This window comes from Cetorhinus maximus, chromosome 6, assembly GCF_964194155.1.
Source record: "Cetorhinus maximus chromosome 6, sCetMax3.hap1.1, whole genome shotgun sequence".
NCBI lineage: Eukaryota > Metazoa > Chordata > Chondrichthyes > Lamniformes > Cetorhinidae > Cetorhinus > Cetorhinus maximus.
Window position 1 is genome coordinate 72,362,667 of NC_135884.1, and position 144,179 is coordinate 72,506,845.

Consider the following 144,179-nt stretch of genomic DNA (forward strand, 5'->3'; position numbering starts at 1 on the left):
GCTGACAAGGGTGGTGCTGTTGTCTGGCCTCTACCTCGCAGAAGCTGAGCGTCAACTCACAGACACTTCCTCCTACCTCCCCCTGGACCATGACCCCACTACTGAACATCAAGCCATTGTTTCCAGGACTGTCACTGACCTCATCTCCTCTGGAGATCTTCCCTCCACAGCTTCCAACCTCATAGTCTCCCAACCTCGGACGGCCCGCTTCTACCTCCTACCTAAAATCCACAAACAGGACTATCCCGGCAGACCGATTGTGTCAGCCTGTTCCTGCCCCATGGAACTCATTTCTTGCTAACTTGACTCCATTCTCTCTCCCCTTGTCCAGTCTCTTCCCACCTACATCTGTGATTCCTCTCACGCCCTATATCATATCAACAATTTCCAGTTCCCTGGCCCCAACCGCCTCCTTTTCACCATGGACATCCAATCCCTCTACACCTCCATCCCCCAGCGGGATGGTCTGAGGGCCTTCCGCTTCTTCCTCGAACAGAGGCCCGAACTATCCTCATCCACCACTACTCTCCTCCGTCTGGCTGAACTTGTTCTCTCACTGAACAATTTCTCCTTAAACTCGTCTCACTTCCTCCAAATAAAAGGTGTGGCTATGGGTACCCACATGGGCCCCAGTTATGCCTGTCTCTTTATGGGGTATGTGGAACATTCCTTCTTCCAGTCCTACTCAGGCCCCCTCCCACAACTCTTTCTCCGGTACATCAATGACTGCTTCGGTGCCGCTTCATGCTCTCGGCTGGATCTGGAAAAATTTATTAATTTTGCTTCCAACTTCCACCCCTCCATCATTTTCACATGGTCCATCTCTGACACTTCCCTTCCCTTCCTTGACCTCTCAGTCTCAATTTCTGGTGATAGACTGTCCACCAATATCCTTTACAAGCCTACCGACTCCCACAGCTACCTCGGCTACAGCTCCTCACACCCCGCTTCCTGTAAGGATTCCATCCCATTCTCTCAGTTCCTTCGCCTCCGTTGCATCTGTTCTGATGATGCCACTTTCAAAAACAGTTCCTCTGACATGTCTTCTTTCTTCCTTAACTGAGGTTTTCCACCCACAGTGGTTGACAGGGCCCTCAACCGTGTCCAGCCCATCTCCCGCGCATTCGCCCTCACACCTTCCTCTCCCTCCCAGAACCATGATAGGGTCCCCCTTGTCCTCACTTATCACCCCACCAGCCTCCACATTCAAAGGATCATCCTCTGCCATCTCCAGCATGATGCCACCACCAAACACATCTTTCCTTCATCCCCCTCGGCGGCATTTTGCAGGGATCATTCCCTCCGGGACACCCTGGTCCACTCCTCCATCACCCCCTACACCTCAACCCTCTCCCTCGGCACCTTCCCATGCAACTGTAGAAGCTGCAACACCTGCCCCTTTACTTCCCCCCTCCTCACCGTCCAAGGGCCCAAACACTCCTTTTCACTTGCACTTCCCTCAATTTAGTCTACTGCATTCACTGCTCCCAATGCAGTTTCCTCTACATTGGGGAGACCAAACGCAGACTGTGTGACCACTTTGCGGAACACCTTCGGTCTGTCCGCAAGCATGACCCAGACCTCCCTGTCGCTTGCCATTTCGACACACAACCCTGCTCTCATGCCCATATTTCTGTCCTTAGCCTGCTGCAATGTTCCAGTGAAGTTCAACGCAAACTGGAGGAACAGCACCTCATCTACTGACTAGGTACTTTACAGCCTTCTCGACTGAATATTGAGTTCAACAACTTTAGATCATGAACTCTCTCCTCCATCCCCACCCCCTTTCAATACCCCCCACCTCACCCCCACTAGGGCTATCTGTCCCTTGCTCATCCTGCTTTCTACCCTTAATGTCCCCATTAGCACATTTCTTAGCTAATATCACCACCGTCAACACCTCTTTGTCCTTTTGTCTATGACATCTTTTGGCAACCTCCACCTATCACTGGTCCTCTATCCAGCTCTACCTGTCCCACCCATCCCTCAAACCAGCTTATATTTCACCTCTTTTCTATTTTTCCTTAGTTCTGATGAAGAGTCATTTGGACTTGAAACGTTAACTGTATTCCTCTCCGCAGATGCTGTCAGACCTGCTGAGTTTTTCCAGGTATTTTTATTTTTGTTCATATGTCCATCTACCCAAGCAGGCAGACAGGGCCAAGGCTTAATGTCTCATCTGAAAGGCAGCACTTCAGACTCTGCAATGCACCCCCAGTACTACAATTGAGTGTCAGTCTTGATTTTTGTGCTTAAGCCCTGGAGTGGGAGTTGAGCCTGGAACTTTGACTCAAAAGGTGAGAATGCTAAGGACTGAGCCACAGCTGACACTCCAATAGACACTACAAAAAGGCAGTGCTCTTCAATTAAGCCCTCGATTTCAGAAATGTTGTTTACAAGTGGCTCATTAGCATAAATCAACTGACAATGATTTATGCAGTTTGATGATACTGGCTTGCACACCATAGCTTCTCGGATACACCACACTTGTCTTGAGGTGCTGACACATATACGCTGACCAGGGAGCTTCATATGCACTCTATCAGCAGGGTGTATTGCTTGAAATGTTTAGCATGCATAATGTTGTGATGCTGCTAACATTGCTTCATGCCCACCACTGCACAACGGTCTTCCTCAGTAGCGTATTAAGGCTACAGGAGTGTTCCAGATGTGGGAAATAGTGTTTGCATCCATGGTCACTATGATCACGCTATGCAAAGTCAGAATAAGAATAAAACTGAATGGACCACTTGGTATTGACCTTGGCATCTGATTCAGGCACAAAAAAGTCATGCTGAGCCCAGTCAACTCTGCAAAGTTCTTGTCACTAACATCTGGCGAATTGTGCCAAAATTCGGAGATCTAACCTACAGACCAGTCAAGCAAAAGCTTGAAATATTCATACTGAATCATACTTTTCAGCCATTGTTCTGGCCTCCTCCATCACCATCACTGGGTATGTCCTGTCCCTCCAGCAGGACAGGCCCAGCAGAGGGGGTAGTACAGTGTATACAGTTGAGGGGGAAATGGCCCTAGGAGCCTCAAGATTTGTTCGATCCCCATGAAGTCTCATGGCATCTGTTCAAACATGGGCAAGGAAACCTCCTACTGATTGCCATTTCCCATCTTCCTTTAACCAATGAATCAGTACTCCATGTTGAGCACCACTTGGAAGAAGTACTGATGACAGCAAGGGCACAAAATATTCTCTGGGGAACTTCAATGTTATCACCAAGAGTGACGTGTTAGCACCACTACACACTGAGCTGGTCAAGCCCTGAAGGACATAATGCCAGCCTGGGCTTGTGGCAGGTGGTGAGGGAACCAACACAAAGCAGAAACCTACTTGACCTCGCCCTCACCAGTTTACCCATTGTATGTTATCTATCCATCACTCTCCTGACTTGTGCCTTGTAGATGGTGGACAGTCTTTTGGGAGATAGAGGTGCGTTACTTATCACAGAATTCCCAGCCTCTCACCAGCTCTTGTAACCATTGTATTTATATGGCTGTTCCAGTTAGGTTTCCAGTCAATGATAAGCCCCAGGATGTTGATGGTGGGAGATTCAGCTATGGTAATGCTGTTGAATGTTAGGAGGTAATGGTTAGATTTTCCCTTGTTGGAGCTGGTTATTGCTCAAAATTGAATTCCGAGAAAAGCAGTTAGCTGAGCTTTCAGTCCAAACAGTTCCTCAAATTGTCAGACACAGCTGGCACTTTCCGGAGATTGTCCAGTTACTTAACTGCCCCACCCAGCACTGAGTGGACACAGGTCATCCAGTTTACTGTTGTTACATGAGCAGGTTTTAAGGCTGACGACAGCACAGGAGAAGCTGAGTTTCATGTGTTTCAGTGGATTTGTCAGCTGTGTAGATTGTCATTGATCATAAATATCAATCTTACCATCTTATTGGTGTCGACAGCTTGGTGGAATCATTGTACAATGCATGTAGGAAATGATTTTCATCATCCTATATGAAGGAAGTGAAGCCTGAGGGATGGTGATTGTTATTTTTCTCAAAGCTAGTCCAGTCTTTAGCATCAGCTGCAGAAACAATCTCCAGGGGCAACTATTAAAAGTATTGCTGATTTTAAGCGTGCAATGCTGCCTGAGGATGCTGTTGTTCACTGTCATAACCCATATCCAGCTATCTTTATCAATGTCAAATTGAGTATCTAGCTCTGAATTCCCTGTTTATTTACTCTTGGGAACACGGAAGGAAACCATTGTACTAGCACCCCATCACCTCGTCCCCCATGACAAATCTTGCATTTTCTGCTAGAGGTTACATAAGGTATCCATGTTGATCCCTCTTTAGAGTGTAGTCAAAGCCATGTGTTGTTAGAAAATGTATCAGTTTTATTAATTAGCTAAACATGTTAAACATACATGAATTGCAAGATCTAGTGTTGAGCTCCATGCCATATATACATGCACCCTACAGGAGAGAGCCACATGACACATGACCATAACACAGACAACACACCCATGCAGAAAACAAGTGGCCCACCTCACAACTTTCACAGAAAAAGGTTTGCTATCTAACCATTTCAGGGTTCAAGTAAGGCATCCGTAGTGAGACTCTAAAATTTATCTGAAAGCAAAACACACAACCACAAACATTATAAAAATGCATCAATCTTTAATCGAGCTGGAAGCTCTCACTGTTTTTCAGATCTGCGATTGATAACTTGGAGTTTCTGATGTTGCCTCTTGATTTGGAGAATGTGGAACATTCAAAGGGTTACCATGGAACCTGAGTTTCAGAAATGTCCTCAACCCAGGTGTGTTGTTTACAAGTGGCTTGTCAGCATAAATCAATTGACAGCAATTCCTGCAGTTTGAGGAGTCTGACTTGTTTAGCGTAGTTTCTCAGATCCACCACACTTATTAATGTGTCAATGCTCCATGTACACTGACCAGGGAATTTCATCTGCACAGTATCATCGGGGTGTATTGCTTGAAGTATTTAGCATGCATGTTGTGATAATGATGCCAACTTTGCTTCATGCCCACAAGTGCACGACTGTCTTCCTCAATCGAATATCGAGACTGCAGAAGTGCTCCAGCTGTAGGAAGTAATGTCTGCATTCATTACCCGTAAGTTTCTGCGTAGGGTTTGTACCTACACCTTCACATGGTATGTTGTGCCAATCTAATGGAGCTGGAAACTCTTGAGTTGTATTTTGTGACAGTCTTCATGGTAAATCCACAGGAATGTGTTTGACCCTTAAGTGCCACAGAATGGGATTTCAAAGTTTAACTGGCCAGTTATGGTAGATCTTTTAAGTTTGAGGACAGTGGGGGTGAAAGAGGAGAGAAAGCATGTTGGACTAAATGTTTGAAACTTAGGAGAAATGTAGGAGTGAAGTTCTGAGGACTAATAATAATAAAACAGATAAACAAGAAAGAGTGTGTTAGAGCTTAGAGTAGTGAAGCCTTGATCATTTGCTAGAAAAGAAGGTCCTTCCTGGGTTCTCTTCAGAAATGCAACAGTGCATGATCTGGGAGCAGTATTAACTCCTTGATCAACTTGAGCTTTATAAAGAGTGTGTAGAGTAAAGGGCTAATAGTTATGTTAATTAGATAATGATGATGTACGCATGACATCAGGGTCAAATGACCAAGCAGCTCCAAGGGAGCAAGATGCAGAACAGTTTGTGCCCAGAGAATAATGTATTTACCATGGGATCTTGGATGTAAATTATTCTAAATAAATAGTTTCAAGAAAAAATAAATACTGACGACCTTCAAGTCACTCATAAAATAAATGAAAACAGAATTACCTGGAAAAACTCAGCAGGTCTGGCAGCATCGGCGGAGAAGAAAGGAGTTGACGTTTTGAGTCCTCATGACCCTTCAACAGAACTGAGTAATATTAGGAGGAGCGTGAAATATAAGCTGGTTTAAGGGGGTGGGGGGAGAGAAGTTGGGGGGAGCGTGGGGGTGGTGGTTGTAGGGACATGCAAGCAGTGATAGGAGCAGATAATCAAAAGATGTCACAGACAAAGGAACAAAGACGTGTAAAAGGTGCTGATATTATCTAAGAGAATGTGCTAATTAAGAGTGGATGGCAGGACACTCAAGGTACAGCTGTAGTGGGGGTGGGGTGGAAAGACTGACTGGGCATTACAGGTATAGATTTAAAAATAATGGAAATAGGTGCGAAAAGAAAAATCTATATAAATTATTGGAAAAAACAAAAGGGAGGGGGAAGAAACGGAAAGGGGGTGGGGATGGAGGAGGGAGTTCAAGATCTAAAGTTGTTGAATTCAATATTCAGTCCGAAAGGCTGTAAAGTGCCTAGTCGGAAGATGAGGTGCTGTTCCTCCAGTTTGCGTTGGGCTTCACTGGAACAATGCAGCAGGCCAAGGACAGACATGTGGGCAAGAGAGCAGTGTGGTGTGTTAAAATGGCAAGCGACAGGGAGGTTTGGGTCTTTCTTGCGGACAGACCGCAGGTGTTCTGCAAAGCGGTCGCCCAGTTTAGGTTTGGTCTCTCCAATGTAGAGGAGACCACATTGGGAGCAACAAATGCAGTAGACTAACTTAAGGGAAATGCAAGTGAAATGCTGCTTCACTTGAAAGGAGTGTTTGGGCCCTTGGATGGTGAGGAGAGAGGAAGTGAAGGGGCAGGTGTTGCATCTTCTGCGTGGGCATGGGGAGGTGCCATAGGTGGGGGTTGAGGAGTAGGGGGTGATGGAGGAGTGGACCAGGGTGTCCTGGAGGGAACGATCCCTACGGAATGCCGCCGGGGGGGGTGAAGGGAAGATGTGTTTGGTGGTGGCATCATGCTGGAGTTGGCGGAAATGGCGGAGGATGATCCTTTGAATGCGGAGGCTGGTGGGGTGATAAGTGAGGACAAGGGGGACCCTATCATGTTTCTGGGAGGGAGGAGAAGGCGTGAGGGCGGATGTGCGGGAGATGGGCCGGACACGGTTGAGGGCCCTGTCAACGACCGTGGGTGGAAAACCTCGGTTAAGGAAGAAGGAGGACATGTCAGAGGAACTGCTTTTGAAGGTAGCGTCATCAGAACAGATGCAACGGAGGCGAAGGAACTGAGAGAATGGGATGGAGTCCTTACAGGAAGCGGGGTGTGAGGAGCTGTAGCCGAGGTAGCTGTGGGAGTCGGTAGGCTTGTAATGGATATTGGTGGACAGTCTATCACCAGAAATTGAGACTGAGAGGTCAAGGAAGGGAAGGGAAGTGTCAGAGATGGACCATGTGAAAATGATGGAGGGGTGGAGATTGGAAGCAAAATTAATAAATTTTTCCAGGTCCCGACGAGAGCATGAAGCAGCACCAAAGTAATCATCGATGTACCGGAGAAAGAGTTGTGGGAGGGGGCCGGAGTAGGACTGGAAGAAGGAATGTTCCACATACCCCATAAAGGGACAGGCATAGCTGGGGCCCATGCGGGTACCCATAGCCACACCTTTTATTTGGAGGAAGTGAGAGGAGTTAAAGGAGAAATTGTTCAGTGTGAGAACAAGTTCAGCCAGACGGAGGAGAGTAGTGGTGGATGGGGATTGTTCGGGCCTCTGTTCAAGGAAGAAGCTAAGGGCCCTCAGACCATCCTGGTGGGGGATGGAGGTGTAAAGGGATTGGATGTCCATGGTGAAGAGGAAGCGGTTGGGGCCAGGGAACTGGAAATTGTTGATGTGACGTAAGGTGTCAGAGGAATCACGGATGTAGGTGGGAAGGGACTGGACAAGGGGAGAGAGAATGGAGTCAAGATAACGAGAAATGAGTTCCGTGGGGCAGGAACAGGCTGACATGATCGGTCTGCCGGGACAGTTCTGTTTGTGCATTTTGGGTAGGAGGTAAAAGCGGGCCGTCCGAGGTTGGGCGACTATCAGGTTGGAAGCTGTGGGAGGAAGATCTCCAGAGGAAATGAGGTCAGTGACAGTCCTGGAAACAATGGCTTGATGTTCAGTGGTGGGGTCATGGTCCAGGGAGAGGTAGGAGGAAGTGTCTGTGAGTTGACGCTCAGCCTCTGCGAGGTAGAGGTCAGTGCGCCAGACAACAACATCACCACCCTTGTCAGCGGGTTTGATGACAATGTTGGGGTTGGACCTGAGAGAATGGAGTGCAGTAAGTTCAGAGAGAGACAGATTAGAATGGGTGAGAGGAGCAGAGAAATTGAGACAACTAATGTCACACCGACAGTTCTCAAAGAAAAGATCAAGAGAAGGTAAGAATCCAGAGGGAGGGGTCCAGGTGGAGGGAGAATATTGGAGGTGGGTAAAAGGATCCCTTCTGCCCCACCCCCACCCCACCAACCCCGCTCTGTGAAATTAAGCTGGATTGTTTCTGTGTTCATCAAGGTTATGAGCAGAGTTATGACTAGAGGTAACTACCCTCTTTAAGAGGCATCCTAATTGTAAGGTGGCTTCTTCAAATGCTTACTGGATTTTGAGTTGTTAAATTGTTAACTTGCCTAACATTAATGGGCAGAACAGAAAACACCAGCCTGAACTGTGAGGAAGAAATTGTGACCAAACTATCTCCTAAAAGACATTTCAGAGTGAGAAAGACAGAAAGTCAATCCTGGGACTCAGCCAGCCAGGCAAGTCAATGAGAGGGGAGTGCAGTTCTGCCATTGAACACCCTGTGCCAACACTCCAGTTAATTCCTGGATTATTCACCTTCTGTCCCAATGATGTGGACAGAGCCTCACTGTACTAATTCTCTGCTCAGAGGCCCAATGTTGCTTGTGGTTAGTCTATTGAGCAAAACAAGGCTGATTACCATTGGAGGATGTGACACTGTGTATTTGAGTTGCATGGCATTTCTACTTGGACCTATACATGTGTTTATTCCTCGAACATCAGTAAAGCAGATTATCTGGTTATCTGTGGGCCATCAGCAGCAGAATTGTACTCGAACACAATCTGTAACCTCATGGCCTGGCATATCCCCCACTCTACCACTACCATCAAGCCAGATAATCAACCCTGATTCAATGAAGAGTGCAGAAGGGCATGCTAGGAGCAGCACCAGGCATACCTAAAACTGAGGTGTCTCCCTGGTGAAGCTATAACACAGGACTACTTGCATGCCAAACAGCATAAGCAGCAAGAGATAGACAGAGCTAAGCGATCCCACAACCAACAGATCAGATCTAGGCTCTGCAGTCCTGCCACATCCAATTGTGAATGGTGGTGGACAATTAAACAACTCACTGGAGGAGGAGGCTCCACAAATATCCCCATCCTCAATGATAGAGGAGCCCAGCACAGTAGTGCAAAAGATAAGGCCAAAGCATTCGCAACAATCTTCAGCCAGAAGTGCCGAGCGGATGATCCATCTCAGCCTCTTCCAGAGGTCCCCAGCATCACAGATGCCAGTATTCAGCCAATTCGATTCACTCAACGTAATATCAAGAAAAAGCTGAAGACACTGGATAGTGCAAAGGCTATGGGCCCTGACAATATTCCGGCAATAGTACTGAAGATTTGTGCTCCAGAATTTGCTGTGCCCCTAGCCAAGCTGTCCCAGTACAGCTACAACACTGGCATCTACCTGGCTACTTGGAAAATTGCCCAGGTATGTTCTGTACACAAAAAGCAGGACAAATCCAACCCAGCCAATTACTGCCCCATCAGTCTACTCTCCATCATCAGTAAAATAATGGAAGGGGTCATCAACAGTGCTATCAAGCGGCACTTGCTTAACAATAACCTGCTCACTGATGTCCAGTTTGCCTTGTAAACCTCATGTCCAGTACAGCCTTGGTTCAAACATGGACAAAAGAGCTGAATTCCCGAGGTGAGGTGAGAGTGACTGCCCTGGAGATCAAGGCAGCATTTGACCGAGTGTAGCATCAAGGAGCCATAGCAAAACTAGAGTCAATAGGAATCAGGGGGAAAACTCTCCACTGGTTGGAGTCATACTTAGCACAAAGGAAGGTGGTTGTGGTTGTTGGAGGTCAGTCATCTCAGCTCCAGGACATCACTGTAGGAGTTCCTCTGGGTAGTGTCCTAGGCCCAACCATCTTCAGCTGCTTCATCAATGACCTTCCTTCCATCATAAGGTCAGAAATGGGGATGTTCATTGATGATTGCACAATGTTCAGCACCATTCATGACTCCTCAGATACTGAAGCAGTCCAAGTCCAAATGCAGCAAGACCTGGACAATATTCACGCTTGGGCTGACAAGTGGCAAGTAACATTTGCACCACCCAGGCAATGACCATCTCCAACAAGAGAGAATCTAACCATCGCCCCTTGATGTTCAATGGCATTACCACCACCGAATCCCCCACTAATATACATCCTAGGGGTTACCATTGACCAGAAACTGAGCTGGACTAGCCATATAACTACTGCAGTTACAAGTGCAGGTCAGAGGCTAGGAATTATGTGATGAGTAACTCACCTCCTGACTCTCCAAAGCCTGTCTACCATCTACAAGGCACAAATCAGGAGTGTGATGGAATACTCTCTACTTGTCTGGATGAGTGCAGCTCCCACAACGCTCAAGAAGCTGGACACCATCCTGGACAAAACAGCTGGCTTGATTGACATCACACCCACAAACATTCACTCCCTCCACCACTGACGCACAGTAGCAGCAGTGTGTACCATCTACAAGATGCACTGCAGGAATTCACCAAGGCTCCTTAGACAGCACCTTCCAAACCCACGACCACTACCGTCTAGAAGGACAAGGGCAGCAGATACATGGGAACACCGCCACCTGGAAGTTCCCCTCCAAGCCACTCATTATCCTGACTTGGAAATATATCGCCATCGCTTCACTGTCGCTGGGTCAAAATCCTGGAACTCCCTTCCTAACACCACATGGACTGCAGTGGTTCAAGAAGGCAGCTCACCACCACCTTCCCAAGGACAATTAGGAATGGGCAATAAATGCTGTCCCAGCCAGCAAAACCCACATCCCATGAATGAATTAAAAAAAAATTAGTACAATGCTGGAGTTTGCTGCGTACAATTTGACTGCCACATTTCCTACATAATAACAATAGCTACATTTCAAAAATACTTCATTGGCTGCAAAGCACTTTGAGACATTTTGAGATTGTGAAAGTTGCCATATGAGACTAAGTTCCTTCACTGCTGTGTCTTGACCCATTGCATGACATAGAGGGTCCGGGACAGTGTAACTGTGAGGGTAACCCAATGTTGCACTGCAAAGCCGTTGCTGCCCACCCACATCGCACCCCCCCCAAGCTCTCTGCTTCCCCCACCACCAGAAAATCCCAAGTAAGGATGGCATGGCAATTAATTGCCCGGTGGTGCAAACTTTCATTGGGCAATTCCCCTGCAATGGGAACCATCCGAAAATGCAATTTAAATCGCAAACCTAAGATGGTTCTGAGTGTGTTACATCAATAGTTACCTAGAAAAAGCTAGAATAATTATAGTCACTTCTAGCTTCTGGATAGCTATTGTACAGACCAACACTGGCCCCACATGGGACTGCCGCCACCCCCTAAACACCCAGGGGACTTGCCCCCACCCCCCCGACCCAATACCACGCTGCAACTCCACACCCTTGCAGGATTACCCCTATCCCCGCCACTGGCTAGCCCCTCCCATCACAGGGCTCACCCACAACTCCTGACAACCACCCCCTCCTCCCTCCTCCGGGACTCCTACCCCACACCCCAAGCCCTCAGGACTCACTGTCCCTCCCCTGACTATCCCACCATGGGACTCCCCGCCCACCCTGCCCACCCCAGCCCCCGCACCCCCCACTGCAGACTAGCACCCCCCCATGGGATTCCCTCCCCTTCCCCAACTAAGCCGACCCCCCCACCCCCCCACCTCTGACAACCTTCCACTCCAACCACAGGACTCATACAAACATACATACGAACATATGAAATAGGAGCAGAAGTAGGGCATTCGGCCCCTCAAGCCTGATCTGCCATTCAATAAGGTCATGGCCGATCTTCTTGTGTTTTGAATTCCACATTCCCATCTGCCTCTGATAGCCTTAGATTCTCTTGCCTAACAAGAATCTATCTACCTCTGCCTTAAAAATATTCAATGACCCTGCCTCCACCACCTTCTGAGGCAGAGAGTTCCAAAGTCACACAGCCCTCTGGGAGAAAAAAAATTCTCCTCATCCCTGTCCTAAAAGGGTGACCCTTAATTTTAGAACAGCGCCCACTAGTTCTGGATTCACCCACAAGAGGAAACATCCTTTCTCTGTCCACCCTGTCAATACTGTTCAGGATCTTATATAATTCAATCAAGTCACCCATCACTCTTCTAAACTTCAGTGGAAAAGAGCCCAGTCTGTCTAACCTTTCCTAATTAGACAACCCACTCATTCCAGGTATCAATCTAGTAAACCTCCTCGGAACCACTTCCAATACATTTACATCCTTCCTTAAATAAGGAGACCAAAACTGCACGCAGTATTCGAGGTGCGGTCTTACCAATGCCTTGTGTAACTGAAACATAACATCCTTACTTTTATGTTCAATTCCTCTCATAATATAGGATAGCATTCTATTAGCCTTCTTAATTACTTGCTGCACCTGCATACTAACTTTTTGTGACTCATCCTCCAGAACACCTATGTCCCTCTGCACCTCAGAATTCTGCAGTCAATTTCTCTTTAAGTAATACTCTGCTTTTTTGTTCTTCCTGCCAAAGTGAACAACTTCACATTTTCATGCGTTATACTCCATCCGCCGGGTTTTTGCCCACTCACTCAACCTATCTATTTCTGTTTGCAACCTCCTTATGTCCTCTTCCCAACATACTTTCCTACCTATCTTTGAGTCATCTGCAAATTTAGTTATCATGTCTTTGTTCCCCTCATCTAAGTCGTTGATATAAATTGCAATAAGTTGAGGCCCCAATACAGACCCCTGTGGAACTCCACTCGTCACATTCTGCCAATCAGAAAAAAACCCATTTGTATATACTCTGTTTTCTGCCAGCCAGCTAATCTTCTATCCAGGCTAATAGGTTACCCTCTACACTATGAGCTTTTACTTTCCATAATAGCCTTTGATGTGGCCCCTTATCAAATGCCCTTTGGAAATCCAAGTACAGTACGTCTACAGGCTCCACTTTATACACAGCACATGTTACTCATTCAAAGAACTCTAATAAATTAAACATGATTTCTCTTTCACAAAACCATGCTGACTCTTCCTGATTACCGTGAGTTTCTCTAAGTGCTCAGCTATAACCTCTTGATGATCAATTTTAACACCTGCCCTTCAAAAGACGTCAAGCTAACTGACCTACAGTTTCCTGTTTCCTGCCTCCCTCCCTTTTTGAATAAAGGGGTTACATTTGCTACTTTCCAGCCTGATGGAACCTTTCCAGAATCTAGGGAAATTTGGAAAATTAGCACCAACGCATCTACTACCTCATTAGCCACCTCTTTTAAGACTCTAAGGTGAAGTCCATCAGGACCCAGAGACTTGTCAGCCACAGCTCCACCAGTTTGCTCAGTACCGCCTCCCTACTGATTGTAATTTCACCATGTTCCACTCTCCCTTCCATCTCCTGGTTTACAGCTATTACTGAAATGTTTTTTGTATCCACTATAGCGAAGACAGAAGCAAAATATTTGTTCATTTTATCCACTATTCCTATTAACTCCACATTGTCACTCTCTAGAGGATCAACAGTTCCAGGACATCACTGCAGGAGTTCCTCAGGGTAGTGTCCTCGGCCCAAATATCTTCAGCTGCTTCATCAATGATCTTCCTTCCATCATAAGTTCAGAAGTGGGGATATTCACTGACGATTGCACAATGTTCAGCACCACTCACTACTCCTCAGATATGGAAGCAGTCCATGTACAAATGCAACAAGACCTGGACAATATTCGCGCTTGGGCTGACAAGTGGCAAGTAACATTCTCACCACCCAAGTGCCAGTCAATGACCATCTCCAACAAGAGAGAATCTAACCATCACCCCTTGATATTTAATGGCATTACCACCACTGAATCCCCCACTATCAACATCCTGGGGGGTTACCATTGACCAGAAAGTGAACTGGACTAGCCATATAAATACTGTGGCTACAAGAGCAGGTCAGAGGCTAGGAATCCTCGACGAGTAGCTCACCTCCTGACTCCCCAAAGCCTGTCCACCATCTTCAAGGCACAAGTCAAGAGTGTGATGGAATGCTCTCCACTTGTCTGGATGAGTGCAGCTCCAAAAATACTCAAGAAGCTCAACACCATCCTGGCCAAAGCAGCCCGCTTGATTGGCACCACATCCACAACATTCACTCCCTCCATCACCGCTGAACAGTAGTAGCAGTGTGTACCATCTACAAGTTGCACTGCAAGAATTCACCAAGGCTCCTCAGACAGCACCTACCAAACTCATGACCACCACCATCTTGAAGGACAAGAGCAGCAGATAGGTGGGAACACCACCACCTGGAAGTTCCCCTCGAAGCCACTCACCATCCTGACTTGGAAATATATCGCCGTTCCTTCAGTGTCACTGAGTCAAAATCCTGGAACTCCCTCCCTAACAGCACTGTGGGTGTACCTACACCACATGGACTGCAGCAGTTCAAGGCAGCAGCTCATCACCACCTTCTTAAGGGCAATTAGGGGTGGGCAATAAATGCTGGTCTAGCCAGTGATGCCCACATCCTGTAAATCAATTAAAAAAAACCTTATTTTATTTTTTTCCTTGTTAAATACCTGTAGAAACTCTTGCTATCCATTTTTACATTTCTAGCTAGCTTCCTCTCGAGCTCTAATTTCTTTTTCTTGATTAATCTTTCAGTCATAATCTGCCATTCTTTATATTCTGACCAATCATCTTACCTGCCACTCATCTTTGCGCAGTTATATGCTTTTTTTAAAGTTTGATTTTCCTTAACTTCTTTCGTTAACCATGGACGGTGAGTCCTCCCTTTAGAATTTTTCTTTATAGTAGGAATGTCCTTATTCTGAGTATTCTGAAATATCCCCTTAAATGTCTGCCACTGTTTCTCTATTGACCTATCCTCTAGCCTAGTATCCCAGTTCACTTCAGCTAGCTCAGCTTTCATCCCCACATTTAAGTTTAATTTTATTTAATTTTTTATTTTATTTAAATTTAATATACTAGTCTTAGGCCCACTCTTCTCCTTTTCAAACTGGATGTAAAATTCAATCATATTGTGGTCACTGCTACCTAGGGGTGCCTTTACTCTGAGGTCATTAATTAGTCCTACCATGTTACACAATACCAAGTCTAATATAACCTGCTCTCTGGTTGGTTCCAGAATGTGCTGCTCTAAGAAACTATCTTGAAAGTATTCTAAGAACTCCTCATCCAGGCTATTATGCCAATCTGATTTTTCCATTTCATATATAAATTAAAATCACCCGTGATTACTACTGTCCCTTTATCACAAGCACCCAATATTCCTTCATGTATACTTTGTCCTACATTGTGGTTGCTGTTAGGGGGATGTAGGCACTTCCATTATTGACTTACTATTCCTCATTGCCACCCAAACCGATTCTACATCCTGATCTCCTGAACCGAGGTAATCTCTAACTGTTGCACCAATGCCATCCCTGAACCACAGTGCTACCCCACCACCTTTACCTAGCTTCCTATTCTTCTTGAATGTCATATACCCCTCTATATTCAGGACCCAATCTTTGTCGTCCTGCAGCCACGTCTCCGTAATGGCTATCAGATCATATTTATTTACTTTGTTAGGAGTGCTACATGCATTCAAATATAGAGCCTTTAGTTTTGTATTTTTGTTATCTTTGTAACATCTAGTCTTAACTATTGGTGTATTCTTAGGTTTTATCTCTCTGGCCCTTCCTGCTATTCTATCACCTTCATTTTCCATATTACTAATGTAGCCTCCTGCTTTGAATCTACCCCTTGATTTGTCACATCTACCCAAGTTTGATCCCTCACCCTCCTTGTTTAGGTTAAAGCCCTCTCTACTTCCATAGCTATGCGATTCGCAAGAACACATGTCCTAGCATGGGACTCACCCTCCCCCACCCCACCCATTCCGACTACCCGTCCTGACCTCCTGATGGAATTCCCCACCCCGCCTCCCTGACCATCCGCCCCCCCATGGGACTCACCCCCACACCCCCATGGAACACCCTCACCCTGACTCCCTACCTGCATGGGGTCACCTCCCTGACTACCCCCTACTCTGACTATCCCCACCACGGGACTACCTCCCTGCCCCCCACCACCTAAACTACTCCCCATGGGATTCCTCACCAGCTCCTTTCCGACTACCCCCACCCCACATGACTCTCCTCCACCATCCCCCCCACCCCCACTCGTCTAGGTAGGATCTCTTGGATTTCCAGGTAAGCACTTTCAAGCAGAGTGACAATCCGACTCAATTGCCACTCCACCGGAACTTGCAGCCCATAGTCTGGAGTGAGGAAGTTATTTTGCTGCTCTCATTCTTAGTTACTACGCAGTGGTTCAATCTGGCTGATTATAAAGAAAGAAATGAGATAAAGATTGCACCTTGCAGTGTTCCTACACTTACTCCAGGTTTCTCGAGTGGTGGCAACCAGTGAGGGGCTAAATTATTGCCAAAACCTTGTGTGATAACCTTTAGAATAGCAAAATTGTTTGGTGCTATGTGTTTAAGAGGCCATTATTAACTGTAGAACATGTTTCCACTGCTTGAGATATTACACCTAGAAGTTAAGACTGCTAAGAAGTGGCAGATGCCCAATTTGTACCCACCTGACCCATAAGGAGGTCACCCAGAATCAATCTCAATTTAATAATTGGGCAAAAACTCGAGGGATTGACAATATCTATCATTAGGACTCCACCCATTAGAGAGCAGGGTAAGACATGTAGTGCAGGCCCGTGCATAGAATTTTTCTGTTCCATTGTCCCCAGCTTCAGGTTTGGAGCTCATTTCAGGGAATTTGCTCACCTGCTGACAGCAATCTATTACATTCACAGGCCAATTGCCCAGAGTGGGTACTTGGTGAACATATATTCCAGGGGGATTTAGTGAATGGAGAAATGCAACAATTCTGAGACCTGCAGGAAAAGCTCCTGGTAGTTTTAACTTTTGGTTGAATGTTCAGGGTAGTGGCCAAGAAGTGATGTCTGTGGACTGGCAGCCTGGGGTAAAAAAATAGAGAGTAAGAAACCTCAGTACAAGTATTGATTGTGGATCTGGGAGTGACTCTTGTGTCAGAAAATGACCCTGTACCTCCCATAGTGCAAGAGGGAGACCTCACAGCCACATTTCCAACAGACCTAAAAGTGGAAGTAGAGGCCATAGCTTGAATAAATTAGACAACGGAATAAAGGCCACAAAACAGTCTCAGAACAGACCTAGAGACAGAAGTACTCATGATTGTGAAGCTTTAATGGCCAATAAACCTGAGGATAAACAAATCAGAGAAGCAAAACAAATGGAATTAGATAATTGGAGAGAGTTTGGAGATACCAGATAAGGGTCAACCAGCTTTGTCACGAATAAGGTGGGACTTACAAGGCTAAAGCGAGGCTACTTATGAAGTGTTTTGAAGAGTGACTGGGCGATACATATGTTACTGTGGACTCTCCCTCAGCTGAAAAAGTAATTTAAGTTTGTTTTTTTTCACTCCCTTGGCCACATTTTCATGGGAGTGTAGATCAATTGACATAAAAGCCTCATTACTGCTGGGGTGATCCTTTTCGGGGAGAAGTGTTTCTGTAACTGCCCAAAGAGATAGCAATATGACAATGACCAGGCAATCTGATTTTTTTTGTGATGCTGTTTGAAGTATGAGTATTGGGCAGGATACTAGGGATAACTTATCTGCCCTTCTTCAAAATAGTTCCATGGAACCTTTTTCAAAAGCCTGAGAGGGAAAATGGGCCCTCAGTTTAAAGTCTTGCCCGAAAGACAGCATCTCTTACAGCAAAGCTCTCCCTCCATACTACACTGAAGTGTCAGCCTTGATTTCTGTGCTCAATCCTTTTGGCTCAGAGGCAAGTGTACTGCCAATTGAGCCACAGTTGACACCTAAAGATTAAGAAGGCAATCTGTCAGTTGTATATTAATTGTGTTTAATTGGATACAAGTGGCAAATATTAATTAGTATTCACTTTAGCTTCTATAAATAGGAACAGACTGGAAGTGGGGTTTGAGCTTAGGGGATGCATGCTTGTAACGTGTATCTCTGTGAATAAATGTTTATAAAAGTGTTTAAATATCCTTACCCACCTGGCTTTCTGGAGAATAACACTTCCAGCCATAATATTACATCCCATAATTTTAGCAGGTAGTAAATCATGGGCTAAGGATGCACCATTTCTGAATCTATGCTCCCAGCACATGCCAGGAGCATCAAATGGGAATCACCACTTAAAGTCCTGCAGCATCTTAAAGGGATGGGCTTTCAGAAACTGGGAGTAAGTCAGCTTCTGTGCAAATACGAATTGTGATATAAGAGTCCAGGCAACTGTCAAACATCCCCTTTCTCCGATGGGGCAGCAGAAAATCTCCCGTAGGAAGCCAGGCAAAGGAATGGGATCCTCCTCTGTATTGCACATCTCAGGTCTCCAATAAGATCAGCCATGGGGGATTGAGAGACAGTGGCTATCTTGAATATGTTGAAGAAAGGCGTGAATGCCATCCCTATTGAAGCTAGCAGCAATCCAGGGAAATGTTTAATGATGTTGGCTAGTCAGCTACAATGGAAGAACCAACTATGAGTTCTATTTTGTAGTAAAGATGAATGTTTTTTACAGTTACCTTCTTCACGCTGTCTTAAGGCCTGAAGGGCACTCCTTGCACCCACAGCTTTCACCTAGAATTGTTACTTTATATCCTTGTGTGCGTTCAACTCACAAATCCTCCCCTCTAATGTTGCTCTATGTTGTGTGCATGTGTCATCGCATCCATTTGAGTTTTGCTGTACATCAGGAGTTCTCAACTGGGGTCTGTGGGAAGATTTGAAGTGATCCAACAAATATAATTACAATGTAGATCGTCATTAGTAAATGGAAAGTCCTATCTATGAATTTCAGATTAGTTACACCGTGACTTCTCTCCCCAGCTAGAGGAAGTGTCTTTTTTAAAAACCTCATCAAAGCGCTATACTTATCTCAGTGTTCTTTGTTCAATTACTGGAAATATCTCCAGTAAAGATGTTTAGATTGTTTTCGATGTTCAAGCACACCACCCAAGCTGCATTTACTGTTTCCTGTAAGCTTATCAAAACCTGTCCAAATGTTTTTTAAAACTGACAAGACTTGGTTTAATTCTATTTCCTTTAAGACTTGCTTTTAACATGTGCCTGTTTTTGACAATTTTTTTTTGCAGAGGGAATCATGTACTTTCCCCTCCTTCATTCAGTTCACTGTCAACTGTGTTTCCACTTGTAATGTTTGTTTTCAGTGATCGTTGATCAAGAGTTTTATCGTTTTATTGCCGCTGGCTTTTTCTTTTGTTTTAAAAACCTGAACACCCTCTCAGAATTTAACTTCACCAGAAATGGAACAACACAAGGGGCAAACAGAACAAACACCTCTCAGTGGGTGTACCTACACCACATGGACTGCAGCGGTTCAAGAAGACAGCCCACCCTCACCTTCTCAGGGACATTGAAACATTTAAGTTCCTGTGGGGACTTGGCAGGGTGGATGCTGAGAAGATGTTTCCCCTTGTGGGAAAGGCTAGAACAAAGAGAGACAGTTTAAAAATTAGGGAGCATCCATTTTAAGACTGAGATAAGGAAAATTTTTTTCTTTGAGGATCATTAGCCTGTGCAATACTCTTCCCCAGGAAGTAGTGGACGTTGAGCCATTGGATATATTCAAGGCTGATTCAGATAGATTTTTGATCGACAAAGGAGCCAAAATATTATGGGGGACAGACAAGAAAGTGGAGTTGAGGCCACGATTAGATCAGCCATGATTTTATTGAATGGTGGAACTGGCCCAAGGGGCTGAATGGCCTATTCCTGCTTCTAAAACTTGTGTTCCTGTGACAATTGGGGATGGGCAACAAATGCTGGCCTAGCCAACAATGCTCACATCTTGTGAAAGAATTTTTAAAAGTTGCATTTAGTTGTTATTTCCCCAAATATATATATTGTACATTTTCAAAACAATCACTGTGCTTAAACAATCTCCATTTTCATCTTCTTTTTCTTGTTGGGTTTTCTCTTTCACTGCCGCCTGAGTAATTAACATGAGGAGCTTTCACTGAGTTTGTATTTGCCTTGAGGCATGTCCATTAAATACAATCAGCTACATTTAAATATATGTAAGGGGATAAAGGCAGGGTGTAAGTACTGGTACGAATAATGCCAGATGTGGGTTAGGAGCCCCTGGGTTATTGGGGAATCTTTACAAAAAGCTTTGATTACTTTGCTTTCATAGATGGTTGTGTGTTTGTGTGTGTCTGTGTGTGTGTGTGTGTGTGTGTGTGTAGTGGTTAGACATGTTTTTTGCATGAATCACAGAATCACATAGTGCAGAAGAGGCCCTTTGGTCCATCGAGTCTGCACTGACACGTGAGAAACACCTGACCTACCTACTTAATTCCATTTACCAGCACTTGGCCCATAGCCTTGAATGTAATGACATGCCAAGTGCTCACCCAGGTACTTTTTAAAGGATGTGAGGCAACCCCCCTCCGCCACCCTCCCAGGCAGTGCATTCCAGACCATCACCACCCTCTGGGTAAAAAAGTTTTTCCTCACATCCCCTCTAAACCTCCTGCCCCTCACCTTGAATTTATATCCCCTTGTGACTGACTCTTCAACTAAGGGGAACAGCTGCTCCCTATCCATCCTGCCCATGCCCCTCATAATCTTGTACACCTCAATCAGGCCGCCCCTCAGTCTTCTCTGCTCCAACGAAAACAACCCAAGTCTTTCCAACCTCTCTTCATAACTTAAATGTTTCATCCCAGGCAACATCCTGGTGAATCTCCTCTGCACCCCCTCCAGTGCAATCATATCCTTCCTATAATGTGGCGACCAGAACTGCACACAGTACTCCAGCTGTGGCCTCACCAAGGTTCCATACAACTCCAACATGATCTCCCTACTTTTGTAATCTCTGCCTCAATTGATAAAGGCAAGTGTCCCATATGCCTTTTTCACCACCCAACTAACATGCCCCTCCGCCTTCAGAGATCCATGGACACACACGCCAAGGTCCCTTTGTTCTTCAGAACTTTTTAGTGTCATGCCGTTCATTGAATACTTCCTTGTCAAATCACTCCTTTCAAAGTGTATCACCTCACACTTTTCAGGGTTAAATTCCATCTGCCACTTATCTGCCCATTTGACCATCCCGTCTATATCTTCCTGTAGTCCAAAACACTCAACCTCACTGTTAACCACCCAGCCAATCTTTGTGTCATCCGCAAACTTACTAATCGTACCCCCCACATAGTCATCTATGTCATTTATATAAATGACAAATAATAGGGGACCCAGTACAGATCCCTGCGGTACGCCACTGGACACTGGTTTCCAGTCACTAAAGCATCCTTCTGTTATCACCCTCTGCCTCCTACAACTAAGGCAATTTTGAATCCACCTTATAAAATTACCCTGTATCCCATGTGCATTTGCCTTCTTTATAAGCCTCCGATGTGGGGCCGTGTCAAAGGCTTTGCTGAAATCCATATAAACTACATCAACTACACTACCCTCATCATGCCTGGTCACCTCCTCAAAAAATTCAATCAAATTTGTTAGGCATGACCTCCCTCTGACAAAGCCATGCTGACTATCCCTGATCAAACCTTGCCTCTCCAAGTGGAGATAGATTCTCTCCTTCAGAATTTTCTCCAATAGTTTCCCTACCACTGACGTGAGACTCACTGGCCTTTAGTAACAAATATTGAAGCTGATGTGTTGTGACAGTCTGACCAAAATAATACTTGGCAATACATACTGTTTATACAGGATTCCTCCATTGGCAATGTGTGTTCTGTAATATCTGTATATATATAGCAATATGCAGGCCACTCTTTGTGTGATAAAATGCTTCTTGATTTCATTCCTGAGTGGTCTAGCTCTAACTTTAAGATGCTTCCCCCTTGTTCTAATTCCCCACCAGAGGAAATAGTTTCTGTTTATCTATCAAATCCCTTTCTCATTTTAAACATCCCAATTAGATTATTCATGATCCTTGTATAAAGCAAAGAAACATAACCCAAGTTTATACAACCTGTACTCATATTTTAACCTTTTAAGCCCCTGGTATCATTCTGTTGAATCTTCTCTCTACCTTCTCCAAGTCCAACATAGTCTTCTTGAGGTGTGATGTTCCAGAACTAAATGCAGCCCTCCAGATAGGGCCTGAACAAGGTTCTGTAAAAGTGAAACCTAATTTTTTCCTCTCTGTATTCCAGCCCTCTTTAGATAAATTCCAACATTTCGTTAGCCTTTTTGATTGTTTTTTTTTACCCATGCAATAGCTTTTATTTACCTAAATTTTTGTGCTCCTTCTGCTCTCTCACCAACAAACAACAATCTAATTGTCTTTCCTGGAACCAACGTGAATTACCTCACACTTCCCCAAATTGAACTCCCTCTGACACCATTTTTCCGACTCCCAAACCCAGGTCCATTTATAACATTTTGCTCCCATCGAAACAATTTACTGTGCCACCTCCTTAGTAAAGGTGTGGATACAACTCTCTAATCCTTCAATAACAGCAAAATACTGTGGCTGGAGATCAGAAATAAAAACAGAAAATGCTGGAAATGCAGGCCTGGCAGTATCTGTGGAGAGAGAAACAGAGTTAATGTTTGAGAGTCCAATATGACTCTTCTTCAGAACCCATTAAACTCTGTTTCTCTCTCCACAGATGCTGCCAGAGCTGCTGAGTTGGACAAGAAATTTCTGTTTTTATCTCTAATCCTTCATCCCAAGTCACTAATAAATATGACGAAATACTGAGACCCCAGTACAAGTCTCTAGGCATCACCACTTGTCACACCTCATCAATCAGAGTACAATCCCCATTTCCCATCTTCTACCACCCAATCAACTATTAACACGTTTCCCAAGGTTACCTCCTTCTTCCAGGTACTCTCATTTTTGTTTATAATGTCTTGAAATAAAAATCTAATGCCTTCTGGAAGCCCATGAAGAAAATGACCATGGCCACTCCTTTTAATCACCACGGTAGTGGTCTCCATGAAAAAATGTAACTAGATTAGTCAGACATGTCCAACCCTTCACAAATTCATTGACTAATAATCACTGATATGACAAAAGTGCTGCCATACAATTTGACGTCTGTGCCATTGCCTGTGGTTTCCGTGTGCGCAGACAGCAAAATAAATCAGCCATCAAGAGGTTTTTCTCAGTCTGATTTTTATTCAGCACCTTAGGTTTGAAATACCTACAAAATATGAATTCAGTTTTAAAAAAACACTAATCACCTTGAAGGTCTCCAGTAAAACATTCAGCACTGATTCAGTACAGTTTTGAATAGATGTTCTGTCCTTTTGAAAACTTTACAGGGAATGTTCCATTCAGACTACAACAGGATGCATTAGAAACCTCATGGGCTGCCCTGGAGACCCTGACCTCCTTGGGAACACTGCAAACATTGACGCCTTCATCTGCCTTACTACCTTGGTATCCATAAGATACATGGTCACTGCTATCCCTGGCCACAGTGATGTACCTGATCTTTGTATGCCTGTACATCTTGGTGTGTTTGACACTCTTTGGTTTTTCTCTCAGTACCCTTAATGTCCTTGAACACCCTGGCCATTTTGATGTCTCTAATCTACTCAGTCATCCTGTTCAGTCTGGTATCCCTGACTTGTTCCAAGTAAGCACTTGGCTTTCTTGGTCACACTCTCACTTCTAAGAGAGAACATTGTGAATTCAATCACATTCCATAATCGGAGTACAAAATCCCAAGTTGAAACTCCAGTGCAGTGCTGAGGAAAGGTCAGAAGGAACCTGCATTTATATAGTACCTTCCATGACCTCAGGACATCCCAAAGCATTTCACAGCCAGTGAAGGCTTATGCAAATGTAGCCAACTGTTCCCATGTAGAAAAACACTGCAACTAATTTGTGTACAACCAGCTTCAAGAAACAGCAACAAGATAAATGGTCATATTTAAATTGATGGATTAATCTTAGCAGGCTACTAGGTGAAATACCCCCTATTCTTCAAGTAGTGCCATCTCTCCTGGGAGGAGCGCAAGGGCTTTGGTTTAATGAAGCAACCAATGAACAGCACCTTTAACAGTGCAGCATCTCCGCTGTACTGCACTATAGTATCAGCCTAAATTACATGCTCAAGTCCTGGGATGGGGGTTAAACACACAACCTTCAGATTCAGAGGGAAGAATGCTCCCCACTGAGCCATGGCTGAGAGTTGTATTGCAAGTGATCCTGCACATAAGCCATTCTGCAGATAAGATGTTAAATTGAGGCCCATTTAGCTGTTCCGATGCTTTAGATGTATGTTTAAGATCCCACAGCGCCATTTAAAAAGCAGAAATGTCTCCAAGAACAAAGGAACATAAAAAATAGGAGCAGAGCTAGGCCATTCGGCCCTTTGAGAGCTGAATTTACCTCAACTTCCCCTTCCCAGTCTGTCTCCATATCCCTTGATTTTCTCAGTCCCCAAAAATCTATATAGTCTAGTCTTGAATATTTTAATTGACTGGGTATTCATGGTCCCCTGGGGTACGAAATTTCAAAGATTCATAACCCTTTGTGTGAAGAAATTTCTCCTCATTCTAGTCACCAAAACAGATTAACTGATTCATCTCCTTGTGATTTGTTCAAGCTTTGCTTTGTGCAAAATAGCTGCTATAATTGCAAACAACAGTTACTTCATTCCAAAAAAAAAGAACGTGAAGCACTTTGAGATGTTTACAAGAGGTGTAACTGGCCATTTTGATGCCTCTGATTTCCATGGTCTGTCTGGCAGCTAAGATGCCCCCAAAATGTCTTTGGCTGTCCTTCCAACACTGAGATTGTTTGATCTCCTTGGTGACACTAATGCTCCTGGTTTCTTTGATCTCAACAACTGCAACAACAACTTGCATTTATATAGCACCTTTAACACAATGAAATACCCTAAAACGTTTTGCAGGAGCATTATCAAAGTAAATTGGACACTAAGCCTCAGAAAGATATATTAGGGAAAATGACCAAAAGTTTGGTCAGAGATGTAAGTTTTAAGGAGTACCTTAAAGGAGAAAAGAGAAGCAGAGGGGTGTAGGGAGAGAATTTCAGAGCTTATTTCCTCAGCAGCTGAAGGTACAACTACAAATATTGGAGCAATTAGAATTGGAGATGCTTAAGAGGCCAGGATTGGAAGATATCTTTGAGTGTTTTGGGGCTGGAGGAGATTACAGGGGTGAGGCCAATGTGGGATTTGAAAAACAAGGTGTTGTTTAACCGGGATCCATATAGGTTAGCAGGCACAGGGATGATAGGAGAATGGGACTTACTGCAAGTTAGGATATGGCAGCAGAATTTTGGATATACTTAATTTTATTTTGGGTGGAAGATCTGAGGTCAGTCTGGAGCACATTGGAATAGTCAAGACTAGAGGTAGCAAAAACATCATGAGGGTTTCAGCAGACGATGAGCTGAGGCAGGAGCGGAGTTGAATAGTGTCATGAAGGTGGAAATGGGCGGGCTTAGTGATGGGATAGTTATGTGGCTGGAAGCTCAGCTTGGGTCAAATATGGCACCAAAGTTACAGACAGTTTGGTTCAACCATTGACAGTTGCCAGGGAGAGGGGAAAGAGTCAGTTGCTAGTGAAAGGAGTCTGTGATGGGGGCTGAAGACAGTGGCTTCAATCTACCCAATATTTAGTTGAAGGAAATTTCTGATAATCTGGTACTGACAGTCTGATAATTTAGAGACAGCGGAGAGTTGGAAAGAGATGGGGTAAGCTAGATCTGGGTGTCATCTGCTTATGTGTGGATGATATCGCTGAGAGGCAGCATGTAGCTGAGAAATCTCCCTGGTCACTCTGTTGTTCCTGATCGCAATGTCCTGGCTTCTGAACTCCTTGTTCTCCCTGGCCTCCCTGATGCCCTCTATCTCCCTGATGCCCTCTATCTCCCTGATGTCCTCTATCTCCCTGATGTCTTGGAATGTTTTAGTGTCTCGGGCCTACCTGCTGTTGATGTATCAATTAGGGGGAAAATGGATTTTCATGATTTCTTTGAAACTAAAGGTTCCTGAATGTTTTCCTTCATTCTCAGGGCAAGAGGAGAGGGTCATTGACATTGCATGTTACTGACCACTTAGGTAAAGGAGGGATTATATACTCACTGGATGAGCAAATTGTATTTGTTAAAAATCTGTTTGGAATGTTGTATATTGAATAAAAGTTTGCAAGCACTCTAATATTACTAATCTTGCTGGTCTATATAGCCAATGCGATTCATTGTCAAACCTGCAGTCATTGCCTGTCGTTTCCTACCCTACAGCAGTTGGAATTTCTCCCAGTTTTGGATTCACTGATTTTTATGCTGTCTGTGTCAAATGGACCATCTAGAACACCAGTTTAATGCAAACAAACAATGTGATAACATATACATATAATTCTGACATCACACTATTAGTTTTTAAATAACTGGCTATCCTTTTGTGTTAATAGGAACTAAATTCAAGCAATTAAACAGTCAGCACAATCCCAGTCATGCTCAGATCTCTCTGGAGCTATGTTCTTCTAATAAGACCAAAGGTATAAAATAATAAACAAATTCATCACACATTCTGCGCCAACTACCCTGAATAGAAGGAACTAAAAAGATATTTCAGCAGCACCTCTACCTCAGTCTTATTATCAAAACTGTCTTGCTGTCTTTAATACATTCTGATCATACCATGGATTGATCATTTTCTTTGCATTTTGTAGCTGCTCAATGTGTAACATTATAGAATCACACAGCATAGAAAGAGGCCTTTCAGCCCCTCATGTTGGTACTAACTCTTTCAAAGATATATCCAATTAGTCCCACTCCCCCTGCTCTGTCCCAAAAGCCCTCCAAATTCTTCTTTCTCAAGTATATATTGAATTCCCTTTTGAAAGCCTCTATTGCTCTGCTTCCACCACCCTTTCAGGTCATTCTTGTGGTCTCTCTAGATTGAGCTTATCAGTTTATGTGAAAGTTTATGAGCAGTTTCGTGTTAAGGAGCTACACCGGCTGGAAACTGGGTTAATATTGCTCCATGATTAACCCATACAACCTTAAGGACGATGAGTCAAAAAAATGAGGTGGCAACATTTAAAATGTAAGTGGTTCCAATATCATATCTTGTAACCTTAATTGGCAGGTGTGGAACAGAGCTGGGCAATTTGGTAAGTTCCTACATTACTCTCCTTGCAGCAAGACAGGTTAAGGGGAGGTTTAATACAGGATTAAACATTGAGAAGTTTTGATTGAGTAGATAGGGAGAAACTGTTTCCAGTGGCAGGGGTATCAGTAACCAGAGGAGGCAGAGAGAATGAGAGGGTAGTGAAGGCTGGGTCACTGAATATCTTCAAGGCTGAGTTAGATAGTTTTTTGATTGACAAGAGAGTCGAGGGTTATGCGGATACAGACAGGAATGTGGAGTTGAGGCCACAGTCAGATCAGCCATTATCTTATCAAATGACAGAGCAGGCTCGAGGAGCAAAATAGCCTATTCCTGCTTCTAATTCTTGTGTTCTTGTAATTGATAAAGGAGACAATGAGAATGTTTTTATGCAGTGAGTAATGGTGATCTGGAATGCACTGTTTGAGAGGGTGCTGGAAGAAAATTCAAGAATAACTTCCAAAAGGGAATTAGATAAAAACTTTTAAAGGAAATACTTGTGTGGAATTGGAGAGAGAACATGGGAGTGCCATTAATTGAATAGCTCTTTGAATGAACTGGCACAGGCACGATGGGCCAAATGGCCTCCTTCTTTGCTGTATGTTCCATGATTCTAGTCCATGATTTGATCCCTATTCTGGATTGATTCAGCCCATACCAGCCGGGCAAGGAAGAGCAGTTAGAGATACGAGAACTAGCCTAGTCTAGGTAAGAGAAATAGCAGCCAAGGATCTGGTACCGATGACACTCAAGTCAATCCTGTTGCAAAGTGAACATGTGTACATCAGATGAGGACAAAATGGAGCTCGACTGTGATGCTCACCTGGATCGCCTACCGTCAACACCACTCGCTGTCTAGGTGCACTCATTAAGAATGACTCCTTGGCCAAACAGCAGGGGAGTGGTATACCTGCATAGTTGACTCTCAACAAAAGCTGCCAAGGCCTCTGGATGGTGATTTTTCAGAGAATCTGAATGATCACCCATAAAAATCCTAGAACCACCCAGCACAGAGACCATTCAGCCCATCACGTTTGTCTGTTTTGCTATCCAATTAATCCCATTCCCCTGCTCCTACCTCATAGACCTTCAATTCTTTTCCCTTTTCGAAGGAGCTACCCATTTCCCTTTTGAAAGTTAGTTGAATCCTCTCCCGACACCCATTCAGACAGTGGATTCTTGAGCAGAACAACTTTCTCCTCATCTCCCCATTGGCTTCTTTGCTAATTATCTTAAATCTTTGACCTTTGATTACAAACACTCCTGCCGATGGAAACAGTTTCTCTCTAGCTACACTATCAAAACCATTCATCACTTTAAACACGTAAAATCCTACAAACCCATGTGATAAAGAGAGAATGTGACTCATCTTGGTTAGACTTTCCAAGCTCTTTCCTACTGCTGCCAGTATGTACTGGGAAGCCAGTGGGAAAGGAGTGTGGGAAAATTTGGTAAATTTAGTTATTATAAACCAGTGACCATGGTCAGCATCCTCAGGAGACAGAGCCAAAGGAGTGGGACGGGGTGAGGGGGGGGGATTTTTTTTTAAAAGTAAAATACAGACAACAAACTTTGACATCAGGGAGTCACTAGGAACCTCTTAGCTGCCAGAATTTCATACATTGTTGGGATCTACTTGATAATAGTTTGTCCTAATGACTCCACTGACCTGGTACTAATCTAGGAGTAGTTAACAGTGACTAGGTTACAATATTCATTAAAAAAAAACACTTTATTTACATTAATTACAATAGCACATACTAATTCACAAGAAGTCTACTTATTAAAAACCTTTTATACATATAACATAATAACCAGTTTTGTCACTTGAAGACTTTTACTTTATACACTTCTCTGAAGGAGTCGTGGTGGAGGGGGTTGGGGGGTTAGCAGGGTAGAGGTTAGTGGCAGGAAGGCAGGCCTACATCCAATCCTCATAGTGATGATGTTGTGGAGTCCACTATCTCTCGCCCATTACATACAGTTGGCACGTAATGCACAGCAGAACCTGCAAAGAGAAATTCCAAGTTTAGCTCAGCGCTGTTGTTTCAGTGATACCTCCTGTGGGCTGGTATGCATCACCATGACAACCAGTGGTTACAGCAGCTTGGTAACAAGTGCTGATGCCAAAAACAACAACAACCCACCAAGTTACTTGGCAGCTTCATGTTGGTGGCAGGACCTGTTTCTCAGCATTGGCCATCAGCAAAGGTGCACCCATCCACAATGCATCGTTTGCAGTGTGCCCATCATCTCTTGCAGATAGACAGATGGAAACACTTGGGGTCCACAAGCTCTCACAGCAGGCCCTGTACCTGTACACATGTTGGGCACGTGTGGTGATAAGGGACCCACGCTTGTCCTCAGTGTCATCTTGCTAAGCTCATGGAAGGAGGGGTTCAGGCTTGTTTGCTGTGCCCCCAATGCATGTGTTTAAATAGCTTACTGTTTGGTAAGAATAGCCAATGGGGTATGAGGACCCAGGGCTCAGGGGGCTGAGACTGACACCCAAAGGAACCATTCCCCAACATAAGTCGGTATCATGGGGAGAGGAAGGGAGGCAGTTACAGGTGCAGGGTGAAAACTCTCCCAATACGAGCATTTCAGGTCATCTGTGCAAATGTAAATTATTTATTAAGCAAGTATAGAGGGAGTGATGAGCAGCGGAGTTGTGGGCAGGTTGACCCTCCCCGTGATAGGGGGAAATCCTCAAAGGTCAGCCTGGGTGGAGGGAGATACGCACCGTGTGAGTGGACAGCCCCTGACCCGGTCACGCTGAAACGACTAGTCGCCACCCGATGGGTAACCACGTTTTTCTGAGGCTGGAAGAGGATGATGTGGACTTTGGGGGCAAACAGACAGCCCAGCACGACAGAGCCACTCAGACTAACGGAGATACACATGGTGGTCGTCTGGACCTGCGAGGAGAGAGAGAGAGAGACAGAGAGGGAAACTGTCAGATTAAAACAAGGATCTCCTTCAGACGCTGCTGCTCACTGAAGCCCAGGTGTTTCTCCTCATGACAGGTTAAAGACTCAACTAGAGCCAGTCTTCCTATTCATGGCAATGGAAATGATGCCTTGTCGCTTTCCCAAAGAAAAGTGCAGAGCTCTCAACATTAAATCTCAAGCAACACCAGCATGACTGGTTTAACTGATCATTTATTTCATTTGTTGTTTGTGGGATCCTACTGTGCACTGAACTGGCTGGTGTACGACCTGAAAAACAATAGTGCCTGCACTTCTAAAGCAATTCATTGGCTGCGGAAGACTTTGGAATGGCCTGGTGATATGAGAGGTGTTAGATGTGAACTGTATGAAACTCCCGTGGCTCAAGCTGCTAAGATGTCTCAAACCTAAAAGAAATTACCATCTTCTCAGGGCAGCTAGCAAAGGGCAATAAATGCCAACCTTGCTAACGTTGCCTTACTCCCCAAGTATAAATTAGCAGAAATAGATAATTTCCAGGACTTTCCTTTCAAGGTGAAATCACAGACCCAATGAATGACTCAGTGACACGTAACCCAAGACAACTGCTGCCTTCGCTAACCATTACACCCAAAATGAATAGTTCATCAGTAACATATTATTAAATAGTCATATATGAATAAGAAAAAAGGAAAATAATTATTTATAGTTATACAAATCCAACAGGATGTCAATTAGCATTGTTTTTTTACAGGGCTCAACCTGACTCATTGTGACCTGTCATGTAGGAGATGGCTGTTTGATGATTAACACGGTAGAAGATTATGGTTCCATCTTAAAGGAACATCTCTTAAAGATGCTTAAGCTTTTCAAAGTTTGCCAATGTCGTTTAGCTCATGGATATGTGGGAGATACGGTGAACATGAGCAGAAATGATCACACATAGGGAGGGGCAGAGGGCAATTCTTGATGGGGAAGATGGGAAGGGAACAGGTGATCCTGTAGAGTCATACATGGGGAGAGGCTAGAGGTCACAGGGTCATGCTTGGGGAGAGGGTAGTGGAGGTCACAGGGTCATACATGACTGGAAGAATGGTCAAATTCAAGCCAATCCATAGCTGATGATGAGGGTAAATGAGGGCGAGGTGAGTGATAACTGGGGGCGAGTGATAAGTTTCAAAATTGGAGGAGGGGCTGGGATGTGGGCATGAGGAGTGAGAAGAATCCAATGGAAATAGAATCAGGATTGGGCAAGGCATCACTGCAATCACTAGCAGGAAATGTAAGTGAGTTCTAGCAGAATTAAACCAGTGGCTGGGATCCCTGTATGGAGCAGTGCTATGAGACTCAGGTTCGGACAGATGGAATGAAATTCTCCTCTGCCTGCTGATGTAAGGGCCCTTTGGGAGATGATTTTGGACAGTCTCAATCCAATTCTTGATGGGCATGGAGCACATCACAAAACCATCTTTGCACTGCTTGGCAAATGTACTCAGAGAGGCTACAGGATGGAGGTGTGTTAAATGGGAAAAATTGTCACACTGTGCAGTATGGTTGCTCTTAGATGCAGTTAAGGGGAAGCTGGGTAAGTTCATGGGGGGAGGGAGTGAAAGGATATTCTGATGGGGGTACATGAAGTAGAGTGAAAGGGGGTTTGTGAGGAGCAGAAACTCCAGTATAGAACTGGGCTGAGTGGCATGTTTCTGTGTTTTATGCTATAAATATTATGTAATTCCTCTGAGGTGAGGGCTGAGGTGCATTGGAAGGTGAAATGGAGGAAGCTTTACTTGAATACCCACTGTTTGATACTGTGATATGAGTGCTTGATGCTCACACTGGGCGCCTGGAAAGCGAAGCTGTTCCATTTTCCCACACAAACAAGCCTCATCTCAACTAGCACACAGATTCAAAGCAAAGTCAAATGGGACCAGGTTGAATCCCAAGGAGAGTACAGGATAGAGAAAACTAAAGAGATACCAGGGCAGGGGCAAATGATTGGCGGAAGTGCTGGTGAGCCGTGTCTTGGGGACCATCAGGATTTATAAAAGATTAAATATTCCATGGAAAATCAGAAAACAAGTGGGCTGAGATTGACATTCAGGAACAATGGGGTAAAAATGAGTAATGTCTCCAAGGTTTGAGGCAGCTGGTAAGTAAGCGCTCAGTAATCAGAGGTTAGGGCCAGTTTAAGTTTAGTTCCTCATTGTTAGAATAAAGACTTTGGTGTGTTGCTTACCCTATAGTCGCTGGAGGTGACGTAGAAGATTGGCAGGAAGGCCAGCCAGATTATGCATGTGGTATACATGGTGAACCCAATGAACTTGGCCTCATTGAAATTCTCAGGGCACTTCCTGGTTTTAAAGGCATACACAGTGCAGAGCACAATGAGAACCACAGTGTACGTCAACGAGGTGAGCATACTGGATTCCTTGGTGTTGCACTTGAGAGTGACAATGTCCCGCTTCTCGGGCGTGGTCTCCTTTCTGGTGCCGGGCGTTTCCACCACAAGCCACACGATGACGACAATTAATTGGCAAGAGATCAGTGCCAAGCAGATCACCACCTGGGAAGTTGGGCTGATGCACCGTGGTCTCTGCGTGCCATCTTTTACGCCGTTGAAGATTCTGGCAATGCGGTTCGTCTTGGTGAGGAGGGCCGAGTAGCAAACTGCGAAGGAGGACCCCAATCCTAAACGGCGTAAGGTACATACCGTGGTTGAGGGTTTTGCAATGAAGATCAGGGTCATGCTATAACACATCAGGACCCCAATGAGAAGGATGTAACAGAGCTCTCGTCCTGATGCCTTCACCACTGGGGTGTTATTATTTTTAACAAAGATTCCAAACACACAGAGGGTTGAGATGAAGCCGAGGCAGGAAATGGTGATGGGCCCAATGGCCCAAGCATCCTCCCATTTGATATACTCTTCTGGAAGCTCATAGCAGCTGCTGAGATCCTCAGTGGGCCACCTTCCAGGCCCACAATCCATGCAAGTGAACTCATCATAGAGAAACTCATAAGGATGGCAGGCAATGCAGAGCCAGCAGCAGACATCTCCGCGCTGCATACTCTTGGCTTCATTCTTGGCGCAGGGGTCACTGCACTGTGATGTGGGGATGGATGCCTTGGCCCAGGGAATCAAGCTGGTGTTCAATGTGAGATCTTCTCCCCAGTAGCCAACTTTCTCATAGGAGTATCTCCCACCTTTCAACTGGAAATTAAGGATATTATAACGGCCAATTCCATCTCCAAATGTATCAAATCGGATTTCACTCTTTGTATCGTGAGGTTGAAAAGGAGCTGGGGAGACAAGAGAACAGGATTGGCAGGGTCTCAAGTAAATTAATGCAGTGAGATAACAGGGTCAGACTAGCACAAACATGGGATCAGACTGTAGTTAATGGGATTCTTGCCTTATCAAGGTTTAAATTCAGCACACCATCCACCCATTGGTGGTACTCAGTATGCAGTGTCTCTCTGTAAATAAAAGCAAATAAAGAACGAGATTCCAGTTCTATCCTTCACCATTTGGCTATACAATCAAGAGGACAAGCACTGCCTGATTGTCTCTTCACTAACCCTAGGGCACTGAGGCAAATTGTCATGCCCAAAGTGCCCTCTGCTGATATCAGTTTCCTCAACACAGAGCTGGGTTCAAATCGGGGGTCTTTGCTTGTGACCTATATGGCACAGTACCACTGTGAGCAGCAGGGTGACCAACTCTTGGAGAATGAATTAAGGGACACTTTGCAGGGGGAGGGGTGCTGATGAGAGTGTGACAGCAGAGGGGCTGCTGCCAAATCTCTGAGAGCAGAGTGGGTGGGGCAGTCTGCCCTTGACCTAGGCTGGCTTTGATTCTTCCAGCTCGTAGCCCTCTTCCCAGATTCCCACTGGAACACAAGCCACTAACCTGCCACGGCTGATGTGTGTGCAGCCACATATCCCACCTCAGCAGATGAAATCCCGGGGTGGCCTGACTCAGGCTGTGGGAAGGAAAGGTAAATTACGGGACAGTGCCTGAAAATCCGGGACGGTTGGTTACCCTGAATTTACCAAGTGAGCTGCTCAGGGGGTCACTGTTATCGTGTCCAGCTCTCTCCTGATTGATTTCCTGTCCCATTCAGGGGCCTTGCTCAGTCTTTCTGCATCAGTGTGAACCAGGCCCAATCCACTGCCTAAATAAATCCAGCCTCATAGTTAACATTCAGTGCTGAGGCCCACGAATGTTAACAAGAAAGTACAGAAAATGAGTCAATAGGAACGACATGACCAGAACACGTCCAGTGAAACAGTGAGGACACTCTAGTGCAGTACTGAGGGACAGCTGAACTGTCGGATGTGCCGTCTTTTGGAAGAGAGGTTAAACTAAGGCATGAAAGGTTCCAGGGCACTAGATTGAAGAAGAGCAAGGGAGTTCTCCCTCTGCCCTGGTCATTGAATATTTTTAAGGCTGAGTTAGATAGATTCTTGATTGACAAGGGAGTTAAAGGTTATCAGGGGTAGGCAGGAATGCAGAGGTGAGGTCAAAATCAGATCAACCATAACCTTATTGAATGGTAGAGCACGCTCGAGGGGCCGAGTGGCCTACTTCTGCTCCTAATTTGTATATTCTTAAGTAATATTTATCCTGCAAACACCACTGCACAGAGTATTGAATCATTTAACTGTTTGCTATTCATGGGACCTTGCTATGTGCAAATTGGCTGTTGCATTTCATACATTATAACAGTGACTACACCTCAATTGGCCTTAATTGGGAATAAAATGCTTTGGGGATGTCCTGAGATCATGAAAGACATGACGGAAATGCAAGTCTTTCTTTTTCTTTACTGAAATGAAGCAACAATGAAGAATTTATTTACCATCAAAGTGAACTTTTATGATGTAATCCTTGTAAAACTTCTTCCCATTCATGGGCCTCATGTTGTCGCAGAGCTTGGTGGTGTTGGGACAGAGTGCCCGTTGCATGTTGTGGAGGGCATGGGCCATGGCGTACACCGCATTCAACACAAACATGATCTTTGTCTCCTGCTCAAACTTCACTTTGAGGGAGTTCCTGCCACAGTCAAGTGTCCTTAAGCTGCAATGAAACTTCTGTTCCCAGAACTCCCTAAACCATGAATTCCTGGTGTTATTGTAAGCGCTGAGGTTGATGAAATAGGTTGTAAACTCCTCAATGTCATGGGCTGCCAGTTCGATAGTTATGGCCCCGTTGGCTGCCTGCTCGTTGCCCTTGACCACGTTCTCCAGTGCACCCCAGCCATCGCTGGCCACCCACATGAAGGACACATTGAGCCTACGGGCAGCGGCTAGCAGCTCCCGAGCATCCTCGCTCTTTGTGAACAGGACCACCACTTTGGCGTTGGGCTTCTGCATCAGAGCTTTGATGACCCCGTCGTATGTCTTCTGGTTCATGGAGCGGCCCACCTTCTCCGAGGTGGCGATGCAGATGTTCCTAGAACGAGCCTCCTGCTCAAAGGCCTCAATGCCCGTCTCGCCGTAGTCACCTTCAGATGCCACGGTGGAGACATATGTCCAGTTGAAGAAGCGCAGGATGTCAGACATGGCTTTCGCTTGGTAGAAATCTGGAGGTACAGTCCGGGCGAAGTAATCATAGCGTGATTTATCACTCAGCTTGGCACTGGTTGAGGCATAGCTGATCTGCGGGATCTGGAACAAGCGGAGCAAGTTGGCCACCTGGGAACAATCCAAAGAAGAGTGTTAGAACACCGTCCTGTTGGGGAAGGCCCTGGACTAGAGCTACTCACTGCCTGATTGCCCAATGTGCTGTGCAGGAATTCCTAAAATATAAACTAGACTCCAAAAGCCTGCTTCTCCCAATCGCTCCCGATTTGGAGGATAAATCAATAAGGTTCCCAGTAAAATCTGCCCATCACAACCCAAACCCTGACTGTTGCTCTTCCTCAGCTCCTACCTTGTATTGGACTTGGCAACCCCAGTTCGAGACCTCACTCTGGCAGTGGAACCTGCTGCAAAACAGGGAGTGTTTCTGCCAGTTATAAAACTGAGGGGTCAAGTGTCAGCTGCTAACAAAGATACAGAGTGGGCTGTCACACCACTGCCTATAGATCTACATTAATAATAGAGGCCCTCACCCCACCCTACAAACAAGGAACATTAGGAACAGGAGTTTACCATTCAGCTCCATGTCCTGCTCCAATGTTCAATTAGATCATAACTGATCTGGACCTCAGCTCCACTTTCCTACTGTTGCTCCATATTCCTGATACCCTTCCCCAACAAACATCTACCGGTCTCAGTCTTGGAATCTCCAGTTGTTCCCCAGCATCTACAAGGACTATTGGGTCTTCATCCTGTTAGTGATGGTAACACTTGGATTTGACGAATCTGGAGCTATCGTTGAGCCTTTACAGTTCTGTCGGAACTACTAAGCTAGTGAAGACTATCAAATATGATTCGTTATGTACTGTGGTAATTATGGTTTTACCCAATGTGTAATATACCTTTAAGAAGAATGTTATAACGGAAGATCACATGATCTTGAGTAACCAATAGAAGAGTAGTGTGGGCTACCTCTGTGGTTAGCCGTCAGTAGTGTAGAAATAGGGTTTGAAGTGAAAGCACACTGCTGAGTATCTTTGTAAATAAACAGAATGTTTTCCACCTAAGAAGTGTCTGCTGATCAACTCTATCTATAGTACCAACCTGGCCATCCCACAACAAGCGTGCAACAAGGATCCACAAGATCCAACAAACTGGTGATGAGGATAAAGTGATGATGAAGTGAGGATACAACAAACTGTTGATGACAATAAAATAATGGAAGAAATCGAGAGAAGTGCAATCGGGCTGTACTTCGCACAGTAATTGTAAGTAGAAGTTTTGTTCAAATCAAAGAAGTTATTCCCTTCCCGAATGCCGCAATTTGGAAATTGATCCTTTCGATCCAGCCACGGACGATTAGTCTCATTATATTGAACGCCTCGTGTTCTTTTTCCAAGCGAGCGAGATTATGGGGGAAGAGAAGAGGTGAGCAATCCTCTTAGGGAATAAAGCCTACAGCTTGATTCTAAGTTTAACAGCACCCAGTGCCCAAGATTCAAAATATTTTGATGAATTGGTGGACCTTGTGAAGGGTCATTACCAGCCAAAGGCTTCGGTAACGATGCAACGGTTCAAATAGAGACCCACGCTTGTTATGTGGCAAGCTTGAAGCAGTTAATGGAACATTGTGAGATTGGTACATCTCTAAATGACATGCTCAGAGATCATTTAGTGTGCATTGTGAATGAGGACACGATTCAGAAGAGAGTATTGTCCGAAACAAATTTGGATTTTAAGAAGGTGCTAGAGTTAGCACTGGCCATGGAAAGTGCAGTAAGGGATTCAAAAGCCAAACAGGGAGCGCAAAATGACTCCATCCTCCATATCGGACATGTAGCCCCAGCCAAAAAGGGCGCAAAAATGCAAGACTCTGCCGAGAAGCATAAGCAGAGTAACTGTCCATTATGGAAGCCAATCGGTAAAGCTACCCTTGTTGGTGATAGCAAGCGAGGGACCAAGTCTCCTGGGCGAAACTGGCTAAAGGAGATTAAGTTAGAATGGTCCGAAATTTTCCAGTTGAGAGTAAGTGGGTTACCAGAGTTACTACAAAATATGCCACAGTCTTTAAGATGAACCTGGGAAGATCCAGGGGCTGCAAGCAAAAACTCATGTGGATCCAGAGACAACCCCCCGATTCATGAAGGCAAGACCAGTACCTTATGCATTGCGAGAAATGGTTGACACTGAACTGGACAGATTAGAGAAACTGGGCATTATACAACCTGTGCAGTTCTCAGAATGGCAACACTCATAGTCCCCATCCTTAAACCCAACCAAAGCGTCCGAAGTTGTGGAGATTATAAACTGACGGTTAATAAAGTAGCTAAGCTAGACAGACACCCCATATCAAAAATCAAAGACCAAATGCCAATCTGGCAGGTGGAACCACCTACACAAAGCTTGATATGAGTCATGCTTCTCAGCGACTAGAGTTAGATAATGCCTCCCAGGAATTTGTCACAATTAATACCCACAAAGAGTTGTATCAATATACATGTTTGTCTTTCGGTGTCTCCTCAGCTTGTGTCAACTTTCAGAGAACAATGGAAAGCTTACTGCAGGGAGTGCCCCAGGTTGTAGTCTATTTAGACAATGTATTGGTGACAGGATTCACTGAAAAAGAGAATTTGGCAAACTTAGAAGAAATCTTAAAATATTTCTTGCAAGCTGGAGTGCGTTTAAAAAACGAAAAGTGCACGTTCCAAACGAGGGAGGTAATCTATTTGGGTCACCGGGTAGATTCACAGGGCCTCCACCCGGTTGAGGAGAAAGTGATGGACATAAGAGAGGCACCTGCGCCAAAGAAGGTCTCAGATCTCAAATCATTCCTAGGAATGATCAACTATTATGGGTGGTTCCTACCAAATGCTGGCCTCCCTGCATTCTCTACTCAAACAGAACAAACATTGGTCTTGGGAGACACCCCAAAAGGAGCTTTCATTAAGGTGAAACAACTGTTGCACTTGTCCAATCTATTAGTGCATTATGACCAGACGAAAGAATTGGTGCTGACACGTGATGCATCTCCATATGGAGTGGGAACAGTTGTCTCCCATCGGATGGATGACAGCTTGGAATGGCCAAGAAGTTATGTATCAAGAATGCTCACCACAGTGGAAAAGAGATATTCGCAGATAGAAAAAGAAGGCCTGTCCATCATCTTTGGTGTCAGGAAATTTCATCAGTATGTACATGGCCGTCATTTTACAGTAATTTCAGACCACAAGCCATTGCTAGGTTTGTTTAATGGGGAAAAGGCAACAGCACCTATAGCCTCAGCAAGAATACAACAATGGGCTTTGATCCTGAAAGCATGCGAGTATACTTTTGTGCATAGGCCTGGAAATCAAATTGCAGACGCTGATGCCCTTAGTCGTTTACCTTTACAAGGCAATGATGTCCCAGTTCCACAGAAACTTGTTTTATTGCTAAATTTCTTAGATTCCTCGCCGGTATGTGCTTGACAGATCAGAGACTAGACAAGTCGGGATCCAGTCCTATCTCAAGTACGAGAACAAATGCTTCAAGGTTGGTCACAAGAGCCCGTATCTGGCGAAATGAAACCGTACTTCAACAGAAGACATGAAATAACCAGCCAGGATGGCATCTTGTTGTGGGGAGCACGAGGGACAGTTCCTCCAAAGGGAAGGGAGCTACTTTTAATTGAACTATTTAGCACACATCCAGGAATTTCCCAAATGAAGACCATAGCACACAGCTATCTATGGTGGCCTGGGATGGATGGCCAAATAGAGAGTTTAGTAAAGCACTGTGTGTAATGTCAGCAACTGCAAAAGTTACCTTCAACCGCTTCGTTACACTCTTGGGTGTGGCCAGGAAGATCATGGGTGCGATTACACATTGACTATGTGGGACCTTTCATGGGATCAATGTTGCTGCTCACTCAAAATGGATGGACATATGAGGTGAAGTCACCAAGGTCTTCTGCTATGATTGAGAAGCTACGTCAAAGTTTTGCTGTTAACAGACTACCAGAAATAATTGTTTCTGATAATGGCACGGCATTTACAAGTGCTGAGTTTCAACAGTTTATCAGCTTCAACGGTATCACTCATGTAAAAACTTCACCACACCACCCTTCCTCAAATGGATTGGCTGAAAGGGCGGTTCAAACATTCAAGGCTGGCATGAAAAAGCTAACTGGAGATTCCTTAGCAACTAAGCTAGCACGCTTTCTTTTCCATTATAGGACCGCCCCTCACACAGCAAAAGGTGTCACACCTGTAGAGTTATTGTTGAAACGCTGTCTCAGGATGAGATTGAGCTTAATAATGCCGAATATAGGGGGAAGGGGGATGATGGAAAGGGGTCAGAGAAGTCAGAAAACTAGACACGACTGGCATAGTCGTGAGAGGAAATTTACCATGGGAGAGACGGTATACGTGAAGGAGAAGGAACAAAGTAGTTACAGGGTGAAATCAGTGCAGTGACTGGACCTCTATCTTACCACATGGAGGTGGGAGGCCGAGTCACATGGAGACATGTGGATCATCTAAGGAAGAGAGAAACAAATCACCAAGAATTGATTCCACCAGTGTTCACGGCTGGGTCTGTGTTTCCTGTTGCAAGAAATCAACCTAGTACAGACATGTCTGATGTTCCTGTAAGAGCTGAGGATACAGAACTGCAGGTGCCCACCGAAGCATCTGATGTTCAGACAACTCCGGAAAAGGAGATTCCTGACAAAGAATCTGAAGTTGTAGAGCTGGGGCATTCTACATGCATAAGGAAACCCCCAGAAAGATTGACTTTGTAAATAACTTACCAGTGTAAATATTTTGCTATCTTGAGAAAATTGTAATTGTAAATGTAAGATGTATGCTTTGCGTAAAGGGGGAGGGATGTGGTAATTATGGTTTTATATGTGTAATATACCTTTAAGAAGAATGTTACAAAGGATGATCACATGATCTTGAGTAACCAATAGAAGAGTAGCGCTCCTCTGTCGTTAGTAGTCAGTAGTATGGAGATAGGATGTAAAGTGAAAGCACACGTGAGTTGCTACTGAGTACCTTTGTAAATAAACATAATGCTTTCCACCTAAGCAGTGTCTGCTGATCAGCTATATCTATAGTACCAACCGGCCACTCCACAACAAGTGTGCAACAAGGATCCACAAGATCCAACATGTACCATCCTTTTAAATTCATCCCTTTAGCACCTTAGTCATCCATCAGAAAACCTATTGTATTTCAAAGGTCCCCAATGTTTCTGCCTCCCATGCTCTGCCTAGTTGATTCATATAAACATTTAGCACAATTTTCAGCAAAGTTCTTTTTAATACTGCAGATACTGCAAATATACAAAAACAGAAATTGCTGGAAGTACTCAGCAGGTCTGGCAGCATCTGTGGAGACAGAAACAGAGTTAACATTTCAAGTCAATGACCCTTTGTCAGAACGGAAAAAAAATGGAAATGTAAAAGATCCTAAGCAAGTACAGAAAGGGTGAGGGGGAAAGGGGAAGCTCTGTGATAGGGTGGAAGGAAGGAGTGATTAAATGACAAAAGAAATGATGGTGCAAGGTAAAGAGTTAGAAATGGGACAAGTAAATAAACAATAGCTGGGTCTAGAGGAGGGGTAAATACCAGCAGCAGAATCATTAACCTATTGTCCATCCACCCTCCCAACGCCCCAAAAAATGAGCAGCAGTTATTATCTGAAATTGTTGAATTCAATATTGAGTCCTGAAGGTTGCAAAGTTTTTCATAATATCTATTTTAAATTCACTTTTAACTCCTTTACATTTAAATAAAGTGCACAGCCTCAAAGGTAATCATCTCTGGATTTCTACCTGAGCCACGAGCAAATTGGCATAGGGTCAAGCAGATTAGAGAATTAAATGGGAGGCTCATGGGAAAAAGGGGTTTTAATTAATGAGACACTGGCACCTGTACTCAGGAAAGAGGGAGCTGTTGTGTTAGGATGGGTTTCACTTAAATCACATTGGAACCAATGTCCTGGTGGATCTTATATCTAGGGCTGTAGATAGGGCTTTAAACTAAAGGGGTGAGGAGGAGGAGAGGAGGGTCTGGCTGAAAGGAGGTTTAGAAATCCAAAATGCAAAGTTGAGACAATAGGACAGGGTAGCGATTTGGGTAAAGATAAGCAGAGTGGGACAGGAAGGGACAGAGAGTTTAACGGGAATAGTGCATCAGTGAGGAAAGCCCATGCAAAGAATAGCAGTTAAAAAAATGTTAATAGCTCTTTACCTGAATGCACATAGCATCCACAGTAAGATGGATGAACTAGTGGCACAAATATAGATAGAGGGTGTGGATCTAATCACCATTGCAGACACATGCAGCAGGTGCCCAATCACCAAAACATTCCGTAGAATTGCAAACAATCGAGGGCAGGCTAGTAGGTGGTGAAGAGGCCACCTTGGGAATTTTACAGGCCAACATCCCACCCATCTGCGAATCCGCGAGTGGGGACCCATAAAATTTTGCCCTTGGTTACAAGGTGACCAAGGTTGGGAAATAAATGTTCCAACAGTTTGAAAAAATGGACCGAATAGTAAGGGAGGAGGGGTAGTCCTAATAGTAAAGGATGAGACAAAGACAGTAGTGAGAAAGGAGCTTGGCTTAGAAGATCAGGAAATAGAATCAGTGTGGGTGGGGATTAGGAATAGCAAGAGTCAGAAACCACTAGTAGGAGTAGTTTATAGGCCCTCCCACCCCACCAATCACACCCACCCCAAACAGTAGTTATAACATTGGACAGAGCACTAAACAATAAATTACTGAAGCTTGTAACAAAAGCAACGTGATAGTTGTGCGGAACTTTCATCTTCATATAGACTGGACAAGTTAAATTGGTAAAGATGGTCTGAAAGGTGAGTTTGTAGAATGCTTTCATGACAGTTTCCTGGAGCAATATAATATAGAACCAACTAGGGCTAAACCTAGATCTAGTATTGTGCAATGCGATAGGGTTAATTATTAATCTTGTAGTAAATGTTTGGTTGGGAAATAGTGATCATAATACAGTAGAATTCCATATTAGATTTGAAAGCAACATAATTCAATCACAAACAAGAATATTAAACTCAAACAAAGCTAATTACATAGGTATGAGGGGAGAATTGACTAAGGTTGGTTGGGTAAATAGACTAAAAGGTATGACCGGAACTAAATAGTGGGAAACATTTAAGGAAACAATTCAAAGCATTCAACAAAAATGTATTCCATTTAAAAGCAAAAAGTTGGCAAGAAAGACCCATCTGTGGTTTAATAAGGAAATTAAGGATTGTATGAGATTAAAAGAAGAGGCTTATAATGGTGTGAAGAATAGTAGTAAGTTTAAGGATTGGGAGTGTTATAGAAACCAGAAAAGAACCATCAAACAGTTGAGAAAAAGGAAAAAAATAGAATATGAGAGTCAACTAGTCAGGAAATAAAAACAGATTGTAAGAGCTTTTACAAGTATATAAAAAGGAAGAGAATAACTAAAGTAAACATTGATCCCTTCGAGGCCGAAACAGGGAAAATTATGGAGAATGAGGAAATAGAAGAGACATTGAACAAATATTTTGTGTTTGTCTTCACAGTAGAAGACACAAGTTACACACCAGGAATGGGTAACCTAGGGGGTAAAAAGAGTAAGGAAATTAAGGTAAGTAATATCAGTGGAGGAAAAGTACTGGAGAAAGTTAAGGGACTAATCCAACAAATCCCAAAGGCCTGATGATCTACATCCTAGGGTTCTAAAAGAGATAGCTGCAGAGGTAGTGGATGCATTGGTTATGGTTTTCCAAAACTTCCCAGATTCTAGAATGGTCCTAGTAGGTTAGAAGTTAGCAAATGTAACACCACTGTTCAAGAAAGGGGAAAAGAAAACAAGGAACTACAGGCCAGTCACAATCACAGAATTGTTACAGCACAGAAGGAGGCCATTCGGCCCATTGTGTCTGCATTGGCTCTCCGAATGAGCAATGCACCTAGTGCCGCTCTCCCACCTTCTCCCTGTAAACCTGCACATTCTTGCTTTTCAGATAATAATGCAATTCCATCTTGAAAGCCTCGATTGAACCTGCCTCCACCAAATTCTCAGGCAGTGCATTCCAGATCCCAACCACTGTGTGAAAAAGTTTTTCTTCATGTCTCCATTGCTTCCTTTGCCAATTACCTTAAGTCTGTGCCCTCTTATTCTCGATCCTTCCACCAGTGGGAACAGTTTTCCCTATCTATTCTGTCCCGACACCTCAAAATTCTGAACACCTCTATCAAATCTCCTCCCAACCTTCTTTTCTCCAAGGAAAACAGTCCTAACTTCTCCAATCTATCTTTGTAACTGGAGTTCCTCATCCCTGGGACTATTCTCATGAAGCTTTTCTGCACTCTTGCCAATGCCTTCACATTCTGCCTAAAGTCCTGCACCCAGAACTGGACATAATAATTGTTTTATACAAGTTTAATATAACCTTCTTGCTCTTATACTCTATCTGCCTTTATTCATTTTTAAAATTCATTCACAGGATGCGGGCTTCGCTGGCTAGGCTAGTATTTATTGTTCATCCCTAGTTGCCCTTGAGAAGGTGGTGGTGAGCTGCCTTCTTGTACTGCTAAAGTCCATGTGGTGTAGTTACACCCAGAGTGGTGTTAGGGAGGGTGTTCCAGGATTTTGACCCAGCGACAGTGAAGGAAGGTTAATATATTTCCAAGTCAGGGTGGCGTGTGACTTGGAGGGGTACTTGCAAGTGGTGGTGTTCCCAACTATCTGCTGCCCTTGTCTTATAGATGGTAGAGGTCATGAAAAAAGCAGGACAAATTCAACCCAGCTAATTACCACCCCTCAGTCTACTTTTGATCATCAGCCAAATGATGGAAGGGATCGTTGACAGTGCTAACAAGCAGCGCTTACTCAGCAATAACCTACTCATTGGTGTTCAGCTTGAGTTCTGCCAGGACTACTCAGCTTCTGACCTTGTTACAGCCTTGATCCAAACATGGACAAAAGATCTGAACTCAAGACATGAGAGTGAGTATGACTGCCCTTGACATCAATGTAGCATTTGACCCAATATGGCATCAAGGAACCCTAGCAGAACTGGAGTCAATGGGAATCAAGTGGAAAACTCTCCACTGGTTGGGGTCATACCTAGCACAAAGGAAGATGGTTGTTGGAGGTCAGGCATCTCAGCTCCAGGACATCACTGCAGGAGTTCCTCAGGGTAGGGTCCTCAGCCCAACCAACCTCAACTGCTTTATCAATGACCTTCCTTCCAAGAGCAGGGGAATTATCCCTGTGTCCGGCCTATTATCCCTCAATCTACATCACAAAAAGCAGATTTTCTGATCAATTTTGTGATGTAGATTGAGGGATTTTGTGGGAGTTTTCTGTGTGCAAATTGGCAGCTGTGTTCTTACATTAGATCAGTGACTACACTTCAAAAATACTTCCTTGGCTGTAAAGTGCTTTGAGATGTCCAGTGGTCATGAAAAGTGCTATATAAATACAAATCTTTCTTTCTCTGTCCTCCATTATAAGGTCAGCAGCACTTTGTCTGTCATTGCCAGTCCTTTGCTGTGTGAGTATATAGTTGTCCCAGAGTTTCTTAGCATCTTGTTTGATTGTCAAGCCTGCCTTTCAGCATCTCAGGTCCTCATCTTCCCTGGAAGGTTCCCCTAAGTATTGTAGCACAGAGCTCCTTCATTTTCAAGGCACTGGTCCTCTGCATCCCACCTGATGGGGATAGTGTATTCTGCTGGTGGAACCTCCTTTGAAGAGGAGGAGAGGGGGAGGGAAAGGAGACAAAGTGGGCGCGGGCAGCATCCCAGGGACAGATCTTTATGAGGAGAGGCATGGGCTTAGTTGGCGCAGGGCCAGCAGGGACGCCAAAGCAGGAGGGCATGCTGAAGATGCCACTACCCAGCGCTTAGAGTGTTCGGGCAGCCCTCCAACTCCTCCAGATGTTCGAGGTCCAGTGCCGCAGGAGACTCCACCTCTCCAGGGACACAGTGACAGCAATATGCCCCATGATAGGTCCGGAAATCGCTTCCAACTGCGTGGGCGGAGACCCCATGCTGGTGGCTTTGAAGGTCACAGTGGCCTTCAATGTCTGTGCCTCCAGTTCTTTTCGGGGCCCAGTGTGGGATCTTTGTGGCGTTTCTCAATCAGCTGCACACAGTTGCATCAAACTTGTGACTGATGCTATCTTTAGACATGTCCGCATGTTCATCTACTTCCGGACAGTGGAGGCGAGCCAGGCGGAGAGAGCACAAGGCTTTGCTGTGATGGCTGGGTTCCCCCACATGCAGGGTGTAATAGATTGTACTTACGTAGCCATCAAGACACCAGCAAGTGAGCCTGGAGCTTTCGTAAACAGAAAAGGGTTCCACTCAATGAATGTTCAGATCGTCTGTGACCACAGACACAGATTCTCCAAGTTTCTGCCCATTACCCTGGGAGCTCACATGATGCTTACATCTTGCAGCACTCACAGGTACCAAGGCTGTACGTGACTCCTGCACAAGTGGCTGAATGATTCCTGGGTGACTAGGGCTATCCCTTGAAGAGGTGGCTGAAGACCCCGCTCTGCCACTCAAGAACTGAGGCTGAGGGAGTCATGCCTCCACAAGGGTGGTGATGGAGAGGACCATCAGGCTGTTGAAGATGTCCTTCAAATGCCTGGACTGGTCAAGGGGAGCATTGCAGTATCCTCCAGAGCATGTCTCCCTCATAGTCATCACATGCTGCACCATGCACAACCTGGCTCTGGCAAGGGGGGACCCACTGGAGGCTGAGGAAAGTGAGGCAGCTCCACAGGCCACAGAGAATGACTCAAGTGATGGCTCAGAGGAAGAGCCTGGGGAGGCACAGGGTGAGGACCTCGAGGCAGAGGACAGAAAACCTCATGGAGGCAGCGACAGAAGGGATGATTTGATGCAGCGAACCTTCTGCTCGCCATCCAAGGCATCAAAATCTCGTCAAGACAATGTTACTGTCTCCTTTGTTAACAATCAATAAATGAGAACCAAACCCAGTACACCAACACCACACAATGCCATTCTTTTACAAGCCTGTGCTGCATCTGGCACCTAATCATACCATCCAGCCAACTCAGCTCATTTAAGTCAAATAAATGTTTATGTTACTTCACCTGAACAAAATAAGAACAAAGTGTCCATCCCTAACACAAGAGTCAAAATAATTAACACAAAAAATATTACCCGTGACATGCCCCTGGTGTGCTCAAGGTGCCTTCAACTTATGTCTGCGGATGCTGCGTCTTGGTGCCCCTGCCTCACTGATAGTGGCGTTGGAGGTAGCCTGCTGTCTCTGCCGGCCTGGTGGCCCTGATGACCTTGGCAGTTGTCCTCTGACCGCCGGAGCCTGAGCAGGCTCTGCCTGGGAGGGTGCATCCAGCCCCATAGCTGGGCACTCCTTAGTCATTGTGGCATCATCAGATGCAGCAGCCCTGGCAGAGGGGTGGAGAAGCTTGTGCCCTTGTCCAGAATGCCCTGAGAGAAACCCATAGAGACAACAGGCAGCTCGTCTGCCAGCGTGAGGTGTGTTTGCACCTCCCTGCTCACCCTTGTTGGACGACGACCTAGCATGGAGACTAGGTGCCTCATCCATCTCTCACGCTGGCAATGACCTCCTGAGGGCTTGCAGGTCCGAGTGCAGGATGACTCCAAAGGCTTGCAATCTGCCTCGGACACAGCATGGTCCTGGTCTCCAGCCGTGCTTCCACTGTCGACTCTCTGGGACCTTTTTGCCTCTGTCAGTTCCTTATGCGAGTGTGATGTTCCCTGACCACTGTGCATTACCTGCGGAGCTGAATAATTAATGCCCAATGATGTGTGAGTATCTGCGCTGGTGCATGGTTCAGAGAGGCAGTGTGACGCTGGTGCAGGTATGATGTCTTCCTCAGAGCTCAATGGGGGGGGTCCTCGGGGTCGCTGGCGGCTTCTGCGGATGGTGCATCTGCAGAAAGAAGGCAAAAGGTCAGTACATTCAATCATCAAAGTCACTATGCACACTGGGTGGGCTGCGGAGACAGTGGAGACCTGCTGCATGGTGCAATCTACATTGGAGCTTCAATGAGCTCTCTGGCTACAACAGTTTAGTTTTTGATGAGAGGAGCCGGTTGTTATGTTTCCAGTACCCACCACACGTGAATTTGTCACCTGCACTCTTACCTTCATCCGAGACCCCCTCCTCACCGCGACCAGAGGAGTGAGCTGGCCAGTGGCATTCCAGCTCCAGTGCATCGCTTTTGTGCTGCATGAGGATGCACAGATTTGGCACTCCTCCACCTGTTTTGCGGCACTCCGCTGGCGTTATGACTCTTCCCCTGACAGGGACAAATAGCCTCATTATTGCTCCGTCTCCCTGTAGGTACATTCCTGGTTCCCACCCACCCTCCCACCCGGGCATTAGGCGAGCTGTATCACAACTTGCCCTGAGGCCAATTGTGCTGACATCCCAGCCTTGACAGGGCAGGCTTAAGTGCCAGTTGGCGTACAGTCTCTTAGACCCCTGAACGTTCTGAGCAACAGGCACATTCTCCCTACAGGTCCAGGCCATTTCTACACTTACCCTTGCTGACCACAGCAGATCATTGAACCCTGTGCGGCACTGAAGGCAAGTGCAATACACCACGTTGAACACACTGACCCGGGCAGTGACCTCTGTCCAGGCCTTCTTGGTCAGGTGGGGCGATGATCTCTTGCTGTCCCTGGGCATTAGGATATGCTGCCTGACACTGACCTCCTCAACCAGCACTCCCAGGCACTCATCTGAGAAACGGTGGTGGGGGGGGAGGTCAGACTGCCCACCCGACTTGCCCTCCCGCCTTCCATGACCACTAGGTGCTGAGGCTATGTCTGTACGCCAGGATATTTGTTGGACTGCTTCCAAACAGCTCCCTCAGCCTCACCCACATCTCCTGGCAGCCTTCAGAGAGCCGCATCTTCTGCTTTTTTGAACACCCCGCCATCCCCATTGGACCCGGCGCTTGACACGTTCCCATCCCTGTGCACGGAAAACACATCTGGCAGTTGCGTTCCATGCTGGGCGGGCCTTAATTGGCCACCCTGTGTAATATCACATTAACGGCAATCTCAGCCAAGAGCGGGCTTTACATCTGCTTCCGGCCGCATTGACTTCAGGCGCACCCCGAGGGTAAAATTCAAGCCAATATGATTAACTACCTTCACAAAAATGAGAATTCACTGGTAAGAAATTACACACAGCTTAAAAAAATGACATTCTATGGTCCTCTCTCTCACACTAGCATGTAAGCATAGAATGCGAGCTCCAATAGTTAAAACCACAAACAGACAGAAAAATATTGGTCACCAAGTCTGATTATCTTGTTGGGTGCTTGACTTTGACCAGGCTAAATTGACCACAATAATTGTTACCTAAGGTGCAGCTTTCCAAGAATAATTCAAAACAACATTTTGTGGAAATTGAACAGACACCTTCACTATAATGGGTGGTTCTTTCCCCAAATCAATAGGGGGTGGTCTATTAGGAATCCACATAATTCGAATAAGATTAGATTCGTTTCAGATTCGTTTTGAACCTAACAAGTCTCACACACACTCGGGGATTAAGATAACCTTACTTTAATAGTTAATGGATATCCTTTTCTTCTTTTAAAAATATTATATCCGTAACAAGTAAAATGTAAAGTTTGAATTAGCTATTCGAAATAAGAACTAGCAATCTTTCCTTTTTCAGGATTTATCTAGATTCGCAATTTATACTTTCATTTTTCATATAACCATTGAATTTCATACTTGCTTATAAACTTGTGCATTTTAAAATTTAAATTGTCTCACTTAGTCTTCTAACCCAAGGAACCCAACTCCTGTTCCCTTTTGGTGGGATAATATTCACTGAGGAGTTTCACCTGGACCCTTATAATATCCAGAAAAATTACAATTTAGCTAAAAACCAATTGAGAATAAGACGGTCAGAAGAAGGTAGTAATTCCACTGATTCCTTTCCTTTGGCTGGAGTCTATTTGGGCTCAGTGGACCCAGTCATATGTGCTTGAGTCTAATTCCCTTTGGCTGAGTTTGAAGGGAGTTAATTGGGAGTTATGCCTGATCCCAAAAAGCCTCAAAAATGGAACTAGGATTGGAATACACCTCAGTCTAATCATCTCCCCTTGACATTCAGTGACAGTAAAATTGCCAAATCCTCCACGATCAACATTCTGGGGGTCACCATGGAGCAGAAACGGAACATATAAATACTGTAGCCACAACAATAGGACAGAGGCTGGGAATTCTGCAGTGAGTAACTCACCTCCTGATTCCCCAATGCCTGTTCATCGCAAGGCATAAGTCAAGAATGTGATGGAATACTCTCCACTTGCCTGGATGGATGCAGCCTCAACAAGATTCAACATCCAGGACAAAGCAGCCCGCTTGATTGCCATCCCATTCGCCACATTAAACATACTGTGCCATTGATGGAGGGAGTGTGTGTACCATCTACAAGATGCACTGCAGATTCTCGCCAAGACTCCTTGGACAGCACCTTCCAAACCCGCGACCTTTACCATCCAAAAGGACAAGGGCAGCAGATACATGGGAACACCCCACCTGGAAGTTCCCCTCCAAGTCACTCACCATCCTGACTTGGAAATGCTGTTCACTGTTCCTTCAGTGTCGCTGGGTCAAAATCCTGGATCTCCCTTCCTAACAGCACTGTGGGTGTACCTACACCACATGGACTGCAGCGGTTCAAGAAGGCAGCTCACCACTACCTCCCCTAGTCAGTGACATCCACATCCTGTGAAAGAATAAAGAATGATGTATAATCCCAGCCAGGTTTGAGCATTGTCAGCCCAGCATCATCGGCAAACAGCAACTTGCGGACTAGGACATTACACACTTTGGTCTTGGCGTGCAGTCTTGTCAAGAACGACTTGCTTTCAGCTCTGGCATGCAGGTAGACACCCTCACTTCAGTCACCAAAAGCGTACAATAGGAGCATGGAGAAAAATATACCAAAGAGAGTTGGCACCAGGATACAGTCCTGCTTTACCCACTGCTGATCTTGAAAGCCTCCAATGTTGCTCCATTGTCACTGACAAAACCGTGCTTTTTCTCATGAAAGGAAGAAATGATGGGCAGGAGTCCAGGCGGGCAGCCTATTTTCTACAGTTGTTTAAAGAGTCCGTCTCTGCTGGAGATCAGTGGAATACATTGTAAAGTGGTCTGCGCTGTTTGTGGCACCTCTCCTGTAATTGCTGAAGTGAGAAAATTCTGTCAGCTGTCAGTGTGCCAGCTCAGAGGCTGCACTGAGGCTCAGGGTAGATGCCAGGGTCCATGATCTGGTCAGGGCAACGCAAGCAAAAACATTCCAACAATACTGAACAAGGAGATGCCTTGGGAATTGTAGCAGTCACTGTGATCCCCTTTGTTTTTGTACCGGTGACTATTTTTGCATCACACATGCCCAGAGGCACAAACCTTTCCTTGCAGTAGAGACACAAAAGTTCACGGAGCAGTGCCGGTTTTCCACTTTTGATGATTTCAGGTGGAAGCCACCATTTCCTGGGGCTTTACCACTGGCAAGACAGTCAGTGGCCTTGTTGAGCTCCAATATGGTGGGCTCGCTGTCCAGCTCCTCCATGACAGGAAAGTCTGGAATGGCACCGAGAGCTTCTTCAGGGGCAGTGTTCTCCTTTGCACAGAGCTCGAGATAGTGCTTCACCCAATTTTCCATCTGCTTGCTGATTCAGTGATGATCACCCCTGTCTTTGGCTGGAATTTTCCGCCCCCGTTGACATTGGACATCATGGCGGGCGTGAGCGCACAGTATGGTGAGAAGGCCAAAAATCGGTTTTACACCATTGTGAAACCAGTTTGCGATTGTCCGCTCAGCCCGTCAATGGCGGGCCGCGTTTCCCATCTTCCAATGTCGGGAACCTAATTTAAATGTATTTGCATTTTGTCATCTTGCCTGCCCACCGGAATCAACCCCCCACGCTGGATCATCTGAGCAATCACGCCGACGTGTTTCACAACTGAACATAAGTGGCATGCACCTGGTGAGCTGCACTTCACTCGGGACTTCGAGGTTTGTTTGCCTATCTTGCTTTGGGCAGCACTCGCAGTCATCAGCGTCAGGCTTTGCAGACAGCACCACATAACTTTTAAGGGGGCACACAGGCAGGTATCTACCTACCCAACCTGCTGTAAGGCTTTTCAATGGCTGCAGGGCTATGGGTTGCTTGAGGAAGGGGGAGAAGTGGCCTCAGGCAAGGGAAGATGCTACATGATGAGGGCTGTACTGGGGAAGGAAGGTATCCCAGGGTGTGTGTGGGGGCACATGTTGATCTGTGCAAGTGGCCTCAAGAGGGCGAGAGCCGAGGAGGCAGTCTCCAGCGGAGATGAGGCCAGATGGAGATGAGGGTGTGTGTGAGAGAGTGAGTGGTGATGTCCCATGAGCTGGCAGTGAGTGTGATGCCGGTGAATGTGTGATGGGCTTGAGTGGGTGAGTTTAGAGTGATGAGACAGTTGCCATACCCTGGCGGCACAGATGAGATCATTCACCCTCTTCCTGCACTGGATGGCCAACCTCTACGGTGTGGTGTTGGCACTGATCACCACTGCCACTGCCTTCCAAGCCGGAGTGGTGACACTGATGAGCCTCCTGCAGCCAGAGCGGGGGTAGAGGACATAGCGGCAGTCTCCACGGCATCCAAATAGTGTTCCAGAGATGTGTAATAAAAGTAGTGGCCTGCAGTCTTCTTACCTTTTGAGGCTTTGTCTTCTGTACCGCAGTCCTGGGCTGTGAGCATTGAGAGCTGTGCACGTGGCTTTAGTTCAAATATGGTGCCTGGTGTGAGGAAACAACAAGGTGATGGCATGGCGGGCAAATTGGAGGGAGCCCACCAGCGAAACGGCGTGTTTCCCATGACTGAATAAATAATGAGGCGGGAAAGGGATGGTGTGGCGCAAAAACCCACCATTCCGGCTGGTGGGTAAACATTGTTTTACATGCCCGCTATCACACTTAAAGCAATTCTGGGACGATTCTTCGGTTTGTCTTTAAGGGGGCTGATTTGTCTGCTGCTGGACCTGATGCTTTCTGGATTTCTTCAGACATCCTTCCAGCATCTCGGATTCAGTCGCAGATTGTATGCTGTTGCAAAGTTTCAACCAGTATTAACTGGTGCAATGTGCGCAGGCTGCTGTGACTTGGTTCTGGCAGCCCTGAGAGCGTGTAGATTTTGTTTGCTGGGGACTTGCTTGCAGTTCATGAGGGCTTTCCTCTTGGTTGCAGTAACTGATTCCATTTCAGCCCAACATGCCTCAAACCAGGCAGCATTCCTCAGATCTCTTTTCCCACATGCAGTGTGTGCAGTTATAGATGGCGTTGTGCAGGTGATCCCACTTTGACACACAATCTGGCCTTGGGTGTTGTTGTCCAAAACAGCTTAATGGAGGATGTTGAGAATCTCCTTTCTGGGTCAGTGATACAGTAAGCGTTGATCTGAAAATGACCTTTCTTCTTGGAGTGGTCTAGTTTCCTTGGCTGAATCCTGACCTGGCTACACACCAGGGAGTGGTCAGTGTCACAGTCTGTGCTCTGATAGCTACGAGTGATGAGGACATTGTTGAGGGTGGTACATCTGGTGATGATGAGACCTAGCTGGTGTCAGTGGTCTGATCTCACATATCTCCAGGACACCTTGTTGCACAGCTTGGTTTGGAAATATCTGTTTGTCACCGAGAGTCCATGGTGGAAGCATAGCTCCACAACCTCTGTCCATTTTTGTTCATCTTGCCGATTCCCTGGTGCCCTGTGCACGTTGGCCAAGCTGTGTAGTCGGTACCCACCCTTGTGTTGAAGTCCCCCAGAAGGTACAGTCCCTTAGTGCAGGGAATTCCGCTGATGGCAGCATCAAGTGCCACATAGAACTGATCCTTGACATCCTAGCGGAGGTGAGTGTAGGGGTATAGATGCACATGAGGTTAACTGGGCCTGTGCAGGTTGACAAGTGAAGTGTTAGAAATCTCTCTGAGCCTTCACTGGGTGCTTCCATCACCGTGAGTAGAGTTTTCTTTTACTGCGAAACCCACTCCGTGGTCACATGCTGCCTCTTGGGTTTCCCCTGCCTGAAGAACATGTAATGTTTCTCTTTAAGGAATCCACTTTGAGCCAGCCTAGTTTCTTGGGGCACAGCAATGCCCACATTGGGCCTTGGAAGTTTTTGTCAATCACAGCTGTCTTGTGTGCATCATCAACCAGCAGAAGGTGTTGGTAAGGGCACACGATCCTCACATTCCACCTTGTGCTGTGAAAGACTGGTGTCTTCTTTGTTGAGCTTGTCTTGCCTGGGCAGAGATTAGCAACCCATCTGCTGAGAGAGAACTCTCTAAGCTCCAAGCACCCATTGGAACAAGCAGGCCCTGGCGGGAGAGCACCTAACTGACTAGGGGCTTCCCAGTTTGAAGTGGGCAGTAGCTATCCGATGAGATGTGTGATCTCTTCCACCGTCAGAAAGAACGCCTGGCACTTGTGCTCTATGCCAATCCAGCGAGAGCTTATCACCGGTAACTGTTTTTTCCCATGTTGTACCGACGTAAACCATGAAGCTGGATTGTCCTCTCGTGCAAGCCTGGGCAAATAGTCTGGACACCCCCCGTTGCCCAGGCATCAGGAAAGGTTGAAGCCAGTACTGCTTGGCACCATCTCCGCTGTAGAAGGTGCCGGAAAGCTGCCTGATAGATGACAGGTTACTGGCTACGAGACTTCAATCTGGATTTTCTGTCAGAGTTTACTCCCTTAGCCTTCTTATTTCCTGAGACTCTCAAGGCAGTTGGGCTATTTACTCATAGCTGGGGCTTTGATTTGGGGGCACCAGGGCACAACCACATGTTGGGGGACCTGCATGCTGCATGTCCGGGGGCCAGGCCTCCTCTGAGTCCCCTGTACTTTAGCCTGGATTCCTACAGGCATCAACATTACCACACAGCCCAACATTCCCACACATCCCAAATTGCTAGACATGCCAACATTTATAAGAACATAAGAAATAGGAACAGGAGTGCACCATTCGGCCCCGAGCCTGCTCCACCATCCGATAAGATCATGGCTGATCTTCTTGTGTTTCGATTTCCACATTCCCATCTACCCCCGATAACCTTTGATTCCCTTGCCTAACAAGAACCTATCTATCTCTGCCTTAAAAATATTCAGTGACCCGCCTCCACCACCTTCTGAGGCAGAGTTCCAAAATTGCACAACCCCCTGAGAGAAAAAAATTCTCCTCATCTCTGTCCTAAAAGGGCGACCCCTAATTTTAAAACAGTGGCCGCTAGTTCTAGACTCACCCTCAAGAGGAAACATCCTTTCGACGTCCACCTTGTCAAGGCCATTCAGGATCTTGTATACTTCAATCAAATCACCCCTCACTCTTCTAAACTCCAGTGGAAACAAGCCCAATCTGTCCAACCTTTCCTCACAAGACAGCCCATACATTCCAGGTATCAGTAAATCTAGTAAACCTTCTTTGAACCGCCTCCAATGCATTTACATCCTTCCTTAAATAAGGAGACCAAAACTGCTCACAGTATTCGAGATGCAGTCTCACCAATGCCCTGTATAACTGAAACATAACATTCTTACTTATATGTTCAATCCCTCTCTTAATAAAGGATAGCATTCCATTAGCCTTTTTAATTATTTGCTGTACCTACATACTAACTTTTTGTGACTAATGTACTAAAACACCTAGATCCCTTTGCACCTCAGAATTTTTTTTTTTTTTTTTGTAAAAATATACTTTATTCATAAAAAATCTTCAATCACATTCAAAACCATTTCAAAAACAACATTACAAGGGTACAATCCAGGTTAAACTTTTACAAAATGTATCACCAGGTGCATCAGTACAGACAATATTACAATCATTTACAGCCTTTCATTTTGATCTGTACAGCCCGAGGGGCTCTAAACAGTTCCCAGTCTCTCGGTGCGCTGTGGTAGAAAGGTCTTAGACAGCGACCCTTCCCCATTGCGCCTTTGCGGCAGCTGCCCCAAGCTTTAGTGCGTCCCTCAGCACGTAGTCCTGGACTTTGGATTGTGCCAGTCCGCAACAATCGGTCGGGGACAACTCTTTGTGCTGGAAGACCAACAAGTTTCGGGCAGACCAAAGCGCCTCTTTCACCGAGTTGATGATCCTCCAGCTGCAGTCGATGTTTGTCTCGGTGTGTGTCCCTGGGAACAGCCCGTAGAGCACAGAGTCCTGTGTCACAGAACTGCTCGGGATGAACCTCGACAGCAACCACTGCATCTCTCTCCAGACTTTCTTTGCAAAGGCACAATCCACAAGGAGGTGAACAACGGTCTCTTCCCCACCACAGCCACCTCGAGGGCAACGTGCAGAGGGGGTGAGACTCCTGGCGTGTAGGAAGGATCTGACGGGGAGGGCCTTTCTCACCACCAGCCAAGCTACGTCTTGGTGCTTGTTGGAAAGTTCTGGCGATGAGGCATTCTGCCAAATGACTTTGACAGTCTGCTCGGGGAACCATCCCACAGGGTCCACCCTCTCCTTTTCCCTCAGGGCCTCTAGGACGTTACGTGCTGACCACTGCCTGATGGACTTGTGGTCAAAGGTGTTTTTCTGCATAAATTTTTCCACCAGGGACAGGTGGTACGGCACGGTCCAACTACTTGGAGCGTTCCGCGGCAGCGTGGCCAGACCCATCCTTCGCAACACCGGGGACAGGTAGAACCTCAGCACGTAGTGACACTTGGTGTTTGCGTACTGAGGGTCTACGCACCGCTTGATGCAGCCACACACAAAGGTGGCCATCAGTATGAGGGCGATGTTGGGCACGTTTTTTCCCCCTTTATCTAGAGGCTTGTACATCGCGTCCCTGCAGACACGATCCATTTTCGACCTCCAGATAAAGCGGAAGATGGCTCGAGTGATCGCCATCGCGCAGGAGTGTGGAATGGGCCAGACCTGCGCCACGTACAGCAACAGCGAGAGTACCTCACACCTGATGACCAGGTTCTTACCCGCAATGGAGAGGGAGCGTCGCTCCCACATGCCCAGTTTCCTTTTCACCATAGCCACTCGCTCCTTCCAGTTTCTAACGCATGCCCCGGTCCCTCCGAACCATATCCCCAGCACCTTCAGGCCGTCAGCCCTGACAGTGAAGGGGACAAAGGATCGGTCAGCCCAGTTCCCAAAGAACATGGCCTCGCTCTTCCCACGATTTACCTTGGCTCCCGAGGCCAGTTCGAACTGGTCGCAGACGTGCATCAGTCTGCGCACCGACAGCGGATCCGAGCAGAAGACGGCGACGTCGTCCATGTACAGGGAGGCTTTTACCTGAGTGCCTCCACTGCCTGGGATCGTCACTCCTCTTATGCCCGGATCCTTCCTGATGGACTCGGCAAAGGGTTCTATGCAGCACACGAAAAGGACAGGCGAGAGAGGACAGCCCTGCCTGACTCCAGATTTAATCGGAAAGCTATCTGTTTCCCACCCATTGATTGAGACTGCGCTACTGATGTTAGTGTAGAGCAGTTGGATCCAATTTCGAATTCCCTCCCCAAAGCCCATTTTGGAGAGCACATCCCCCATGTAGGTGTGCGATATTCTGTCAAAGGCCTTCTCCTGATCCAAGCTGATGAGGCAGGTATCCACACCCCTGTCCTGTACATAGGCAATCGTATCCCTGAGCAGCGCCAGGCTGTCAGAGATCTTCCTGCCTGGCACAGAGCAGGTCTGGTCAGGGTGAATCACCAATTCCAGAGCGGATTTGACCCGGTTGGCGATGACCTTGGACAGAATCTTATAGTCCACATTCAACAGTGAAATGGGTCGCCAATTTCTAATTTCCTCCCTTTCCCCCTTGTGCTTGTAGATGAGGGTGATGATGCCTTTCCTCATGGATTCTGACATGCTGCCGGCCAGGAGCATACTCTCGTACACTTCTAGCAGGTCTGGGCCGATCAAGTCCCACAGAGCCGAATACAACTCCGCCGGCAGGCCGTCGCTTCCGGGGGTTTTACTCTTCTCGAAGGACTCGAGGGCCTTAGTCAGTTCGTCAGGAGTTAGCGGTTTGTCTAGGCTCTCCCGCGTACTGTGGTCTAAGACCTCCGTGATAGAGGACAGGAAGGACTGGGAGGCCGTGCTGTCCGTGGGCTTCACGTCATACAGTCCGGCATAAAAGGATTTGCTGATCCTCAGAATGTCGGACCGTGATGACTTTACTGAGCCGTCTTCTTCCTTCAGGCTGCTGATCACAGAGCGCTCTCTGTGTACCTTTTGGAAGAAGAAACGTGAGCACGTCTCATCCTGCTCCACGGAGCGGACTCTGGAACGGAAGATGATCTTGGAGGCCTCCGAGGCAAAGTGCGAGGCTTGCTGGCCCTTCACCTCTTGGAGCTCCTCCTTGACATCGACCCCCATCGACCGCAGCCGGAGCAGATTCTGCATCTTTTCCTGGAGTCGGGACATTTCCCTCTGTTCCTTTCTAGCTTTCTGGGTGCCTTTGCGGATGAAAAACCTCTTGATGCTTCCCTTGATCACTTCCCACCAGTGTGTCAGGGACTCAAAGAGGGGTTTCACGGTTCTCCAACCTTTGTAATCCCTCTTGAGCTCCTCAATGTTCTCTGGGGTCAGCAGTTGCACATTTAGCTTCCATGCCCCCCTGCCCACCCTCAGGTCTTCCTCCAAGTGGCAGTCCGCCAGTAGGAGGCAGTGGTCAGAGAAGAACACCGGCTTGACGTCGGTGGATCTGACTGTGAATGCACGGGACACAAACAGGAAGTCTATCCTGGAACGAATGGACCCGTCTGGCCGCGACCAGGTGTATCTACGCTGCGCTCCGTCTGCAGGGTTGCTGAAGACGTCGTGCAGCTTGGCATCCTTAACTGTTTCCATCAGGGATCTGGACGTAGCGTCCAATCTGCTTCCGGCCCTGCCGGATCGTCCAGCCGCATCGATGATGCAGTTGAAGTCCCCGCCCAGAATGACCGGCCTGGAGGTCGCCAGCAGCAGTGGGAGCTGCTGAAAAACCTCCAGCCGCTCAGCCCCTTGTGCCGGGCCATACACGTTAATTAACCGGAGTGGAGCGTTCTTGTACATTACGTCTGCTACGAGGAGTCGCCCGCCCACCACCTCCTTGACCTCGGAGACGGTGAAGTTGCCTCCCCGCAGCAGAATACCCAGGCCGGAGGAACGAGAGTCGTTTCCGCCCGACCAGATCGATGGCCCGTGGGACCACCATCGTGACCATTGCCTGTAGGAGCTGAGGTGCGGTATCGCACACTCCTGCAGAAACAACAGGTCAGCTTTGACCTTGGCTAGGTAGTCCAAGGTCGCAACACATCGCGTAGTAGATTTAATGCTACGCACATTTATGGATACAATCTTTAAACCCATTTTAAAGCATTTATTCTCCTACCAAACCCACTGTCTCTGAGAGTCCCAGACCTTTAGTCTGCTCCTTCATACCCGTAGTGAGCTCAAATTCCTTCACTTTGGATGGGCTGAGGTAGATCTCCTTGGCCGTGTTCTGCTCCAGTGGCATCTGGAGGTTCACGTAGAGAGCGGGTTTTGAGATGACCTTTGCTGGAGAAGCTTCTCCAAAACTCACCCCCTCTGGGGTGTTGCTGTTCCCGGCTTCCTGGAGCTGGGGTGCGATGATTGCCTCACTGCTCCCAGATTCCAGGGGCTGTGGTGCACTGGCCTCCTTAGGTTGCAGGCAAAGTTGGGGTGCGCTGGTCTCCTTGTTGTCTCCAATTTTCTGGAGCTCGGGTGTCTCGTCCTCCAACGCCCTGGAGCTTTGCCGCCTCTTCTGTCGGTGCCGCTCTGGCACTTCATCATCCGAAGAGCTGCTGCCCTTGTCATCCGTGTCGGATGGGAGACGCCTCTTGCCGCTTCTCTGGGAAACGCCTTTGCTTCTTCTTCGCTCCCTCTTACTTTTCTTGTTCTTCACCGTCCGCCACTCCCCCTGCTGCTTTTCCACTGCTGCCTCCTCCTCCATTGATTCCTGAGGACTGGGAGGTTCAGGGGGTAGTGCTGTTGATTGGCTCTCTGTTGCCTCAATCTCTTTCTCCACCTTGTCTCTCTCTGTGTCCTCCTTTGTCCCGTTGAGCTCCCTGGGGGCCTTGGTGGTTGGAGTGACACGGAACCTTTCTTCTGCTTCCCCCTGGTCGGCTTTGGCTGCCTGTGCGTAAGTACGGCAGCGTTTGGGGCAGGTCCTGTAGAGGTGACTTGCCTCGCCACACAGGTTGCAGCACTTGGCCTGTTTGCAGTCTTTTGTCTGGTGCCCTTCCTGTTTGCAGATCTTGCAGAGGGAGGCGCTGCAGTTGGCCGCCACATGACCAGCCTTGCCGCATGAGCGACAATGCTTGGGTTGCCCAGCGTAGACCAGGTAGCCCCGGTTTCCCCCGATAGCGAAACTGGAGGGAGGGTGGAAAATGGCTCCCTTACCATCGGTCTTTAGCGTGACCTTAAACAGGCGTTTGCCTGTCCAGATCCCCAAGTCGTCTCGAATCTCGGTGCCGCTCCCCACCTTATCGAAGTACCTGGTGAGGAAGGTGACCACGTCGGCGACAGGGACGAAGGGGTTGTACACATGCACCATCACCTCACGTTCCCGTTGCAACGGCAGAGAGAAGTGCGGCTCCGCCGTCAGGATCTTCATCTCCGGCAGGTCTCTCTTCTCCTCGAACACCCTCAGGAGCCGGACGCAGTCTGCCACCCGCTTGAACGTGACGTCAAAATAACCGCCTTTGCGGGAGTCGTGCAGGGTGAAGATCTCCGTAGCTTGGAAGCCGCACGCCTTCAACAGGATCCTCCTGGTGAAGAAGCCCCGATCCATAGGTGATCCTCCTTCGCTGTGGTTCACCGTGACTCGGACGGTGATAGGTAACCCACGGTATAGATTTGGATTGCGATTGGTTATCGCCCTTCCATCCCGACCTTGCCATGGCAGGACCATGGTGTCGCCCCTGCAACACTTGATCTTAGCCAAAAGGCCGAGAAGCGACTGTCTGAATTTCAATTGTTTTGTGGCCAATCAGAATTATGCAATGGAGTGTTCTCCATTTAAGTAATACTCTGCTTTTTTGTTCATCCTGCCAAAGTGAACAACTTCACATTTTCTCACATTAAAATTCATTTGTCAGATCTTTGCCCACTCACTCAACCTATCTATGTCCATCTGTAGCCTCCTCATGTCCTCTTCACGATATACTTTCCTAGCTATCTTTGTGACATCTGCAAATTTAGCCACCATGTCTTCACTCCCCTCATCTAAGTCATTGATGTAAATCGTAAGAAGTTGTGGCCCCAGTACAGACCCCTATGGGATTCTACTTGTCACATCCTGCCAATCAGAAAAAGACCCATTTATGCAAACTCTCTGCTTTCTGCCAGCCAGCCAATCTTCTATCCATGCTAATATGTTACTCCCTATACCATGTGCTTTTATTTTCCATAATAACCTTTGATGTGGCACCTTATCAAATGTTTTCTGGAAATCCAAGTACAGTATGTCTACAGGCTCCCCTTTATTCACTGTGCATGTTACTCTTTCAAAAAACTCCAATAAATTGGTTAAACATGACTTTCCTTTCACAAAACTATGCTGATTCTTCCCGATTGCCTTGAACTCTTCTAAGTGCTCAGCTATAACCTCCTTAATGATCGATTCTAATAACTTCCCCGCAACAGACGTCAAGCTAACTGGCCTATAGTTTCCTGTTTTCTGCCTCCCTCCCCTCTTGAATATAGGGGTTATATTTGCTATTTTCCAATCTGATGGAACCTTTCCAGAATCTAGCGAATTTTGGAAAATTAACACCAGCACATCGATTACCTCATTAGCCACCCCTTTTAAAATCCTGGGATGTAATCCATCGGGACCCGGAGACTTGCCAGCCTGCAGCTCATCAATTTGCTCAGTACCATTTCCCTAGTGATTTTAATTTCACCAAGTTCCTCTCTCCCTTTCACCTCCTGAATTGCAGCTATTACTGGAATGTTTTTTGTATCCTCTATAGTGAATACAGAAGCCAAATATTGTTAATTTCTTCTGCTATTTCCTTATTATCTATGATTAACCTCCTCCCACTGTCACTCTCTAGATGACCAACACTCATTTTACCAACTCTTTTCCTTTTTAAGTGCCTGTAGAAACTCTTGCTATCCGCTTTCACTTTTCTAGCTAGCTTCCTCTCATAGTCTAATTTCTTTCTCCTGATTAGCCTTTTAGCCATTCTCTGCTATTCTTTATATTCTGTCCAATCATCTGTCCTGCCATTCATCTTTGTGTTCTATGTTTTTCCTTAAGTTTGATGCTTCCCTTAACTTCTTTAGTTAACCACAGATGTTGGGTCCTCCCCTTAGAATTCTTCTTTATAGTAGGAATGTACTTATTCTGAATACTCTGAAATATCCCCTTAAATGTCTGCCACTGTTTCTCTATTGACCTATCCTTAAGCCTAGTTTCCCAGTTCACTTCAGCTAGCTCAACTTTCAACCCCATATAGTTGCCCTTATTTAAGTTTAAGATACTAATCTTAGACTCACTCTTCTTTCTCCCCTTCAAACTGGATGCAAAATTCAAACATATTGTGGTCGCTGCTACCTAGGGGTGTCTTTACTCTGCGGTCATTAATTAATCCTGTCACGTTACATAATACCAGGTCTAATATAACCTGCTCTCTGGTTGGTTCCAGAGCATGCTGCTCTAAGAAACTTTCTCGAAAGCATTCTGTGAACTCCTCGTCCAGGCTGCTACTGCTAATCGGATTTTTCCAGTTTATGTGTAGATTAAAATCACCCATGATTATTGCCGTCCCTTTATCACAAGCACGTAATATTTTCTCTTGAATACTTTGTCCTACACTGTGGCTACTGTTAGGGGTCTGTAGACCACTCCTATTAATGATTTTTTCCCACTACTATTCCTCATCTCCACCCAAACCGATTCTACATCCTGATCCCCTGAACCAAAGTCATCTCTAACTATTGCACCAATGCCCTCTTTGATTAACAGTGCTACCTCTCCACCTTTACCTAGCTTCCTATTCTTCTTGAATGTTAGGTATCCCTCAATATTAAGGACCCGGTCTTTGTCGTCCTGCAGCCACGTCTCCGTAATTGCTATCAGATCATATTTATTTGCTTCAGTGTGGGAAATCAATTCATTTACTTTGTCATGAATCCTACGTGCATTCAGACAGAGAGCCTTCAGTTTTGTCTTTTGGTTACTTTTGTAACATCTAGTCTTGACCGTTGATGTATTCTTCGGTTTTTTTCTCTCTGTCCCTTTCTGCCATTCTCTGACCCCCATTTCTCATATTACAGTTTTGCTCTCCCGTCTTGACTCTGCACCTTGAATTGCAACCTCTACCCAAGCTTGTTCCCTCACCTCTCTTGTTTAGTTTAAAGCCCTCTCTACTTCCCTAGTTATGTGAGTTGCGAGGATATTGATCCCAGCATGGCTCAGGTGTAAACCGTCCCAACGGTACAGCCCCCACTTTCCCCAGATGCCAGTGCCCCACACCAGAACCCACTTCCCTCACACCAGTCTTTGAGCCATGCATTCATCTCTCTAATCTTATTTGTCCTAAGCCAATTTGCATGTGGGTCAGGTAATAATCCAGAGATAATTACCTTTGGAGGTTCTGCTTCTTAATTTGGTACCTAGCTCCTCATACTGGCTTTGCAGAACCTCTTTCCTAGTTCTTCCTATGTCATTGGTACCTACATGGACCATGACAACTGGATTCTCCCCCTCCCACTGCAAGTTCCTCTCCAGCCCTCAGTAGATATCCCGAATCCTGGCACGAGGCAGGCAACATAGCCGCCTAGACTCTCACTTCTTTCTGCAGAGAACAGTGTCAATCCCCCTCACTATACTACCCCCTGCTACCACTACATTCCTTTTTGCTCCCCCACTTGAACGACTTCCTGTACCACAGTGCCATGGCCAGTCAGCTCATCCATCTTGCAGGCTTCACTTTCATCCACACAGGTTATGAGCACCTCAAAACTGCTTGACAATTGCAAAGCCTGAGGCCCTTCCCCTACTGTCTGCTCAGTCCCATTACCTGCCTGACAGACAGACAGTCACATCCTCCTGCCCCTCACTGCTGACCAAAACAGATGTCCCTCTTCTAAGAGGTGTGACTGTCTTCTGGAACAAAGTATCCAGGGAATTTCTCCCCATCCCTTATGTTGCACAGTGTCTGCATTTCGGCTTCCAGATCAATTCCTCAAGCTGCTTACACTTCCTGCACACGTGTTTGTCATGGATCACCTTGGCGTCCAAAAACTCCCACATCTCACAGCTGCATCATAACTCCTGTTCTGCCATTCTAACTTAGGTTATTTAGTTCATTTACTTTAATTACTTTCTTCCTATGTATGCTACAATTTACCGTGTTTATTGAATGCTGACAACTGTTGAATCCAACTCTTCCACATGCCTCAACTTCACAACATTCCTACACTGCCCAAAATTCCTACACACCCTAACATCTCCACAGAGGACAACATTCCTACATGTCCCAAAATTCCCACAAATCCCAAAGTTCCCACAAAACCCAGTATTCCTACAGACCCAATATCCTTACTCGCCACAATATTCCCACATAACCCAACATTCCTAAAGACCCCAACTCTCCCAGCCATTCCAGCATTCCCACACAAAACTACATTCCCATAAGCAACTATACTCCTAGAGTCATCAACATTCCTACATAGACTAACATTCCTAATCAACCCAATATTCTGCAGGTCCCATCATTCTAAAACAATCCTACATTACCACATTGCTTTATATCCTAACATTCCTATAGAACTCAACATTCCCCCACATGCCCAACATTCCCACACACCTCAAAATTCCTACAGATCCTAAAATACCCAGACACTTCCTCATTCCAACACTGCTTTATACCTCAATATTCATACACACACAGACAGTCCTACACACGCCAATGTTCTCATAGAGCCCAAAATTTCTACTCACGCTAACATTCCCACACAACCCCAAACTGCCACTCACACCTATCAAACCTAACTTTCTCACATCCCTCAACTTTATCCATTCCACAACATTCCTACACACCCTAAAAATTACACAGAGAATGGCATTCCTACTTCCATATTTCAAACCTCCTACAAATTTCAAATTTCCCACAAACCCAATATTCCTATAGACCCTAACATTCCTACATATTCCAATGTTCCCCATGCACCAACATTCCCACACACCTGAACATTACCACAGATGACGCCATTCCTACAGAACCTAAACTTCTACAAATCCCAAAATTCCTACTGACCTGTACCTTCCTGCACAGCCAAACATTCACTCAGATCTAATTATTCCTACAGCCCCCAACATTCCTACAGATCTCAACATTCTTACAGACCCCAACAGTCCCACACCACATTTCTACACAAACCTACATTCCTACAGACCTCAAAATCCCACACACCCCAACATTCCCATCCACCTGTTACAGACAAGAGGCGGGTTAATTTAAACAGCCCTGATTTCTCCTCTCACCACCTGTCCATAAACAGAAAGGTGTTTTTGATTTGCTTCCCCATTTATAGGCAGAGGTGTGTTTCGGTGCAATCTAATTTTCTATAGCAAACTCAAGATGGGATGAACTCAAAGTTTGTGGTTAGTTTATTTGCACACACTCAAAAAGAGGGAGGGGGGTCACAACATAGCCCCCTGTGCACTCATACAGTAAAAGAGGGATAGAGGAAGATTTACAGGGCAAAGACCACAGAGAAAGAATTGTTTCATGTGAATCCAGAGTCCAGGATCAAAGTACAATGAGGTATTCCTTCACGGAGGGTGGTGGGCTGAAACTGATGCTGCATAATCCACTTTTCCAGTGGAGTTGACTTCACACAATGAAATAGGCTTGTGGAGATGAATCAGTCCTGTAGGAGATGGTATAGAAGCTCCAGCGTATAGATGGGGCCAGGTATTCAATCTGGGCAGAGCCCCTTTTCTGTGAGGATGCTAATTAGATGGTAAGATGGCAGACTGAGTTTTGCAGTACAGCAAAGCAATACAGCTGGTTCCACCAGCTAGATGTTCACATCACATGATTCTCATCTCTCCACATTGTCTTTGACAAGGGATGTGTATCCCTTGTATGGATTCCCGAGATGGTTAAATCTTCCAAATATTAAGAATTGAAAGGAGGGTTGTGGGTCCTTTGTCCTAGTGGACAAATATACTCCTGCTGGCCAACCTGGGTTAGGAAATGCAGATGGCCTTTGTATAGTTCTTTTTGAATTTGGTCTGTGCAGCACACAGGAATGTCGTTAGTGTCTCTTCAGAGATAACAAGGTATAAGTTTCCCTGATACTGTCAGAAAGTTCCTTTTGTTTGAGGGTCACAGACAGAGATAACTTCAGCCATTTTAAAAAGGTCTTTGTCCAGTTTTTAAAATTTTAGAAATAGCCATGAAAATATCTATATTTATATTATAAAAATATACACGGTGAGGTCTCAGTCCCCTCACACACCCCAAAATTGTTACAGACCCCCAACCTTCCTACCTACCCCAACATTCCTACTCACCCAAACATGCCCAAATAACTGCTGTTCAATCTGTTCCAGTACATTTACAACACTGGCTTCTACCAGGTATGTTCTGTCATTAAATGGTGGCACTTACTCTGCAATAACCTACTCATCAATGCAAGGTTTGGGTTCTGCCTGGACAACTCAGCTGCTGACCGTATTGCAGCCTTGGTTAAAACATGGACAAAAGAGCTGAACTCCCGAGGTGAGGTGAGAGTGACTGTCCATGACATCAAGGCAGCATTTGACCGAGCGTGACATCAAGGAGCCCTAGCAAAACTGGAGTCAGTGGGAATCAGGGGGAAAACTCTTCACTGGTTGGAGTCATACCTAACACAAAGGAAGATGGTTGTGGTTGTTGGAGTCAATAATCTCAGTTCCAGAACATCACTGCAGGAGTTCCTCAGGGTAATGTCTGAGGCCCAACTATCTTCAACTGTTTCTTCAATGACTTTCCTTCCATCATATGGTCAGAAGTGGGGATGTTCACTGATGATTGCACATTGTTCAGCACCATTCATGACTCCTCAGATACTGAAGCAGTCCATGTCCAAATGCAGCAAGACCTGGACAACATCCAGGCTTGGGCTGACAAGTGGTAAGCAACATTTGCACCACACAAGTGCTCGGCAATGACCATCTCCAACAAGAGAGAATCTAACCATCACCCCTTGACATTCAATGGCATTACCATCGCTGAATCCCCCACTATCAACATCCTTGGGGTTACCATTGACCAGAAACTGAACTGGACTAGCCATATAAATACTGCGGCTATAATGGCAGGTCAGAGGCTGGGAATCCTGCAGCAAGTAACTCACCTCCTGACTCCCCAAAGCTTGTCCACCATCTACAAGGCATAAGTCAGGAGTGTGATGGAATACTCCCCACTTGCCGGGTTGAGTGCACTCAAGAAGCTCAACACCGTCCAGGACAAAGTAGCTTGCTTGACTAACACCCCACCTACCATTTTAAACATTCATTCCCTCCGTCACCAATGCACAGCTTCAGCAGTGTGTACTATCTAGAAGATGCATTACAGCAATTTGCCAAGGCTCCTTTGAGAGCACCTTCTAAACCCCAACATTCCTACAATCCCAAACATTCCTACAGACCAACAATTCTGCAAAAACCAACAATTCTTAGAAGCACTAAATACCCCAACAATTCTACAAGGTCCAACATTCACTACATTCTACAAATCCCAACAATCCTACAGATGCCAGAATTCCTTACAGACACCAATAATCATTCAGTCACTAATTTTCTACACATACCAATCCATTCCAACACATCGCAATCTTCATACAAACATCAACATTCCTGCACATGACATTGCTACCAACTGCAACATTCCTACACAATGCAACATTCTCACACACCCCATTATAACCTCGCCATTCCGACAAGCATCGACATTCCTATATGCCCAGCATTCCTACATAATCCAAAAATTCCCACATACCCCACCACCCCTACACATCCCAACATTCCTACATACAGCAGTGCTCCCACTAACCACAACCTTCCTGCAGAAACCAACATCCTAATGATCCTGACCTCACTAGACATCCTAACAGTCCCACACACCGGAACAATCCAGGTACCATAACAACCATACAACCTCCGACATTCCTAAGAGTATCTAACATTTCAACACACGCCAAAATTCCTATAGACACCAAAATTCCTACAAACTTAAATTTTCTTCAGATCTCAAAGTTCCTACAATTAGCATTCCTATTGATGCTAATATTCCTACAAATTCAAACATTCCTACAGTCGCAACAATTATATGCACACAGCATTCCTAGAGACCACAGAATTCCTACAGACATCAAAGTTCTCATATATCACATCATTTCTGCAAATGCAACAATTTCTACCCACCTAACATTCTAATGGACACCAACATTCCCACTCATCCTGACATTTCAATAGGAAAATATATTCACACACACCCCAACATTGATGTAGAGCCCAACTTTCCTACACCTCAAAAATCCAATTCTGTCCAACTTTCCCAAATACTCCAACATTACAACATACCCCAGCATTCCCCCTCAAACCAAACATTCTTACACATCTCAAATTTCCTAGGTGCCTCAACCAACATTTCTACAAACCTCCAAATTCCTACCCTCACCCCAATCCCTATAGACCCAAACATTCCAACATTCCCATACAAATCAAAATTCCTACCAATATTTCTGCAGACATCAACATTCCCACACACACCAAACTTCCTACATACCCAAACACACCTGCAGACCCCATCATACACAAACCAACATCCCTACAAAACTCAACATCCCTACAAAACCCATTATTCCTAAACAAGCCATAATTTCTACGGATCCTGACATTCTCACACTCTGGGCATTTCAACACACTGTAGCCTTGCTACAGACCTCAACATTCCTACACATCGCAACATTCCAACAAAACTCAACAATCCTATACACCCCCACATTTTTAAACATCTAACCACCCCACAGACCTCAAAATTCCCACACAGTCAACATTCCAATAAACAGCAGTGTCGTGTAATGGGCTAATGGAATGGTAATGAGTGCTGTAGGCCATGAGGTAACAGTGGCATCAGCAGTCACATGCTACAGGCTCTGTGCAACAAGTGAAGTTCCTATTCAGAGGAAGGTGTTCTAACAGAATCTGACTCAGCAACTTTAAAACGGTCTAACCTTAATCCTAATATTCTCCAGAGTTTTGTTGAATTGTAAAATGACTACAAACGCGCCTTCAACAGCAGTTTTAAGTGTTGAAATAAGTCACATGATTGTAAAAATTGCAATTTATAATAAAGATTGCTCTTATAATAAAAAAAAGACAGAGCAGGCAGCACTCAGGGGAGATGTGCCGACTCAGTAACCCACTTTGTGTATGGTGTACAGAATGTGAATAAACCAGTTTGAAGTAACTACCTGAGTCAGGCTACCGTCTCTCCAGATAAGATACACCACACCGCTTGTACACGAAACAACCAACATTCCTACACTCCGCAAGCTTCCTAAACACCCCAACAATCCTACAGATTCAAACTTCCTACAGACCCCAAACTGCTTCCAATTCCCATCGGCGCTACAGATCTCAACATTCCTATACAATCCCACATTCCTACCTCCCCAACAATCCTACAAACCAAAATAATCCTCCAGAACTCACCATTGCCACAGAGCCCGCTTTCCTACTGACCAAAGTATTCCGACACACCCCACAATTTCCACAACCCTTCCTACAAACCTCAACATATTACTACAGACCTTAACATTCCTATACAACCAACATTCCCACACAATTTTACGTTCCTACACACTCTAGCATTCCTAAAAAGTCAAATTTCCTACGGAGCCCAATGTTCTTGCAATCCACTACAATCCTATGGATCCCAACATTCCTAAAAATTCAAACATTAATACTGTCTGAACAATCCTTCATTTCTTTAGATCCCAACATTCCTATGGATCCCAACATTCCCACAAACCCTAACATTCCCAAAACCTTAACATTCCTTCACATCACAACATCCCTACAATCCAACAAATTCCTATGGATCTGAACATTCATGTAAATTCAAACATTTCTATGGTCCCAATAATCCCACAAACACCAACATTCCTATAGATCCCAACATTCCTACCCACCCAATATTGCTGCAGGATCAAACGTTCCTACAGTCCACAGCATTCCTACAAACTCAATCTTTTTCCAAACCTCAACATTCCTACAAACCCCAGCATTCCGACAGAGACAGCAATTGCAGACCCTAGCACCCCTAGAAAACCCAAGATCCCGATGGACCCCAACATTTAAGGACCCTGCCTTTCCTCTACCAACCCTAGCATTCCTACGGAGCCTGACATTTCTACCGACACCAATATAGCTACAAAACCTAATGTTCCTAGAAACCAACATTCCTACAAACTCCAACATTCTTTCAGATCCCAATATTCTCACACTCTCCAACATTGCACAAAATTCCAACAATCCCAACATTTCCAGAGATACTTAGATTCTATCAGACCTCAATATTCCTACAAATCCTAACATTCTCACACACCCAAACTCTCTTACAATATTCCTATAAACCCTAATGTCCCTACATAGGAATGTTAGAGGAGTGATAATGACCTGGAACCCGCTTCTCCCGAGGGTGGTGGAAGTAGGGACAGTTGATGATTTCAGAAGAAAATTGGGCGGGGCATTTGAGCAAAATAAACTTGCAGGGATACAGGGATGGAGGGAATGGGGCAGAGTGGATTGCTCCACAGAGAGATGTCATGGACACAATGGGCCAAATGGCCTCCTTTTGGGCCTTTATGACACTATGGCTCTAAGCCCCAAAATCCCTACAAGCTCCAGTACTCTGACAGTACCCGACACTGTTACCAAGGTATGTGAGAGGAGTAGGGTTGCCAATCCTCCAGGATTGGCCTGGAGTCTCCAGGAATCGAAGATTAATCTCTAGGACACCATTATGTGCAATTGTTTTTTTTTGTCATTTTCTTTCAACATTTCTCTTTACCAGATATAAAAATATTGAGAATGGGGCAAAAGGCTGTTTGGCTGACAGTCAAGCATCATCCAAGTGGATCATGAGTCTTTTTGCTTTCCAATTGGTGTAGGAAGGCAGTGTTTCACAAGGACGGATGTGTTGGCTGACTAATGGCTGAAGCATGGGGGCAAGTGATGAAACTTCCAGGAATACATTTAATCAGAGTTGGCAAACCCGATAGAGAAGAGCCGTCTTTGCTCCCTCTGATTCACAGAAGACCTATACTGTCCGTTATAGATTGACCTGCAGGAGATTTCTATAGCAAGACCAGCTCTTCTCATCCTTATGAACATTACCACTGTATGAAGATTTTACACTACCCAATTCTGCCGAGAATTCCTTGGGGAATATCTGCCAATGCAACCCATAGATGCATCAAGCAGATCACAGCTTCTATGTTTTATGGACAACACATCCATTACTTTTCCTATGAAAAGCAGGCACCGAACACAAAATTCTCATCAGTGAATGGGATAGCAAGTGTTGTATGGCATGGTGAAGAGCACCTACATAGAGCTTAAGGCTCTCACATCAACCCCATTGACTAAATAAACTGAAAGGGCTTCCATTCAATGAATGTGCAGGAGATATTTACCCATAGGAATACTATCAAGCAAGTCTAAGTAATTGTCCAATGCCCGAGGATGGTCCTGGTCACTATATCCCTATTTAAATGACCCAGGTGGATGTGTCCGAGCCATTGTAGTGTGACACCAGGCCCAGGCTGACATCCTCCAGCATGCTCAGAGAAAGAGGATTTTAAATGACACTACAGTGGGGTTCTAATCAGAAGCCTTTACATACAGCTCCCAATATGAGGCGTCGCATGCTCACTCCATACAAGTAAGAGAATACTAGGAGGAGAAATATCGGAAGGAAGTATTTGAAATTCCCCATCTCCAACCTCTCTCAATGACCTTTTAACCCTAAGATCTCCAGTACTTCCTCTTCCTATGAGGCTAATGAATGTAAAGGGGTTCCATAGAAACATAGACAAATAGAAAATAGAAGCAGAAGTAAGTCATTCGGCCCTTCGAGCCTGCTCCACCATTGAATATGATCATGGCTGATCCTCTATCTCAACACAGTACTCCCGCTCTCTCCCCATACCCCTTGATGCCTTTAGTGTCTAGAAATCTATCTATTTACTTCTTAAATATATTCAGTGACTTGGCCTCCACAACCCACTGTGGTAGAGAATTCCACAGGTTCACCACCCTCTGAGTGAAGAAGTTTCTCCTCATCTCAGTCCTAAATGGCCTATCCCATATCCTGAGACTGTGACCCCTTGTTCTAGACGCCCCACCCAGAGGATACATCATCGCCGCATCCAGTCTGCCCATCCCTGTCAGAATTTTATGCATTTCAAAGTGATCCCCTCTCATTCTTCTAAACTCCAGTGAATACAGGCCTCGTTGACCCAATCTCTCCTCATAAGACAATCCTGCCATCCCAAGAATCAGTCTGGTGAACCTTTGCTGCACTCTCTCTATGGCAAGTATACCCTTTCTTGGGTAAGGAGACCAAAGCTGCACACACTACTCCAGATGTGGTCTCACCAAGGCCCTGTACAGCTGCAATAAGACATCCTTGCTCCTGTACTCAAGTCCTCTCGCAATGAAGGCCAAAATACTATTTGCATCTTAACTGCTTGCTGCACCTGCTTGCTTTCCCTCTATACTTGTTCTTCCTCTTTTGCTATGGCTAACGTCCTCTACAAAACAAAGTGAAATATGAAAGGATTACAAGGTCTTGAGAAGCTACAGTGATGTTCCAATGTCAGCATGCACCCCCACAGTTCATGTGATGACACTGGGCTATATAGTGATATATTTACACTATACCTTGGCCTAAATGCGTGTGTTACACATTTCAGATCTTCACTAGATATTCTATTGGGTTAAACATCACCATTTTATCCCATAAATCAACCCTGTATCCCTTATGATAAGGAGTTTACCACCTTTACTGCCCAATATCTGGTTAGTGATAGTGTGATTTGACGGGGAGTAGGCTAACAAAGAAAACTTCTTTCTATGTCTGTATCTGAGGCTCCCTATCAATACTTGGACAGTGGGATGAGAATCCCTCTTGGAACAAGGACCGTGGGATGGGAATCCCTATCAGAACATGGACAGTAGGATGGGAATCCCCTATCAGAACACGGACAGTGGGATGAGAATCCCCTATCAGAACACGGACAGTGGGATGGGGATCCCTAATGGAACACATACAGTGGGATGGGGATCCCTATCGGAACACAGACAGTGGGATGGGGATCCTTATCGGAACATGGACAGTGGGATGGGAATCCCTATGGGCATTAGGATGTCTGGTGTCAGGATGAACTAATCCATGACAGGTAATAGAGGTCGAGTTTTTCATCAATATTTATAACTTGGCTATCATTAAAACATAAATTAAGCATGCTCAGTTTGTGCCTGGCCATACCCTTACATATAAGGAAGGTAAGATCCCAAAATCACTATGTTCCAATTTTTGGTTCAGTAAATTCCTCCAAAACTATTGGCCACGAATTTCCTTGGAGCTGTTCCCACATCCCACTTCCATAGCTTTATTGGAAGGGCAGGACACCTCATGTCAATACGCTACACAATGTTTAAACCACGATGTCAGTGACAGAGCATCTCAGAGGGAAAATTCCCAGCCATCGAGTGAGGAAGTGAGCAATGGTACCAGTGGAGGGAAGCAGCATTCCCCGCCAACCTTCCCCCCCAAACTCCCTTCTCAGGGGCTGCCAACATGCCAAGGCTCCACCTCCTCACCGTCCAAGGGCCCAAACACTCCTTTCAAATGAAGCAGCATTTCACTTGCACTTCCCTCAATTTAGTCTACTGCATTCGTTGCTCCCAATGAGGTTTCCTCTACATTGGAGAGACCAAACGCAGACTGGGTGACCGCATTGCAGAACACCTTCGGTCTGTCTGCAAGCATGACCCAGACCTCCCTGTCGCTTGCCATTTCAACACTCCACCCTGCTTTCATGCCCACATGTCCATCCTTGGCCTGCTGCATTGTTCCAGTGAAGCTCAACGCAAACTGGAGGAACAGCACCTCATCTTCTGACTAGGCACTTTACAGCCTTCCGGACTGAATATTGAGTTCAACAATTTTAGATCATGAACTCTGTCCTCCATCCCCACCCCCTTTCTGATCCCCCTTTTTTTCCAATAATTTATATAGATTTTTCTTTTCCCACCTATATCCATTATTTTAAAATATATTTCCATCCATTGTTTTCTCTCTACCTTTTAGCCTATTTCGATCCCTTCCCTTCCCCCCACCCCACCCCCACTAGGGCTATCTTTACCTTGCTTGTCCTGCTTTCTACCCTTAATTAGCACATTCCTTAGATAATATTAACACCTTCAACACCTCTTTGTCCTTTTGTCTATGACATCTTTTGGCTATCTCCACCTATCACTGGCCCTCTATCCAGCTCTACCTGGCCCACCCCCCCTTAAAGCAGCTTATATTTCACCTCCTTTCTATTTTTACTTAGTTCTGTTGAAGAGTTATATGGACTCGAAACGTTAACTGTGTTCCTCTCCGCAGATGCTGTCAGACCTGCTGAGTTTTTCCAGGTATTTTTATTTTTGTTTTGGTTTTCAGCATCCGCAGTTTTTTGCTTTTTTTGTTGGTTCAGCTTCAAAACCAGCAGTCCACAGCTGGGGTGCACTTGTCCATGGAGATTTCCTGAGGTCTTTCCCTGGAAGCACCCAGCTGTACAGTAAACCCTGTTCTCCCCCCCAATCCAGCACTGTGTCCTGTGGTCTGCTCCTCCTGCCCTCACCTGAGTGCAGTGTGCGAGGTGGCCTGGTGTGGGAGTGCAGCGCAGGTTAAGAGGCAGACTTTTCAACATTTAAGAGAGAGGGAGACATGTCGTGGTGGTGGTGGGTGGTGGGGTGCGGGGGTGAGATTGGTCTTTACCTGCTGTTCGAATAGGGTTCATCGCGAGTCAGCGCTTGATTTTTCAGCATATCTGAACTTCTTTCTACTAAAGTTCACACGACAAACATTCAAACTCTTCTTTGAGATTTGTTTCCTGGACTCTCTATCGCTTGGTTTGAAATTCAAAATCTTGGCAATATTTTCCAAATCAATGGAAAATAAAAGCTGATACAGGATAACAGGTGATGCAGTCTGTTTTGAACTGCTTGTGTAGACCAGTTTGACCCAACTTGCATTTTTATAGCACCTTTCACAACCTGAGAACATTCCAGAAGGCTTTACAGTCAATGAACCTCTTCTGAAGTGTAGGCACTGTTTAGATGGTGCAAACACAACAGCTATTTGTACACAGCAAGCTCCCACAAACAGCAATGACCAGATGTCACAGTGCAAAGCGTACACAAATTGTAGTCTGCAGCTTATGTGCAGTTGTATAGAGGTTGTACACGAGCTGCCAGAAGGGGGCAGCATCTGCCAAGCCATGCATGCTACATCCATTATTAATACAGTATGTAAAGTTATTCCTTTTAACCCTCCTGATTCACAAGAAAAACAAAAATGGTTAAGAATCATGACAGAATCCCCCATGTTGGGTATCACTTGGAGGAATAGCTGAGGGAAGTCAAGGCACAAAATGTACTCTGGGTAGGGAAATTCAATATCCATCACCGAGAGTGACTCAGCAGGAGAACAAGAGAAAAACAGTTGTTTGGGAGTTACTGAACGTGAATCCCACTGAAAAGAGAGACATGTTACCAAAGCTTTTCATCTTGCACTCATCACGGCAAACACAAGAATACTGAGGAAAGGTGCTGTTTGATTCCCATCTCTGGGACACACTGCTTCTCTGCAGTGGCTACGCGAGTGGTATGTTCCACTAACAGGATCCTGCGTCAGTCCAAAAAGATGTTCTCCCTACCACACAATTAAGCAATGTTGTGTATGAATTTCTGTGTTAGTTTGATGCCAGGTATATCCCAGCGACTGACAGATCAAATCAAACAGCATATTCCTTCGGTTGTTTATAATAGGCAGAGTACACACCATACTCAATCAGCCGGCACTTGCAAAACCTAAAACAAAATGTCCACTGTTAGTTGTGATTCTGCATTTTGGGCAGCACGTGCTGAGCAATCCTGAGTGCGCTAATAACAACACTAAGAACCAACTTAAGGTATTTAGTCAAGCTCATAATGTGGCTCATTTATGCTTGCTAGAAGTGACACCCATTCATACACAGGGGCCCATTTTCTACAAACAGCAATGTGATAATGACCAGATAATCTGTTTTTGGGATGTTGAATGAGGGATAAATAGTGGCTAGGACCCCAGGGAGAACTCCCCTGCTCTTTTTTGAAATAATACCTTGGGATCTTTACATCCACCCAAGCAAGCCGATGGGGCCTTGGGTTTAACATCTCAACTAAAAGATAGCACTTACAACAGTGCAGCACTCCTCAGTACTGCACTGGAGTGTCAGACTTCAGTTTTTGTACTCAAGTCCTGGAGCGGAATTTGAACCCAGAACCTTATGATTCTGTGGTGAACATGCTACCAAATGACACTGCAAGCCCCACTGACTGAGATGGTAGGGTCCTGAAGGACAGAAATACCAGACTGAGTCTGCATTAGTGAGGCAATCAACTTGAGGAAGCAACAAATTGAGTTTTGATCTCACTAATCGGTCTAGCACAGACATGTCTGTCTGAAATAACATTAGTAGGAATAGCCACCACATGGTCCTTGCGAATGTTGGAGTCTCATCTTTAAAGCGAGGACAATCTGTATCTTGTGGTGTGGCACTACCACCATGCCAACTGGGATGGGCTAAGGAGAAACATAACAGTCTGAAACTGGGCATCCTTGAGTTGTTGTGGGTCATCAACAACGGAACTGGATACCACAACAAGTCACCTCGTGGCCCAGAACATCCCTTAGATTTCAGACAAAATCAAACTGGGGGACAAACACTGGTTCAGTGGGGAACATCCCTCGGTATGCCTTAGAATAATGTAGCAATCTAGTTCAATTAAAATACAGCACTACATGCATGCTAAACACCAAAATCAACAGAGCTAAGTGGTTCCACAATCAATGCATCAGAGAAAAGTTTTGCATTTCCACTATAAATAGTGAGAATAGGGGTGGATAATCAGGCAACGAACGGGAGGATAAGGCTTTATGAACATTCCCATCCTCAGCAGTGGCAACATCTGACTGCGAGAGACAAGGTCACAGTGGTAGGCAGTACATGCATCCAAAAATAGCAAGTGGACGATCCCACTTGCTCTCCTTCTGGGATCTCCGTCATCATAGATGTCAATGGCCAACCAATTCTCTTAATTGGGACTCTTTGGCCCACTGGGAATGTAGCATTGGTGCCTTTGTTCTTCATTAGGAAGAGAATGACAGGACATTTGGACAACTATGAACTGATCAGAGAGTCAGCACAGATTTGTAAAGGGTAAGTCATGCCTATCGAACCTAGTTGAAATTTTTGAAGAGACAATTAATGTGCAGATAAGGGAATGCCTATGGATGTTGTTTATATGGATTTCCAGAAGGCACTCAATAAAATTCCACATAAGAGCCCATTAATAAAAATGAGAGTGCATGGAATTGATAGGATAAAGAGAGAGAAACTATTTCCTCTCATGGGAGAGTCTGGATCAAGAGGAAATAGCTTTAAGACTAGAGATAGGCCATTAAGGGGTGATGTTAGAAAGCAATTTTCACACAAGGGGAAGTAGAAGTCTGGAGCTCTCTTGTCCAAAAAAGCTGTTGAGCTTGGGAATAAATTGAAAAGCTCAAAACTGAAGATAGATTTTTGTTAGGCAAGGGGAACTAAGATGAATAGATGGAGTTAGGAACCAGATCAGCCATGATTTAACTGACTGGTGGAGCAAGCTGAAGGCGCTGAATGACCTACTCTGGGTTCTATGTTCCTTTATTCAAGATCCTGCACCGTGGGTCTTGGCTCTTACTTAGGGTCCTTCATTACAGGTCTTGACCTTACAGAGGTAATGGACTGTTGGCCTTGACCCTTAACCTACAATCCTGTGCTTTGAGCTTTGGCCTTTGACCAGAGGCCTTGTACTGTCGGTTTTGGCCTTTCACCTAGAACCTTGACCCTTAAATGGGTTTCTCAGCAACAAGAAGAATGACTTTGCTCACAGTGGTGCAGTATCACTGAGCTGTTTCCTACTGTGCTGACAAGGTTATTTTAAGAACATTTCAAGCCAGCTCTTTGTTTCTCATTATCTCACCAGAGTGTGAAAGGGTTTCAGTATGCGGGCTCATGCACAATATTATGCAGCCTGACAGGGCTGCATGGAGACTTCCCTCCTTAGAAATACAGTAAACATCAGGCACCATCTTATTCTCATCATGGCCTTCCCCTTAATTAACCCTTCAGTGAGGGCACTAATTAGCAACCACTGGTTTAACCATAAGGTATTATATCAGCCTCCCACTGTTCATACCTGCTGACCTACTGCTTAACAGATTTCATATGTTTGACAGTAATTGGCAGCTTAAAATAAATGTGGCCACCACCAATGCTAAGGTCTGAAACATATAAACAAAGTAGGAACAGGTGTAGGCCATTCAGTCCCTCGAGTCTGCGCTATCATTTAATTAGATCATGGCTGACCTGCACATCTACTCCGTTTACCCACATTTACTCCATATCCTTTGAAATGCTTACTGAATAAAATGCTGCTCATCGGTCTTGAAAGCTTGAATTGGCCTCCAGCATTCCAAACCTCTTGGGGAGAAAATTCCTGATCTGACCACTCTTTTTTTGTGAAACAAATGTAGGAGGAGAAATCTGTCCGGGTCAGAACATAAGGGTCAGGCTGCAGTTATGAGTAGGTTGTTTGTTGATACACCCATCCATCCTAAAGTGCCAAGTGCACACACGTTAGGATTTCTGCCCAGCTATCAGCAGGTCTCCATGCCCTTGAGAGAGAGGGTGCAGGCCAGCCAGTTTGGGTTGGTGGTAAAGGACAGACATTGCCCCATAGGGAAAGAGTCAACTTCCCATAGTCAACATGTGTCACTCCCAGGAGAACTTTCATAACTGGTTGGCAATTAAGTCAACCCCTGCGACAGACAAGAGCTCCACTCTGGCCCCTCATCTGTCCAATCAGGTCAGGCTGCGTAACACCTGAAATGACCTTTGCAAAATGGCTCAAGAGAAAATGCGAACAAACCTTTGGCCCCTGCTAAGCTTGACCTGGGAACCTGTGATGCTGACAATAAAGGAGGCAAGAAAATACTTGCATTTATTTAGCATCTTTCAGAACCTCAGACTTGTCCAAAGTGCTTTGCAGCCAATGAAATAGCCTTAAAGTGTAGTCTCTGTTTTAATGTGGGGGGTTGTGGCAGCCAATTTGCACAAAGCAAGATCCCAAAAACACCAATACGGTAAATGACCAGATAGACTATTTTAGTAATGTTGGTTGAGTGATAAATATTGAGCAGGACATCAGGAAAATTCACCTGTCCTTCTTCACTTAATGCCATGGGATCTTTCTATGTCCACCTTTGAGAGGAGATGGGGCTTTGGTTTAATGTTGTATCTGAAAGGCAGCATCTCTGTCAGTGTGAGTGTCAGCCTAGATGATATGCTCATGTCTCTGGAGTGTGATTCAAACTGACAACCACACAACTGGTATCAAAATTACAAAAATGTGCCCTTCCCACCCAATAGCTCAAGGTGTAAGTGTACAAACAGCCTGTTCACCAAAAAAAAACTCTCAAGTTCAAACAATTGACTCAATGAAAATACTGAATATTGGTCTCCTTTGCTGACACAATTCCCATTGTTTCCTTGCTTGCCCCACTGTGTAAGTTCTATCTGTTTCTCACCTGGATAGACACATCACTGTAGGAGCCACCGATCACCCCAGCTATGGCAAAGGCCGTGTCATCGTGGATGGCATAAGACCCATCTGGGCAGATGTATTCTGTCTCGTCTACTTTCGTTAGTGAGGACCTCACAAACTCCAGTGACTGCTCCAGAGCATAAGTGTCCTTGGAGCAGGTGTCCAGGATATGGGCCCCAAGTTTAATTCCAGGCAAAATGCTGGGGTCCTTGTTTATTGCATCCAATGCAAACAGCATAGCCTCAAGCCGTTGAATGCCACGTTGTTCGTTGATCCTTCCACAATCTTCCAAACCATTGCCTTTCTCATGGACTGGGAACAAACCCCCGATCACCAGATCCCCCTCTATTGCAATCTCCTTCTTCCCACTGGGCAAGTTGCTGGAGATCGAGAGGATCATCTGAAGCAGGAGGTGAAGGAGAGTGAGCTGCAGTGAGTAGGACATGTCTGGATTCCTCATGGGGCAGCTGCTTATATCAAAGTCTCACGGTTTCCAATAGATGGGAGCCAGTAATCTCCTTAACATGGGAGTTAATTGCATAGTTCTAGTCCATTGGCTGCAGAGAGAGATTTAAAAAACTCAAATTAGAATAGTAAGGCAGAATAATTTCAACACCATCAACTGAACAGGAAATTGATTCAAATATTGTGACAGAAATGTCACTAGCTCAGCTTTTTCAAATATATCATCAGCAGAAAACATTAAACAATAGCAAGCTCAAGAAAATTCTGCTCATCCACACATCAGACGCATGGGCAAAAGATCTTTAATTCATCTGAATTTTCTCTTGATGTGGTTAGCACTAGAAATTATAACTAATACCCTGATAAATCCTGCCTCAATCCTAAGTGCTGAGTCATAATGTGTTTTCCGTTATATCCCACCATTATTCCCAACCTCTCACTCTGATGGATCCACTGGTCCTTGCTGGTGACTTTTCCAACTTATATTGCAATTGGCAAGGAATTACAACATGCAAATGGGCTATTAGGCTCAACCAGTCTGGAATGAGTTTTATCCCCTACAGAAGATATATTCAATTCCTGTGAGGTTGTGCGATTCCCATTTTCCCTGATTCTTCCATTTTTTCAATCATCTATCAGTCCTATTTGTAACTGTTGACATGTTTCCTGCTTAAATCATTAACTTTGGTGGTGCAGTTCACAGTCTCAGAGTCCTCTGTGTTATAGACTTTTTCCTGCTCTTGGTCCCAAATATTATACCTATATCCCCTTGGACACCTCAGTCACTGGAAACAGCCTGTTTCCAGCTATCTGATCCATCCCTCCTCATTTTAACCATCTCAGTCAAATCACTCTGTAATCTCTGACAGCCCCAGTTTTCCAACTCTTTCCATATATTTGTATTTCCTCACCCCAAGGCAGCATCCCAGTGAATTTGTGTTGTATCCTCAATCCCCTTGGAACCCAAACCTGCATTCAGTTCTCCCACTTGCTGAGGTTTTCCTTAGATTCACCAATACCTCTTTCCATTAGTGCCAGATTTCCATTTGTTTTTTTTATTGTTTATCCACTCAAGGTGCCTTTTTTTAAAAAAAATTACCCTTTCATGGGATATGGATATCACAGGCAAGGCCAGCATTTGTTGCCCATCCCTAATTACCCTTGAACTGAGTGACTTGTTGGGTCATTTCAGAGGGCAGTAGTTAACCACATTGCTGTGAATCTACAATTACCTGCCAGACCAGGTAAGGACAGCAGATTCCCTTTCCTAAGGGGCTTTAGTGTGACATTAGTGAACCAGATTTGTTTTAAAGGGCAATCAGTGATAGTTTCACAGTCACCATCACTGAGACTAACTTTTAATTCCAGATTTATTCATTGAATTTAAATTGCACCAGCTGCCATGGTGGGATTTGAACCGAGGTCCCCAGAGCATTAGTCTGGGCCTCTGGATGACCACGACACCACCATCTCCCCCTAACTTTTAATACCTTGTGAACCTGATCTCCAAACCCTTCTACCCTTCCACATAACTCTGCTTGGTTGCATTCCTGGAGTTGTCATCACATGATCTCCAGCCACCTCAGCCCCCACCCTCCATAGTCCTGGCATCTGGTGTTGCCATGGCAATTGGAAAGCAATTGGGCTTTTAATGCCTGAGTGGACGATTCTTCACAGTTACTCAAAATATACAAAGGGAATATACGCTTATAACTTTTCCCCTGGTTTACATGGAGGGTTGGCAACCCTACTTCTTTCCACTCACTCAAAGCATAATTATTACATTTTTTAATCAGAATCTACCATCCCACATTTACTGACATTGAATTCCATCTGCCACTAGTTTGCTAATTCCACCATCTTATTCATATTTTCTTGCTGCTTTTTCCGAACCTCAGGATTATTTAGCGAGCCTCCTATTTTAGAATCATTTGTAAGTTTGGAGGCCTTCCCCCTTGATCTAGTTCTGAATGATTAATGCACAGTGAATAAAAACAGTGGGAGAAAAGAACCCTGTGGGCACTGCTACTCACCACCATCTACTGTGAGAAGCTCTCCTTAACTCTTGCTCACTGTTACTTCTCTTAAATCATTTTTAAATCCAATTTGATACTCCTCACCCTTCTCCAATAGTGTCGTGTGCAAAATAATGTGGAACCAAGTCAAAGGGTTCCTGAAGTCCCTGTGCACCACATCTGCTGCACTTCCTTGTCCACCATATATTTCATTTCCTCAAACAATTCTGTCAAATTGTCAGCATAATCTATTCTGAAGTTATTGCTGGTTGCTTCTATTCATTTGCTTTTCATTTGGATGATTTAGTAATTTTGGGGTAGAATTTCCATGGGGTTTTCACTGAATCTCCCATCTTAATTCAATAGAGGAGCCTGCATGATTGATATAAATGGCCATTTCTCCATGGTTTGTGCCAGTCTCTTGCTCACAATTCTGTGGGCAATTGGGGAAAAGTCCTATGGAAAATACAGCTGCTCACCTTTAAATTAAACCTTGCAGCATTGCTGTGGATCAGTGGGCAACCCTCTCACATCTGAGTCAGATGATTCTGGGTTCTAACCCCACTCCAAGCGTTGGGCGCAAAAATCAAGGCTGACACTCTAGTGCAGTACTGAGGGAATGCTTCTGTGTCTCTCAGATGGGATTTTAAACCAAGTCACTATGGTAATTATGGATTTATTTAGTGTGTAATATACCTTTAAGAATAATGCTTGTTAATGAAGATCACATGATCTTTAGTACCCAATAGGAGAGTATCACGGGCTACCTCTGTAGTTAATAGTTAGTCATGTGGAGATAGAGTGTGAAGTGAAAGCACACATGTAGTTGCTGCTGAGTACCTTTATAAATAAACTTAAAGTTCCCACCTAAGAAATGTCTGCTGATCAACTCTGTCAATAGCACCAATTCAGCCACCACTCACAACAAACTGGCGATGAGGATAAAACAAGTTCAACAGCAGAAATCAAATGGAAAGAAATCGGCACCGTACTGCGTTGAGTAATTGTAAGTAGAAGTTCTGTTCGAATTGAAGAAGTAATTCCCTGTCAGAATGCCACAATTTGGAAGAATTGATCCTTTCGATCCAGCCACAGACGATTGGTCTCATTACATTGAACGTCTCGTGTTCTTTTTCCAAGCAAGCGAGATTACGGGGGAAGAGAAGAGGCGAGCAATACACTTATGTACATGTGGGAATAAAGCTTATGGCTTGATTCTAAGTTTGATGGCACCCAGTGTCCCAGGTTCAAAAATTTTTCATGAATTGGTGGATCTCGCGAAGGATCATTATCAACCAAAGCCCTCAGTAATGATGCAAAAGTTCAAGTTTAACACGAGAAATAGAGCCCTTGGGGAGACAGTTGCATGCTATGTGACAAGTTTGAAGCAGTCAATGGAACATTGTGAATTTGGTACATCTCTGAATGACATGCTCAGAGATCGTTTAGTATGCGGTGTGAATGAGGACACAATTCAGAAGAAATTGTTGTCCGGAGTGAATTTGGATTTCAAGAAGGCACTAGAGGTAGCACTGGCCATGGCGAGGTCAGCAAGAGATTCATAAGCCATACAAGGTTCACAAAATGGCGCCGTCCCCCACACCAGGCGGGAAACCCCAGCCAAAAAGGACACGAAAATGCAAGACTCTGCTTCAAAGTGGGAAACAGACCCCTCTAGCTGGAAAATGAGAAAAAATGACTTAGCAGCGAAAATAAGAAATAATTTTAATAGAGGTGGAAACAAACAGTCTTATAATGATTGGCAGTTTAAAAAATTGAATGTTATTATTGTCACAGAAATGGACATATAATGAGACAATGCAAGGAAAGATTCAAGCAGGGTTTAAACAAAAGAAAAAACCCAGTGAGATCTACAATGTAGAAGAGTCTGAAACAACAAATTCAGATATTTACTTGTTATTTAATCTGAAGGTTGGAAAGACAGAACCAATATTTGTAACAGTGAAAGTAAACGGCAGACCTGTTAGAATGGAAGTGGACATGAGAGCTTCCACTACAGTAATTGGGGAACATGTCTTCAAATATCTGAATAATAGCGAACATAAATTAAATTTAGAAGTAACAATTGCCCAATTAAAAACATACATGGGTGAAGACATTCAAGTCAGAGGCATAAGCAGAGTAACTGTCCATTATAGAAGCCAATCGGTAAAGCTACCAATGTTGGTATTGAGAGGCAGAGGACCTAGGACAAAATTGGCTAAGGGAAATGGGAAATCAACCTTGATTGGCCACTGAGATTCCAAAAGGAAGCTGGAAGCGTTCCTGTTTTGGGAAAGGAATGTGTAAGGACTCAACAACCTGAAGAAATGCAGGCTGTCTTAAGCCAAAACCTGGTAGAACAGCAGACGGAACTCAAAGAGACCCTGTTTGATGACAGAGTTCGAGACGAGGTGAGCAGCCTTCGAAGGGAAAAAGAAAACATGTTGAAAGGCCCTCACACACTACAAGATTCCCTCAGGTCAAAGTTTGTACCTCTGGAAAAGCATGAAGAGAAACAGAAAGAATTCAGCACTTCTCTGAACAACCTGAAGAATGAGTTGGCAGACAAGACACAACAATGTTCAATTTTCCAGGAGGCAGTAAACAAATACAAAAAAGAGATGGAAGAGCTGAAGAATCAGCTACTTGAAGCCAAAGAAGCTTTGGAAGCAAAAGTTGCAGAATTTTCTAAGAAGCAGACAGATAATTAAATTTTGGGAGACCCAACCACTGAGCTCAGACAAGTCAAGCTTGCACCTGAGAGTTGTCTGGCCAATATTGAAGCTGAAATGAAGGGCGAGATTACAGTCAGCGCTGGAAAGAAGATGGCACATAGAAAGAAGGTACAGAGACACAAATAAGGCCTTAATTCTGACAGCATATGAGTATATTTTGGTACATAGGCCTGGAAATCAAATCGCAAATGCAGATGCACTCAGTCGTTTGCCTTTACAAGAAAATGATGAGGATGTCCCAGTTCTACAGGAACTTGTTTTATTGCTAAATTTCTTAGATTCCTCGCCGGTATGTGCTCGACAGATCAGAGACTGTCCTGGACAAGTCGGGACCCAGTCCTATCTCAGGTATGAGAACAAGTGCCTCATGGTTGGTCACAAGAGCCTGTATCTGATGCAATGAAACCGTACTTCAACAGCAGACATGATATAACCAGCCAGGATGGTGTCTTATTGTGAGGAGCATGAGGGATAGTTCCTCCAAAGGGAAGGGAGCCACTTTTAATTGAACTATACACAGGGCGCATCCAGGAATTTCCTGAATGAAGACCATAGTTCGCAACTATCTATGGTGGCCTGGGATGGATGGTGAAATAGAGAGTCTAGTGAAGAATTGTGTGCAATGTCAGCAACTGCAAAAGTTGCCTTCAACAGCTCCGTTACACACTTAGGAGTGGCCAGGAAGGCCATGGGTGCGATTACACATTGACTATGTGGGACTTTTCATGGACACAATGTTTCTGCTCACTGTCGATGCTCACTCAAAATGGATGGACATATATGAGGTGAAGTCGCCAATGTCTTTTGCTATGATTGAGAAGCTACGTCAAAGTTTTGCCATTAACAGACTACTAGAAGTAGTTGTTTCTGATAACGGCACGGCATTTACGAGTGCTGAGTTTCAATGGTTTATCAGCCTCAATGGTATCACTCATGTAAAAACTTCACCATACCACCCTTCCTCAAATGGACTGGCTGAGAGGGCAGTTCAAACATTCAAGGCGGGCTTGAAGAAGCTAACTGGAGATTCCTTAGCAACCAAGCTATCACGCTTTCTTTTCCATTATAGGACCACCCCTCACACAACAATAGGTGTCACACCTGCGGAGTTATTGATGAAACACTCAGGATGAGATTGGGCAGAATCTTCTGTTCGGTGAACAGGGGCGGGGCCTGCTCGCTGACGCGTGCATTCTGACGTCTCCCCTCATCATTTACGTTCTCAGGTTGGCAGGTGCACAACTGACTCGGCCTATTAAGGCCATTAAAAAACTAATTGAAACCATTAATGGACCTGCTCATCCAAACTTAAGGTTGGCGGGCAGGCCGGGAGCCCAGGCGGGCTTCTGAAAAAGCATGAAACCTCATTCATTGGGTGGAATGAGGTTTCATGAGTGATTAACAAATCTCAGAATATTTCAAAATAAATGTTATGGACATGTCTCAATTTATGTGACAGTGTCAGATGAGGGGACATGGCAGCGAAATTTTTCTCTCATCATTATTTGAAGTTTTAAATCGGAGCCGATGTCCCTGAGACAGCACTTTGCCTCAGGGAGATCAGTGCACTCTATTGTGCGCATGTGTGAAAGAGCACACTCTTGGCTCAGGGAACCACCCCCCACCCCACCCGCACAGGGAGCGCATAGCACTTCCTGGTGGACATCACGCTAGGCGGCCCTTAATTGGCCCGCCCATCTAAAATGGTGGCGTGCCCCCGATTGGGGGCGCCAATATGGAACCCACCCGCCCACGCCTACTCCCGCACAACCCCCCCCGACGGGGGGAAAATGTTGGCCATTGAGTTTAATAATACAGAATTTAGGGGGGAAGGTGGAAAGGAGTCAGGGAAGTCAGAAAAGTAAGCACAACTGGCCATAGTCGTGAGAAAAAATTTACTGTGGGAGAGTCGGTATACGTGAAGAACTTCGGGGAAGCACCAAAGTGGTTACTGGGTGAATTCAGTGCAGTGACTGGACCTCTATCTTACCACATGGAGGTGGGAGGCCGAGTCACACAGAAACATGTGGATCATCTAAGGAAGAGAGAAACAAATCACCAAGAATTGATTCCACCAGGTACACAGCTGGGTCTGTGTTTCCTGTTGCGAGAACTCAACCTAGTACAGACATGTCTGATGTTCCAATAAGAGTTGAGGATACAGAACTGCAAGTGCCCAGCAAAGCACCTGATGTTCAGACAACTCCTTAAAAGGAGGTTCCTGACAAAGTATCTGAAGTTGTAAAGCTGGGGCATTCTACACGCATAAGGAAACCCCCAGAAAGACTGAACTTGTAAATTTCTCACCCTGTGTAAATATTTTGTTATGTTGAGAAAATTGTACTTGTAAATATAAAATGTATATCTGAGTAAAGGGGGAGGGATGTGGTAATCATGGTTTTATTTAATATGTAATATATCTTTAAGAATAATACTTGTTAAAGAAGTACCCAATAGGAGAGTAGCATGGGCAATCTCTGTAGTTAGTAGTTAATAGTGTAGAGATAAGAGTTTGAAGTGAAAGCACATGTGTAGTTGATGCTGAGTATCTCTGCAAATAAACTTAAAGTTTTCACCTATTAAGTGTCTGCTGATCAACTCTATCAATAGTGCCAACTCGGCCACCACTCACAACAGTCACCATCAGCCCTCTCAGCTGGACTTCAAAGATCCCATGGAGCTATTTTGAAGAAGAGCAGAGGAGTTATCCCAATTTCCCTGCCAATATTTATCCCTCAATCAACATCATAAAATAGATTAGCTGGTCAACATCACATTGTTGCCTATGGGAACATACTGCGTGTAAATTGGCTGCTGCATTTCCTACATTTGACTACACTTCATTGGCTGTAAGATGCTATGAGATGTACACATTGATTGTGAAAGGCATGATATAAATGCAAGCATTTCATTTTTTAAATACCTTCCCATATATAAATGTTAAATTAACCCAGTTTACCCAGATTAGCGCTGCCTTATTTTTGAAAACAGTTTACACTGGCCACTCTCCAATCCTCAAACATCCACGCTTACTAAAGGAGGAAGGGAGGAAAAAGGAAGAGTAACAAAAGGAACAGTTGGGCAAGACAGGAGAAATGATAATGGATATTAGTGGCAGATGTTAAATAAATATGCTGGACTTGTGTTATGGTAGAAGAGACAACTGCAATGCAAAAATAATGGGAAATCAATGAGCTAATGAGAGTGAAGAACTAAAAGTAACTAATATCAGTAGAAATAACACTAGAGAAACTAATGGAAAAGCCTTCAAATCCCTAGGACCTGCATGATGGCCACATCCTAGGGTTCTAAGAGACATAGCTGCAGAGATTGTGGATGTGTTGGTTGTGATCTTCCAAAATTCCCTGGATTCCAGAATAGTCCCAATGGATTGCAAGGTAGAAAATGTAATCCTACAATTGAAGAAAGGAGGGAGAAAAGAAACAAGGAAGGACAGGCCAGTTAAACCTGACATCAATAGTAAAACAACTATTATTAAGGAGGTGTTAACAAGGCATTTAGAAAATCAGTGTGATTAGGCAGAGTCAATGTGGTTTTATGAAAGGGAAATCACGTTTGGAAAATTTCTGAGAGTTTTTGGGCAAAAAACGAATGAGGTGGATAAAGGGAAACCGGTGGATCTAGTATATTTGGATTTCCAAAGGTAATCGATAAGGTGTCACATAAAAGAATAGGACACAAGATTGGGGCTCATGGGGTTGAGGTAATTTACGAGCATGGATAGAAAATTGAGTAAGAGACAGAAAATGGGAAAGTAGAATAAATGGGGCAGTTTCAGTGGGCAGAATTTTGAGGTTGTTGGGCGGGCGCAGTGGGCAGGCCCGGGAGCGGCAGGGAAATGGTCCGCCGTACAAGATCGGCCCCCAAAATGTGGCTCGCAACTGATCGGGAAGGGTCGAGCGGGGTGAGGGGGCTTGTCGGCCACCGGGCCCAATGGCGACCCATGGCCAGTTTCAAAACTGCCCAGGCAGCCCCTGGAAGGTTGGCATGGAAGAACATCTGTTCTGCATTAGCAAAGTGGATGGAGTCGAGTGCGACTGGAGACGGCAGATGGGAGGGCAGGTCGGGTGGGCAGTCAGCACCCCCCCCACTGCTGTTTTTCCGATGAGTGCCTTGCCATCCTTCCAGGAGAGCCACCCTTGTCCCCAGAGTTGGGAGGAAGAGGCAACCGCACCACACCAAGTGGGCAAGGGAGGAGGTGGCAGTGCTGGTGAGCAGCCATGAAGTGGTGCGGCACACCTGGGTCCTGTGCTGGAAGTGCTTCAATGACCTGCTGTGCTCAGGAAGAGTGAGTACCGTGTTGGCATGGGTCAGTGTGCAGAAGTGTTAAGGTCTGGCCGTCCCCCTATGGACCTCAGGGGTGTTAGAGTCTGAGTGCCAACTGTCGCACAATCGCACTGGAGCTGGCCAAGGGGGTGAGCCCTGGCTGCTTGGACTGAGTGCCTTGCAGCTCGAGGGCCACAACTCAGATGCGCACTGGGAGGTGTTCCTCAGGTGGGGTTGGCTAGGCTCCAATGTTGCTGCAGGTAGAGAGCAGACTAATCAATGCTCCTCTGTCCTTCCAGGAGAAGATGAGCCATAACCAATCAGAGCAGAGGCCCACCTAACCTCCTGATGCTCAGCAGGTTCGAGCAAGACACCTGGAGCTCGAGAGCTGGCACACTCCACATGCAACTGAGCGTGGAGAGGCGAGGGTGCCAGATGAAGGTAAGATTGCAGTGCACAGAAGTGAGAGTTTCAGAATGTGCAGCCTTTTTAATGTAGTCTCTGAATTGATGGGAGCCTCGAACCTGGAGTCCCCATTGATCATTGAAAGACGATGGCACCATGATGCAGATCTCCATTGTCTCACCAGGGTGCCTGGCATGCACAGTGACAGTGTGATGACTTTAACGAATGACATGTCCTTATTCTCCCTTTTAGATTCACCAGCACACACTCGCTCTCTGGTCCCCGAAGGGCCAGCCCTGACACCGGAGGACCTCCCGGCTTCATCTACACCTGCATCACACCCGCCCTCTGAACCAGGCACCAGTGCAGATATCAGTGCCTCAGTGGGCATTAGATCGGCGGCTAGTATCTTGGTGCACATTGCTGAAGGCACTTCACACTCACTTGAGGTGCAGACAGAAGCAGAGAGTGCCCAAGGCGCCAGCAGTCGGAGGACTACTGGAGACCAGGATGATGCTGGGTCGAAGGCTGATGATAAGCCTCTGGAGTTGTCCATTAGGTGGCAGATGCTGGACGTCCAGTGAGATGTACGGGAGGATCTGGCGGAGATCCATGAGGGTCTGCGTGCCATGGTCTCAGTTGTGGAGCAGTCCATGCGGAATGTGAGCACTGCGTTGATCCTCATGGCCGAGCGCACAGCCTCCTCCATTGAGAGGGTGGCCATTCTCATGGAGAGGCAGCTTCAGGAACAGAATCTTGGGTTCCTGGGATTGCGCTCGGACCTGCAGCCCTCACACAGGCAATGACTTCAGGTGGTCAGTGCCAGTGTGGGAGATGGATGAGACATCCAGTATCCCAGCTAGATGCCTGCCCATCAATGGTGAGCATGGAGGTTCAGAGCGACCTCACATTGGCACATGAGCTGCTTGTCGTCTCTGCGGGCTCCTCTCAGGGCGCTCCAGATGATGGCAGCAGTTCCTCTGCCCATCCTCCAGTGACCGTGGCACCTGGTGAGGCTGCGTTAATGGGGGGATGCCAGCTGTGGCATTGGTCGCTCCCTCCCAGGCGGGGCCAGCACAGGCTCCACTGGCCAGAGGACGACCGCCAAGGTCATCAAGGCCAACAAGACAACACAATCAGCAGGCTGTCTCCAATGCCGGTGTCAGCGAGTGGGGAGCACCTAGAAGTAGTACTTGCATACGTAAGTTAAAGGCACCATGAGCACAAAAGGGACAGGTCACAAATGATTTTATGTTCATTTCTGTTTACTTTATCTATACTGGTCTGGGAATGAAGACCAGAGATGTTTATGTAAATAGTTTGGAATTGTCACAAGGAGATGAATTTTGTTTTTGTCGTCATGGCCTGTGTATGCTTCACCTTTTTAACTTATTGCTGCGGGGTACGCCAGTATGTAATGTTGGACGTAAGTGGCTCTGAACTTTATTGCAAAGACACTGAGTGTTCTTTGTGTTCAAATGAAAGAGTCCTTTCAGACATCCGGGATGGAGAAGGCAGCCCTGGCATGTGCTTGAAGCTGATCTTTAGTAGCCCAGCTGAAGGAGCGTAGGATCAAGGCATCCCTAGTGTCCCTGCCTCACTGGAGGTGACCGAGGTCTGGCTCCACGCCCTCAGCGTTCTCCTCACTGTGCTCACCTTCGGACTCACTACTGGACTCATCATCTGTGGCCTGTGCAGCTGTGTCAAGATCCCCTTCCTCCAGTGGGTCTCCCCTTGCCAGTGCCAGATTGTGGAGAGTGCAGCATGCAACCACGATCAGTGACACCCGCTCTGGGGGTTATTGTAGTGCTCCCCCTGAGCGGTCCAAGCATCAGAAGTGCATCTTGAGAAGACCTATGATCCTCTGTACCACTGCCCTTGTGCAGGCATGACTCCTATTGTACCGCTGCTCTGCCTCTGCCCTTGGATGGCAGAGAGGCGTCATGAGCCACCTGTTCAACGGATAGCCCTTGTCACCCAACAGCCATCCACCCAATCGCGCTGGAGCACTGAAGAGCCCCAGCACCTGTGAGTATCTGAGGATGTAAGCATCATGGGAGCTGCCAGGGTACCTTGCACAGACTTGTAGAATCTGCATCCTGTGGTCACACACTATCTGCACGTTCATGGAGTGGAAGCTCTTCCTGTTGACGAAGGCACCCGGCTGATCCACTGGCACCGTGATGGCCACATGTGTGCAGTTGATGGCACCCTGGATGTGGGAGAACCCAGCAATTGCTGCAAACCCTCTGATTCGCTCAGCCAGGCTGGCCTCGTCCATACGGTAAAGAATAAAGGTCAGTACCTGCCTGAACAGAGATTCTGTCACTAGCTTGATGCAACTGTGGACAGCTGATTGGGAGACTCCACACAGATCCCCCACTGAGCCCTGGAAAGAGCCGGAGGCATAGAAACTGAGGGCCACTGTGACCTTCAGAGCCACTGGCATGGGGTATCCACCCATGCAGTAGGAGCTGATCTCAAGCCTGATCCTCTGACAGATGGAGGTCACTGTCTCCCTTGCAAGCCGGAGACTCCTTTGGCATTGCACCTCAGGCATATTGAGGTAGCTGCATCGCTGCCTGTAAACTCTGGCAGCAGGATAGTGGCATCTTCTGCAGCTCCTTCCACCTTGGACCACCTGCTGGCCCCGCACCCCTTGTGCCTGAACCTCTCCTCCCACAGGTCCCTCCCCTAGAAGCTGCATTGGGACACCTTGCCTCCTCTCCCTCCTGCCCCTCTCTTCCTCCTCAGAGGAGGTGCCTCCAGCAGAGACCACAATCCCCATTACCAGGGTAAGGGAAGACTGTCTGAAACCTGGAATGGTCCACACGGTCTGAATCCTCCGGGCACCAAGGAGTCCTGAAATGAAGCCTGGAAATGCTAAGAATGAAGCCCTGAACAGAGATGAAGCTGCAAAGTACCAATAAGTCACCAGCAACAAACTATTGACCAAACTTCTTACTACTCACACTGGCAATGTTGCTCACCCCTTTTATCCTGCCCGTGGATGAGGTTTTTGAAAATGTCGGCCCGTTTTGCCCGTGCAATGAGAGCGAAATCACACGGGCAACGAAAAATCATCGTCAGTTGGGCTGTTGATGGCCTTAAGCAGCCTTTTAATTAATGGCGGGCAGGACTCCAGCACCGGCTCGCCCCCGCTAAGCAAAATATCCCGTGGGTGCGCGATGATGTTGGGATGTTCACTGAGGGACATGCCCGCCCACAGGACCTAAAATTCTGTCCAGTGAAATAAAACCTACATTGTTCCCTTTTCTATTTGATCCTTAAACCTTATAAACTTATGGTCACTATTCACACACATTGAGTTCATCTGTCTTCTCCATTTCGTTACTCAGAACAAAATCCAGCAACAGCTCTCTCCTCACAGGATGCATTCAGTTTGTGACGTGTCCCTCATTCCTTGAAGTCCAGCCGGGTAACTCAGCGGAAAGCGTCGAGTTGTGGATTGAACGATAACCTGCCTGTAAGCTGCACCCCAGTGTCATAGTTCCTCCAATCGATTTGGCAGTTTTTAGGGATCATATATGCGTATTCTTTAATGGTATAAAGACTTTTCAGTCATGTTCTCTAGGACGGTGGATTGGGTTGTAGTTCAGTTGATAGCAGGCTTGGTTCTGTGTTCAAATTCCACTCCAGGGCTTGAGCACAAAAATGAAGGCTGACATTCCAATATCATATTCAGGAATTGCTGCACTCTCAGTGCGGGTGTGATATTAATTTGAGGCCCTGCTTGGGTGGATATAAAAAACCCCATGGCACTATTTCGAAGAAGATGAGGGGAGTTACCCTTATTGCCTGGCCAATATTTATCCCTTAATCAACATCACATAAACATATAATCTGGTCACTATTATGTTTCTGTTTGTGGAAGTTTGTTGTGTGCAAATTATCTGTCGCATTTTCAACATTACAACAGTGATTATAATCCAAAAGTACTTCATTGACTGTAAAGTGCTTTGAGGCGTCCAGTGGTTGTGGAAAGTGGTATATAAATGCAGGTTCTTTTCCTGGTGACCAACACTGGGGCTATCAGTGCTAGGTGTGATAGACGCTTCATGCACCAGTGTTAACCTTTATACCTCTGGAGTACAGGGACCCAGTCTCAAAACTCTGAGTGATGCATGGGCCAGGGATTAGGTAACATGAAGCAAAGTGCATCAGACCCCACCTTAGCTCTGGGGCAGTAATGAATCCAAATCCCAGAAATAGGAACTTTCCATTCATTCATAGAGAGCCTCCCGCTGTACTTCAAAACAGCACCAATGTGCAATCTTGTACATCCACCTGAGAGGGCAGAAAGGGCCTCCATATAACCTGCCCTCTGAGAGCCAGTGCCCCTAACAGTGCAATGATCCCCCAATGTACTGTATCCAGAGCGCTGGTCTGGGTTTGGGTGCTCAAATCTCTGGAATGAGTCTTGAGATAAGAGAGCCCCCCACAGAACAGCAGCTGGTGATGACACAGGCACCTCTTGCTCTATTGGTGTACAGGAATTGAGGTGCCATGGGTTGAGCACTGTTCTTTCTACCTATTTTCCTTTTTTAAAAACTATTATTCTGGGTGACTACAGCTGAGCAAACGATGTTTTAATTGGCACCTTCACAGCACTGCGCTATCATTAGCCAGTGACAAGCAACTTGGTGGCATTCACATTGTTTGCAATGGCACAGTGAGTATGAATTGCTGAAATTCTGGCAGTATGTGCTCTGCAGAGTCCGACACTGCAACAATGGTCAGCCTGAGACACAAGAAGGCACCCACCCACAATACAGTCCCAGCTACTGGAGCCCAATTAATGCCTTCACAATCAATACCAGAGACAACAGACTGAACCATGAGACAACTGTGTGCAAACTCTGAGAAGGACATATTGGGAGTGGGACTGAGGAGAGGCAGTATAAATAAAATGGTGTGATTTTAAAAGGGTGCAAGAAGAGAGAAACCTGGGGATGTACGTACACAAATCTTGGAAGATGGCAGGAAAAGTCAATAAAGCTGTTGAAATACATACAGCTTTCATGACATTACAAACAGAGGCACAGACTGTAAAAGCAAAGAAGCTCTACTTTGTACAACACTGCTTAGTCGCCAGTATTGGGAACCACACTTTATGAAGGATGTCAGGGTCATAGGGAGCATGAAGAGAAGGTTTATGAAAATGACGGACATCGGTTTGCATAGAGAGGCTGGAAAAGCTCGACTTGTTCTCTTTAGAAGAGAGAAGGTGTAGGGCAAAATTAATGGTGGAGTTCAAAATGATGAATTGTTTTTATGGAGTAGATAGGGAGAGACTGTTTCCATTGGTAGGATGGCTAGAGGTTACAAATTTAAATGAATTGGCAGAAGAGCCAGGGGAGTGATAAGGAGGATTTTTTTACGCAGCAAGTTGCTGTGATCTGGAAAGTACTGGCTGAAAGGGTGGTGGAAGCAGATTCAGTAATGACTTTTAAAAGAGAATTGGATAAATACTTTGAAAGAAAAGCTTTACAAAGCTATGGGGAGAGAGAGAGCAGAGGAATGGGACTAATTGGATTGCTCTTTCGAGGTCCCAGCACAGGCACGATGGGCTAAATGGCCACCTTCTGGATTGTAAGTATGATTCTATGACTCATTGCGAGGAAGGGTGCCCAACACAATGTGAAATGGGGACACATACACACACACACGCAAACCAATCCGGGCTCTGGTTAGGATGCACCTTTTGGACTATGGCAGGAGACACAGGAGAAACTTCCAAGGATGAGAGACAGTGGAAAGAGGAGCCACAAAGCTGATCCCAGCATCAGAAAAGTCCAGAAAAATTTGGGCTTTTCAGTCTGGAAAGGAGGCATCCAAACAGTCAACTTCAAAAGTACGTTAATGACTTAGAATGCTTTTACACACAACCAGCAAAAACCCTGGCACCAATCCAGCACAACTGGGACAGAAATCAAAGACGATGCTGATGGAATCCTTAGAATGTTCCAACTGCAAATCCGTTGTGGAAAACACTGGATACCAATGATCAAATTCTGGCCCCTGTACAAATTTAACTACACGCTGCTTGTAAAATGTCCCCAACACTTACCGTACACCAGGGAGAGGGCTGAGGTCTGTGCAGCAGCCGAGTCAGGAGATTTCATTGACAGTGTCCTTGGTCCAGCTGGTAGAATGTATCTGAGACAGCAAGCGGAGTGGGACTGATGTCAGCTTTTAAATGAAACACATATGAGAGTCAGTCACAGTCAGGACTGCGGGGAAGAGTATCAAGCACAGCCTCATCTCAGCCAGTGTGAGGAAGTCACAGAGCACCTGCCTAATCTCCACATCTCCCACCCTCATGTGTTCACAGATTAGATTCCTGCTCAATGGTAACAGCCCTGTGGGGTACAGGCTAAGACTCCAAAATTGTAACAATCTGCTTCAGCCACATAATTAAAAAACACCAAGGAGCCAGCAGCAGTTTTAACGCCCTTTTATTCGAAAAGAATATTCTAGTTCTTGACTGCAAAAGGTCTCATTAACACCATTGGCATCTTTAATTATGAAGATATGAAAAGCATTTTAAACCTGACACTTGTTTTCCCATATTCATAACTGTAGGTTGAAATCTGACATGGTTTATTGCTTGTGGCCAGAATGGGGAATGGAATACTGCACAATACAGGAACACAATGTCAACATCAAACACTCCCAAGACAGGCACAGCACGGAGTTAGATAGAGGGTAAAGCTCCTTCTACCCTATCCCCATCAAAAAACCCCAGGACAGGTACAGCACAGCATTAGATACAGGGTGAATCTCCCTCTACACTGTACCCATCAAACACTCCCATGGGCAGGTACAGCACGGCGTTAGATACAGAGTAAAGCTCCCTCCACATTGCCCAATCAAATACTCCCAGGGCAGGTACAGCACGGCGTTAGATACAGGGTAATACTACCTCTACACTGTCCCCATCAAACACTCCCAGGGCAGGTACAGCACGGGGTTAGATACAGAGTAAAGCTCCCTCTACACCGCCCCATCAAACACTCCTACAGCAGGTATAGCACGGGGTTAGATAGAGGGTAAAGCTCCCGCTACACTGTCCCCATCAAACACTCCCAGGGCAGGTACAGCACGGGGTTAGATACAGAGTAGAGCTCCGTCTACACTATCCCCATCAAACACTCCAAGGGCAGGTAGAGCATGGGGTTAGATACAGAGTAAATCTCCTTCTATACTGTCCCCATCAAACACTCCCAGGGCAGGGACAGCACGGGGTTAGATACAGAGTAAAGTTCCCTCTACACTGCCCCATCAAACACTCACAGGGCAGGTACAGCACGGCATTAGATACAGGGTAATGCTCCCTCTACACTGTCCCCATCAAATACTCCTAGGGCAGGTACAGCACGGGGTTAGATACAGAGTAAAGCTCCCTCTACATTGCCCCATCAAACACTCCCGGGGCAGGTACTGCACGGGGTTAGATACAGAGTAAAGCTTCCTCTACACTGTCCCCATCAAACACTCCCAGGGCAGGTACAGCACGGGGTTAGATACAGAGTAAAGCTCCCTCTACAATGTACCCATCCCATTCAAACACTCCCAGGACAGGGACAGCACGGGGTTAGATACAGAGTAAAGCTTCCTCTACACTGTCTCTATCAAACACTCCCAGGGCAGGTACAGCATGGGGTTCGATACAGAGTTACGCTCCCCCTATACTGTCCCATCAAACACTCCCAGGTCAGGTGCAGCACGTGTTAGATACAGAGTAATTCTCCAACTACAGTGTCCCATCAAACACTCCCAGGGCAGGTTCGGCCCAGGGTTAGATACAGAGTAAAGCTCACTCTACACTGTCCACGTCGAGCACTCCCAGGGCAGGTGTAGCACGGTGTTAGATACAGAGTAAAGCTTCCTAAACACTATCCACATCAAACACTCCCAGGGAAGGTACAGCACGAGGTTAGATACAGAGTAAAACTCCCTCTACACTGTCCCCATCCCATTCAAACATTCCCAGGACAGGGACAGCCTGGGGTTAGATACAAAGTAAAGCTCCCTCTACACTGCGCCATCAAACACTCCCAGCAGAGGTACTGCATGGGGTTACATACAGAATAAAGCTCCCTCTACACTGTCCCCAGCAAGCACTCCCAGGGCAGGTACAGCACGGGGTTGAAAACAGAGCAAAGCTCCCTCTATACTCTCCCCATCAAACACTCCCAGGGCAGGTACAGGACTGGGTTAGATAGAGAGTAAAGCTCCCTCTACACTGTCCCCATCAAACACTCCCAGGGCAGGTGCAGCATGGGTTAGATACAGAGTAATTCTCCTTCTACAATCTCCCATCAAACACTCCCAGGGCATGTACAGCACAGGGTTAGATACAGTGTAAAGCTCCCTCTGTACTGTCCTCATCCCATTCAAACACTCCCGGGACAGGGACATCCCGTGGTATGATACAGAGTAAAGCTCCATCTACACTGTCCCTTCAAACTCTCCCAGGGCAGGTACAGCATGGGGTCCGATACAGAGTAAAGCTTTCTCTGAACTGTCCCCATCAAACACTCCAAGGGCAGGTTCAGCACGGCATTAGATACAGGGTAATGCTCCATCTACACAGTCCCCATCGAACACTCCCAGGGTAGGTGGAGCACGGGGTTAGATACAGAGTAAAGCTTCCTCTACACTGTCCCCATCAAATTCTCCCAGTGTAGAGTAATGCTCCCTCTACACTGCCCTATCAATTGCTGCCACGGCAGGTACAACACAGGGTTAGATAGAGAGTAAAGCTCCCTCTACACTGCCCCATCAAATACTCCCAGGGAAGGGACAGCACGGCGTTAGATACAGGGTAATGCTCCCTCTACACTGTCCCCATCAAACACTCCCAGGGCAGGTACAGCACGGGGTTAGATGCAGAGTAAAGCTCCCTCAACACTGAGCAATCAAACTCTCCCAGGAGAGGTACTGCAAGGGTTTACATACAGAATAAAGCTCCCTCTACTCGGTCCCCATCAAACACTCACAGGGCAGGTACAGCACGGATTCAGATACAGAGTAAAGCTCCCTCTACACTGTCCCCATCAAGCACTCCAAGGGCATGTACAGCACGGTGTTAGATACAGGGTAATGTTCCTACTACACTGTCCCCATCAAAGCCTTCCAGGGCAGGTTGAGCATGGGGTTAGATAGAGAGTAAAGCTCCCTCTACACTGTCCCCATCAAACACTCCCAAGGCAGGGACAGCACGGGGTTAGATACAGAGTAAAGCTCCCTCTACACTGCACCATCAAACACTCCCTGGGCAGGTACAGCACGGGGTTAGATACAGAGTAAAACTCCCTCTACACTGTCTCCATCAAACACTCCCAGGGCAGGTACAGCATGGGGTTCGATACAGAGTTACGCTCCCCCTATACTGTCCCATCAAACACTCCCAGGTCAGGTGCAGCACGTGTTAGATACAGAGTAATTCTCCAACTACAGTGTCCCATCAAACACTCCCAGGGCAGGTTCGGCCCAGGGTTAGATACAGAGTAAAGCTCACTCTACACTGTCCACGTCGAGCACTCCCAGGGCAGGTGTAGCACGGTGTTAGATACAGAGTAAAGCTTCCTAAACACTATCCACATCAAACACTCCCAGGGAAGGTACAGCACGGGGTTAGATACAGAGTAAAACTCCCTCTACACTGTCCCCATCCCATTCAAACATTCCCAGGACAGGGACAGCCTGGGGTTAGATACAAAGTAAAGCTCCCTCTACACTGCGCCATCAAACACTCCCAGCAGAAGTACTGCATGGGGTTACATACAGAATAAAGCTCCCTCTACACTGTCCCCAGCAAGCACTCCCAGGGCAGGTACAGCACGGGGTTGAAAACAGAGCAAAGCTCCCTCTATACTCTCCCCATCAAACACTCCCAGGGCAGGTACAGGACTGGGTTAGATAGAGAGTAAAGCTCCCTCTACACTGTCCCCATCAAACACTCCCAGGGCAGGTGCAGCATGGGTTAGATACAGAGTAATTCTCCTTCTACAGTCTCCCATCAAACACTCCCAGGGCATGTACAGCACAGGGTTAGATACAATGTAAAGCTCCCTCTGTACTGTCCTCATCCCATTCAAACACTCCCGGGACAGGGATATCCCGCGGTATGATACAGAGTAAAGCTCCATCTACACTGTCCCTTCAAACTCTCCCAGGGCAGGTACAGCATGGGGTCCGATACAGAGTAAAACTTTCTCTGCACTGTCCCCATCAAACACTCCAAGGGCAGGTTCAGCACGGCATTAGATACAGGGTAATGCTCCCACCACACAGTCCCCATCGAACACTCCCAGGGCTGGTACAGCACAGTGTTAGATACAGAGTAAAGCTTCCTCTACACTGTCCCCATCAAATTCTCCCAGTGTAGAGTAATGCTCCCTCTACACTGCCCTATCAATTGCTGCCACGGCAGGTACAACACAGGGTTAGATAGAGAGTAAAGCTCCCTCTACACTGCCCCATCAAATACTCCCAGGGAAGGGACAGCACGGCGTTAGATACGGGGTAATGCTCCCTCTACACTGTCCCCATCAAACACTCCCAGGGCAGGTACAGCACGGGGTTAGATGCAGAGTAAAGCTCCTTCTACACTGAGCAATCAAACTCTCCCAGGAGAGGTACTGCAAGGGGTTACATACAGAATAAAGCTCCCTCTACTCGGTCCCCATCAAACACTCCCAGGGCAGGTACAGCATGGATTCAGATACAGAGTAAAGCTCCCTCTACACTGTCCCCATCAAGCACTCCAAGGGCAGGTACAGCACGGTGTTAGATACAGGGTAATGTTCCTACTACACTGTCCCCATCAAAGCCTTCCAGGGCAGGTTGAGCACGGGGTTAGATAGAGAGTAAAGCTCCCTCTACACTATCCCCATCAAACACTCCCAGGATAGGTACAGCACAGCATTAGATACAGGGTAAAGCTCCCTCTACACTGGTCCCAACAAACACTCCCAGGGCAGGTACTGCGCGGGATTAGATACAGAGTAAAGCTTCCTCTACACTATCCCCATCAAACACTCCAAGGACATGTACAGCACAGCATTAGATACAGGGTAAAGCTCCCTCTACACTGTCCCCATCAAACAATCCCATGGGCAGGTACAGCACGGCGTTAGATACAAAGTAGAGCTCCCTCTACACTGCCCTATCAAATGCTCCCATGGCAAGTAGAAGACAGGGTTAAATGCAGAGTAAATGTCTCTCTACACTGTCACCATCAAACACTCCCAGCGCAGGGACAGCACGGGGTTAGATACAGAGTAAAGCTCCCTCTACGCTGTGCCATCAAACACTCCTAGGAGAGGTACTGCATGGGGTTACATACAGTATAAAGCTCCCTCTAGTCTGTCACCATAAAACACTCCCAGGGCAGGTACAGCACAGGTTCAGATACAGAGTAAAGCTCCCTCTACACTGTCCCCATCAAACACTCCCAGGGCAGGTGCAGCATGGATTAGATACAGAGTAATTCTCCATCTACAGTGTCCCAACAAACACTCCCAGGGCAGGTTCGGCCCAGGGATAGATACAGAGTAAAGCTCCCTCTACACTGTCCCCATCAAACACTCCCAGGGCAGGTACAGGATGGGGTTAGATACAAAGTAAAGCTCCCTGTACACTGTCCCCATCAAACACTCCCAGGGCAGGTGCAGCACGGGTTAGATACAGGGTAATTCTCCATCTACAGTGTCCCATCAAACACTCCCAGGGCAGGTTCGGCCCAGGGGTAGATACTGATTAAAGCTCCCTCTACACTGTCCCCATCAGGGACTCCCAGTGCAGGTCTAGCACGGGGTTCGATACAGAATAAAGCTTTCTCTGCCCTGTCCCATCAAACACTCCAAGGGCAGGTACAGCACAGCGTTAGATACAGAATAAAACTCCCTCTATACTGTCCGATCAAACACTCCCATGACAGATACAGCATCGGGTTAGATACAGAGTAAAGCTCCATCTTTAATGTCCCAACAAACACTCCCAGGTCAGGTACAGCACAGTGTTAGATACAGAGTAAATCTCCCTCTACACTGTCCCTATCAAACACTCCCAAGGGCAGGTATAGCATGGGGTTAGACACAAAAGAAAGGTCCTTTTACACTGTCCCCAGCAAATACTCCCAGGGCAAGTACTGCACGGGCTTAGCTACAGAGTAAAGCTCCCTGTACACTGTCCCCATCAAACACTCCCGGGGCAGGTACAGCAAGGGGTTAGATACAGAGTAATGCTCCGTCTACACTGCCCTATCAAATGCTGCCACGGCAGTTTCAACACAGGGTTAGATATAGAGTAAAGCTCCCTCTAAACTGTCCCCATCAAACACTCCCAGGGCAGGTACAGCAAGGGGTTAGATACAGAGTAAAGCTCTCTCCACACTGTCCCCATCAAACAGTGCCAGGGCAGGTACAGCAGCGGGTTAGATGCAGAGTAAAGCTCCCTCTACACTCTCCCCATCCCATTCAAACACTCCCAGGACAGGGTCAGCAAGGGGTTAGATACAGAGTAATGCTACCTCAACACTGCCCTATCAAATGCTGCCACGTCAGGTTCAACACAGGGTTAGATACAGAGTAAAGCTCTCTCTACACTGTCCCCATCAAACACTCCCAGGGCAGGTACAGCAAAGCGTTAGATACAGAATAAAACTCCCTCTATACTGTCCGATCAAACACTCCCATGACAGATACAGCATCGGGTTAGATACAGAGTAAAGCTCCATCTTTAATGTCCCAACAAACACTCCCAGGTCAGGTACAGCACAGTGTTAGATACAGAGTAAATCTCCCTCTACACTGTCCCCATCAAACACCCCCAAGGGCAGGTACAGCATGGGGTTAGACACAAAAGAAAGGTCCTTTTACACTGTCCCCAGCAAATACTCCCAGGGCAAGTACTGCACGGGCTTAGCTACAGAGTAAAGCTCCCTGTACACTGTCCCCATCAAACACTCCCGGGGCAGGTACAGCAAGGGGTTAGATACAGATTAATGCTCCGTCTACACTGCCCTATCAAATGCTGCCACGGCAGTTTCAACACAGGGTTAGATACAGATAAAAGCTCCCTCTACACTGTCCCCATCAAACACTCCCAGGGCAGGTACAGCAAGGGGTTAGATACAGAGTAAAGCTCCCTCCACACTGTCCCCATCAAACACTGCCAGGGCAGGTACAGCAGGGGGTTAGATGCAGAGTAAAGCTCCCTCTACACTCTCCCCATCCCATTCAAACACTCCCAGGACAGGGACAGCAAGGGGTTAGATACAGAGTAATGCTACCTCAACACTGCCCTATCAAATGCTACCACGTCAGGTTCAACACAGGGTTAGATACAGAGTAAAGCTCTCTCTACACTGTCCCCATCAAACACTCCCAGGGCAGGTACAGCAAAGCGTTAGATACAGAGTTAAGCTCCCTCTACGCTGTCCCCATCAAACACTGCCAGGGCAGGTACAGCACGGGGTTAGATACAGTATAAAGCTCCCTCTAAACTGTCCCCATCAAACACTCAAAGGGCTGGTACAGCATGGTGTTAGAAACAGAGTAAAGCTTCCTCTACACTGTCCCAATCAAACTCTCCCAGTGTAGATATATGCTCCCTCTACAGTGTCCCCATCAAACACTCCCAGTGCAGGGACAGCACGGGGTTAGGTAGAGAGTAAAGCTCCCTCTACACTGCCACATCAAACACTCCCAGGGCAGGTGCAGCATGGCATTAGATACAGGGTAATGTTCCTTCTACACTGTCCACATCAAACCCTTCCAGGGCAGGTTGAGCACGGGGTTAGATACAGAGTAAAGCTCCATCTACACTATCCCCATCAAACACTCCCATGGGCAGGTACAGCACGGCGTTAGATACAGAGTAAAGCTCCCTCTACACTGCCCTATCAAATGCTCCCACGGCAAGTACAACACTGGGTTAAATGCAGAGTAAAGCTCCCTCTACACTGTCCCCATCAAAAACTCCCAGTGCAGGGACACCACGGGGTTAGATACAGAGTAAAGCTCCCTCTCACTGCGCCATCAAACACTCCCAGGAGAGGTACTGCATGGGGTTACATACATAATAAAGCTCCCTCTACTCTGTCCCCATCAAACACTCCCAGGGCAGGTGCAGCACAGGTTCAGATACAGAGTAAAGCTCCCTCTACACTGTCCCCATCAAACACTCCCAGGGCAGATACAGGACGGGGTCAGATACAGAGTAAAGCTCCCTCTATACTGCCCCATCAAACACTCCCAGGGCAGGTGCAGCACATGTTAGATACAGAGTAATTCTCCATCTACAGTGTCCCATCAAACACTCCCAGGGCAGGTACAGGATGGGGTTAGATACAAAGTAAAGCTCCCTGTACACTGTCCCCATCAAACACTCCCAGGGCAGGTGCAGCACGGGTTAGATACAGGGTAATTCTCCATCTACAGTGTCCCATCAAACACTCCCAGGGCAGGTTCGGCCCAGGGGTAGATACTGATTAAAGCTCCCTCTACACTGTCCCCATCAGGGACTCCCAGTGCAGGTCTAGCACGGGGTTCGATACAGAATAAAGCTTTCTCTGCCCTGTCCCATCAAACACTCCAAGGGCAGGTACAGCACAGCGTTAGATACAGAATAAAACTCCCTCTATACTGTCCGATCAAACACTCCCATGACAGATACAGCATCGGGTTAGATACAGAGTAAAGCTCCATCTTTAATGTCCCAACAAACACTCCCAGGTCAGGTACAGCACAGTGTTAGATACAGAGTAAATCTCCCTCTACACTGTCCCTATCAAACACTCCCAAGGGCAGGTACAGCATGGGGTTAGACACAAAAGAAAGGTCCTTTTACACTGTCCCCAGCAAATACTCCCAGGGCAAGTACTGCACGGGCTTAGCTACAGAGTAAAGCTCCCTGTACACTGTCCCCATCAAACACTCCCAGGGCAGATACAGGACGGGGTCAGATTCAGAGTAAAGCTCCCTCTATACTGCCCCATCAAACACTCCCAGGGCAGGTGCAGCACATGTTAGATACAGAGTAATTCTGCATCTACAGTGTCCCATCAAACACTCCCAGGGCAGGTTCGACCCAGGGTTAGATACAGAGTAAAGTTCCCTCTACACTGTCCCCATCAATCATTCCCAGGGCAGGTGTAGCACCGGGTTAGTTACAGAGTAAAGCTTCCTCAACATTATCCCCATCAAACACTCCCAGGGCAGGTACAGCACAGGGTTAGATACAGAGTAAAGCTCCCTCTACACTGTCCCCAGCAAACACTTCCAGGGCAGGTACAGCACGGGGTTGGATACAGAGCAAAGCTCCCTCTACGCTGTCCCCATCAAACACTCCCAGGGCAGGTACAGGACGGGGTCAGATACAGAGTAAAGCTCCCTCTATACTGCCCCATCAAACACTCCCAGGGCAGGTGCAGCACATGTTAGATACAGAGTAATTCTCCATCTACAGTGTCCCATCAAACACTCCCACGGCAGGTTTGGCCCAGGGTTAGATACAGAGTAAAGCTCCGTCTACACTGTCCCCATCAATCATTCCCAGGGCAGGGGTAGCACCGGGTTAGATACAGAGTAAAGCTCCCTCTACACTGTCAGCACCAAACACTCCCAGGGCAGGTGCAGCACGGTGTTAGATACAGAGTAAAACTCCCTCAACACTGTCCCCATCCCATCCAAACACTCCCAGGACAGGGACAGCCTGGGGTTAGATACAGAGTGAAGCTCCATCTACACTGTCCCCAACAAAATCTCGCAGGGCAGGTACAGCACGGGGTTCGATACAGAGTAAATCTTTCTCTGCACTGTCCCCATCAAACACTCCAAGGGCACGTAAAACACGGCGTTAGATACAGTGTAAAATTCCCTCTATACTATCCCATCAAACACTCCCAGGACAGATACAGCATCGGGTTAGATACAGAGTGAAGCTCCTTCTACACTGTCCCAACAAACACTCCCAGGGCAGGTACAGCAGAGTGTTAGATACAGAGTAAAGCTCCCTCTACACTGTCCCCATCAAACAGTGGCAGGGCAGGTACAGCACGGGGTTAGATACAGGGTAAAGCTCCCTCTAAACTGTCCCCATCAAGCACTCGCAGGGCTGGTACAGCACGGTGTTAGATTCAGAGTAAAGCTTCCTCTACACTGTCCCCATCAAACTCTCCCAGTGTAGAGTAATGCTCCCGCTACACTTCCCTATCAAATGCTGCCATGGCAGGTACAACACAGGGTTAGGTACAGGGTAATGCTCCCTCTCCACTGTCCCCATCAAACACTCCCGGGGCAGGTACAGCACGGGGTTAGATACAGAGTTAAGCTTCCTCTACACTTTCCCCAACAAACACTGCCAGGGCAGGTACAGCATGGGTTAGGTGCAGAGTAAAGCTCCCTCTACACTGTCCCCATCCCATTCAAACACTCCCAGGACAGGGACAGCATGGGGTTAGATACAGAGTAAAGCTCCCTCTACACTGTCCCCATCAAACAGTGGCAGGGCAGGTACAGCACGGGGTTAGATACAGAGTAAAGCTCCCTCTAAACTGTCCCCATCAAGCACTCGCAGGGCTGGTACAGCACGGTATTAGATACAGAGTAAAGCTTCCTCTACACTGTCCCCATCAAACTCTCCCAGTGTAGAGTAATGCTCCCGCTACACTTCCCTATCAAATGCTGCCACGGCAGGTACAACACAGGGTTAGATACAGGGTAATGCTCCCTCTCCACTGTCCCCATCAAACACTCCCGGGGCAGGTACAGCACGGGGTTAGATACAGAGTTAAGCTTCCTCTACACTTTCCCCAACAAACACTGCCAGGGCAGGTACAGCATGGGTTAGATGCAGAGTAAAGCTCCCTCTACACTGTCCCCAGCAAACACTCCAAGGGCAGGTACAGCACGGGGTTAGATACAGGGTAAAGCTCCCTCTACACTGTCCCCATCAAACACTCCCAGGACAGGGACAGCACGGGGTTAGATACTGAGTAAAGCTCCCTCTACACTGTCCCCATCAAACACTCCCAGGGCAGGTGCAGCACGGGGTTCAATACAGAGCAAATCTTTCCTGCACTGGTCCCATTAAAAAACTCCAAGGTCAGGTACAGCACGGCGTTGGATACAGAGTAAAGCTCCTTCTACACTGTCCCCATCAAACACTCCCAGGGCAAGTACTGCACGGGGTTAAATACAGAGGAGAGCTCCCTCTACACTGCCCCATCAAACACTCCCAGGACAGGTACTGCACGGGATTCCATACAGAATAAAGCTCCCTCTCCAGTGGGCCCATCAAACACTCCCAGGGCAGTTACAGCACAGGGTTAGATATAGAGTAAAGCTCCCTCTACGCTGTCCCCATCAAATTCTCCCAGGGCAGGTACAGCACGGGGTTAGATACAGAGTAAAGCTCCCTCTACACTGTCCCCATCAATACACTCCCTGGGCAGGTACAGAACGGGGTTAGATACAGAGCAAAACTTCCTCTACACTGTCCCCATCAAATACTCCCAGGGCAGGTACAGCACGGCATTAGATACAGAGTAAATCTCCCTCTACACTGTCCCTTCAAACACTCCCAGGGCAGGTACAGCATTGGGTTAGATACAGAGTAAAGCTCCATCTACACTGTCCCATCACACACTCCCAGGGCCGGTACAGCACAGGGTTAGATACAGAGTAAAGCTCCCTCTACACTGTCCCCATCATATTCAAACACTCCCAGGTCAGGTACAGCACAGGGTTAGATACAGAGTACAGCTCCCTCTCCACTGTCCCCATCCCTATCAAACACTCCCATGACAGGTACAGAACGGGGTTAGATACAGAGCAAACCTTCCTCTACACTGTCCCCATCAAACACTCCCAGGGCAGGTACAGCATTGGGTTAGATACAGAGTAAAGCTTCATCTACACTGTCCCATCACACACTCCCAGGGCAGTTACAGCACAGGGTTAGATGCAGAGTAAAGCTCCCTCTACACTGTCCCCATCAAACACTCCCAGGGCAGGTGCATCACGGGTTAGATATAGAGTAAAGATCCATCTACACTGCCCCATCAAACACTCCCAGGGCAGGTGTAGCACGGGGTTAGATACAGAGTAAAGCTTCCTCTACACTGTCCCCATGAAACACTCCCAGGTCAGGTACAGCACGTGGTTAGATACAGAGTAAAGCTCCCTCTACATTGTCCCCATCCCCATCAAACACTCCCAGGACAGGGACAGCACGGGGTTAGATACAGAGTAAAGCTCCCTCTACACTGTCCCATCAAACACTCCCAGGGCAGGTGTAGCACGGGGTTACATATAGAGTAAAGCTTCCTCTACACTGTCCCCATCAAATACTCCCAGGGCAGGTGCAGCTTCTTTACATTGTCAGCCTCTTGTCTCACTATGAATAATTTTCAATGTTAATTACTGCTCTGAAGGCTGTGTTTGCAAAACTGGGAAACCTGCCCTATGAAGATTACTAGAGCAGGAAATAAAGAGCCTGAGGTCATTGGCCTTTGGGGGTTGTAATGCAGATTCACCGGAATTATGTCACAGTTTAGTGGGTTATATCATGGGGACCGGTTGAATAAATTTGCTTTGTATTCCCTTGAGGTTAAAAGAGTGACCGATGAATTAATTGTGATTTTCGAAGTATTAAAGGGTTTCAATAAGGTACTTTTTTTATTTTTTCACGGGATATGGGCGTCACTGGCTAGGCCAGCATTTCTTGCCCATTCCTAATTGCCTTTGAGAAGGTGGTGGTGATCTGCCTTCTTGAACCACTGCAGTCCATGTGGTGTAGGTACACCCACAGTGCTGTTAGAGAGGCAGTTCCAGGATTTTGACCCAGTGACAGTGAAGGAATGGCGATATATTTCCAAGTCAGGATGGTGAGTGACTTGGAGGGAACCCTCCAGGTGGTGGCGTTCCCATCTATCTGCTGCCCTTGCCCTTCTAGGTGGTAATGGTCGTGGGTTTGGAAGGTCATGGGTGACTGGAGGGAATGTTGAAGGCAGTGGCCGAGGTGCCAGTTAAGCAGGCTGCCTTATCCTAGATGTTGTCGAGCTTCTTGAGTGTTGTTGGAGCAGCTGTGAATGGAGAGAAACTAGTTCCTCTCCTGAAAGGGTCCAGGCAAAGGGGCACCATCTAAAAATTAGAGTTAGGATATTTAGGAGTGAAATCAGGAAGCAATTTTTCACACAAAGTTAGTGGAAAGCTGGAACTCTCCCGCACAATGGCTGAGGATTCTGGAGTTCAATTGATCATTTCAAAACTGAGGCTGACAATTTTTGTTAGGTAATGGATGTCAGCCAAAGTCAGGTAAATGGAGTTGAGGTGTTTCTGAGCCAGGATCTAACTGAATGGCAGAACAGGCTTGAGGGACCTACTCGTGTTCCCATATTCCTCTCAGTCAATGATGAGAAGACACAATGCAGCTTCTTCCTGATCAGCAACACCATTGTAAATCCAGACACTAAATGTGTCAGAGAGTTTCTGATCTGCCATGTCGCTATTACAGGGCAAAGAAGAAGGAACCTGACTGGAGTCCCAGCCAGATTACCGATAGAAGGCTGATCACTGAGACTGAGGGACACGGCAGGGCAATCCATCGAGGCAGGTGGAAGTCCTGCCCTGTTACAGTTGTAGCACAATTTCACCCAAGGGAAAAGTCTCGCCTCACGTTTCTAGATGTTGTATATCTGAGATTCTACTCTCACACAGCAGGAACCATGTTTTGACACAAATACAAAGCAATCTGTTAACTGAGAGAAAGAAAGACAATTTTTTCACATGTGTTATAATGAACAGGAGGCAGAAATTAACATACACATTTGCAAATGCTCTCTCGCTGACCCGAGGAGTTTACAAGCTGCTCCAGATACCTGTTTATACATAGATCATACCATCATAGTGACTGAGGGTGAGCACTGGCTTTTAAGGGCAGACCACACAGCTCCATCTTAGCAACTAAATATCTTGATCCTACTCCAGACTAAGAGGAACAAAGGGCTTGCAATTTTAAAGCACCTTCTATATGCTCAGGATTTTCCAATAACAACAACGTGCATTTATATAGCTCCTTTAAAATACTGAAACATCCAAGGTGCTTCACAGGGACATTATAGAACTAAATTTGACCTGCCCGCCGCACAAAGGGATCATAAGGCAGGCCCATATTACTGTGGCTTTCTCTGCTTCAAATGACTTTGAAAGTCATTGTTGAATCTGCTTCCGCCATCCTTTCAGGTAGTGAATTCCAGATCACAACAGCTTGCTGCATAAAAACATTCCTCCTCATCTCCCCAAATGGTTCTTTTACTGATGATCTCGAACCTGTCTGTTCTGGTTATTGATCCAGAAATTTTAAAAAAAAATTCTATTATAATCACAATGCTCGTGTTGAAATTGAACTGCAACACATCATTTGCACTTTCCATCACACATGTACCTATCTCCGTTTCCCTGGCCAGAGCACCATGTGCAGCTAGACAATATAACTCCGACCTGAGGGCTTGCTTCATTCTCTGCAGATTTTTCATGCATCTGTTCTTCAGATTCAATTGCCCACCTCATGTTAGCAACATTGGAACAGAAGTGGACTATTCAGCCCTTCGAGCCTGCTCTGTTATTTAATTAGATCATGGCTGATCAGTTCCTCAACTCCATTTACCCACGTTAGTTCCCACATGGTTCATTACACTTACCCAGATAATGGTGGTGGGCCTTCTCCCTGAAATTGCCAACCCTTTGTACAACTGAGTGGCTTGTGAGGCACCTCAGAAAGAATTAAAAGTCAGCCACATGGTGTTTGGGTGAAGGCTTGCCTGAAAGAAGCGGTCCATTCCCTTCCCTGAGAACATTGGAGAACTTAAGTTGGACTTTTAACAACTATTTCAAAGATCTCAAGGTCAACATTGCTGCTGCTACTCTCTAACTCCCCAAATTGATTGAATACCATTTCACAACATGGGATTTGAGTTCACAGCATGCCTGGTTGGTAGTAAGGTAGCACGCTCACTACTATACTCAACTGGAAAAAGCTCAGAGAGAGAGCTTGCAACGTAACAGGCTGTTAAGGTAAGCCTACATTATTAGTGGTAACTCCTCATTGTTTCTAATTTACAGTAGTTTAAGAACATAAGAAATAGGGGCCGGAGTAGGTCCTGCAGCCAGGAAGCCTCTTCTGCCATTCAGTAAGATTGTGGTTGGACTCTACATCAGTTCCACTTTCCCACCTTATCCCCATAAGATTCCCTTATTGGTCAAAAATCCATCAATTTTATCCTTGAATATGCTCATTAATCAAACATCCACACCCTCTGAGGTAGAGAACTCCAAAGATTCTCAACCCTCTGAATGAAAACATTTCTCCTCATCTTAAAATGCTTAGATGCCCTCTGAACAAGGGCAATTAGGGATGGGCAAAAGTGCTGGCCTAGCCAGTGATGCCCACATCCCACAATTGAATAAATGTCCTCAGTTCTAAATGGCTACTTCTTTATCCTGAGACTCTGCCCTGCTATTTGAGATTCTCTAGCCATTGGAAACAACCTTCCAGCTTCTCTAAGAATTTTATTCATTTCAATGAGATCCCCTCTCATTATTCTAAACTCCAGAGAATATAGGCCCATTTTCCTCACTCTCTTCTGTTGGACAGCTCTCTCATTCCAGAAACCAACTCAGTGAATTTTTGTTCCACCTCATCTAAGGCAAACATATTCTACATTATATAAGGAGACCACAACTGTACACAGTACTCCAGATGTGCTCTGAACAAAGCCCTGTTTAATTGAAGCAAGGTTTCCTTCCTTTGTGCGCCAACCCCTTTGCAGTAACAGCTGGCATATCATTTGCCTTCCTAATTGTTTGCTGTACCTGATTATTAACTTCCTGGGATTTGTGTTCACAGACCCCCCAAATCCCTCTGAATACCATCATTTAATAGTCTCTCACCTTTTAAAAAAATATTCTGCTTTTCCATTCTTTCTACTAAAGTGGATAATTTTACACTTCCCCACATTATACTCCACCTGGCACCATCTTATCCAATCACTTAACCCGTCTATACTCCTTTGCATCTTTCTCACAGGTCCCTTTCCCTTTCATTTTTGTATCATCAACAAACTTGGATATATTACACCTGGTCCCCTCACCTAAATCACAGCTATATTTTATAAGTAGCTGAGACACAAGGACTGATTCTTCCGGCACATTTTGTCAGCGCAAAAGTGACCAGTTTTCTGTTAATCAATGCACAATCTATGTTAATATATTATCCCCTATTCCATGAACCTTAATCTTTTGGAACAACCTTTTGTGTGGGAACTTATCAAATGTCTGCTGAAAGTCCAAAGATACTGCACCCACTGGTTCTCTCTTCCCTAAGATGCTAGTTAAACCCTCAAACAACTCCAATAGATCTGTCAAACACGATTTTCCTTTCATAAAGCTGTGTTAACCCTCCCTAATCATATTGTGATTTTCCAAATGTAATGTTATTATGTCCTTAGTAATGGATTCTTGTATTTTCACTACTGCTGATGTTGGGTTAACTGGCCTATCATTTTCACACTCTCTCCTTTCTTGAACAGCGGGAATGTCCTAGAATCTAGAGAATTCTGACAGATCAAAACTAATACATCCACTATCTCTGTAACCACCTCTTCCTTTCCCTTAGCATGTAGTCTATCAGGTTCAGGGGATTTGTTGGCTTTTAGTCCCATTATTTTTCCAATACTTTTTCTTTACTAATACTAAATACTTTAAATTCCTCAATCTCATCATACCCTTGGTTCTCTGCAATTTCCAATATGTTCTTTGTGCCTTCCACTGTGAAGACATAGCCAAAATATTGGTTTATCTCTGCCATTTCCATTAGAGTTTCTCCTGTCTCTGCCTCTCCACATTTACTTTTGCTGATCTCTTCCTTTTTGCATACTTGTTCAATCTGTTTTTCTATTATTTGCTAGTTTACCCTCATTGAATTTTCTCTCTCTTTATCAATCCCTTGGCCATCCTTGCTGCTTTTTAAAACCCTCCCTGTCATCTGGCTTACTATTCCTTTCGACAGCATTGTAAGCCTCTACTTTTAATCTAATATTATCCTTAACTTCTCCAGTTAGCCATGGTTGTACCACTTTTCCAGTGGAGTCTTTATTCCTCTAGGGCATATATATTAATTAAGAATTGTGAATTATTCCTTTAAGTGTTTCCCATTGCTTATCTTTGAATCTAATGTCCCAATCTAACTCAGCCAACTCACCCCTCAAGCATTCATAATTGGCTTTGTCTAAACTTAAGACTTGGTTTTGGAATTGACCTCGTCACGCTCAAACTTGGTGTGAAATTCCATCACTCTTCCCCAGCGGATCCTTAAATATAACATTACTAATTAACTCTGTCTCATTACACAATACGAGATATAAAATAAATTTTTCCTTGTTGGTTCCTGGACATATTGTTTTCAAAAACAGTCTCAAGTGCATTCCATGGGCTTGTCCTCAAAGCCACTTTTGCCAATTTGTCTGCCCATTCTATATAAAGACTAAAGTCCCCAATGGTTATTGTGTTACCCTTCTTACATTCTCCTCTAATTTCCTTACTTGTACTCTGTCCAGCACTATGATTACTATTAGGGAGCTAAAAACTATTCCCTCACCATGTCTTCTCCCCAGTGTTATATCTTAGCTCCACCCACACTAGTTCCATTTCTTGACTTTCTGATCTAAGATCCTTTCTTCCTACTGCCTTTCCTCTCATTCTTTATTATTAGGCATGTCCCACCTCCTTTTCCATTTTGCCTATATTTTCTAAAAGTCAGGCACCCTGGAGTATTCAGTCCTGACCTTGGTCACCTTGCAACCACATCTCTGAAATGGCTGCTAAATCAAACCTATTTATCCTATTTGTGCCATTATTTCATCTATCTTGTTATGAATGCTTGTACATTCAGGTACAGCATCTTTCACTTGAACCTTTTGTTATTTTTCCCTTACATAGCCTTTGTCGTTAATCCCTGTTACCATTGTACCATTACATGACAGAAACTGCTCCTTTTTACTCAAATCACTATTCTTCTTTGCAGCCTTGACTTTTCATTTCACATTCATGAATTTATTCTTACCTGACCCCTTGTTCATCCACATTTGTTTAAAAGCCTAGTTACTAGATTCGCCAGGACACTCTTCCCAACCCAGTTTCTGTGGAGCCATCCCAATAGAAGAGCTTCCTCTTCCTTCAGTATTGGTGCCAGTGCTCTGTAAATTGAAGCCCCTATTTCCTACACCACTTCTGAGCCACACATTTAAACTTCTAATCCATTTCTCCCTATGCCAGCTTGCTGGTGGCCCAGGTTACCATTCAGAACCTTTGAGGTTCTGTTTTTCAATTTGTACCATAATCCCTCAAACTCCCTATTGGATCCTGGTCACCAGTTTGTTTGGATTTATGGATCCAGGTTGCACGTTTGTTTTGGGATGGCTGAATTGGTACAATAGACAGAGTAGGTGAGTAGACACGTCTTAGGTGAAGCACATTCTGTTTGTTTACAAAGGCATTCAGCAGCTATACTTGTGTGCTTTCAACTCAAACTCTGTCTCCACACTACAGTCTCTAACTATAGACTACTGAGGTAGCCAGCACTACTCCTCTGTTGGATACTAAGATCATGTGATCTTCCATTATAACATTCTTCTTAAAGGTATATTACACATTAGATTAACAAACGTCCTCAGCAGAACCTCATTCCTAGTGCTATCTATGTCATTAGTTCCTACGTGGACTTCAACAGTTGGATTCTACCCCCTCCTTCACCATGTTCTTCTCTGGCTGTGAGGAGATGCCCTTAACCCTGACACTGGGCAGGCAACACAGCCTTTGGAACTCCTGGTCACAACTGCAGAGAACAGTATCTATTTCCTTGACTATTTGGGCCCTTATCACTACCACATCCCTTTTCACTCCCTCAACTTGAATGACCTCCTGTACCATGATGCCCTGGTCATCCACCCTGCAGCCTTCGTTCTTATCCATGCTGATAGAAAACATCTGGTACCTGAAGGAAACTGCCAAAGGCTGAGACTCCCCTACCACTGCATCTCAGGTCCTCTTATCTGCCAGAGTCACAGTCACACACTCCTGAGGCTCTGCAATAACCAAATCTAAATCACTATCTACCCTAAGGGATATGACTGCATCCTGGGGCAAGCTATTCAGGTAATTCACCCCCTCTCTGAATCTTCGCAATGTCTGTGTCATGGACTCCAACTCAGTAAATCTGAACCAAAGTTCCTCAAGTTTCAGGCACTTACTGCAGATTTGGCTCCCCACCACCTCCCATATGCTACAAATGTGACACCCCTCCTACACGGCCAGATCAATCTAACCTGGTTTTGTAGATTTAATTAAGTAATTAATTAATTGGCCTGACTTATTTTTAGCTTCTTTAGAATAACTAATTATTTTAGACTTTCTAGTTTTACATGCTTACTGCCTCAAGCTTATATAAACCACCCTCTCCATGGAGAATCCTACTTATCTAATGGTTGCTAACCATGCCTCCTGCCATGATACCACTATGGAGTAATGCAAGAATGCAGCTTCTGAGCACTGCCCTCACTAGTATAGGGATTGAACCTGTACTGTTGGAATTATTCTGAACCGCACATTAGACCCCTAGCCAACTGAGCTAACCAAGTCCTATCTAAACCACTAAAAGTATTAAAGAAAAAACCGAGCACATACCCCACTACAAACTTGCACTTTCACCTAATTCTCAACTTCCTACTCTGTTCACGATGCACTCAGTTCACATTGCAATCAGTGTTTACAAGCTTTGCTTGTGCTGTTTTCCATAGCTGGAAACCTCCAGTGTTATTTTAGGATGAGGGCTTGTATGTGCAGATGGTGAGCATGTGTGATAATGATCCCCAATCCCTGGTGCAACCATCTACATCATTCCAGGGACACTCTTCCTGGTGTTCCTATTTTCCAGTTGTTGCCCCTAAGATCTCATGAAAATTCTTCCCAAAGGATCCCAAAGGATCTCAGAGCCCATATTGATCCTCATTCCTCTGATTATGCTCAGTACTTTTGACCAGTACCACAGAATCCTGAGAAAGAGCTAAATGTTACACATTAATCAAATTTTATAGATTGCACAGTGTAAAAGATATCTTGAAACTGCTTATATCTCAGAAGGTGTAGTCATTCAGTATTATGCTGTATATATCATCCAATGAGTTACTTACATGATACCTGATAGGTACTGGTAACAAGTAGTGGGTTATTTACCAGTGCTGCTCTATAAGGTCACCAACATCCTCAGTGCTGACCTTCAGTACATCGACCGCCTCCATCGTATCACCCACACCCACTTCCTTAACATCATCCACCAGCACATCCCCCACCTGCATATAATCCACCTGCACATCACCCATCTGCATATCGACCATCTGCTCTTCACCCACCTGCATATCCCCCACCTGCAAATAGTCCACCTGCGAATCACCCACCTGCACTTCACCCACCTGCATATAATACAGCTGCACATCACCCACCTGTGCATCCCCCACCTGCACATCCCCCACCTGCATATAGTCCACCTGCACATCACCCACCTGCATATTGCCCACCTGCACATCACCCAGTTGCACATCATCCATGTGCACATTGCTCACCTGCACATTGCCCACCTGCACATTCCCCACCTGCACATTTCCCACCGACACTTCACCATCCAGTACATCACCCACCTGCACATTGCCCACCTGCACATTCCCCACCTGCACATTTCCCACCGACACTTCACCATCCAGTACATCACCCACCTGCACATTGCCCACCTGCTAATTGCCCACTAGCACATTGCCCACCTGCACATTGACCACCTGCACATTGCCCATCAACACTTTACATCCTGTACATCACCCACCTGCATAACACCCAGCTGCACATTGACCACTTTCAAATTGCCCGTCTGCACATCACCCTCCTGCACATTGCACACCTGCACATTGCACATCTGCACATTGCCCACCTGCACATCACCCACCTACACATTGCCCACCTACACATCACCCACCTACACATCACCCACTTACACATCACCCACCTACCCATTGCCCACCTACACATTGCCCACCTACACATTGCCCACCTGCACATCACCCACCTGCACATTGCTCACCTACACATTGCCCACCTGCACATCATCCACCTGCACATCACCCACCTACACATTGCCCACCTGCACATCACCCACCTACACATCACCCACCTGCACATCACCCAGCTACACATTGCCCACCTACACAACACCCACCTGCACATTGCACACCTACACATCATCCACCTACACATTGCCCACCTACACATCACCCACCTACACATTGCCCACCTGCACATCATCCACCTGCACATCACCCACCTGCACATTGCACACCTGCACATCACCCACCTACACATTGCCCACCTACACATTGCCCACCTGCACATCACCCAACTGCACATCACCCACCTGCACATTGCACACCTGCAAACTGCCCACCTGCACATCGCCTGCCTGCAGATCACCCAACTGCACATTGCCCACCTACACGTCACCATCCTGCACATTGCCACCTGCCCATCACCGACCTGCACATCGCCCATCTGCACATTACCCACCTGCACCTTGCCCTTCTGCACATCAGCCACCTGTACATCACACAGCTGCGCCTCACCACACAACACATCACCCACATGCGCATTGCCCACCTGCACATCACCCGCCTCCACATCGCCCACCTGCACATTGCCCACCTGCTCACCACCCACCTGAATATCACCCAACGCTACATCACCCACCCAGTTGCATATTGCCCACCTGCTCATTGCCCAGTTGAATATCACCCACCTGCACATCACTCACCAGCACATCACCCACCTGCACATTGCCTACATGAAGATCACTCCCCAGCACACTGCCCACCTGCACATTGCCCACCTGCAAAGTGCCCAACTGCACATCACCTGCATATTGCCCACCTGAAGATCACTTCCCTGCTCATTGCTCACCTGCACATCAGTGTCCTTCACATCTCCCACCAACACATTACCCACCTGCACATTGCCCATCTGCACATCGCCCACATACACATTGTCCAACTGCACATCAGCCACCTGCACATTTCCCACCTGCACATTGCCCAACTGCACATTACCCACCTGCACGTTGCCCATCTGCACATCGCCCACCTACACATTGTTCAACTGCACATCAGCCACCTGCACATTTCCCACCTGCACATTGCCCACCTGCACATTGCCCATCTGCTCATCACCCACCTGCACATCGCCCACCTGCACATCGCCCACCTGCAGATCACCCACCTGCACATCACCCATATGCACATTGCCCATCTCCAGATCACCCACTTGCACATCACCCACCTGCACCTCACCCAACTGCACATTGCCCACCTGCAGATCACCCACCTGCACATCACCCATGTCCACATTGCTTGCCTGCAGATTGCCCACCTGCACATTGTCCACCTGCAGATCACCTACCTGCCCATTGCCCAACTGCAGATCACCCACCTGCACATTGCCCACCTGCACATCACCCGCCTGCACATCACCCAGCTGCAGATTGCCCGCTTGCACATTGCCCACTTGAAGTTCACCCACCTGCACATCACCCACCTGCAAATTGCCCACCTGCACATAACCCACCTGTACATCACCCACCTGCACATTGCCCACCAGCAATATGCCCACCTGCCCATCGCCCACCTGCACATTGCCCACCTGCACATCACCCACCTGTGCATCACCCAGCTACCTATTGCCCACCTGCACATTGCCCACTTGAAGCTCAAACACCTGCGCATCACCTACCTGCACATTGCTCAATTGCAAATTGCCCACCTGAACATCGCCCACCTGCAGATCACCCACCGGCCCATTGTCCAATTGCAGCTCACTCACCTGCAAATTACACACCTGCGCATTGTTCACCTGCAATTTTCCCACCTGCGACTTGCCCACCTGCACATCATCAACCTGCACATTTCCCACCTGCTCATTGCTCACTTACATGTTGCCCACCTGCACATCACCCACCTGCACATTGCCTGCCTGCACATCACCTACCTGCAGATCACCCACCTGCACATTGCCCGCCTGAAAATCACCCACCATCACGTCACCCAACTGCATATTGCCCACCTCCATGTTGCCCACATAAAGATCACCCACCTGCACATCACCCACATGCAGATTGCCCACATGCACATCATCCACCTGCACATTGCTCACCTGAAGATCACTCCCCTGCACTTTACTCCCCTGCACATTGCACATTTGCACATTGCCCATCTGCACATCACCCGCCTCCACATCGCCCACCTGCACATTGCCCACCTGCTCATTGCCCACCTGCACAAAACCCACCTGCACATTGCCCAACTGTTAATTGCCCATCTGGACATCACCCTCCTGCACATCACCCTCCTGCACATCATCCAGCTGCACATTGCCCACCTGTACATCACCCACCTGAATATCACCCACCTGCACATTGCCCACCTGTTCACCACCCACCTGAATATCACCCAACATCACATTACCCACCTGCACATCACCCAGCTGCATATTGCCCACTTGCACGTTGCCCAGTTGAATATCACCCACCTGCACATCACCCACCAGCACATCACTCACCTGCACATTGCCCACCTGAAGATTACCCCCCTGCACACTGCCCACCTGCACATTGCCCACCTATACATCACCATCTTCCACATCACCCACATGCAGATTGCCCACCTGCAGATCACCCAACCGCACATCACCCACCTGCATATTGCCCACCGGAAGATCAATTCCCTGCACATTGCTCACGTGCACATCAGTGTCCTTCACATCTCCCACCGACACATTGATCACCTGCACGTTGCCCATCTGCACATTGCCCACCTACACATTGTCCACCTGCACATCAGCCACCTGCACATTTCCCACCTGCACATTGCCAACCAGCACATTGCCCACCTGCACATCGCCCACCTGCACATCCCCCAACTGCACATCCCCCACCTGCACATCGCCCACCTGCACATCCCTCAGCTGCATATTGCCCACCTGCACATCGCCCATCTGCACATTGCCCACCTGCACAAAACCCACCTGCACATTTCCCAACTGTAAATTGCCCATCTGGACATCACCCTCCTGCACATCACCCACCTGCACATCACCCTCCTGAACATCACCCACCTGCACATCACCCTCCTGCACATTGCCCACCTGCACATCACCCAATCACACATTGCCCACCTGCTCACCATCCACCTGAATATCACCCAACACCACATCACCCAACTGCACATCGTCCAGCTGCATATTGCCCACCAGCATATTGCCCACTGGCACATTGCCCAGTTGAATATCACCCAGCTGCACATCACCCACCAGCAAATCACCCACCTGCACATCGCCCACCTGAAGATCACTCCCCTGCACACTGCCCACCTGCACATTGCCCACCTATACATCACCATCTTCCACATCACCCACATGCAGATTGCCCACATGCACATCACCCACCTACACATCGCCCACCTGCACATTGCTCATCTGCACATCACCCACCTGCACATCACCCACCTGCAGATCACCCACCTCCGCATTGCCCACCTGCACATCACCCACCTACACATCACCCACCTGCAGATCACCCACCTGCAGATCACCTACCTGCCCATTGCCCAATTGCAGATCACCCACCTGTGCATTGCCCACCTGCACATTTCCCACCTGCGCATAATCCAGCTGCAGATTGCCCACCTGCACATTGCCCACTTGAAATTCACCCAGCTGCACATCACCCACCTGAAAATTGCCCACCTGCATATAACCCACCTGCACATCACCCAACTGCAGGTTGCCCACCTGCACATCACCCACCTGTGCACCACCCAACTGCGTATTGCCCACCTGCACATCATGCACTTGGAGCTCAACCACTTGCACCTCACCCACCTGCAAGTTGCTCACCTGCTCATCACCCACCTGCACATTACCCACCAGCACATTGCCCATCTGCACGTTGCCCACCGACACAGCACCCACCTGCACATCACACACCTGCACATCACCCACCTGCAGATCACCCATCAGCACATTGCCCACCTACACATCTCCTACTTATGCATCACCCACCTGCACATTGCTTAATTGCAAATTGCCCACCTGCACATCGCCCACCTGCAGATCACCCACCTGCCCATTGCCCAACTGTAGATCACCCATCTGTACATCACCCAGCTGCACATTGCCCAGCTGCACATCACCCAGCTGCACATCACCCAACTGCAAATTGCACACCTGCTTATCACCCAACTGCACATTGCCTACTTGCACATCACCCACCTACACATCAGCATCCGACACATCCCCCACCTGCACATCACCATCCTACAAATCCCCCACCTACACATCACCCACCTTCACACCACCCAACTGCACGTTGCCATCTGCACATCACCCACCCGCACATCACCCACTCGCACGTTGCCCACCTGCACATCACCCACCTGCACATCACCCACTGCACATCACCCACTGCACATCACTCACTGCACATCACCCGCCCGCACATCACCCACCTGTACATCACCCTCCTGCACATCACCCACTGCAGAACCCACCGCACATCACCCACTGCACATCACCCACCTGCACATCACCCACCTGCACATCACCCACCTGCACATCACCCACCTACATTTTACACATCTACACACCACCCACCAGCACATTGCTCACCTGGAAATTGCCCACCTGTACATTGCCCACCTGCAGATCACCCACCTGCCCAACACCCACCTGCACATCACCAACCTGCACACTGCCCACCTGCACATCTCCGACTTGCACATCACCCACCTGCACATCACCCACCTACATTTTACACATCTACACACCACCCACCAGCACATTGCTCACCTGGAAATTGCCCACCTGTACATTGCCCACCTGCAGATCACCCACCTGCCCAACACCCACCTGCACATCACCAACCTGCACACTGCCCACCTGCACATCTCCGACTTGCACATCACCTACCTGCACATTACCCACCTGCACATCACCCACCTGCACATCACTCACCTGCACATTGCCCACTTGCACATCGCCCACCTACACATTGCCCACCTGCACATTGCCGACCTGCATGTTGCCCACCTCATTAACACACAGACCACCACAATGTCAACTTGCATCATATCACCCACCCCACAATTCCCACATCCTTATCACTCACCTCCACAGTACCCACCTCTGTATCACCCACCCCCACAGTTTCCACCTCTGTGTCACCCACCCCAACAGTTCCCACCTCTGTATCACCTACCTCCACAGTACCCACTTCTGTATCACCCACCCCCACAGTTCCACCTCTGTAACACCCACCTCCACTGTACCCATTCCATCAGAGTACCCAGCTCCATGCATTGCCCACCAGCGCCCCACATCACTGTCAAACACTTATCCTTCCAGAGCAACTCCTCTACCATTCTTTCTGCTATCTTCCCATTTTTCCATGCCCCACTAACTTGTCCAGTAACCTACTGCTTTACCCCAGCCCTGTAGGGCCTGCTTGTCCCTCATCCTGACCCTCACTGACAGGCACTAGCTCCCGATCCCACAACACATCCAATTCAAAATTCCCCCCGCCCGGCCCCCAATCCACCTTGACAATCTCTCCATCCCATTAACCTGATTCCTGTGCATTCTCCCTCACTATAACCTGTGGTTGGTAGCAGTGTTTGCAGCTCAATCCCATTCTATAGAATTCTTTTTCTATAACTCTCACTTCCCCACTTTTAAAAAAACATAACATTTTGCAATCTTTTAGCCTAGTCTTTGGTCAGGCCTCTTCCATCCTCCCTCAACGCCTCTTCTCCCTGAGCCTATTTGTGAAGCTGGAGGATTCCTATCCTGAGATGCTTCAGTGCAAACAGCTGCTGCAATTCCTGAACCAAGGCTGATATGCATCGGGATACAAAAGGCCCATTATAATCCGACCATGTTGGGGTCTGACAGCTGGAGTTGACTATGGTGTGAAACCACTGGATTCTCATCCATTCACTGGAGCTGAGTGCTCGACTTTTGTTTAACTAATACTGATGAGCGAGGCGTCCAGTTGAAGTAGTCTGGTACAGTCAGAATGCACATGAACAGGAAAGATAGGTTTATGCAGGTAAGTATGTGTGTAAGTGCGTGTGAGAGTAAATATGTTTACATGTTAGTATGAGTTTGGCACCGTGGTACATGTGCATATGTTCAAGAGTGAGTATTTGTGTACATGCTTGTACGTATGCATGAGTAAGATATTGTGTGTGTAAATATGTGTGTGTGACTATGAGTATATGGATGCGTGAGTGGATTAGGGTGTGAGGGCTGATTTTTTATTTTTATTCTTTCAGAGTGTGTGGGCTTCACTGGCTGGGCCAGCATTTATTACCCACCCCTAGTTGCCTTTGGGAAGGCGGTGGTGAGCTGCCTTCTTGAACCGCTGCAGTCCATGTGGTGTAGGTACACCCACAGTGCTGTTAGAGAAGGAGTTCCAGGATTTAAACCCAGCGTCAGTGAAGGAACGGTGATATATTTCCAAGTCAGGATGGTGACTGACTTGGAGGGGACCTTGCAGGTTCTGCATCTGCTGCCCTTGTCCTTCTAGGTGGTAGAGAATGTTTGGAATGTGCTTGTCACTAGATTGGTATTCCAGAGACCCAGGGTAATGCTCCGGGGACCCGGGTTCAAATTCCAACATGGCAGATGGTGGAATTTGAATTCAATAAAAATCTGGAATTAAAAGTCTAATGATGACCATGAAACCATTGTCGATTGTTGTCATAACCCATCTGGTTCACTAATGCCCTTTAGGGAAGGAAATCTGTCATCCTTACTTGGTCTGGCCTACATGTGACTCCAGACCCACAGCAATGTGGTTGACTCTTAAATGCCCTCAAGGGCAATGGGATGGGTAATAAATGCTGGCCTAGCCAGTGATGCCCTCATCCCAAGAATGAATAATAATAAAAAAGGAACCTTGGTGAATTCCTGCAGTGCATCTTGTAGATAGTTCACTCCGCTGCCACTGTGCATCGGTGGCGGAGAGAGTGAATGTTTGTGGACGGGGTGCCAGTCAAGCGGCTGCTTTGTCCTAGATGGTGTCAAACTTCTTGAGTGTTGTGGGAGCTGCACTCATCCAGGCAAGTGGGGAGTATTCCATCACACTCCTGACTTGTGCCTTGTGAGGGAGTGGAAAAGTGTAAGTGTGAGTGAGTGGATACATGTAAGTGTGAGTGAGTGTGTGAGTGGAAAAGTGTGAGTGCGAGTGAGTGAGTAAGTGTATATGTGTAAGTGTGAGTGAGCGTGTGTGAGTGGAAAAGTATGAGTGTATGAGTAGATGAGTGTAAGTGCAAGTGAGTGAGCAAGTGGATAAGTCTAAGTGTGAGTGAGTGAATGTCTGAGTGGAAAAGTTAAGTGAATATCTGAGTGGATGAGTGTAAGTGTGAGTGCGTGTGTGTGAATGGTTAAGAGTAAGTGCAAGTGAGTGAGTGTATGAGTGGAAAAGTGTAAGTGTGAGTGAGTGTGCGAGTGGATGAGTGTAAGTGTAAGCATGTGAGTGAGCGAGTGGATAAGTGTGTGAGTGAGTGAATGAGTGTAAATGTGAGTGAGTGAGTGTTTGAGTGGAAAAGAGTGCATGTGTGAGTGGAAAGGTATAAGTGTGAGTGAGTGTGCAGTGGATGAGTGTAAGTGTGAGTGAGCGAGTGGATAAGTGCAAGAGTGAGTGAGTGTAAGAGTGAGTGAGTGTTTGAGTGGAAACGTGTAAGTGTGAGTCAGTGTGTGAGTGGATGATTGTAAGTGTGAGTGAGCGAGTGGATGACTGTGAATGTGAGTAAGTGAGTGAGCGAGTGTATGAGTGTAATTCTGAATGAGTGAGTGTGAGTGGATAAGTGTAAGTGTGAGTGAGTGTTTGAGTGGAAAAGTGTAAGCGTGAGTGTGTGAGTGTGTGGTTAAGTGTAAGTGTGAGTGCATGTGCCAGTGGAAAAGCCTAAGTATGAGCGAGTAAGCGAGTGGATAAGTATGAGTGTGAGTGAGAGAGTGAGTGGAAAAGTGTAAGTGTGAGTCAGTGTGTGAGTGAATGAGCATGTGAATGAGTGAGTGAGCGAGTGCATGAGTGTAATTGTGATTGAGGGATTGAGCGAGGGGAAGCAGTTCAGAGGTCGTTTACTAGATTGATACCTGGAATGAGTGGGCTGTCTTATGAGGAACGGTTGGACAGACTGGGCTTGTTTCCACTGGAGTTTAGAAGAGTGAGGGGTGACTTAATTGAAGTATATAAGATCCTGAGTGGTCTTGACAAGGTGAACAAGGAAAGGATGTTTCCTCTTGTAGGTGAGTCCAGGACTAGGGGGCACTGTTTTAAAATTAATGATCACCCTTTTAGGACAGAGATGAGGAGAATTTTTTTCTCTCAGAGGGCTGTGCGATTTTGGAATTCTCTGCCTCAGAAGGTGGTGGAGTCAGGGTCATTGAATATTTTTAAGGCAGAGGGAGATAGATTCTTGTTAGGGAATCAAAGGTTATCGGGAATAGATGGGAATGTGGAAATCGAAACACAAGCAGGTCAGCCATGATTTATTGAATGGCGGAGCAGGCTTGAGGGGCTGAATGGTCTACTCCTATTTCTATTTCTTATGTTCTTATAAGTAGATAAGTGAAAGCGTGAGTAAGTGATGAGTGTGTGAATGAGTGAGTTCTGAGTACGTGTGTGCGCGAGTGGACAAGTGTATGTGTGTGAGTGAGTGGATGAGTGTGTTAGTGAGTTGAGTGCGTGTGAGTGAGTGATGAGTGTGTGTGAGTGAGTGGATGAGTGTGTGCGAGTGAGTGGATGAGTGTGTGTATGCGTGTGTGAGTGAGTGGATGAGTGTGTGTGTGTGAGTGGATGAGTACGTGTGAGTGAGTGGATGAGTGTGTGTGTGTGTGTGTGTGTGAGTGAGTAGGTAAGGGTGTGTGTGTGAGTGGATGAGTTTGTGTGAGTGAGTGGATGAGTGTGTGTGAGTCAGTGGGTGAGTGTGTGTGTGTGCGAGTGAGTGGATGAGTGTGTGCGAGTGAGTGGATCAGTGGGTGTGTGGGTGAGTGGATGAGTGTGTGTGAGTGAGTGGATGAGTGTGTGTGAGTGAGTGGATGAGTGTGTGCGAGTGAGTGGATGAGTGTGTGTGTGTGAGTGAGTGGGGCGAGTGCGTGTGTGAGTGAGTGGATGAGTGTGTTAGCGAGTTGTGAGTGTGTGTGTGAGTGCGTGGATGAGCGTGTTAGCGAGTTGTGTGTGTGAGTGAGTGGATGAGTGTATGTGTGCATTGCGAGTATGTGTGTGAGTGAGTTGTGAGTGTGTGTGTGTGAATGAGTGGATGAGTGTGTGTATGAGTGATGGATGTGTGTGTGTGAGTGAATTATGACAGTTTGTGTGAGTGGGTGAGTGACTGTGTGTCAGTGAGTGGATGAGTGTGTGTAAGGCAGTGGGCGAGTGTGTGTGTGTACGAGTGAGTGGATGAGTGTGTGCGAGTGAGTGGGTGAGTGTGTGTGTGAGTGAGTGGGGCGAGTGTGTGTGTGAGTGAGTGGATGAGTGTGTTAGCGAGTTGTGAGTGTGTGTGAGTGAGTGGATGAGCATGTTAGCGAGCTGTGAGTGTGTGTGTGAGTGAGTGGAAGAGTGTGTATGTGAATTGTGAGTATGTGTGTGAGTGAGTTGTGAGTGTGTGTGTGAATGAATGGATGAGTGTGTGTATGAGTGATGGGTGTGTGTGTGTGAGTGAATTATGACTGTTTCTGTGAGTGGGTGAATGACTGCGTGTCAGTGAGTGGATTAGCGTGTGTGAGGCAGTGGGCGAGTGTGTGTGTGTGCGAGTGAGTGGATGAGAGTGTGCGAGTGAGTGGATGAGTGTGTGTGTGGGTGAGTGGATGAGTGTGTGTGAGTGAGTGGATGAGTGTGTGTGTGTGAATGAGTGGAAGAGTGTGAGTGAGCGAGTGGATGAGTGTGTGTGTGAATGAATGGATGAGTGTGCGTGAGTGAGTGTGTGTGTGAGTGAGTGGATGAGTGCGCATGTGTGAGTGAGTGGATGAGTGTGTGCGAGTGAGTGGATCAGTGTGTGTGAGTGAGTGGATGAGTGTGTGTGTGTGAGTGAGTGGAGGAGTGTGTGCGAGTGAGTGGATGAGTATGTGTGTGAGTGAGTGGGGCGAGTGCGTGTGTGAGTGAGTGGATGAGTGTGTGAGCAAGTTGTGAGTGTGTGTGTGAGTGATTCGATGAGTGTGTTAGCGAGTTCTGAGTGGGTGTGTGAGTGAGTGGATGAGTGTGTGAGTGAGTTGTGAGTATGTGTGTGAGTGAGTTGTGAGTGTGTGTGAATGAATGGATGAGTGTGTGGATGAGTGATGGATGTGTGTGTGTATGAGTGAATTATGACTGTTTGTGTGAGTGGGTGAATGACTGTGTGTGAGTGAGTGGATGAGCGTGTGTGTGAGTGAGTAAATGAGTATGTGTGTGAGTGAGTGGATGAGTGTGTGTGTGAGTGAGTGGATGAGCGTTTGTGTAAGTGAGTGGATGAGTTTAAGTGAGTGAGTGGATGATTATGTGTGTGCGTGAGTGGATGAGTGTGTGCGTGAGTGAGTGGATGACTGTGTGAGTGAGTGAATGAGTGTGAGTGGTTAAGTGTAAGTATGAGTGAGTGAGTGTTTGAGTGGAAAAGTGTAAGTGTGAGTGAGTGTGTGAGTAGAAATGTGTAAGTGTGAGTACATGCGTGAGTGGAAAAGTATAAGTGTGAGTGAGTGTGCAAGTGTATGAGTGTATGTATGAGTGAGTGGATGAGTATGTGTGTATGAGTGGATGGGTGTGTGCGTGAGTGAGTGGATGACTGTGTGAGTAGGTGGGTGAGTGTGAGTGGATAAGTGTAAGTGTGAGTGAGTGGGGTGAGTGTGTGTGTGAGCGAGTGGATGAGTGTGTGTGTGAGTGGATGACTGTGTGAGTGAGTGGATGGGTGGATGTGAATGAGTTGTGAGTACGTATGTGGGTGAGTTGATGAGTGTGTGTGAGTGAGTTGTGAGTGTGAGTGAGTGGATGAGTATGTGTGTGAGTTGTGAGTGTGTGTGTGAGTGGATGAGTGCATGAGTGAGTGAGTGGATGAGTGTGTTAGTGAGTTGTGAGTTTGTGTGAGAGTGAGTGAATGAGTGTGTGGGTGATTGAGTGGATGAGTGTGTTAGAGAGTTGTGAGTGTGTGTGTGAGTGAGTGAATGAGTGTGTGTGAGTTGTGGGAGTGTGAGTGAGTGAGTGGATGAGTGTGTTAGTGAGTTGTGCGTGTGTGTGCGAGTGAGTGGATGAGTGTGTGTGAGTGAGTGGATGAGTGTGTGTGTGAATGGATGAGTATGTGTGTGAATGAGTGGATGAGTGTGTGTGTGTGAGTGGATGAGTGGATGTGAATGAGATATCAGTGTGTGTTTGAGTGAGTTGATGAGCGTGTGTGTGTGATCTGTGAGTATGTGTGTGAGTGAGTTGTGAGTGTGAGTGTGAGTGAGTGGATGAGTGTGTGTGTAAGTTGTGACTGTGTGTGAATGAGTGTATGAGTGTGTGTGAATGAGTGGATGAGTGTGTTAGTGAGTTGTGAGTGTGTGTGCTTGAGTGAGTGGATGAGTGTGTTAGTGAGTTGTGAGTGTGTGTGGATGAGTGGATGAGTGTGTGTGAGTGAGTGGATGAGTTTGTGTGTGAGTGGATGAGTACGTGTGTGAGTGAGTGGATGAGTGTGTGTGTGAGTGGATGACTGTGTGAGTGAATGGATGAGTGTGTGTGAGTGAGTGGATGAGTGTGTGTGAGTGAGTGGATGAGTGTGTGTTTGTGTGAGTGGTTGAGTGTGTGTGTGAGTGAGTGGATGACTGTGTGAGTGAGTGGATGAGTGGATGTGAATGAGTTGCGAGTACGTATGTGGGTGAGTTGATGACTGTGTGTGTGACTGAGTTGTGAGTGTGAATGAGTGGATGAGTGTGTGTGTGAGTGAGTGGATGAGTGTGTGAGTGAGTGAGTGGATGAGTGTGTTAGTGAGTTCTGAGTGTGTGTATAAGTGAGAGAATGAGTGTGTGTGAGTTGTGGGAATGTGGGTGAGTGAGTGGATGTGTGCGTGAGTGAGTGGATGAGTGTGTTAGTGAATTGTGAGTTTGTGCGAGTGAGTGAATGAGTGTGTGAGTGATTGAGTGGATGAGTGTGTTAGAGAGTTGTGAGTGTGTGTGTGAGTGGATGAGTGTGTTCATGAGTTGTGAGTGTGTGTGAGTGAGTGGATGAGTGTGTTAGTGAGTTGTGAGTGTGTGTGAGTGAGTGGATGAGTGTGTTAGTGAGTTGTGAGTGTGTGTGCGAGTGAGTGGATGAGTGTGTGTGAGTGAGTGGATAAGAGTTTGTGAGTGAATGGATGAGTATGTGTGCGAGTGAGCGAATGAGTGTGTGAGTGATTGAGTGGATGAGTGTGTTAGTGAGTTGTGAGTGTGTGTTTGAGTGAGTGGATGAGTGTGTTCATGAGTTGTGTGTGTGAGTGAGTGGATGAGTGTGTTAGTGAGTTTTGAGTGTGTGCGCGAGTGAGTGGATGAGTGTGTGTGTGAGTGGATGACTGTGTGTGTGAGTGAGTAAATGAGTATGTGTGTGAGTGAGTGGATGACTGTGTGTGTGAGTGGATGAGCGTGTGTGAGTGAGTGCATGAGTTTGTGTGCGTGAGTGGATGAGTGTGTGTGTAAATGAGCGGATGAGCGTTTGTGTAAGTGAATGGATGAGTTTAAGTGAGTGAGTGGATGATTATGTGTGTGCGTGAGTGGATAAGTGTGTGCGTGAGTGAGTGGATGACTGTGTGAGTGAGTGAATGAGTATGAGTGGTTAAGTGTAAGTATGAGTGAGTGAGTGTTTGAGTGGAAAAGTGTAAGTGTGAGTGAGTGTGTGAGTAGAAATGTGTAAGTGTGAGTGCATGTGTGAGTGGAAAGGTATAAGTGTGAGTGAGTATGCAAGTGCATGAGTGTATGTATGAGTGAGTGGATGAGTATGTGTGTATGAGTGGATGGGTGTGTGCGTGAGTGAGTGGATGACTGTGTGAGTAGGTGGGTTAGTGTGAGTGAGCAAGTGGATGAGTGTAAATGTGAGTGAGTGTGAGTGGATAAGTGTAAGTGTGAGTGAGTGGGGTGAGTGTGTATGTGTGAGCGAGTGGATGAGTGTGTGTGAGTGAGTGGATGACTGTGTGAGTGAGTGGATGAGTGAATGTGAATGAGTTATGAGTACATATGTGGGTGAGTCGATGAGTGTGTGTGAGTGAGTTGTGAGTGTGAGTGAGTGGATGAGTATGTGTGTGAGTTGTGAGTGTGTGTTTGAGTGGATGAGTGCATGAGTGAGTGAGTGGATGAGTGTGTTAGTGAGTTGTGAGTTTGTGTGAGTGAGTGAATGAGTGTGTGGGTGATTGAGTGAATGAGTGTGTGTGAGTTGTGGGAGTGTGAGTGAGTGAGTGGATGAGTGTGTTAGTGAGTTGTGAGTGTGTCTGCGAGTGAGTGGATGAGTGTGTGTGAGAGGGTGGATGAGTGTGTGTGAGTGAATGGATGAGTATGTGTGTGAATGAGTGGATGAGTGTGTGTGTGTGAGTGAGTGGATGACTGTGTGAGTGAGTGGATGAGTGCGTGTGAGTGAGTGGATGAGTGGATGTGAATGAGATGTGAGTGTGTGTTTGAGTGAGTGAATGAGTGTGTGAGTAATTGAGTTGATGAATGTGTTAGTGAGTTGTGTGTGTGTGTCAGTGAGTGGATGAGTGTGCATGTGATTTGTGAGTGTGTGTTAGTGAGTTGTGAGGATGTGTATGAGTGAGTGGATGAGTGTGTTAGTGAGTTGTGAGTGTGTGTGTGAGTGAGTGAATGAGTGTGTGTGAGTTGTGGGGAGTGTGGGTGAGTGAGTTGATGAGTGTATGAGTGGGTGAGCGGATGAGTGTGTTAGTGAATTGTGAGTTTGTCTGGGTGAGTGAATGAGTGTGTGAGTGATTGAGTTGATGAATGTGTTAGTGAGTTGTGTGTGTGTGTCAGTAAGTGGATGAGTGTGCATGTGAGTTGTGAGTGTGTGTTAGTGAGTTGTGAGGATGTGTATGAGTGAGTGGATGAGTGTGTTAGTGAGTTGTGAGTGTGTGTGTGAGTGAGTGAATGAGTGTGTGTGAGTTGTGGGGAGTGTGGGTGAGTGAGTTGCTGAGTGTGTGAGTGAGTGGATGAGTGCGTTAGTGCGTTGTGAGTGTGTGTGTGAGTGAGTGGATGAGTGTGTTAGTGAGTTGTGAGTGTGTGTGAGTGAGTGAATGAGTGTGTGTGAGTTGTGGGAGTGTGGGTGAGTGAGTTGATGAGTGTGTGAGTGAGTGAGTGGATGAGTGTGTTAGTGAGTTGTGAGTTTGTCTGAGTGAGTTGTGAGTGTGTGTGTGAGGGACTGGATGAGTGTGCATGTGGGTAGTGAGTGTGTGTGTGAGTGAGTGGATGAGTGTGTGAGTGAGTGGATGAGTGTGTGTGTGTGAGTTGTGGGTTTGTCTGTGTGTGAGTTGATGACTGTCAGAGTGAATGGATGAGTGGATGTGAATGATTTGTGAGTATGTATGTGAGTGAGTTGATGAGCGTGTGTGTGAGTGAGTTGTGAGTGTTAGTGTGAGTGAGTGGATGAGTATGTGTGTGAGTTGTGAGTGTGTGTGAGTGGATGAGTGTGTGAGTTATTGAGTGTATGAGTGTGTTAGTGAGCTGTGAGAGTGAGTGTGAGTGAGTGAGTGAATGAGTGTGTCTGAGATGTGGGAGTGTGTGTGAGTAAGTGGATGAGCATGTTAGTGAGTTGTGAGTGTGTGTGTGAGTGAGTGAATGAGTGTGCATGTGAGTTGTGAGTGTGTGTTTAAGTGAGTGGATGAGTTTGCGTGAGTGAGTGGATGAGTATGTGTGTGCGTGAGTGCATGAGTGTGTGTGTAAGTGAGTGGTTGACTGTGTGAGTGAGAGGATGAGTGTGAGTGAGCAAGTGGATGAGTGTAAATGTGAGTGAATGAGTGTGAGTGGTTAAGTGTAAGTATGAGTGAGTGTTTGAGTGGAAAAGTGTAAGTGTGAGTGAGTGTGTGAGTGGAAATGTGTAAATGTGAGTGCATGAGTGAGTGGAAAAGTATAAGTGTGAGTGAGTGTGCAAGTGTATGAGTGTATGTGTGAGTGCGTGGATGAGTATGTGTGTGTGAGTGGATGAGTGTGTGCGTGAGTGAGTGGATGACTGTGTGAGTAGGTGGGTGAGTGTGAGTGAGCAAGTGGATGAGTGTAAATGTGAGTGAGTGAGTGTGAGTGGATAAGTGTAAGTGTGAGTGAGTGGGGCGAGTGTGTGTATGAGTGAATCGATGAGTGTGTGTGTGAGTGAGTGGATGAGTGTGTGTGTGAGTGAATGGATGACTGTGTGAGTGAGTGGATGAGTGGATGTGAATGAGTTGTGAGTACGTATGTGGGTGAGTTGATGAGTGTGTGTGTGAGTGAGTTGTGAGTGTGAGTGAGTGGATGAGTATGTGTGTGAGTTGTGAATGTGTGTGTGAGTGAATGGATGAGTGTGTGTTTGAGTGAGTGGATTACTGTGTGAGTGAATGGGTGAGTGTGTGTGAGTGAGTAATTGAGTATGTGTGAGTGGATGAGCATGTGTGAGTGAGTGAATGAGTTTGTGTGCGTGAGGGGATGAGTGAGTGTGTGAATGTGTGGATGAGTGTGTGTGAGTGAGCAGATGAGCATTTGTGAATGAGTTGTGAGTATGTATGTGGGTGAGTTGATGAGTGTGTGTGTGAGTGAGTTGTGAGTGTGAGCGAGTGGATGAGTATGTGTGTGAGTTGTGAATGTGTGTGTGAGTGAATGGATGAGTGTGTGAGTGAGTGAGTGGATGAGTGTGGTAGTGAGTTCTGAGTGTGTATATGAGTGAGTGAATGAGTGTGTATGAGCTGTGGGTGTGTGGGTGAGTGAGTGGATGAGTGAGTGAGTGGATGAGTGTGTTAGTGAGTTGTGAGTTTGTGTGAGTGAGTGAATGAGTGTGTGAGTGATTGAGTGGATGAGTGTGTTAGTTAGTTGTGACTGTGTTCGTGAGTGAATGAGTGTGTGTGAGTCGTGGGAGTGTGTGTGAGTGAGTGGATGAGTGTGTGAGTGTGTGAGGGGATGAGTGTGTTAGTGAGTTGTGAGTGTGTGTTTCAGTGAGTGGATGAGTGTGATTGTGAGTTGTGAGTGTGTGTGAGTGAGTGGATGAGTGTGTGTGAGTGAGTGGATGAGTATGTGTTTGAGTGAGTGGATGAGTGTGTTGGTGAGTTGTGAGTGTGTGTGTGAGTGAGTAAATGAGTGTGTGTGAGTTGTGGGAGTGTGAGTGAGTGAGTGGATGAGTGTGTTATTGAGTTGTGAGTGTGTGTGTGAGTGAGTGAATGAGTGTGTGTGAGTCGTGGGATTGTATGTGAGAGGGTGGATGAGTGTGTGAGTGAGTGAGTGGATGAATGTGTTGGTGAGTTGTGAGTGTGTGTGTGTGAGTGAGTGGATGAGTCTGTGTGTGATTTGTGAGTGTGGGTGAGTGAGTGGATGAGTGTGCTAATGAGTTGTGAGTGTGTGTTCTAGTCAGTTGTGAGTGTGTGTGTGTGTGAGTGAGTGAATGAGTGTGGGTGAGTAGTGGGAGTGTGGGTGAGTGAGTGGATTAGTGTGTGAGTGAGTTGTCAGTTTGTGTGAGTGAGTGAATGAATGTGTGAGTGATTGAGCGGATGAGTGTGTTAGTGAGTTGCGAGTGTGTGTGTCAGTGAGTGAATGAGTGTGTGTGAGTTGTGTGTGTGTGAGTGAGTGGATGAGTGTGTGAGTGAGTGAGTGGATAAGTGTGTTACTGAGTTGTGAATGTGTGTTTGAGTGAGTGGATGAGTGTGTGTGAGTGAGTGGATGAGTGTGTGAGTGAGTGGATGAGTGTGTGATTTATTGAGTGGATGAGTGTGTTATTGAGTTGTGAGTGTGTGTGTGAGTGAGTGAATGAGGGTGTGTGAGTCATGGGCATGTGTGTGAGAGGGTGGGTGAGTGTATGAGTGAGTGAGTGGATGAGTGTCTTGGTGAGTTGTGAGTGTGTTTTTGAGTGAGTTGTGACTTTGTGTGTGCGTGAATGGATGAGTGTGCATGTGAGTTGTGAGTGTGTGTGAGTAAGTGGATGAGTGTGTTAGTGAGTTTTGAGTGTGTGTGTGAGTGAGAGAATGAGTGTGTGTGAGTTGTGGGTGTGTGTGAGTGAGTGGATGACTGTGTGAGTGAGTGGATGAGTGGATGTGAATGAGTTGTGAGTATATATGTGAGTGAGTTGATGAGCGTGTGTGTGAGAGAGTTGTGAATGTGAGTGAGTGGATGAGTATGCGTGTGAGTTGTGAGTGTGTGTGTGAGTGGAAGACTGTGTGAGTGATTGAGTGGAGGAGTGTGTTAGTGAGTTGTCAGTGTGTGTGTGTGAGTGAGTGAATGAGTGTGTGTGAGTTGTGGGAGTGTGTGTGAGTGAGTGGATGAGTGTGTGAGTGAGCAAGTGGATGGGCGTGTTAGTCAGTTGTGTGTGTGTGAGTTAGTGGATGAGTCTGTGTGTGAGTTGTGAGTGTGGGTGAGCGAGTGGATGAGTGTGCTAGTGAGTTGTGCGTGTGTGTTCTAGTCAGTTGCGAGTGTGTGTGTGAGTGAGTGGATGAGTGTGTTAGTGAGTTTTGAGTGTGTGTGTGTGAGTGAATGAGTGTGTGTGAGTTGTGTGAGTGTGTGTGAGTGAGTGGATGAGTGTGTGAGTGAGTGAGTGGATGAGTGTGTTACAGAGTTGTGAGTGCGTGTTTGAGTGAGTGGATGAGTGTGTGAGTGAGAGGATGAATGTGTTTGTGAGTTGTGAGTGTGTCTGTGAGTGAGTGGATGAGTGTGTGTGGGTGAGTGGATGAATGTGTGAGTGAGTGGATGAGTGTGTGTGTGTGAATGAGTGGATGAGTGTGTGTGTGCGAGTCAGTGGATAACTGTGTGAGTGAGTGGATGCGTGTGTGTGAGTGAGTTGATGAGTGGATGTAAATGAGTTGTGAGTGTGTGTGTGAGTGAGTTGATGAGTGTGTGAGTGAGTGAATGAGTGTGTTATTGAGTTGTGAGTGTGTGTGAGTGAGTGGATGAGTATGTGAGTGAGTTGTGAGTGTGTGTGTGAGTGAGTGGATGAGTGTGTTAGTGAGTTGTGAGTGTGTGTGCGTGAGTGAGTGGATGAGTGTGTGTGAGTTGTGGGAGTGTGGGTGAGTGAGTTGTGAGTGTGTGAGTGAGTGTGTGGATGAGTGTGTTAGTAAGTTGTGAGTTTGTGTGAGTGAGTGAATGAATGTGTGTGAGTCATGGGTGAGTCATGAGTATGAGTGAGTGGATTAGTGTGTGAGTGAGTTGCGAATGTGAGTGAGTGGATGAGTGTGTGTGAGTGAGTGGATGAGTGTGTGTGAGTGAGTGGATGAGTGTGTGAGTGAGTGAGTGGATGAGTGTGTTAGTGAGTTGTGAGTGTGAGTGAGTGGATGAGTGTGTGTGAGTGAGTGGATGAGTGTGTGTGAGTGAGTGGATGAGTATGTGTGTGAGTTAGAGGATAACTGTGTGAGTGAGTGGCTGTGTGTGTGTGAGTGAGTGGATGAGTGGATGTAAATGAGTTGTGAGTGTGTGTGTGAGTTGATGAGTGTTTGTGTGTGAGCTGTGAGTATGTGTGTGAGTGAGCTGTGAGTGTGAGTGTGAGTGAGTGGATGAGTGTGTTTGTGAGTTGTGACTGTGTGTGTGAATGAGTGGACGAGTGTGTGAGTGAGTGAGTGGATGAGTATGTGAGTGAGTTGTGAGTGTGTGTGTGAATGAGTGGATGAGTGTGTTAGTGAGTTGTGAGTGTGTGTGAGGGAGTGGATGATTTTGTGTGTGTGAGTGAGTGGAAGAGTGTGTGTGAGTGAGTGGCTGAGTGTGTGTGTGTGTGTGTGTGTGTGTGTGGATGAGTGTGTGTGTGAGTGAGTGGATGAGTGTGTTCGTGAGTTGTGAGTGTGTGTGAGTGAGTGTATGAGTGTGTTAGTGAGTTGTGAGTGTCTGTGTGAGTGGATGAGTGTGTTAGTGAGTTGTGAGTGTGAGTATGAGTGAGTGGATGAGTGTGTGTGTGAGTTGTGACTGTGTGTGTGAATGAGTGGATGTGAGTGAGTGGATGAGTATGTGAGTGAGTTGTGAGTTTGTGTGTGAGTGAGTGGATGAGTGTGTTACTGAGTTGTGAGTGTGTGTGCATGAGTGAGTGGATGAGTGTGTGTGAGTTGCGGGAGCGGGGGTGAGTAAGTGGATGATTGTGTGAGTGAGTGAGTGGATGAGTATGTTAGTGAGTTGTGAGTTTGTGTAAGTGAGTGAATGAATGTGTGAATGATTGAGTGGATGAGTGTGTTATTGAGTTGTGAGTGTGTGTGTGAATGAGTGAATGAGTGTGTGTGAGTCATGGGAGTGTGTGTGAGTGAGTGGATGAGTATGTGAGTGAGTGGATGAGTGTGTTAGTGAGTTGTGAGTGTGTGATTGAGTGAGTGGATGTGTGTGTGAGTGAGTGAGTGGATGAGTGTGTTAGTGAGTTGTGAGTGTGTATGTGAGTGAGTGGATGAGTGTGTTAGTGAGTTGTGAGTGTGTGTGTGAGTGAGTGGATATGTGTGTGTGAGTGAGTGGATGAGTGTGCACGTGAGTTGTGTGTGTGTGTGAGTGAGTAGATGAGTGTGTATGTGAGTTGTGTGTGTGAGTGAATGGATGAGTGTGTATGTGAGTAAGTGGATGAGTGTGTGTGTGAGTGAGTGGATGAGTACGTGTGTGAGTGAGTGTATGAGGGTGTGTGTGAGTGAGTGGATGACTGTGTGGGTGAGTGGATGAGTGTGTGTGAGTGAGTGGAGGAGTGGATGTGAATGAGTTGTGAGTGTGTGTGTGAGTGAGTTGATGAGTGTATGTGAGTGAGTTGTGAGTGTGTGTGAGTCAGTGGGTGAGTGTGTTAGTGAGTTGTGAGTGTGTGTGTGAGTGAGTGGATGAGTGTGTGTGTGATTTGTGAGTGCGTGTGTGAGTGAGTTATGAGTGTGTGTGTGCGTGAGTGGATGAGTGTTTTAGTGAGTTGTGAGTGTGTTTGTGAGTGAGTGGATGAATGTGTTGGTGAGTTGTGAGTGTGTGGATGAGTGAGTTAGTGAGTTGTGAGTGTGTGTTAGTGAGTTGTGAGTGTGTTTGTGAGTGAGTGGATGAATGTGTTGGTGAGTTGTGAGTGTGTGGATGAGTGAGTTAGTGAGTTGTGAGTGTGTGTTAGTGAGTTGTGAGTGCGTGTATGAGTGAGTGGATGAGTGTGTTAATGAGTTGTGAGTGTGTGTGAGTGATTGAGTGAATGAGTATGCATGTGAGTTGTGAGTGTGTGTGAGTGAGCGGATGAGTGTGTGTGAGTTAGTGGATGAGTATGTATGTGAGTGAGTGGATGAGTATGTGTGTGAGTGAATGGATGAATGTGTGTGTGTGAGTGGATGAGTGGATGAGAATGAGTTTTGAGTGTGTGTGTGAGTGAGTTGATGAGTGTGTGTGAGTGGATGGATGTGTGTGAGTTGTGAGTGTGTGTGTGAGTGAGTGGATGAGTGTGTGAGTGAGTGGATGAGTGTGTTAGTGAGTTGTGAGCGTGTGTGTGAGTTGTGGGTGTGTGAGTGAGCGGCTGAGTGTTAGTGAGCTGTGAGTGTGTGTTTTTGAATGAGTGGATGAGTGTCTTAGTGAGTTGTGAGTGTGTGTGTGTGAGTGAGTTGATGAGCATGTTAGTGAGTTGCGAGTGTGTGTGTGTTGTGTGAACTCCTGTTATAGGTGAGGCTTGATTTCCCTCTCTCTCCCTCTCTCTCTCTGTGTTTAATTAGCAAGATGAAATCTGAATAATGATGATATAATCATTTGCCGGTGTTGAGCACAGTTCACCGATCTGCTGGCTGTTAAGATTTACAGTGTGGAATGGGATTTGTTACTTTGAATTATTCATGGTAATTGATTGCTTCGTTCTCACTCCCACCCCAGCAGCAGTCTCTGAAACGAGTTGTGAATATCCGTCACCAGGATTCCTGGGAAGTTGTCATGTTGTGCTTGTTGTTGAGGACAGGATGATGTTAATGCAGCTGGTGATGGCATCTCCAATGCTAGTTGGGTTTATGCTAGAGATTTCATCACCTTCAATTTCTCACCTGCTCAAAGAGCAAATGTATCCAAAGAATGGACAAACCACACCGTTTTCTTCATGGTTCTGCTCCCAGGTTGTTCTCAGCAGTGGACAGATTAATGCTTTAACTTCAGAAGGATCTGGAGAATTGTCAACCCCATGTTGTGCAGCTTGATGCCTCAGATACTCCTATCCAGTGCTGCTGGGATTTTGGTGGGGGAGGGGAAAGGGGGATTATGACCAGGGTTGGAATGGAGACACTTCATGTCGCTGATACCCCATAAGGTGGGTTATTCCAATGGGCAGTGCTTATTCACCCACTGGGATCAATGTGGTGATATTACCCCAGGCTACCTGAGATTCTAGAACGAGAGGCCATAAGCTTTAGGCTAAGGGGTGGTAGATTTAAATCAGAGATGAGGAGGAATTACTTTTCTCAAAGGGTCGTGAATCTGTGGAATTCACTACCTCAGAGTGCAGTGGATGCCGGGACGCTGAATAAGTTTAAGAAGGAGATAGACAGATTTTTAATTAGTAACGGGTTGAAAGGTTATGGGTAGAGGGCGGGAAATTGGAGTTGAGGCCGAAATGAGATCAGCCATGATCGTAATGAATGGTGGGACAGGCTCGAGGGGCTGAATTGCCTACTCCTGCTCCTAGTTCTTATGTTCTTGTTATGAGATGCCTCCTGCTGGCATGTTTGTGACTTTCCATTGGACCTGCCACTCCCCTCCCCCCCCCACCCCATAAATAGTGTGTAAATGCTCTGCTCAGGGCAGTACAGACCAGCACAGCTCTGAGCTGACCATCTAATTTCAGCCACAGCGGTATTGACTGTAGTGACTGACCTCTGGATTGGCAGAGGGAAGTTGTTCAGTCAGGGTTGTCACTGTTCATCGCTGTGCTGTGAATCCCTGATGGACACACACACTTTGTATGTCAGACATGATTGGTTGCATCTGTGATGCCATACGCAGTCGGATAGCCCACTGACACCTCACCATCCAGGCTGATGAGTTGACAATGACCACTGAAGTGTGAACACACCCATGGAACTAGACCCCAGCCTTGCCCATTTTTTGGGAGAAAGTAGGGCAAGATTAGTGAAGACTTGGGGGAAAATTTCTCATTCATTTGTGAGCACTGCCCAAAGCAGAAACACGACCAAACAGGAGGAATTATTTTTCAAATGCCTCTCCTGATTGGTCATGAGGTGAAATTGGCCAAAGCAGCACGAAAGATCTGACCAGGTTTTTGATGGTCTGACTTTGCCATCTCAATTAGTTTCACTGCAGGAGTGACAGTCTGAACTAGATGTGAAAGATCACAAGAGGAACAGAGCAGTTTCCCTAATGTCATCATCAATATTAATCTCTGTACCAAGACCAATAACAGATCATCAGCTTATTTATTTCATTGCTCTTTGTGGATCCTTACTTTGTGCAGATTGGTTGCCATGTTTCTTACTTTGGGACTCCCTCCCTCCCTCTCCCTCCCTTCCTCCCCCCTTCCTTCCTCCCCTCCTCCCTCCTTCCCTCCCACCCTTCCTCCCTCCCTCCCTCCCTCTCTCCTCTCCCGTCCTTCGTTTCCTTCTTTCTTCTGTTTATTTCATTTCTTTCTTCCAAGTTAAAATGGAACCAGTGTAATGGAGTATTGCCCTATAATACCTGCATTCACACATTCATGCAACTCCAGTTTTCTCTGATATAAGCTGAAGAGTGCACAGCCAAGAGTATAACTCGGGGCGGCCTGCAGCAAGTAACTCTCAGCAGGTAGCAGTTTAACACCCAGTCACTGCAGGCTAATTGTGTGGTTTATCTGCTGGCATTGGCTGTTTGTGGTGGTGATCTCTGCTCTCTGGTGTAACCCCATGTCTGGGACACATTTCCATAACATTCCCACTTTCCTTTTGATGGTCCTATAATGTTGTAAAGATTCCAAAATGAAACTGTTTATAAAATATCTCAGAGTACACCAAAGCTGTGTAAATCCTCCCGATTACACTCGCTGTTTCCAGCTGCCATCACCCAATCCTGAGAAAAGCATTCATTCTGGGCAAAAACATTACATTTTAGAGTTGATGGGCTGCAGAGAGAAATAATCAACCCCTTTAAAACCTTTACGAGTCTCGGAAGGTGCACTCGTATGGATCTGAATCCCATAAGTCTTGTCAGTTTTGTATATTCCTGGGATAAATGACCAGCAGCTGCCCATCACCAACACTGATGGCCCAGTGGCACATTTCCTTCATGATTCCTGTGAGAGTGACAGTTCTCTCAGTTTTCGGGCTCTGATTATCCCATGAAAAGAGCATTCTCAGTATTCTGAACATTTCTCAGCTACTTTGTTCCATATTATCCCACTATGAATAGAAAGAAGGGAGTTACATTTATATAGCCCCTTTCATCTCCCCAGGAGGCCCACAAAGCGTTTCAACAGCTCCATTTTTGAAGTGCAGCCATTATTATTTTGTAGGGAAATTTGCATACAAGAATGTCCCACAAACAGAAATCTGTTTTCGATGCTGTTGGTTGAGGGGATCAATGCTGGCCAGGGCATGAGGAGAATTCCTCTCCAAAATGTGACAGGAGATCTTAGATGCTTTGAGAGGGCAGACAGTCCTTGGTTTAACAGCTCATGCCAGAAATGGCATCTCCAGCAGTGTGCACTTCCTCTGCACAGTATTATGTGCTCAAATGGAGCATGAACCCGTGACCTCCTGACTCAGAGGTGAGAGTGTGGCCACTGATCGAAGTTGACATTTGATATAAATGCATATTAAAATTTGGAGAGTTCCATGTTCATTGATGTTTTTATCTCTTGTCATTTCTTCCAAATACTCTGCTCTATATTCTCTCCCTCAACATTGCCTCAGCATTGTCTCCTCCCAAAGATCTCAAAGCTGCGCTACTCTTCACCTCCCTCAGTCTCCTCATCTTCCATCAGGTACAGGCTTTTAAATCTCAAGCCTGGCTTTACCTTCCCACTACTGTGGAATAAATCTTGTGTCCTCATTTACTCTTGTGTTGATGTGCTGCACTTAACCCAGAGAAGTCATGAGACTGAACATTCCTGACTGAATCTTCCACCTCTCCTCGCTCTTCTGATTGGTGATGTGGTGGTGGGACTAAGAGCATCTGTTTAATCTTGTCTGCATTAGATCTGCTCTCAACACCCAATGAGCAATTGATTCTCCAACTGGGCTCATGTGAACTTATTCTATATGGGGTCCACAGTGGACAATCTGTCAAAGTAATGAAAACTAAGGCTGGGTTTTCTGCGGAGATCTGTTTTTGATCAGTAGCATAATCTGTTATCGAACTGTAACTGGAATGCTCTTATTGTTCATGACTTGACTATTTTCAACCTGTTCATTATTCCAAACTCCTGGTGCCTTTTGAATGAAGGATGTTGTTTAATGTAGCATCAGTTTATATTTAATGTTTTGCTCATTTAACTGTCCTCTGATCTTCATTGCTAAATGTATTCTGAAGTGATATTCTTGGCTTACATTATAGCATTCACTTTATATCAGCTTTGTCACCGAGTTTCCCCATTTTTCCTGAGAGCTGATTAGGAATTGTTGTTCGGCTCTGTGACAAACACTTCAGTGCATGTCTGGAGTGAGCTGACTGTCACATTTAGAGCCTCTGTACACTTATTCCCTTTCAATCGTTTCTTTACATTACACTGTCTACTGGAACCCTGAGGTCTTGTTCAGTCTCCTTGTGCTAATCCTTCACCTCCTGTATGAGCCCAAGTTTAACATTTTCTCTCCCGATGTAAAAAACTATACATTTGTCACAATTAAATCCTATCTATAATTTTCTATAAGAATGAGACCTAAAACTTCCTGAAAGGTTTGAACTTCCTCCCTGCTTGATACACCTGTTGCACATTATGTTTTTTCAATAAGATTTCTACGTGGAGGTTGTTTATGACACATTTTGCGATGGTACAGACGCTATACACTGTAAATGCAAATTATTAGATCGATAAGCAGGTGAGGTCCCAGCACAAATCGCTGCACTATTCCATTTTACAAACATGCTCGGAACCACTCTCCAGGACTGTGGCATTTACTTTAGTTAAATCCAATTTATCCTTCCCAAGTTCAGTCTTGCTTTCCAATATTTTGTTTAATTGGACTGTCTGCCTAATAAACTTTCAGAAGGACCAAACAATCAACACCAGGGTAACACTTTACAATTCATTCCTAACATCCTCAAAGAGGCTGAGAAGATGTGTGTATTAGCAAGTTTCCTTCTGAACCCATTTATAATCCCATTTCTTAATTCGTCCCTCGTTCGTGTCCTGCTCTCGCAGGCAGGTTAATTGCTCCTAGCTCACTGGATCTGATCCATGTCCTACATTTTCTGATTTTTAAGGAAACCAAAGGAATATCTCTGGAGCCATGGTGATTCTTTGTAACTGGAGTCAGTGTTCACAGTGTTCTGCCCCAGAGCCAGGAAGGAATAGAGGATGGACAACACTCATCACTGATGGACAGTTAATTCCCATGGTCCATTCCTTTAGCCAGTTCCCTATCTGAACAATGACTGTCAGGAATTGCTTTGGCCAGACCTATGTTTGCACAGATCCCCTTCTTGAACAGTCCCCTATCCAGATAGTTCCCTATCTGGGCAATCCTCTATCTGGACAATTCCCAGTCGGGACAAATCCCAGTCGGGACAATTCCCGATCCGGACAATTCCCTATTGGGACAAGTCCCAGTCAGGACAATTCCCTATCGGGACAATTCCCAGTCAGGACAATTCCCTTTTGGGACAATCCCCAGTCGGGACAATTCCCAATTGGGACAATTCCCTATATGGACAATTCCCTATCGGGATAATTCCCTATCCGGAACAATTCCCAGTCAGGACAATTCCCAATCGAGACAATTACCTATCTGGACAATTCCCAATTGGGACAATTCCCTACCAGGACAGTTCCCTAAGGGCAATTTTCAATTGGGACAGTTTCCAATCAGGACAACTCCTATCTGGATAATTCCCTATCAGGACAATTCCCTATTAGGACAATTCCCAACTGGGACAGTCCCCTTGGTCATTTCCCTCAGCTGCTTTCACCTGCCCTTTGAGTTTGGTGTTAGGAAAAAACCGAAAGAGAAAATCTCGGGATGCTAGAATTTCAGCGGGTGAAAGGATGAAACAATAAACATCTGAAAACTGCTTTCGATTCCTACATTGAAGTTTTATCCCGGATCTGAGCAGGTATCCAATGGGTATGAAGGATTAATGATATTCAGTGTAGTTTGGGATCCGAATGCTGGAGCTGACTACTCTGTAAAACCACTGAATTTCTGCTCATTCACTGGAACTGATTGCTAAATTTTTGAGTGACTAATATTGGTCTACGAGGTGTACAGTTCAAGCAGCCTGGTACAATCAGGATGCACATGAACAGAAAAGATAGTAAGGTTTTTTTTGTGTGTGTGAGAGTGAGAGTGAGAACATTTGTGTGTGTTTGTCTGTGAGTGTTAGTGTCAGTGAATGTGTGTGCTCGTGTGTCGGTGTTTGCTTCAGTCTGTGTGTCAGTGTGTGCGTGTGTGTTGGTGTGTGTTGATGTGTGTGTGTGTGTGGTGCATGTGCTTCTGTATGTGTGTGTGTTGATGTGTGTGTTTTGATGTGTGTGTGTGTCTGTATTTGTGTGTGTGTTGGTGTGTGTGGGTGGGTGTGTGTGTTGGTGTGTTTGTCAGTGAGTGTGTGTGCATGTGTTGGTGTGTGTGTTGGAATCGGTGTGTTTTTCAGTGTGTGTGTCAGTGTGCGAGTGTGTGTGTGTTTCAGTGTGTGTGTGTGTGTCGGTGTGTGTCTTAGTGTGTGTGTTGGTATAGGTGTATGTGTTTGTGTCGGTGTGTGTGTGAGTTGGCCTGTGTGTGTTGGTGTGTGTGTGTTGGTGTGTATGTCAGTGTGTGCATGTGTTGGTGTGTGTTGGTGTGCGTGTGTCTGCTTGTGGTGCATGTACTTCTGTATACATGTGTGTTGATGTGTGTGTTTTGATGTTTGTGTGTCTGTGTGTGTGTGTTGGTGTGTGTGTGTCGATGTGTGTGTGGGTGGGCATGTGTGTTGGTGTTGGTCTGTGTGTGTGTTGGTGTGTTTGTCAGTGTGTGTGTGTGCGTGTGTTGGAATCGGTGTGTTTTTCAGTGTGTGTGTGTCA

General features: G+C 46.2%; 1 protein-coding gene across 1 annotated transcript; it reads right to left on the reverse strand.

The window, feature by feature from the left end:
• Positions 1 to 28,384: 28,384 nt before the first annotated feature.
• On the reverse strand, positions 28,385 to 80,373 carry LOC144681821 (metabotropic glutamate receptor 3-like). The gene is made up of 5 exons (XM_078543844.1): positions 79,800 to 80,373; positions 35,067 to 35,901; positions 32,441 to 33,504; positions 30,021 to 30,195; positions 28,385 to 29,285 (listed from the first exon to the last, which is right to left on the reverse strand). The coding sequence occupies exons 1-5, from the start codon at positions 80,274 to 80,276 to the stop codon at positions 29,212 to 29,214; spliced, it is 2,625 nt and encodes an 874-aa protein (XP_078399970.1). The 5' UTR covers positions 80,277 to 80,373; the 3' UTR covers positions 28,385 to 29,211.
• Between the last annotated feature and the right edge of the window lie 63,806 nt (positions 80,374 to 144,179).

What these genes read in the sequence shown, in the direction of transcription:
- LOC144681821 (XM_078543844.1), bottom strand. Translation starts at nt 80,276, where the DNA reads ATGAGGAATCCAGACATGTCCTACTCACTGCAGCTCACTCTCCTTCAC. An exon ending in ACAGTGATGTGTCTATCCAG is followed by an intron (nt 35,902 to 79,799) that starts GTGAGAAACAGA and finishes GATTGTTCCCAG; the next exon opens with GTGGCCAACTTGCTCCGCTT. An exon ending in AGGGGCTGTCCACTCACACG is followed by an intron (nt 29,286 to 30,020) that starts GTGCGTATCTCC and finishes TTCTCTTTGCAG; the next exon opens with GTTCTGCTGTGCATTACGTG.